At 41.7% G+C, this 144,179-nt stretch overlaps 5 protein-coding genes across 12 annotated transcripts in view; 3 read left to right on the top strand and 2 right to left on the bottom strand.

Moving 5' to 3' along the window:
• nfkbid (nuclear factor of kappa light polypeptide gene enhancer in B-cells inhibitor, delta) overlaps nucleotides 1-11,214 on the top strand; it is a 17,792-nt gene extending 6,578 nt beyond the window's left edge. Inside the window, exons 2-12 of the mRNA XM_072679024.1 lie at nucleotides 436-575; nucleotides 1,924-1,948; nucleotides 3,000-3,262; nucleotides 3,511-3,737; nucleotides 4,698-4,803; nucleotides 5,234-5,380; nucleotides 5,493-5,544; nucleotides 6,273-6,442; nucleotides 9,390-9,506; nucleotides 10,280-10,444; nucleotides 10,826-11,214. Coding sequence (XP_072535125.1) covers nucleotides 436-575; nucleotides 1,924-1,948; nucleotides 3,000-3,262; nucleotides 3,511-3,737; nucleotides 4,698-4,803; nucleotides 5,234-5,380; nucleotides 5,493-5,544; nucleotides 6,273-6,442; nucleotides 9,390-9,506; nucleotides 10,280-10,444; nucleotides 10,826-10,897 — 1,484 coding nt within the window. The 3' untranslated portion in view covers nucleotides 10,898-11,214. The remainder of the gene's footprint in view (nucleotides 1-435; nucleotides 576-1,923; nucleotides 1,949-2,999; nucleotides 3,263-3,510; nucleotides 3,738-4,697; nucleotides 4,804-5,233; nucleotides 5,381-5,492; nucleotides 5,545-6,272; nucleotides 6,443-9,389; nucleotides 9,507-10,279; nucleotides 10,445-10,825) is intronic.
• An 18,798-nt stretch (nucleotides 11,215-30,012) lies between these two features.
• Nucleotides 30,013-53,772, bottom strand: fxyd6l (FXYD domain containing ion transport regulator 6 like). Of its 4 annotated transcripts, none has more exons than XM_072680416.1 (10): nucleotides 53,683-53,772; nucleotides 53,554-53,592; nucleotides 50,554-50,613; nucleotides 41,364-41,387; nucleotides 39,189-39,212; nucleotides 36,091-36,165; nucleotides 31,897-31,933; nucleotides 31,696-31,727; nucleotides 31,373-31,412; nucleotides 30,013-30,528 (listed from the first exon to the last, which is right to left on the bottom strand). In XM_072680416.1, the coding sequence occupies exons 3-9, from the start codon at nucleotides 50,606-50,608 to the stop codon at nucleotides 31,402-31,404; spliced, it is 258 nt and encodes an 85-aa protein (XP_072536517.1). In that variant the 5' UTR covers nucleotides 50,609-50,613; nucleotides 53,554-53,592; nucleotides 53,683-53,772; the 3' UTR covers nucleotides 30,013-30,528; nucleotides 31,373-31,401. The 4 variants fall into 4 exon arrangements, with proteins under 4 accessions (XP_072536517.1, XP_072536519.1, XP_072536520.1 ...); XM_072680418.1 differs by having other exon boundaries at nucleotides 53,706-53,754; XM_072680419.1 differs by having other exon boundaries at nucleotides 53,554-53,595; nucleotides 53,683-53,723.
• LOC140556458 (engulfment and cell motility protein 1) lies at nucleotides 50,839-78,263 on the top strand. Of its 4 annotated transcripts, none has more exons than XM_072680414.1 (9): nucleotides 50,839-50,858; nucleotides 60,605-60,690; nucleotides 67,626-67,761; nucleotides 70,676-70,824; nucleotides 71,408-71,520; nucleotides 72,368-72,475; nucleotides 73,240-73,322; nucleotides 74,659-74,736; nucleotides 76,661-78,263. In XM_072680414.1, the coding sequence occupies exons 4-9, from the start codon at nucleotides 70,787-70,789 to the stop codon at nucleotides 76,880-76,882; spliced, it is 642 nt and encodes a 213-aa protein (XP_072536515.1). In that variant the 5' UTR covers nucleotides 50,839-50,858; nucleotides 60,605-60,690; nucleotides 67,626-67,761; nucleotides 70,676-70,786; the 3' UTR covers nucleotides 76,883-78,263. The 4 variants fall into 4 exon arrangements, with proteins under 4 accessions (XP_072536515.1, XP_072536514.1, XP_072536516.1 ...); XM_072680413.1 differs by having other exon boundaries at nucleotides 60,605-60,695; XM_072680415.1 differs by lacking the exons at nucleotides 50,839-50,858; nucleotides 60,605-60,690 and having other exon boundaries at nucleotides 67,501-67,761; nucleotides 73,243-73,322.
• A 1,939-nt stretch (nucleotides 78,264-80,202) lies between these two features.
• On the bottom strand, nucleotides 80,203-88,267 carry LOC140556457 (serum paraoxonase/arylesterase 2-like). The gene is made up of 9 exons (XM_072680411.1): nucleotides 88,039-88,267; nucleotides 86,834-86,904; nucleotides 85,979-86,034; nucleotides 85,538-85,700; nucleotides 85,309-85,435; nucleotides 83,867-84,067; nucleotides 83,675-83,756; nucleotides 81,733-81,861; nucleotides 80,203-80,469 (listed from the first exon to the last, which is right to left on the bottom strand). Exons 1-9 carry the CDS (start codon nucleotides 88,113-88,115, stop codon nucleotides 80,308-80,310), a joined length of 1,068 nt encoding a protein of 355 aa, XP_072536512.1. The 5' UTR covers nucleotides 88,116-88,267; the 3' UTR covers nucleotides 80,203-80,307.
• Nucleotides 88,268-94,871: 6,604 nt separating this feature from the next.
• ywhabl (tyrosine 3-monooxygenase/tryptophan 5-monooxygenase activation protein, beta polypeptide like) lies at nucleotides 94,872-109,300 on the top strand. 2 transcript variants are annotated; one of them, XM_072680410.1, is made up of 7 exons: nucleotides 94,885-94,978; nucleotides 97,845-97,882; nucleotides 98,085-98,390; nucleotides 102,182-102,305; nucleotides 106,235-106,398; nucleotides 106,526-106,621; nucleotides 108,092-109,300. In XM_072680410.1, the coding sequence occupies exons 3-7, from the start codon at nucleotides 98,097-98,099 to the stop codon at nucleotides 108,149-108,151; spliced, it is 738 nt and encodes a 245-aa protein (XP_072536511.1). In that variant the 5' UTR covers nucleotides 94,885-94,978; nucleotides 97,845-97,882; nucleotides 98,085-98,096; the 3' UTR covers nucleotides 108,152-109,300. The 2 variants fall into 2 exon arrangements, with proteins under 2 accessions (XP_072536510.1, XP_072536511.1); XM_072680409.1 differs by lacking the exon at nucleotides 97,845-97,882 and having other exon boundaries at nucleotides 94,872-94,978.
• The last annotated feature ends 34,879 nt before the right edge of the window (nucleotides 109,301-144,179 follow it).

The raw sequence follows: 144,179 nt of genomic DNA, 5'->3' as shown, positions 1-144,179 counted from the left end.
TCTATTATAAACCATGGATTCAAATTTTGGAATATTTGCATTACATCGCTAATTTTCTTTTTTAACTGTAAAACCTGTTTAACTTTACAGTAGTTTAAACTAGCTAATGTTATCCCTTCCGGTCATGATTTCACTTCCTGAATCTATTGTTTAAAATGTAAAGTAGTTTATGTGTAGTAATATACAGGTAGCAGAAACACTGATAGTAAGTAAGTTAGGATGATTTAATATACCAGCTTTAAAATGGAGCATAAAATGTTGCTACCTCTACCATGCTTAACAGTTCGGACAGTGTTCTTGCGGTTCAGTGCTTCACCTTTACTCCTCCAAACATCTTTGTCTCATCTGACCATAAAACGTTTCTCGGGAAGGCTGCGTCTTGTCCGTGTGGTCAGCTGCAAACTTTATTCTTTGGACATTTTTGCTTGTTTACAGCGCCAAAGGAGAAGTCGTGTTACACTCTGCCCACAGTAAAGAAACTCCTGGAGCAGAAGAGAAAAAGAGAGACTTCTACAGTGCCTCCGGCTTGTGCTGCTGCTGCATCCAGTACCACTGGAGCTGTCGCGCCCCTCCCAGTGAGTCCACTTTTTCCTTTGTTGTATAATCTAGAGCGTCATGTATGTCGTTTTTTTTCTTTATCGTTATTGTAATACACAGGGTTTGGAGGGTCACTCCAAACTGTTAAAGCCCCTGGGAATCTAAATCTGAGCTTTCTTCCTAATTAAGTTAAATGGGCTCCTATGGGCTCCCAGTATAAAAGTACACAGTATGTCTTATGAATATCTTCACAAAGCCATATATATGTCTGCTGTACAAGAGGCATACCCCTGACCAATTACCCTCTCTTCGAGTTGAAGCAAACTGGAGAGCTAAAGCTAAACCTTGAGCCGAATTTGAGGAAGCGGTGCCCTGTGCTCTGCCGTTCCTTATATACAGTGCCCATTGCCTCTCATATATCAGTTATCCTTGTGACTCATATCCTTGTAATCCTTGTAACCAGGCATTTTCTTTTGTTTTGTTTTGTTTTGTTCTTCTTGGAAAAGCAAAAGCAAAATTAAACTACAGCAAAGATTTCTTAAAAATTCTAGTTGCTGGGACTGTCTGGTTGGTTGTTGCTATGCCAAACCAGAGAACATAGCCTTTTTTTGGTAACTGTACCAGAATACAGTTATATGCATCAGAATATTCTGATTTCATTACACCATTACATGTGTAATAAGATCACCATCCACGGGTGAGATGTAATTCTGATATCGTCTGCAATATGCAATTGCAGCAATACGCTTTCTCTAAAGGAATCACAAATATTCCTTTCTTTGAGGTTTTTGTGGGGAATTTGAAAAATCAGGACACTCCTGTAATTCTATACATATATAACCTTGATATATTTGCTTTTAAGAAGGCTAGGTGGTCTGCGTCACCTCAAAGGTTCACAATTGTTTTAGAATATTATGCAAATCTTAATCTCAATGCAATACTTTGTACCTATGATGACCCAGCTATTGTCATGGACTACTGAGCAGGGGACCCCCCAGGTGCTCAACATGTTTCAGTGTGAGCCTACAACTGTGTAAATGTAGACCCATCCCACTCATATTCTTGGTAATATATGTATTATCATTTATTCTTATGGATGAGAGGAGCCACTCTTAATGTCAGTTATAGGTCATGTTATAGTTATGGGACTACCTGTTGCCATCTATTTTTGGAGAATCGGTATTGAAAGCAACACAAGCTGCACTGAGAGATCAATATAGCAACCTATGAGTCGGTCCATGAGTCGGTCCATGAGTCAGTAGTACTTTCTACAGGGTGGAGCTTCTGCCTGCTAGGAAGGCATGTTTTACTTCACTGAACATGTGTAATTAATGATATGACACATTTCCCTAAAGTGATGACAAATATGAACCCTTTCTCCAACAGGTGTCAACATCAGCTCCTTCTGCCAGTAAGTGATACATATACACCGACCTCTTCATCGGACAATAATAAGACTAAAAGCACAATAAAATAACATTGGAAGCAATTTAATAGTTTGATATAGATTGTTTAATAGTACAATATTACAATTGTTTCTCTGTACTTAGAAAAGAACTTACTTGGAACTTATTTATTATTATTATTATTTATTATTTAACGTATTATTTTGATTCTATTTTTTAAATATATATTTTTTAAGATTGCAGTAACTCTTATAACTAAACCATGAAGGCCTTTTGTGAGTTCAGGATTCAGTTAATTGCCTTCAAATGACAACTCCTATTAGTTTCATAGCAGTAACTGAATAACTGAGTACTTATTGTATATACTAAATAATTGCCATTAGTTTGTGAATAAGTTATAGTCGTTACTAAATAATATATAGCAGTTGCTGAAGAGCTTATAGTAGTTCATGAATATAACAGTTACTAATTCATTTAAAGTACATACTTAATTTGTAGCGTTTACTAAATACTATATAATGAATAGCAGTTACTGAATAATATATGGCAATAATTAATATTTGTTACTGGATAGTTTTTAGTATGTACAGAATAATTCATAGCAGTTACTAAATATTATGCAGTCGTGAATCTTTGCTAAATATTTTATAGCATTTACTGAACAGTTAATATTAGTAGTTACTGAATAGTTTACTAAATAATGTATTTATTACCCAATTACTTGTTGCATTTAGCTAATAATTCATAGTAGTTACTGAATCATTTATGATATTTACTGATTAATTTCTAGTATTTCTTCAATATTTAGTGCAGTTACTGAATATTTATTAGTTACTGAAAGGTAGGTCTAAAATAAATAACCAAAATAATTATTTTCAATTATAATGCCTTCTTTTTTCATCAATTCATATAAGTTAATAAAATAAATGTAAAGATAATTTACGGATACTTCTATCATGAGTTTGTTTTAGTTTTCGGTTTTCTAAGTACAGAGGAACACCGTAATTACTGTAAAATATGATAGAAATGTAATAAAAGTCTTTTCTTTCTCTATAGGTTCTAGCAGTAGCTACTTAGACATGGCAGCAATGAGACATGACCGGTGGGATGTGCCCCTGCACCAGCAACCTTCGGCCCTGCAGCCGTTTGTCTCATTCTCTGCTTTGGGGCTCAGTTACATACCCAACTCCCCGGCCCCTCTCAGCTTTGCACCTGCCCCAGTCTATAGCCACGGCCTGGCCTCCACTGAGACACCAGCTACCAGCTATAGCCCACATCAGCTCCAGGACTGTCAGGATGGCCAGATCACACAGCACTTTGTAAGAGTCTCCAACACCCAGTCTAGCAATTCAGACCCATATTCCAAGAGTTATAGGAGAGTTTTACTTTCGATCTAAAAGCAGTGATTTACCTGCACCCATATAAGAGTTGCTAATTACTGGAATTACAATTACTAGAAGTGTTAAATATAAAATATCAAAAATAAAAAATATAAAAAACTGGCTTTTATATAGGTCATTGGTAACATCCCATTCCAGTTTGTTAATTCCCTTTATTTTCCATACAGCCTGTTGCTGATTGTCCAGTGACAGCAGCCCTGGCTGAAGCCAGTGCCGCCACGAGTCAGAGCGCCTGTTACTCTTGGTCTACGGAGCACAGGGCTCAGGACCCTGCAGCCACCTGTAGCCTTCAGTACAAGCTCCAGCTGGACATGGCCAAGCTAGAGGAGGCTCGGCGGTTCCTGCAGGGCATGGACTACAGCAGAACCACCTGGCAGGATGATGATGGAGACACGTAAGTGAAAGAGTTCTTGTTTAGTTAAGCTCTACAATTCCACGACAGAATACACCACAATAATTAGTAGTATATTAAGCTTCTACTGTTACAGATGTTTGATCTGGTACTTCACTATTATAGAGGCAGATGTTACTCAAGCTTTAATAAATATAATAAGCTGATGAAGTGTAGCAATTTGTTCTGCGCTGTTCTGCTGTCTCTCGTCACCTGCACAAATATGACATGCATGGAAGGGTCACCAGATGAAAATCTTTTCTGCATCTTCAACACAGAATGTAGCATCAGAAATTGTCAGTGAAACATCTAAACAAGTCTGATCAATCTCGGAAACAAGCCATGTGGCCAGTTCACTCTTTTGAATCTTTTGGAAGCAATGAGCAATGGTATGTCTGGAGAAAAAACAAAGAGTGCAGAATTTCATGAAAAGTACACCACTCCAACTGTTAAGCATGGGGGTGGATTTAGCACGTTTTGGGCTTGTGTTGCAGCCAGTGGCATAGGGAACATTTACTGTATAAAAGCAAAAAAACAAACAAAAAAAAGATGGCTAGTATCTACTGCAGTATAATAATCCTAAACACACAAGAGGCACAAACTGAAGGTTTTGCCATGGCTGTCAGAGTCCACCAACCTAAACATCATAGAAAAGTTGGGACCAGACCTCAAAAGAGCAGTGTAGCAAGACGTCTGGCCCAAGTATCTCTGGAACTAGAAGTCTTTGCGAGGAAGAATGAGCAGAAATCCACCAAACAAGAACTGGAAGACTTTTAGCTTTTAAAAAAGTGTTTACAAGCTGTGATACCCGCCACAGCGGGTGGAAAAAACTGTGACGAGAGCACTGCTGAACTCCTTGCTGAGTAACAATAGCCTCAAATAGTGAGTGAAGGGATCGAACATGATGGTAGAGCTCTACTTTTGGGAGAATAAATATTTATAATATGTTTGTGCCCTTTTTAGGATTTTGCACATCTACACTGCTAAGGGCCAGAGGGAGTATGCTTTTGCTGCAGCGGAGAAGCTGCAAGAGCTTGGACGTTTGGACTCCAAGGAGCACAAAGGCAAGGTATGTATGTAGCCTTTCAATTCTGGTTTTCAGTCCTGAAATGCTGGGTTTTAAACAATGAGAGCAAGTTAAAGTGACTGAGATGATGTCATTATTATTATTATCATGATAAAATTGCATCATATTATGGTTTGGTGTTATTATGGGTGTCGTCAGTACTTCCTGAATATTAAACATCTGCATGTATGAGTTGAAAAGATTAAGAACAATTACAAAGAGCCTGTAAACAACAGCCAGAGTACACTAGGCCATGACAGGGCCTCCATTTCTAGTTGTTGTTTGCAGGCTCTCCATTCCATGGCTTATTGTTGTAGGTCCACAGTCCATGTTTTATATTTTTAACCTCACAAACATCAGAAAATTATATATCCTAAATAGCTGACATCCACAATGCTTTTGTTGACTGACTCTTACCTTCACTGTATCACAGACTGCTTTGCTGGTGGCGGTGACAGCCAATCAACCAGAGATAGTCCAGGACCTGCTCAGCCTGGGAGCAGATATGAGTGTCTGTGACAACAAAGGTCAGACTGCGCTGCACCTGGCTGCTACTTATGGCTACCCTCAAGTCATGCAGGTAAGAAAGAAAGAGAGAGAGAGTACAAAATAGAGAGAGAGTACATCCACAAATCTGTCAATATTTTAGCAAAATCAGAAAACCTTCAACGTTGAATTTCCTCCATTTACAGGCATTGCTGTCAATGGACCCCAGAGTGGACATGGAGGCCCGCAATTTTGAAGGTGAAATATTTTACATAGGGAAAACTATATTAAAGGGACCATAGGTTATTAGAGGGAACAGTTTTGGAAAAAAATTAATGCAGTAATTAAATACTTTCCATTCCACATTCCAGTCTTTATCTGAAAACTAAGCAGCAGAATCAGCCCGTTTTTATGGTCACTTTATTTGTAAACAATTGCATATATTCGCCTTTTCAGGCTTCATTTATATTTATGGCATTTAGCTGGCACTCTTCTACAGAGCCACTTACAAGGTTACTCTTTATACAGAGGTGGGCCAATATACTTTTCAGCGTCTTGCCCAAGGTCTCTTATAGGCGTGGCGCAGCATAGCCACTCAGACCGGGAATCAAACCCCAGTCTCCCACATGGTGTGGTAGATCACAGGCAGGAAGTGATGTTACCACACCAACCACTTGAAAGTTTTGAAAGCCCTGCCCATGCATGTTATGTGATATGGATCATGTTATATGTGATGTGGAGCGTTTCTTTCCATATTGGCACAATACGGGGGCAGACAATCACAGCAGAGATCAGATTTTAAAGAAACAGTAATAAAACTGATAGTTACAAAATAATTAGAACAGTTTTTGTTGCATAAAACCTACCAAAACATGTGGACCTCTACATTCTCTTACATTCTAAGTCATCTTGGTGGCTAAGTGGCTACAAAGACTACAATTTATTAAGCTGCTTTCTCTTTTTCTGTTTCTCTCTCACTCTCACAGGACTCACCCCACTGCACTGTGCAGTGATTTCCCACAGTGCCACAATGAAGGCCCTGACTGCCTCCTCCTCCTCCACTTGGCAATCAGATGTCAATCTGCAGTCCCAGGCCAATGATAAGATATTCTGTGTGCAGCTGCTGCTCGACGCTGGGGCTTCCCCAGTCAGCCAGGTGTTTATTTCAACTATTGCATGAGCTACAGTGCTTTGGGCATTGATCCCTATTATACTATGCTACTATGCTATGTACAGAACAATAACATCAGACCTTTACAAACACTCATCATGGACATAATTGTAATAGTAGTATCGGGTCTTCAGTGATTTTCTTTAAACTGTTTTTTCTCTGGGGTAGAGTGAGTTTTCTCAGGGCCAAAATTATACATACTGCACACCTAAAATTTGGTTAAATGACCAGATGAATTTGGTAGCCATTAACTCTTCCGGCCAAAGTTTGGGTGGATATTTGACAAATTGAACTTACTTTATCAATTCCATGACCTCGTTTAATGTGTTTAGGGTCATTGTCCTGTCAAAGCACCTAAATTATCCCCAAATTTCAGCAGTCTGGTGGTTTAATGTTATGCTAAAGATTTCTGGGATAGTCCTTCTGAAAGCAAAACAGCCCTAAAGAGTGATTCTAACCACGCTTAACAGTTGGTACAGTGTTCTTGGGATTGAATGCCTCCTGTAAAAACATACCTCTGGTCATCCATGTGGTTCAGCTGCAAACTTTAGTTGAGCCCGAAGGTGTTTTGTAGCAGGGGCTTCTTTCTTGGATGGAAGCCTCCCAGTCCATGAAGATGTAAAGTTGTTGAAAGCTCCATACTGCAATGACATTCATATCCATAATGAGAGTATGTAAACTTCCAACCACAACTGTATATAATAAAGTAGGTGAAAGTAAATATACAGTGGGGGAAAAAGTATTTAGTCAGTCACCAAATGTGCAAGTTCTCCCACCTAAAAAGATGAGAGAGGCCTGTAATTGACATCATAGGTAGACCTCAACTATGAGAGACACAATGAGAAAAAAAAATTCAGAAAATTACATTGTCTGATTTTTTAATAATTTATTTATTCAAATAATGGTGGAAAATAAGTATTTGGTCACCTACAAACAAGCAAGATTTCTGGCTGTCACAGACCTGTAACTTCTTCTTTAAGAGGCTTCTCTGTCCTCCACTCATTACCTGTATTATTGGCACCTGTTTGAACTCGTTAACAGTATAAAAGACACCTGCCCACATCCTCAAACAGTCACACTCCAAACTCCACTATGGTGAAGACCAAAGAGCTGTCGAAGGACACCAGAAACAAAATTGTAGACCTGCACCAGGCTGGGAAGACTGAATCTGCAATAGGCAAGCAGCTTGGTGTGAAGAAATCTACTGTGGGAGCAATAATCAGAAAATGGAAGACCTACAAGACCACTGCTAATCTACCTCGATCAGGGGCTCCATGCAAGATCTAAGCCCGTAGGGCTTAATGATGATCACAAGAACAGTGAGCAAAAATCCCAGAACCACACGGGGGGACCTAGTGAATGACCTGCAGAAAGCTGGGACCAACGTTACAAAGACTACCGTCAGTAACACACTACGCCGCCAGGGACTCAGATCTTGCAGTGCCAGACGTGTTCCCCTGCTTAAGCCAGTACATATCCGGGCGCATCTGAAGTTTGCTAGAGAGCATTTGGATGTTCCGGAAGAGTATTGGGAGAATGTCTTATGGTCATATGAAACCAAAGTACAACTCGTTGTGTTTGGAGGAGAGTGAATGCTGAGTTGCATCCAAAGAACACCATACCAACTGTGAAGCATGGGGGTGGCAACATCATGCTTTGGGGCTGTTTCTCTGCAAAGGGACTAGGACATCACTGCTCTAGAGGAGATCTGCATGGAGGAATGGGCCAACATACCAGCAACGGTGTTTGCCAACCTTGTGAAGACTTACAGAAAACATTTGACCTCTGTCATTGCCAACAAAGGATAACAAAGTATTGAGATGAACTTTTGTTATTGACCAAATACTTATTTTCCACCATTATTTGCAGATAAATTTAAAAATCAGACAATGTAATTTTCTGAAATTGTTTCTCATTTTGTGTCTCATAGTTGAGGTCTACCTATGATGTCAATTACAGGCCTCTCTCATCTTTTTAAGTGGGAGAACTTGCACAATTGGTGACTGACTAAATACTTTTTTTCCCCACTGTATACGCTAATGTGCAAAGGTTTGAAAACAGCTGGTGTATCGAGTGTCATTTTATATGTAAAAAAGTGTTTTTTAATGAAACATTAACAGTGTTTAGATTCTGACAGTATACAGTATTTTTTCATATCCCCAACCCCAAGTATTTTGGAAATTACAATAAAGACATTACATTATATACTGTAACTCCTCAGACAAAATAACAGTTGCTTGTTTAGGGTGGTAGTAACATTAGGCTCCTGCAGATGGCAGGCTTTTAATACCTGCGGGTGTGTGACAGGAAATTGAGAAGAGGCGGTACAGTGCAATTAATGTATCGTGGGGTGTGTAGAAAATGGGTCGCAAAGCAGATGTTAATAATTGGCAAAAATGAGTATGTGCATTTGGGCGTGCTAAAGGCCATAGTGTGAAGGAAGTAGCTGAATTTGCAGGTATATCAAAGCTATACGAGTCAAACAGGTCTACCAGTAGTGCCAGAAATCCCAATTCTCAAACTACGAGTCCCGTCCCGTTCTCATGCAACAGTATTTGCAGGAGCCTGAAATTACTATCACCTTAAAAACACAAGGTGACTCATTTTTTGTTTGGGGAGTTAGTCTATGTGTGGTCATTTTTGTAAATTTTACTGCATCCAGATATTTCCAAAGAATCAGTCATTAGTCATTTAGTAATATGCCAGCCTGGTTTTATAGAACCATATTAAAAAAAGGGAACTTTTAAATGGTAACTCCAAACTTTAGTTATGTAATGTTTTCACATTACTCTGCTTCCTTGTGACATACAGAAAGTGAAAGATCTTTTTATACCACTGCAGTTTCGCGCTGAATGTGGTATACGGAAGGGCAGCTTGTACGTTCTCACACTCGCTTCAGTTTCACTTTGTGACATCACTTTGTCTTTCTTAGGAAATTAAAAGCAACAAGACCGTTCTTCATTTGGCTGTAAAAGAGGGGAATATCCAGCTGGTGCATTTTTTCCTGAAACTCCGGCTGCCTGACATGCAGGCCTTTATCAACATGAAGGTAAGAAATGTCCATTACATTATGTTATATACAATATACTTGCCTAAAGGAGGCCATTTTGCTTACTGACTGGTGAGACTGACTGACGAACTCAATCAAATAATCAAGTAATTAAAAAAGTGATACTCCAGTCTTTACGCAAATAAAAAAAGTGAAAGTTTCATTAAAAGAATTAAAGTAAAATAAAATGACCTAAAATATTAGATAAATAAAATGATCTAAAAATACTATTTTCTGCTATTTTTGCAAATATGGGGAAATACTCTTAACAGGTTTTTAATCTTGAATTATGGCTGATTAAAATGAAACTTGGGCTCCGAGTGGCTGAGCGGTCTAATGTGCTGCCTCTATGACCTGGGGGTCCTGAGTTTGAATCCCGATCATCAGCTTTGCCATCAGCGATGCTGGCCGGCTGCTATGGCGGAGGTGGGGACCCGGAGCTTTCAGCATGCTGGCTGCTGAGAGATACCGCAATGCAGTTAGAAAAGAACCGGGGGCTGCCTTCCCATGTATCGGAGGAGACGTGTTAGTCCTTACCCTCCTACTGTGGAGAGCATTGCTTGTGGTAGGGAGAGCTACACACGAGTTTTGTCTGGCAGAACCAAATTGGGGGTAAATTAAACTATCCCAGAAACTGCCTGTTTTACCAGCAGGAGCACCGTGCACCTTTCAGTGGATATGAACCAGCTGAACAGCATTGAACCGACTCCTTTCCCCCACCTTTTTGATTCAATGATAGTAGTAGAAACTTATACATGTTTGTGTTTCTTCAGGCCCACGGCCACACAGCCTTACACATGGCAGCAGGGCTGCATGGAAGCCCCCATCAGGAGGAGCTGATCCAGCTGCTGCTGAACAGAGGCGCAGATCCCAGCATCCGCAACCTGGAGAACGACCAGCCGGCCCACCTGCTGCAGAGCGGGCAGCAAGGAGAGAAGGTGAGGAGACCCGCTCACTGTTCCTCTACCACTCTGTTCCCACAGCCCCCTACTAATTATTTTATAACAGTGAACTTACAGGATGCATCCATTATTCATATCAATAGAATCAATATTAGATAAATTTATCTACAACCTTAGCAAATAGCCAACAGGTTGCAGGTTAGATAAGCATGACAAAAGCTAACCGTAGGCAGGTCTACACAAGGTCCATTTTGGGCAGGCATGAAGTGAATGGGGTGGGTAAAACTCATTAAGTTGGTTGAACTGGTAACAATCTGTCCACAGATACGTTTCAAAAGAACATATCTGTGGGCGGAGCATAAAGAGGTCAGTTCATTTAAGTGTCCTACTGACCGAGTTTCTCCTTTCTCTTTTCAGCTCAAGCTCATCTTGAAGAAGAGAAATGCCTCCTCTAGGCGGCGTATTGCATCCTTACAGGACCAAGAATGACCAGGACTGCTTACAGTCCCATCGTATCTCCCTTTACTTCTTATAGGGACATCAAAGGCCTACATTTAGTCAAGGGGACAACTAAGAAGCACAATGCTTAATCACTAGGGATGGACAATATGATGATACGACATAGTGATCACCATACTTAACATACTTACCACACTTATCTCAACATACTTAAAGTTTTTACCCAGCTAGTGCTCCTAGTGTCGGGAGTGGCGGATGGGTGGTTATTGGCAGTATCTAATTTGGAAGTAGTAGTAGTAGTAAACAATTATCATTGTTAAAGATGATTCACACCAGATGTCCAAAGAATTTAATGAGATCATTATATATATATATATATATATATATATATATATATATATATATATATATATTAGTGTCTAATGTTAACAGCTTTCTTTAAGCACGGCACAACTGTCCCCAACTAGCCTCAAAAATGAGCATGAAATTCCAAGACACATTAAGTATCATAATTTTTTTCTGCAGTAGAATAATAACATTGCTGTAAAGGTTCTGACCTGCCTAATTTTGATCCCCTTGACTAAATTCAGATCATTACATTGGATGAGTTTTATCTTCAGTATCCTCTTATGAGGGTTTTTTTTTTTTGTTTATTCATCACAATTAACCGCTCTCGTATTGCTCATTCGTCTTGAGTAGAAGAGAGAAAAGGAGGCCTCCGGGACTCCCTTTCTGAAGAAAGAAGCGATTTCTGTGAAATCATCTCGAAGCTCGTTGAGGTTCGAATTTACCACCATTCTTAAAAACCATATTGGTTTTGGAGGGGGGCTGCCCTAGCTCACTCCCTCGTACACTGCATCAGTGTGATATTCATCTTTATTTATTTCAGTTTTTAAAGCGTTACATTTTTTAATGCAAGGTATTATTTTTCTTCCTCTTTTTGTATCGTCACTGTTGTGATTAAACCTCTCTGAAAAGGTGAAGGGGGGGGGGAAAGCCTTCTACAGACTCATTCCATTTTGGACTGTTTCTGTTTAGACAGTGTGAACGCAGGAGTCAAGAGGTTTGATATGCTCGTAAAAATAGAGGTTCTATAAGGGGTTCCTTGAGTGAGGCCAAAGAGGAACCATTTTTGGTTACATAAAAAGGTTTTGAGGAACCAAAAAATAGCTCTTCTATAGCATCAGTGGCAGCACTATAAATGTTTAAGAATGTACGACGGTGACGATTGTAGTAGTCAACCGTGTTTCACTCAGGAAATCAAACCCTTATTTATGTCCAGTACGCCTTATACGACTGCCATGCTCAACATAACCTTTCTTGACCTATGTGTGAAAGCACATATGGGGGAATCTGTAGCAGATGTGTCACCGCTGAAGTCTGAGCACTTCTGATGAGTCATTTGTGGGGGAGTGAAAATGTCAAGCCTTTGAAGGTGACCTCAATACCAATGTTATGTCATTTACCTCGGCTGTCTCTCTCTATAGGTCAGCACGAACACACCACTTTGAATGTAGTAAAAAGGCTGACATATGTGTCAGTATGGGATTTTACTTGATCGTGACTTTTATCTCAGAGTCAAACAAGGCAAATCTGAAGGAATGACCAAGGGATTTATCACCTGTGAATCACCACGGTGCCTCAAGTGCTCTGGTAATTTAAATGAGGGGGGGAAAAACATTATACTGTCACTTCCCTTTAAGGCCAACTGAAATGATTGTGGATTTATAAGAATCGGTCAAGGTCTTCATGTACTCAGGAAGCCAAGTGTACCTTCGGTGGCAGTTTAAGAATGAGAAGGATGATAAGAAGTAATGATGCTTCAACACTGCAAACTACACAAACTTGCTGTTCTGTAATGAATGTAATAACACAAATCAACTGAATTGTCTGAATTGTCTCAAGCTTCAGCCATGGCATTAAACTGTGCTGTTAAAGTAACGTTTTCTGAGTGCCGTGAATTTGTTGTGCATGTTGTCAAATTTTCTTTACTTACCATAGTTTTCCAACCTTGTTTAAATTTATAAGGTGTGCGCTACACTCTTAAGAACAAAAGGGTACTGAAACGAGTTCTTTACCTCAGAACAATGCTGAAATCACAGGAGGGTTTTTCTTGTATTCAAAAAACCAACTGACCATTTATGTCATATTTTTGTATAAAAAGAAAAAGAAGAAAAAAAGGCCAGATTCCCTTTTGTTTAAAAAACATTTAACTAGGCGGAGTCGTTTTGATTGAGATGTTTTTTTTGGAGTTGGTATGGTTCCATAGTCATTACAAAACCATTATAAGGAGTTGTTCCTTATATTTCATCTACCTATTTCATTCAACATCTAACCAGGCAATTTTCTGCATTCAGATTTTCCCAGGGGAGGTTCTTAAAGGGTCATTAAAGAAGCATTTATACATTCAAATGGCTTTTCAATTGCCATGGTTCTATATAAATCTTTTAAAGGTTCTTTAAAAACGGGGTATCATGTATTTGAAAAATCATCTAACCAGACGCTGAACCAGTGATGCCTTTAATAGGTTCAATTTAGAACAGTTTAAAAAGATTCTTTAAAGAAATATTTATATATTAAATATAGCTTCTCTGTGGAACGATTTATTAATAACCCCTTATGCTCTGTGATTTTACTTACACCCTAAGGATTACTAGCCGGGATCTAACTGGCTGAGTTGTTACTAAGTTAAGAATAGTTTAGGGGGAAAAGCCTGGAACCTCCAGTGGCATTAAGGTGGTTGAGGTTAAAAGGTTCTTTACCTAACAATTTACATTTACAGTGGGGTAAAAAGTATTTAGTCAGCCACTGATTGTGCAAGTTCTCCAATTTAGAAAGATGAGAGAGGTCTGTAATTTTCATCATTTCATCAATTCATTATTTCGTCCCAGAATGCACTGCTCTGAACCGATCAAGAAATTTAGAAAATATGGACAGCGTGGTTCTGTGACCTTCCATTCTACAGAAATGAAGCCAAGACTGCTTGCCATTTTGTCAAATTTGCAACTAGAGATACCAGAGGTAGAACCAGACTTCCCTACTCATATGATTATCCCACCCCCTAGTCCCAGACCGTCTTCATTGAGCTTGCAGTGCAGAAGCATAACAGACCCCCCCCCCCCCCCCCCCCCCCAGGATTCCCAGTCTGTCCAGTAAACAGAATGTTTTAACAGTAAAAGTGCAGGTCATGCAAGTTCCTCTACAACCGAGCTACGTCATAATGGACAGAAAGAGGGCCATATAGGTCCTACCAAGTCTGTCAATCACTTTATTCCAAAGTTTAACCCCGCCTTATATATAATAGATATAATAGAATAAGGGGTTAAAAAACGATTTCTGGGGGAAAATCAAAAGGAGATGGAGCTGTTGGGAGATGGGCTGTTTGATCATTTGAAATATATGGGGATGGACAGAGCTACACATCATATTGCAACCAACCAGCAGAGGCGCTAGACTTGTGGTTGCTTCACTTTCAAGATATGCGGCACTGCCCATATTTCAGGGGCACGGCGCCCAAAACTCATCAATGCAATCCACAGAGGCCCCACCTCTCAACTTACAGGACAGGATCAGCTGCTGACGTCTTTTGTGGAGTCCATGCCTTGACGAGTCAGAGCTGTTTTGGTGGTATGAGAGGGTCCTACACAATATTAGGCAGGTGGTTTTAATTACTGGAGGTTATGTGTGTTAACTGGCTTCCAAGAATCTCTCTGACCTTTCAAAGAAATTTCAATATGTGAATATCAGACATTCCAAATCTTTTATTGACATCTGTTTGAGACAGATACTGTACCACTTATTATCACTGTTAGAAACACAGAGATTAAAAACTATAAAGGTACCAAACGTGGTCTAGGTACATTTTGAGCATTTCAACATTTCCATTTGCATCAGTTTCACATGCTAATCATAAGTACAGTATTAGAAGCCCACACAACAGAAGCAGTGCAGTCTAAGAGGTTGTGTGTGGATTGTTTTGCGTAGTCGTTAATCACTGTCGTAAGTGACGCTGTTGGTGTGACCAAAGGATGGACTTTTAAAACACTGCTACTATAAGTAATGACATCATGTGGATGATGGATCACGAGGTTCTGAGGCAAATAAGATAAGATAGATGTGTTTTAACCCATTTAATCCCAGGTGAGTACATGAGTTTTAATCCTCAAAGAGTCTGCCTTCTTATAAATAGTTTTGGGGAAAATTTGCGTAAGGTTGAATTTTTGGTGGCATCAGTTAAATAATTTATTATTTAATTAAATGCTCATTAAAAACTAATGGTCTACATTTTAAATGATCAGGTCATTTATAATCTTCCTATCAGGTTCGCGGTTATTCCACTGGCCATCACTGTGACTGCTTGCATGTTTACACCTCCTGTCAGCATTTTAGAACTGTCTCAGTACAGTCTACAAATATAATCTTTGAGTTAAAATATCGATAACAGACTATTTTAAGATATGTATCAAGTATATGACATAGGATCACAGACGTCAGCAAACCAGCACGTTGCCAACTCTTGGAAATTCAAGTTTTATTTGCCCCCAATCAATTCGACCCAATCTTGATATCATTGGAGGTAATACCTTTACAAAACATATACATGCCAGTCAGACCAAATTAGTGCTCCCTAAATCTATAGTTGTGAATACAGTATGATTTCACATTTGAGGAAATTTCAAACTGTTGAAACCAGGTCAAGAAAAAGCCCCTTACTGAATTGTGAATAATAAATATAGAGCATAAGAAGTGGATGGGTTTGGGTCATCACTAGATTAAATGGGTTAATGGGTTACACACACCCACACACACTTACATGTAAGAACAGATGAGCAGTCCACTGCCTATCATGTATAGTATGTGGTATGTAGTAAACAACTACCCTGTGTTCACTTGAACTTTACTCGTGTCCAGTAAAAGACTGCAGTCCATCTGCTGATGCACAGTTTGTCTCGGCCATCATCTAGCTGGTCAAATTCTGTCCATAGAGCTGCTCTTGGCTGGTGGACCATGCTCAACCTAACAGCAACACTGACCACCATCAAAATGCCACCCAAATATGTGACCATGTGGTTAGACAATGGCTAATGATAAAGGCCTGGTGGGTGTCTAACTCGACACTGTACACAGGACTACAGTGGTACGCCTATATAGCGAAGCTACTAGGTAGAACCCATAAAGTAGCCAGTGAGCAAGTCACAAGTACAAGTCAGCGGTTCCTAACGAAGTGAATCATGAGTCGCAGTTAAGATGACTTAAAGTAAGGCTGATAACGCACAACAAACCTGCACGAAAATGCTGAAAAAAACATAAAGACCCCAAACAAACTGGACTTACAAGGCGAGACCTACAAAGCAAACAGAAGGAGGGTGTCTCAGAGTCCAGTGTAGAAAATAGTGGACAATCACGTGCAGCTTTCCTCCACTTTCTTATGAGAAGTCTTGAGTATTTCAGCTTGTCTGGCTGCCTCCATGGTGGACGGACGCCTCTATACGGTCTGTGGAGGTACTGGAATGAGAAGAAGATGGGACGAGTTTTAACCTTTAGAATGGTAAGCCATGATTGGGTGCATTTTGCTATCTTCATACTGTATATAATAATTTGTTTGACAATGTTTTTACCTTTTCTCCCAATTTGGTTCTGGCAATTAACCCACCTATTTGTAGCTCCCCCTACCTAGTGCACCTAGCATTAGCAATGCTACCAACATTAGGAGGATAAGTTAAGATAAGATTAACAACTGTCTCCTCTGATACATGTGAAGCTAGCCAGTGCCTCTTTTTGAACTGCCGACAATGGCAAAAACAACATGGCTAGGGCTTAAACATGTGACTACTTCGTATTTAAGCTTACAGTGAATTAAGAGTTTCATAGTTAACTGTGTTACAGAATCTTTTGGATCCAGTGTAACACACCTTTTAGAACATATAGATATATCATATAGATATATCATCATCATCTCCATATATATATATATATATATATATATATATATATATATATATATATATATATATATATATATGAAACACAAAGTGCCAAAATGTCTTATGAAGGTCTGGGGGAAGAAAATAATGTCTAGGCATGTACTCATTGTATCTGCTGTTTTCTGTTACAAGCTTCAGCAAAATTGTAAGGAATTTAATGTTAGCATTAAAGTATAACTGCATTATAGTATAGTAGGTGTTTTTATGTTTATGGCCTGATGTGAAGACCTAGCTCTATTACAGTAGCCACTGTTTCATGACTGTTTAATGCTACATACGTTGGCTTCCATGACCGTTACCTTCTGTCTTTGGTGCCGGAGGGCGTTCCACTGGACTTGAGCTGCAGAGAAGTGATCGAAGAAGAAAAAAAAAAGTTATTGTACCTCAACAGACTAGCATAAGCCATCAGCAAATGCATTCACTAAAACCTCAGTCAGCAAGCATGCAAAACCATCATCCAATCATCTTCAACCAATCTGCAGGTCAGGAACTTCTGAGTAGTGCAAAAAAAATAAATAAATAAATAAAAAAATGTAGAGGTTTACCAGTTTTACCAGCACTGCTACCATATTGATATAAAACAACACTTAGAGATTAGTGATGGTTAGGCCAAAAATCTAATTCACACAATCTAACAGACCGTTACCCAGGATATGTTATTTGTACTGTTCTAAAGTTTGCTTTTTTAGTTTTTTTGCTGGATATTTACTGCATACCTATTGCATTCCTAAATCATCACACTTGCCTTAGAACATGCGAAGAGTTGCTTAAGAGGTGTCCGACAACAATGTGTTCAACACATGGTTGGTTGACCCCAACAACCTCACAAGTGTGTGTGATGACTTACGATGCTAAGACGATCCTGTTGGCTAAAAGCTTCCTCTACTTGTTAGCTGGAAGTATGGAGTTGTGTAAATTAGATTTCTGATCAAACCTTTTCAGAGAAAACTGCTAGTTGTCATTTTGCCAGCTAGGGGAAGAACATGCTATGCATTGGAGCATTTGCAGATTCACACTGCCAATCCATATAAAGAGATCTTTAGCTGTAATATCGGAACTTCTTTGGTAGGCCAACTGTATATACAAAAACACTCCACTTCGAATGCTGTTTACATGCAAGCCAGACTTCATAATTAGCTACCTCCCTTCCATTTCATGATGAATGGACCACTAGAAATGAATAACGCTGTGCACCATTTGACCTGGCATGTTGGATTGTTCCAAGTTCCAAGTAGAAAATTTCAACTGGAATGCCCCCACAAGTCAGCTTTCCTACTCAAAAAAAAAAAAGTCAGGAGAGCCTCGCCACCATAGACAGATAGCAGTGCTAATAAACTGTATAATACCACTGCTTTTACTACTGTTGAGGTACAGTGCGGCTATCTTGGATTTGGATTTTGAACGTTTAAACCACCTCACCAGTAGTAATAGCAGTAGTATTATTCAGTTTATTAGCACTGCTATCTATCTATGGTGGTGAGGCTCTCCTGATGCTCAACTGAGTGTAAATTTCAAAGCAAGTTACGACGCTAAAGACACTTAAAACAGCCAGGTCTATGATTAAAATAAAGAGTAGGGGATTCAATGAAATGCTTAAATGCTTTCCATTCATGAACATGTTGGGCTTTACTGATGTGACGACGATGCATTTATACCCAGATTTCTTCTCCGAACATTACAGACATCCTGTGGTAAGCATACATTACTCCACCTCCCCATGTAAAACTAATCCCGTCCAAATGGTGCTAATGTGGAACCACTGGTGTGCATGTAAACGTAGATTCTGATGCCCCTTAAGATAGTGTTTCATGCAATTTCTTCTATTTAGATGGATAGACAGTGTTTTCCAGTCGCAGGAAGCCATTAGTCAGTCTGGCAAGCCTTTAACCCTTGGGCTGCATTTGAACAGGTGGACAGTGACGAGTCTTCTGAGAGAAGGTCCATTTTCTTTCCGTATGCCTCCCGATCTTTCCATTTCCAACTCATTCCACATGCATAGAGCAGGCTTCACACTCGTGCATGTGGTCTTACTTGGACGACTTTGAGCATTTGAATTTGTTACCTGTTTGAGGCAAGAAATTGTTAAGAAAGACAACAGATTAAAGAGAGAAGTAGGATGGGCATGAAGGTCACATTGTTTTGGTTACTGGGTGTGAAAGCGAAAAACTGTTAGCCTTTAGCTATGAGATTACTCGTTCACTGATGGGTTAAATCATCTGTAATATCCTGCATGTCAAAATCAGCATCCAGACACCCATTTTAACTGGTAAATTCAGCTACTTTTAGAAATATTTATCTGGAAATCCAACAGATGATTTATCACTTACCTCAGATGCAGTTAGTCAGCCATGTTTGGCATCTTTGTGGTTGGGGGTGGGGTTGCTAAACACTGGATTTACAAGGTCACCAATCACATCTTGGTGAATACACATTCTAATCTTAAATTGTTTGGAAACTTAATGCTACATAAACTAGTAATAAACATTCAAGTAAATCAGCATTGACAGACCTTATGATGGATAGATTGGTACTTTGGTTTTGAGCAAATTTAAACATGAATAATTTCCATGTACTGGATTCCAGTAACAACATATGTACAAACCCAATCAGAGCCCATGCCCACCTCGAATCCACTTACTACTTCACATTTCAACCATGAGAGACCCCCGCCATGGGGTCTATTTTTGTGTTTATAGACTATAGTAGGTTGTGTATTTACAGAGCTGAGATTGGTGACAGTCCAAGTCCAGTGTTTGTTAGGAAATTAGCTCAGCATCTTCTGCTATAAACTAAAGAAGCAAATTTTAGATAACAAACATGTCTTGACTGATTGACTGCGTCTAGGGTCAGTGATTAATCATGTATTCCTTTAAAGTGCACTGACTGCTGATACCTTCAATTGCACTCACATAGCTTGCATAAGCTCCATAGAAAAGCACTAGAGCACTGGAAATGGAGTTATATGTAGCTCCATTTAATCTCTGGGATGTGCAGAAGGCTTTTGAGATCCAGAACAACTCATCCAACATTAGTACCAGTTATCACTGATGATTCTTCTGGATGAATGCAATCAAATCCTTACAGCAGTGTGCTAACACCTCGTGTAATGCCTGCCTTTCCAGTAGAGTAAAGGCTGTTACTGCAGCAAAGATGACAAATGGCCTATTAATACTCTGGATTTTCAGATGAAATGGTCTGAAACGGGTGTCTATCAACGTCTGGATATTTAGTGCATCAGCAAATCAGTGCTGCACCGCTGTGGTCCTCTGTGATTGCGGTCTTGCACCCTTAGTCTAAAGCAATGGTTCAGCTTTAAAATCAGTTTGCTTGTTTGCGACATTAGCGTCCAGGTAAGCCATTGCTTTTAAGGAATCAGTATGCCCAAAACAATGAGACTTTACAAATTGATCACAAATGGATGGCTGGAACCCTGAAATATAACACCAGCCTAATCATGATATAAACAGCACTCATGAGCTTTTCCCTAATCAGGGTCCAGAGCCTACATGGAATCTGACGTTTGTGGGGTAGCTAGCTACCATATCCAAAGTAGATGAGCTGCATCTGTGGTTGAAGGCGCTACATTATAACATCCACCCAAACGCTCAAATGTCTACTCTTACTGTTTTGTGGAGTGGAAACCCAGAGAAACGGGCGGTTATGAAGCTTCAGTTACATGGTTGCATCGTGTGTTTGTGAAGCTTTGTCAGGTAAGACGTTAACCTAAGCTGGTCCTCTTCTATGGAAGGAGGTGAATACAAGTTATATGGTGCCTAGTGAGGTTGAAGACCAACACATGTCCCCTCCGACACATGCAAGGCAAAGCTCTCTTGGGACCCCAACTGCAGCATGACTGGGATTCGAACCAGCGATCCTCAGATCATAGTGACAGCGACTTAGTCCGCTGGACCACTTGGAGGCTCCCACTGTATGTTTATTATCACTGTGATTATGATCTATTATAAGCACTAGAGGTTCTAAATGTTATGCATCAGGGTTCAAGCCAGTGGTTTCGTTGGTCGTGAGCTTCACACACAAGCCTACGCAGTTTCAAATGACTTAGCAATTTAATTGGATGACTGAAATATACAATTATGATTTAGGACCTTGGGTCATTTTTGCCAATATTTCCAATATTTCTTTATAAATAGGACATTTTTTAAATAAAAAGATAAATTAATAGTCACAATGGAAAGGGTAACAAAGATCCCGTCCACAAACGCATTCTTTTCCGGTTGGATACATTTTCCAGAATGCTGGCAAAAATCCCATTCAGCCTTGTGAGAAGTCATTACATCGAGTCCTCAGGCACAACTTCGTGTTGTCAAAAACACCTAAATTATTCATATCCGACTGCTTCACCATTAGTTGGACTCCCCACAGAACATTTCTATTTCAGAACAGCTAAGCTGTTGTAGCTAATCGAAAGCAGACAAGTCAAAAGACTTCTATTTATATGGCCTTATGGGTAACACCGAGGTTAGACATCTGCATTCTGGACCAACTACAGGCCCAACTGAATGACCTTTTCCAGGTCCTGAAGATACAACATACACTATGTCCAAATGTTAACGGACACCTTCTAAATTCAGCTACCCATGAAACAGATGTGTACATAACACACACACAGCTTGTCTGGCCTGTAGAGACGTACTGCTAATAGAACAGGACTTTCTGGATCAGATAAACATGAATCTATTGGCACCTTGTCCAACACCAAGTGTGGGCTAGAGGGGTACAACCCACCCCTCACCCCAGCACTAAGCTACGGAGCAGTGGAACTGTGTTCTCTAGAATGATGGTGCGCCATCCAATGCTTTTGGGATGTTGGGAAGCTGAGGAAAAGGGATGATAAGGTGGGGTGGTGATCATCCAACATCCTGACCTCACTAATGCTTTTGTCGCTAAATGCAATCAAATCCTCACAAGCAATGCTACAACATCTAATGGAACCAGTCTTCTGGACAGTAAAGACAGTTACTCCAGCAAAAGCAAGATACTATTTCTAATAAGACTAATTTGGGGAAAAAGCAATGAATGTGCAGGTGTCCCAATACTTTTGTCTATCCAGTGTACATTTCCCCTCAGCTGAACGAAGCACATCTCTCACGTTAGTGTTTGCTTTTCAAACTTAAGAGCAGAATTTAAAAAATATGGGATTTTATACTTCTAAAATATATACCCAATGAAAGCATGTATAAGGAAAACTACAAGGGCCCAAGATTAGGTCTTGAGGTTCTCCGCAAGTAACTCGCATTGAAGAGGAGGTTACACATCTTTTCAAAATATGCTCTGTTGTTCAGACCAGAGATGAATCGCTGCAGCGCTGTGGCCTGGAAGCAAACACCACACCACTTCAAACAGTCCAACAAAACAAGAGTAGGCAGGCTGGAAACGATGATGGCAGATATTCCGCTATCATAAGGTCAGCTCGATTACAAGAAACTACACCTGATCTGTACTAATCTGTGTGATATTGTTGTGACAGTGTTTGGGATTTTTGCCATCAATTCTATAAAGCTTGACCTCCTTACAACCACAGCTATGAAAGAATGCGCTTGTGGGAGGAGCATGGACCATTTAATTAATTGTAATTTACTTATAAAGAAGGTAGAGGAGAGCGGCCATCAGGACACGGACTGTCTGTACAGTGCAAGATGTCAGCAGGTCAAACTACTTACTCAGGGCTATGAGGATCCCGGACACGAACATTACCACTGCAAGGATGACCCCTGTGGTTCGCAACGTCTCGTAGTCTAGAGAAAAATAGTGGTTGGTCATTCAACAGACGCCAGTTCTTCGGCTCATAACTAGTCATCACAGTTCAGGTACACATTACTACACCCTAACAGTTTCACTGGATACTCACAGCAGCTACTCGGTAAACCTAATTAGCCCTCTAATTCTATATATGCACTGAAATAGGTATGCAGGCGCCCCTTGTGCCACCAAAATGCTTGACTTGTCATTGAATTGGGGCTGGGCGATATGATAAAAATACTGTATCACTTGTATTACAGACTAAACACATTAGTAGCGACAGATTCTTACTACTGTTCTACTACTGTTCAGATCCCCTCCCACTGTCCCGTACTGAATACAGTGATTTTTACATTTACGGCATTTGGCAGACCTGCAGATGATCAGTGTTCTTTAAGTATATATAATAGATAATATCCTCGATTTGCTTAGAAATATGCTTATTGTCGATCACGAAAATATCCTCATATCGCCCAGCTCTACATTGGGAGCACTCCAAAAGACAGTAGCTCTTCTGTGGGATCAGACCAGACAGGCAAGCATTTGTTCCCCAAAGGCATCAAGGGAGAACATGGCTATGAATGCAGAGAACATAATCAAAAGAGCCCATTCTCAGTAACTTAAGCTAAACCTTTCTGAGTAATCTGCTGCTCCTCTGCTACATTCTTGAACAGCTCAGGCATGTCTGGTAAGCCTTAGTTGCCCATAAGTATCGATCAGTCTTGGATGTCCAACACCCAGTCACTGGTTTGGTGGTTTCATTGATGCATTTGAGGAACAACTGCTCGCCTGTCTGGTCTGATCCCAGCCTCGAGCACCCATTAAACCTGGTCGGTTTGTAGGTACTGGGAACACCCCGCAAGACCTAGTCTCGGCCTAGTCGTCTAGCCACTACAATTTGTCTATTGCCTAAGACCCCGTTTACACCTGGTCACTTCATGCAGCTTGAGGATCAGGGTTATAACTGGATAAGGCCGAGCCACATAAAAAGGGAAGTGTAAACGCATCCCAGAGGTCACTTAAACCACTTCAGGAGGTGGTCTGAGACGCATTTGAGCCACATGCTATAGCAGTGTAAACGCCTGTATCTCTCCAAGACGTATTCCACCACCAAAACCCCTCCCAGTACAACTGAAACCCGGGTAATTGCTGTGCAGTAAGGGGTTTTGCATATTCCATCCCAAACAGCAATCAGATTTCAGTCTGACTTACCAAACTAGTCTCATCTGACTAGAGTGTAAATGGATTTGATCCAGATACTAGTCACATGAAGTTACCAGGTGTAAACGGGGTCAAAGTGTCTTAGGCTTGCCTAATTTTTCTGCCTTCAACTCAACAAACTGAACAACTGACTGTCCACTTACTGTCTAAATATCCCATCCCATGACGAGTGCCACTGTGACTAGATAATAGGTGTATATAATAATTACATAATATAAAGTGAATGTATAGGAAAATTACTAATAGAAAGGTCATTATCTTAGTGTTAAATCTTCTTGTGCTTTGATACTCACCATATTCAAAGGCACTCTGGTCCTCCCACACGGACTCTGTGAAGACAAAATATTTATCAGCTCTGGAAAGAGGGGGGAAAAAAAACTGCACTGCAGAGTGGAGGTGAAACTTTCCATGATTATTTATGTACTACTGTAACTTGTAAATCTATATCCTAACTGGACTGGGACGTCCTTTCAGGATCTTCTGGTTCTTCTCAGAAGTCTTATTACTATTATGGGTGTTTTCCCTTTTAAGTATTGGATCCCCTGTTGCTGTTATTGAGCTTTGCCCGACACTGTTGCTCATTAGGCACCTGTAACGCCGCTTTGGAACAACGCGTGCCTGTTCATTTGGGTTCTTCCTCAGTGTTTTGTGAGAGTTTTTCCCCTTTTGGAATTTTGATTCATCTCAATGTTGTTGTAGTTATGGAGATTTTACATACGTTGTTCATTAGGCATTTGTACCGCTGCTTTGGAACAATGCCTCTTATAAAAGAGACCATCAGCACTATGGACAGATACTACAGACTGTAACACATTCCAGAGGACTTTTATTATTGAAATGCAATGGAAGAGTGTAAAACAATGCAACAGTCAAACATCCACACAATTCAATTGACTTACTGAAGTTCTGTAGCTCTGAACGAGACTTCCGCACCTGGCAAACACTTTTCCTGACCAAAGGGGGCCTTCTTCAGACAGCATGCTTCATCTTGATTAGATTCAGAGTAGGGCTCAAAGAAGGCCGCTTAAGAATGAGCCTTTTAGCTGTTCTCGGGTGCCTTTAGTTGTGCGTTTTGGTCATTATTCTGCCAAAGGACCATGATCTGAGACCGAGCTGTCTGACACAGGACACTGGTTTCACTCTGGACTCCTGGATAGTCTTCAGATTCTGCTGTGCTCTGTATAGATTCAAGGTCCTCCGTGCCAGATGCAGCAAAGCAGCCCCAAAACACAACCAAGCCTTGTTACATCTGTGAACATACAGCTGATCTGTCTAAAGGACTTTCTTCCAGGAAGCACTGTGGCATATGTGGCATTGTTGTTTCCTCCTGGGTCTTCTTACATGAAGCTCACAGTCACTCAAAAAGCAATGGATGGTGCAATCAGACACTGAGGTACCTTGACCTTGGGGCATCTTTCTTGGCTCCTTGTCGATTTGCCTCCTGTGGTCGCATCCCGGGAGGTTGGCTACAGTCCCATGGACCTTAAACCTTTTAATGATATTTGCACCTGTAGTCACAAGAACATCAAGCTGCTTGTAGATGATTTTACAGCCTCTGCCTGAAATGTGTTCGCCTATAATTACCTTTCTGACCTCCTCAGACAACTCTCACCTTTGCTTTCTCTGTCACCAGTGTAATGCAGATGATGATACCAAACAGCACTGACTGCTTTTCTCCATTTAAAAAGGCTGACTTCTAAGATGATTAGACAAATAATAATAATAATAATAATAATAATAAAAAGTTAGTCTGAAATATTACTATAATCCAAATATCATTTATTTATCTATCCTCAAGTTATCAGCAAATGTGCCCAGGCCATTTAAAAAAAATTAAATAAATAAAAAAATAAAAAAATAAAATAGTAGCCACCGGCTCTTTTTTGAACTGCCGCTAGGCAAGCAGCACAACCCGGGAGGCCCATCAAGACCACTGTAGTTTCTGGAACAACTTTCTGTAAAATTGACCATTTCACACCAAAAAAAAAAGATGTCCAACCAATTAATTTATGCAAATTAGAATTAGTGGACATCTTTAGGAGGGGACAATATCACAATATTTTAACAAAATAGGATCAATGTTGTTATCATGACACATAATATGCTATATCATCAATATGGTTTGCACCCATGGAACACCGCCCAACTACAAGTTTCATTGGGGGGGTTTAACCGAGACCCTGGAATTTTGCTTGGTGTGCATTTTTCATTTCTCCTAGCTATTTGCGATGAGTAGGACCTAACAAGTAATAAAAAAAAATTGTTGGTACAGGAAGTCAGTTTTGCAAAAAAGAAGTCCTCAAATGAGGCCAAAGGGTCAAAGTTAAAAAGAAAAAAAAATTAAGTATCATGGTGCAGAGAAGCCCCCCCCCCCCATCACCCACCCCTAGATGCCCCCTTTCAACCCTTTGGACATCTGGCTCCTGTCACCACCACTGTAAAGAAACTGAAGACAGTAGGTTTCTCGTACGTGAACCATTTCACCTGTGGATATCCATTTAACCCCTTCACCACCACTGTGAACAATTCTAACCCAGTGGGCTTCTCACAAATTATGCGTGGCACGTTTCTCTACCATACCACCATCAGAAATTTGAGCTTCTCTACAATGAGCCATTTCATTCACCCACAGAAACACTAAAGCGGGGAGTTAAAAACGTTGAGGGAATAATTAAATTAATTTATAAAAATATATATAATATATATTAAAAAAATAATAATTAATTATAACATTTACTGAATAACTATGGGAATAAATACACACAGCTTTCAGTGGCTGTGTGAGAGGAATTTACATGTATGTGTGGGTTCATCTATACACCATCTATACACACACACACACACACAAACACACACACCCACACACAAACCCCCCCCCCCCCCCTTCTTTTATTCAGCAGTTTGGCAGATCGATGGGCTGCAGAGTCCTGTGGGAGGTGCGAGCTCAGCGAAACGCAGGCTTTGCAGTGCGCTCTGCTCTGCAGTGCCTTCACACAAAGAGAAGGAGGGACGTCCCTGCCTGTAACCCTCCATCGATTAGCTAGAAGTGTGCTTTGCTCACAGACCCCCACTGAGCCCGAGTGAAGAGATGCGATTTATGGCTTAAGAGTGTGAGGAGCTGTTAAAACGGAGAGACCAGCTGGGGCTCACTGATTGGCTGGATGGATGGATGGATGGTTGGTTCCCTCGACGAGCGTTTCTTGCTGAACTGCGCGTTTGGTGCGCGCAGGTTGTTGCAGCAGCCCAGCCCAACCGTTTCTTCTGCTGGTCTTGGACTGGTCATGGTTGTGGAAAAGCTGCTCATCCACGTGAAATCATGCTTATCGTACCCATCATACCCTATGCTGGTAACCAGCTGGTCTAGCAAACTTCGCCATACTGGTGGACCCAGCCTAGTTTGCTCAGGCTAGCCACTAGGCTTGGTCATACAGGTTGCTACCATGCTGGTAGACCAGCTAAACCCATCAAATCCAAACCCAGTGCTGGTCAATAGCTAGGCTAATCAACCAGTTTGACCAAGGATGGACTAAATTAAAGTTGGCTTCATCCTTGAATTTTTTACTCCACCTTAAATGGTGCAGCTCCACAGTATAAACGCTGCAGCGCTTAAGGTGGAATGGAGATGAGGTGGACTGCAGGTTTTCAGAAATGCACTGCGGACCATAGCTGAGTACCATTGAGTAATTAAGTAATTCTGGGGACCTGCAGCACTTTTACACATGCACTGCAAGATGTTCCAACTGAATGGGGAAAAGGGGGGCTGCAGTAAAGACCACCACAAACACTTTTACGCACGCATTTGTAAGGAAATTGCCCTTTTGGTAGGCTAAACTTGCAGAGCGTAAAAGCACAAGGTACGTGACTGTTTAATAAACAGACAGATTTAAGAGTCTACGAACCTGCTGGAGTCGTCATGACTGCAGTGCTGGATCTGGGATGGGCTGCTCCTCAGCTTCTCCTGCTTGTCTGCGAGTCGAGGCTTTCAGTTGAAGTGGGGCAGAGAGGCGCAGAAGCGCATCTACTCATCAGATGCCAACGCGAAAATCCGGTGAAATTGCGCCCTCTGGCGGCGGAGTGCGATAGCTGAATGATACGGACGATCCCACCCCCCCTGCCTCTGCCTCTGCCTCTGCCTTGTGGAGAGCAGTAAACGAGGGGGTCCAGCGTTTTCCGCCAGAAAATATAGAGCTTTGTAGAGCAAGGGAATCTTTCAAAAGCACTAATGAGGTGGTCTGCCCCATCCCACTGCTGTTCCTCTTCTAGGAACACAAGGGTTACGCTTTAAAAAATCCCACCAGAAAAAAATGATCCAATCAGGACAAGCTGTGGAGCTGTGTATCTGGGCAGATTCAGCCAAGGGAGCTCTTCTATTGGTTAGGACTTCAGGAGCTGAAAAGAAGGCCTAACACCACAGTACACATTATCTAGCAACATAATTAGGAGGTGGCAGGGGAATCAGCCAATCACATTCTGATTTCCAGTGGATGGGAGGGGGGGGGGATCAATGTCATGAGGACTGAACATCAATCTGGGGTTTTTTCCCCCATTGTGGAGGTCTTTCAATACTCAAAACCTCAACACAGAGTCTAAATATACATGTCGCACATCCAATAATTGGTTAATGGTCCCTTAACTAGTTGCACCATGACCAGTTGACCAGTTTTTTTATGGCAGAGTTTGATGAAATTAGCGGATGGTTATTAGCAGATCGTCAAGCAGTTCAGACTGGTGGACCAGCCTAATGAGGCTGTGGCTATGCTGCTCAAGCAGCTTGGTCATGCTAGTTATTATTAATAAGGCTGGTCATACAGGTTGACTAGCACGGTCAGGTTGGCCATGCTGGTAGACCAGCTGAACCCATCAAACCAAAGCTCAGAAATTCTCTATGCTCGTCAACGAGCTAAGCTAGTCAGCCAGTTTGACCTCCACCATCTTAAATAATGCAGGGTCCGCAATGTAAACACTGCACCGTTTAAGGAGGGGATGGAAAATGTGCAGCCTTTCAGAAACATACCTCTATTTAAGTGGCTAAACAACTCAACCTTTATTTTCTCACCACAAAAAAAAAAAAACAATTTCCCCAAAGTTTAATTGATTACACTAGGACACTTCAGTCATTTTTATTTTAATATTAATTACTATTATTTTTTATATGAATATCCAGCCAGATAAGCACTGTGCAGAATAGTAACCAAAACAGCACTTATTATGTAGTCAGTGATCTGTCTATGAGGACCTCAGGCGGCGACGCCTGACTGTGCCACTAGAGGCCGCGGTTTAACTGTGGAATGGAAGAGCCAGATGTGTTCATCTAGCTGTCAACCTAGCCCATCCTAGCGCAGAGGGGGGCACCAACCACAGCTCAGGGGGTGGCCTTTGTCCAAATACAGGTGGCAGTAAGCAGAGATGCAACTTTTTAACGTAACATTAAAAACATAGCGGACATTGTGTCTTCGACAACAGAGCACTTGAACGTGACGTGTTCATAATTCTGACTGCACAAGTGGAAGGTAGGATTAGGACCAGATCTATATATTAAAGAACTCCAAATACTGAATGAACACCACCTTGGAGACACCTTTAAAACCATCCTTTTACTAACCCTGATTTTGGAGAAGTGTTCACTTGATGTTTTACCTGGTAGAGAGAGAGGCTTGTTAATGTGTTCACACTGGCCGCACGCTCGCTCATCCTGCTCAGCGATAAACACAGTGTGAACATATATAGTTTTTACTACCATTTTGATAATGAAATTGGGTCGACTTGATAAATGTAACATGAATTCTGATCTGACCGTCTCACTGCCACGTGTCAGATTTCAGCACCACATTTGAAAGTCGGGCAAATTGGATACTGAAACGGTCACAATATCTCAACGTGCTTTTTGGTTGGTCACATATAAAGAAAAAGATTGGATTTAGGGCACTTTTACTTGCTGTGTGAACAAAGCCTGTATTTTATTTATTTATTTTTAAAACATTTATTTCTCATGTCTTTCACTTTTTAACGTAACTCTGATCTATGAGTTGCTCTTTACATTGTGTCCCAATGTCGTGATGAATGGACCATTAGAAATGCTCCTAAATGACTTTAATAAAAATCTCAGTTATCTTGAAAATGCCTTTTTTTTTTGCATGACCGTGACAATCTGACCATAACACCAGAATAAAGCACTGTGTGTTCCATCTAAATTAAGTTTATTTGTTTAAAAAAAAAAAGAAAAAAGAAAAAAAAAGACAAATAAAAAAAAAATCTAACCGCCAATCAGTCATGTGTGATCTAAACTTAATGATTAAGCTCAACAGTGAATCGTTGCTTTACCAACAATGACAGACCTTACGAAGAAAACACGACTTTACAAAATGTATAAAATGCTACCATTTAAAAGTGAATGCTGCCTGAACATTCTTCACGCTACAGAAGTCTAAAGAAGAAGTCGCAGGTTTCTTTTACAAAAGGCATTTAGCCTCCACACAATAATCTAAACTACAGCTTGATAAAGCTAAAGCTAATCCCCTGCACAGAGTGACATCTCTTGCAGGTGCTCCAGAGGAGAAACGGTAGTGTCCGATAGTGATAAAGAAAGACGTGAAAGTGGGAGATTCAAGAAGAAGCTGATTCTTTCTAGCCTCCCGTCATCCTGCGGCTGATCACCAGGGTGCCGGTGTTGTAGTCTCCCTCTGGTGGCTAAGCACGCTATTACAAGAGACCATACACAAAAGGTCATATGACGTTAAACACAACATGAAGCATTTCACATTAAAATCAAGCAACAATGACTCAACACAGCAAATCCCCCAGTTTAACAGTGTCCGAGTCTCTAGGGTATATGTCAGGGTCTTGGGTCTCCTGGGTGTGAGTCAAGAGTAGAGTTTTAAGTCACTAGGGGGCCAGTCCAAGTTGAATCTCGAGTCCCTAGCGCCAGAGTCACGTATCTCAAAGGAGCAAATCTGAGCAGAGTCCCAATTCTCTGGAGAGTCTGGAGACTCTTGGGGGTGGGTGGCATGTGTCTCTAATCTCTAGGGTGCAAGTTCAAGTCAAATCTCGATTTTCTAGGACGCAACTCAGAGTTTAGTCGTACATCTCTTGGGTGCAAGTCCATTTTTTGACTCTCAGTGTGATCTTTAGTCTATAGGGTCTGAATCTAGGGTCAGTTAGAGTTGAGTTGAGTCCTTAGGTGTGCATTCGAGTTGGTTCTCGAACCTCCAGCAGACAGTCAGAACTGATTGTTGAAAAAGTCTCCAGGGTGAGAGTCTATCCAGAATCCAGTTTTGAGTCGGAGTCAAGTGTGGAGTCTCTGGGGCAAGAGTCCAATTACATCCACTAGCTAAGTCACCCCAGTGTTTTTACACAGTTGGAGTTCTGTGATATGTTTGGATAATCATATCGTTAAGATAACACCCACTACTACAGTCCTGACTTGATGCTCTACTGCCAACTGTGTGAACAGCTCCCTCAGCACTGGGGATTTAGCTACTGAACATATGTGGAGTGAACTTCCCATAAAACTGAATGGTAATCTTTACAATGTGGTCCTCACCTGCTCATCTGCTTCCTGGTTGCTGCAGCTTAATTTTTTCCTGCAATGAAGAATTCCCATTAATATGAGTGAGCTGAGCAAGTCAAGTGTGTAAAATTGCATAGGAGTGAAATGAGCCGACTGGTGTGAGGAAAAGGAAGTCGGTGCTGCCCATCTACTCTTTATATCATGAGAGGTAAATATTTTAACATAGAAGTAATAATGTAATGGTACAGTTTCTTGTGTGTCAAGCCCAAGGTCCGTGAAGGAACAACATGACCAACAATTTGCCAAGTGGAACGAGTGTGAGGTATAAAATCAGTGGCAACACCAAGATTTCTTACCTCTGGCTGCTTCTGGGTCAGATCCCACTGGCCTTAGGAGGGGGGGAGGGGGGGGATGAAATCTAATTAGTGAATTATATTTTAGGTAACGACAAGTAATGCACAGATACAATTTACAAAAGTCTTACAAGCCATGCACACAAAGGGGGGGGGAAGAACAGTAACAGTTAGAAAATGAACTGCTTTTCCTCCTCAACTCACTTTGACGCCTGGCTTCCTCTGCAGCGGCACTTTCGGCCTACGGGAAACACGAGAGAGGGAGAGTGAGCAGGAAGACAAGACAATGAAACCTGACCGAGCTATTACAAGAAGAGTGAAAACACAGCCATTTAACATTGAATCTCTCTGTCTTTTCAGACACAGTAGTGCTCCACCATAAGCAATTCAACACTGGTATCGATACCAGTAACATCAGCATTGTGGGAGTACTGCACGTCTGAGACGAGCAGTAGACTCTGTAACACTAGTATTTTGAGGGGGACAGACCTGAAAGTACTGTTCAATAAAAATAGGAAAAAACCTGCTTAGATCTGGACAAACTTAGACCGCACCATGCATTTTGCATGGCAGAAGAGACTTGCACTTAAATATAAGCAATTTTAATATTTTATTTTATTGATGCTGTTGATTTAAGCTTAGAATCATTATGTTTTACAGGGTGGCAACTGTTATTCTATTTTGTCTTTGAAACCCTTAACATGTGAAGTTTGTGTGAAATCAATCATTCTTTAAAGTAGGCATCAGGTTTTTTTTTTTTAAATCATATATAGCCCTAGAAATAATTGGGATTAATAAGAATCGACTATTTAATGCCATTGATCTAAAGACAATATAAGAGAATAATACTGCAATCACACTCTTTCAAAGAGCAATGAGCTTTTGATCATTAGGAATATTCAGAGATTGGAATTGGAATAGAAATGACATTAATGGGCTGTGCTCACTCATTCAGCTTAAAGCCTTTTTGCGACACTTGTTTAACGGCGAACGCAACACATGCCGTGAGGCCATTTCTCTTGTGCTTTAAAATACAAGCTACAAATGTCTGTGTGTGGTTGTAATAAACAGTGTGAAAGACTACACGATGGCCAATACTGAGGTCAGCAGAAATGACCAGAAAGGTCACGGCGATATATTGTACATTAAGTCGATAATGTAATTTTTGTGACAGGCCTGCTTTGAAGCTTTCATTTTTTTACTTTACCAAAAGAAAATCTAATAAAGATGGAACTGTATAAATATCAGGATTAACAGATTGAGTATTTACTACTAGCATCAGTATTGGTACTTGATATGGCAGATATCTGAAGACCACAAAGTGTTCTAAACACCTAGAACCACCAGGCTGTAGTGTGATCAGCTGTACCTAGCAGATGCAGTTGCAGCAATGGTCTCAAACCTCAAAAAAATCTGACGTTCCCTGAAGAACCTAATCGTTAATAAATGGCTCCATTGAGACACCATCTCAGAACATGCTGGATAAGCTGTTCCACAAGGAACGTTGTAAATTCTCTGACGTTCTTCAGAAAAAGAAGCTTTTCAAAAGAGTTCTTCCCATTGGACACTCTCGCCAATTCTGCCTTTTGGTCCTGGATAACACCGGTTCTTACTGAAACTGAATGACTTTCAGATGCTTGGTCACACTGCGGCTTAAGTCAGTGCAGGGTTAAAGGTTCTGCAAGTGTGACAAGCTGAGGTACCCCAATGGGTGCGGCGACTGTCCTTTCATTTTTATGGTGCTTAGCTTAGGTGACTACCTTTGGTTGAGACCCAAGATCACATCATGTGTGCCAATATCAGACTGGAGGAACCACCAGTACTCAGATGAGTTTGGATGACCGATATTTCGCTAACACACCCATCAATGCACACATTTATACACAATCTCTGCATTGGTAACGTCGGGCCACTGGGTCATCGGGTCTCTTTATTGGCACTGCTTGCGGAGCCTGTTCTCCTGGAGCATGACTAATTTATAGGCTGGTGTGGGTTTCAGGGTTGGGCCGTCTGCCTGGCCCCACTGGTTAAGGAGCATAAGTGGGAGTCTGGAGGGGTTGTGGTGTTTGGTGTCATAAGGGGGTGAAGTTTGAGGGCTGTAAAAGACATGCGGTCATGCAGTCCAGCTATTTCAAAGCTTGGATCTGATCTTGTTTTTCTCAGCAGGGTGCGTAGACAGCCTAGCCCTGCACATGGATAATGGTCAGTAATAATGCCTATAGTGTTGGGCAGGCAGTACTGATAAATTTGAATATCATGATTTCCCCAATATAATCATGGTATATGATGACGACTCATCTAATAAAAGTCCATGAACTTAAAATTTAACCAAAGGAAATTTACAAATGTTGCTAAACAGCTAAAAAAATGCATTTCCAGAATGGAAGCCTACCGCTTAGTAAGGTTTAGTGCAGAACAATCCAAAAACACAATACATTGCTAAAACGGTCAATAAAACTAAAAATATTTTATTGCTACACCAGTGTAGGTGATATTTCCCCACTCGTACTACCTGTGGAATCAAAATAGTATTGCAAATGTACTGATAGGCTCTACAAATTACACACTATTCCAACCATTATTGCAGGGTCTAAACCTGGAGCTATAATTATCTCAGCTTATGGAGCACACACCCTGCCAAACTCAAGTGGTGCATTCATTCAGCTGGAATTATGTTGTTCCAAAGAGCATCAACAACATTTAGCGCCTGAAATGGGATTATTTTTGAAAATAGGCAATTGAAAACTAAAGTTCCCTATATAAACTTGCATATAGGCTTCACAGTAGTGTTTATAGTCTAATCCAGTGTCAAATTCTAGACATTAATCTCTACATTTGCATGAAGCTGGTAGAAACAGAGATAGATCAGTGCATTTGGTTTTAAGACCACACACACATTTGTATTGAACATATAAAATTAGCCCACCCAAAACGTCTACGTCTATTATTAAGTTTATCCTCATTTCTGTTCAAGGTATGTACCAGGCACATGATTATGTATGTTGTGGGAATGTAAGGTTATTGTAGGCTTTTGGAGGCTTGCAAACGCTACTCTGACGAAAATGTTACATTTCAATTATGAGCCGACCCCTGCCCTTTGTTTATTAAATGATAGTTGCCAATTAGCCATTTGTTATAAGTATTTTAAAATGCCCCCTTTAGCACACAGCCCTAAAATGTCAGAAGGGTGTACTTTCTTCATAAAAGACACAAAGCTAACGTTTTACTGAGCAGCTGCCATTAGGTAGCTATTCAGTGTATAGCAACTGCTTTACACTGAATTACACAGCACATTTGGTCATCAATCTCTTTCACTATATAAACATGCAGATAGGGTTCACAGAAGCATTATTTATAGAATTTGACACCAGATAACACTAATCTCTACATTTACATCAAGTTAAGAAAGGTAGAAAGAGTCAAATTTACGCAGCGAGTTTGAGAGTTACATCCCCAGACATGTTCTGCCATGCTTAAAATGTTACACTTCTGCAAAGTAAATGCACATTTTAAAAGGCATAAAATATTGATTTTGTAATAAATGTTAAAATGTTTATCAAAGAAATAATGTTGACAAACTAACAATTATTTAATTTAAAGACAACAACGATATTAACTGTTTATTTTACGGCTTGTCTTTTGTCATCATTGAAATGAGGTGGACTAACGGACATTGATCAAGGCCTCAATCACATTTTAAATGCAACATATTTAGTTTTAACTTTGATTAAACCGTTTTCCAAATAGCAAAGTTTTGAAAATCTGAAATAAATGAAAGTGAAAAACAAACCTGTGTATAATTCATATATACCACTATGATCAAATTTCCAACCTATCTTCACCGTTTAGAAATAAACAGGCTGTTTTTGCTACTGTGCCTTTAAAAGTAACATGACTTTTGTTTCCTTTGGCTTTTGTCTTTCTTATAAAGCACTTCTTATGACTTCAATGTGAATTCTATATAAAACTCTATATGGAATACAAATTCCTGTCTGAACAGTACATTTTTACATAGCACACCATCCCCCTATTTTTTTTATTTCTATAATTATCAACCCTGTAAATATTTCCCTCTAGTTCCCACTAATAGTTAAGTAATATTTCTTAAAATTAATAATTGAATAAATCAAGGTTAAGACTGGATGTGTTGCCTTTGGAAAGGGAAGAGTTAGCATCAAGGCAACAGGACAAACAAGGTCTAACCAGAATGCTGCCGTTGTCCATGTCCAACTAAACGACCTAGACCTTCTGTGACTGGACAGCTTCCACCATTCGAGTGTACTGGAGCAGAATGTTTTGGTTACACTATAATTACACATTAATTATCTATTCATTTCCCCCCACAAAAGAAAGTCCCCCGCCACCGCCCCCTCGCCAGTGCTGTAAACAAACACTCACTGATGACAATAAAGATCCCCATGAAGAAGAGCACGGCAGCGAAGATCAACCCCCCAATCCTCACCGATTCATAGTCTGAAAGGAACAGAGAGAGCAGAACATCACGGCTAGAGGAAAAAGCAAAAGTTATGAAATTTTAAGCTGTGCAATGATGTCAGTATCTGGCCTAGGTGTTCTTGCCATGAACCTTACAGCGCTATTAAAATGCATTTCCCCCTCCTGATTTCTTTTGCTTTTGTATATTTGTCACATTTGTTTCAGATCTAACACAGTTTATTAAGAGATAAAAGACAAGAAAAAAAAAAAAAACACTTTTTAAAAACAATAACTTAATTAACTGAAGGAAATAAAAACCTAACCTATTGGACCTGTGTGAAAACTCAATTTCCAACTCTACTAAAAATCAACCTGTACCAAATATTAGTTGCTTATAAGGACCAGTTACTACACACCCCCTTGAAGGGATGAGAAAGTAACAGAATAATATAATAGTTTCCAACACCATTTCTAACAGGCAAACACTAAAACCTACCAAAATTCCTCCAAGAGTGCAGTGACGACTCATTCAGGAAGTCTTTAAAAAACAAAAAGGCCACAAGACAAACATCTAAGGAGTTGCGGGCCTCGCACCCATTAGATTAGATCAGTGTTCAAAACCCATTAGAAAAACAATAGGCAAAAAATCTGTGGTATGTGTGGGAGAGATGACCATCCCCTTTTAGAATAAGTGGACTAAAGAGTCAAAACTGGATTGTTTAGGAAGAGATTCCACAAAACGAACATTACACCAACCGTTAAACATGGTGGTGGTAGTGTAATGGTGTGGGGATGCTTGGCTGCTTTAGGGCTATCTAGGGACTACTGAACCATAGGCTCAGTTCAATAAATTCCCACCAGAAAATTCTGCAGGAGAATGTCCAGTCCTGGGTTATGCAGCAATACAGCAATAGAAATCACAAGACTGAGTCCACCTTTGAATGGCTCAAAAGAAACAAAATGAAGGTTTTTTTGAGTGGCCTAGTCAAAGTCATGACCTGAAAACCCATTGAGACGCTGTGGCAGAACCTTAAATAGGCAGTTCATGCACAAAAGCCTTTCAATATGGCTAAAGACTAGCTCAGCAAACAAATCATAACCAACACACCAATTTCACACACGTTTAAATTCTATGATTTTAGTGTGACAGATATGCAGAAACAGAGGAAATCAGGAAATCATGTTTTTTGTAAAGCTGTCCCTCGAAGGTAACCCGAAAGGAAGTTAAGCAGTGACTCAATGAACTATGAGGGTAGACATGATGATTAAACACCCTGCTATTGTCCAGCTCAACATACCAACCTTTTCACCAAGGATCATTTCAAGAGAGCTCAACCAGAGGTATGGAAGGACATTTTCACAGCAGTGAATTGGCAGCAACTCAACGTGACCCTTCTAGTTTTCAAGTGTAACAGTTACAGATAGAATTTGGTCTTGCTGGTCTAATCTCTATATTCCCAATATGTCAGGGTTTCATGTGCATCAGAAGTTTGTACAGTTCAAATATTTGTATATAATACTTAAAAAAAAAATCTTTCCACAGATCCTCAATTAGTGCTGGTGATGCCAAAGTAAATGTAACTTACTATAATTTCTACCTCATAGTTCACTGCAACAAGGCGTCTAGCAAAAAACCCCAAACATTCTCACCATTTTTGTGCATTTTTATCACAGCAAAAACTGTAAACCTCAGAAATATTATATAGGGTATATAAACAATGGAAATTGTAATCCAAAAAGACAACAACTGTAGGGTTAGTGAAATGACAGGGACACGTTTGTATGGAAAACGTGATTGAGCATCTCTAGGCAAATATATTTGGCTAATTACAACAGAGAAGATCTAGAAATAAACTCAATAATAACAAAAAAATAATTTAATTTAAAATAAATACATTTCTGCAAATGTTAATGCACAGTTACCCTTCTATTTTATTAAATAAATAAATAAATAAAAAAGTCTGGACCCAAAATCTCAGAACCTAACTAACCCTAGCCCTAATCAGTCGTTAGGCTCTTAGGAAATGTATCACCATTAGAAGCTTAAGGAATTATCTGGCTGCAAAACAGGGGAAGGCTTTTCAAACATAAATCAAAGCGCTTCCAGCTTCTCAGTTTCCACTGCCCAAAATGGAAGTTAAGGGGAACTGTGGAAGCCAAAGCAAGATCTGGAAGACTAGGAAAACGTTTAGATGGACCTGCTGGTAGGCTGGCTAGAAAAGGCAAAAGCAGATCCGCCCATACAAGGTAAAGAACCTGCAGGACGTTTTAGAGGACACTAGAATAGTGGTGCACTACTCTACTGTGCAGCACTATACAGTATGGAAATCAGGTCGTTAGAATGAGAAAATGAGAAAGTCAACATCTTTTCAAATTTGTGAGAGGATCTTAGACATGCTCTGTGGGTAGACAGCCCATAGAACATCAGAAAATTGAATAACTAGAAGCGTTCGGCAAAGAAGAGTGACTGAAAATGCCTAAAAATCCTGGCTGGCTACAAAGCAAGTACTGACTTGTCAGTACAGTGTCTGAGCTTGACAAGGTAATCAAATCTAACATAACTGTGCACTTACATTTAAAGAAATTGGTGTTATGGTTTGAAAATACTAATAAAAAATAAAAATAATTAAACATACTTTTGCATACGACTAGACATTTTTTAATAAATCCTACATACATTTAACCTATAATTAAATATACTAAGCTGCTAAACTTGAAGCAGGAGATTGGACTTCTTGGCTGCACAGAAGCATGGCCCTGGGGTGAGGGTTTTCCATCCACGTCAGGCAAACAGAGGGAACACGCAAACCCTCACTGACCTCCCCAGATGTTTCCTGAGAGCGGTCCTTCACCACAGCCTCCGCATGAGCACAACATTTCCCAGTACACACTGGGAATCAAAAATGCCGGTGGACTGAGAATGCTGCGCTGAAACTGCATGCGGGGTACCTCTCCTTCACATTCTGCACTCTGTCCAGCTCCCCTCTCTATCAAAAACATGGTATTCCTCTTCCCTCTACACCGGAACGATCTCTAAATAGATGAAATTTATCCTCACTTACCATAATGAAACGGGCTGTCGTACTCTGGTGGGGAAGAGAAATGGATAAAGAGACTTGAGTCTAAGCTGTGGGAGCCTGCACCACAATTCACATGACTACTAAAAGCAAGCTGACATTCCACAAACACACATCAAGTATTGCAAAGATATAGACTTCATGACATCCAGACGTAAACAAATGTACACAGACTGCTGAAGTAGCCCAGTCCATTCTTAAAGGTCTGATTTTCCAAAAGCATTGGGTTATAAGACATTTATAGATGCGGCCGCACAAAAAAAAAAAAAAAAAAAAAAAAAAAAAAAAAAAGTGGTCTCCAAAATGGCAACTTTACAGGAGAAGAAAAAACCCTTCTTAACTTTCTATGGAAGTCAATGTAAACAGATTTTTCCTCACAGTCTTTTTGGAGCATTTCTGTCTGTTCATTCATCATTAAATTTAAACACACTGTAAAGAACTGCCGCCAGATTCCTAAAATGTCAAAAAAATGAAAACCATTGCATCCCACACCTTTTGAAATGTCATCACAGTTTCTACCAGTTTCTCCTTTTCCATTTTGGATAGCTTTTCTTTATATTAATTAGTTTTTTCCATTTTTCTCCCAATTTGGTTCTGCCAGCTAACCCACCTGTTCGTAAATACCCCTACCGCTAGCAACGCTCCCTACAGTAGTAGGGTAGGGACTCTGCCTCTTTTCCAACTGCTGCCAACGCGGCATCGCTAGACAGCCGACATGCTCAGGAAAGAAAAGCGCAGAGTCCCCAGCTTCACCACATCAGCTGACAGACGTCTGTGTGGACCAACACTGCTTCAGAGTTCCATCTACCCACCCAGAGAGACCACGGCCAGTTGTGCTCGCTCCGACTCCGGACGCTGATGGCAAAGTGGCATGGCTCGGAATTTCAACTTGCGACTCTCGGGCCACAGTGGTAGCGCATTAGGTCGCAGAGGCACTGCAGAGGATTATCTGCAGCATGCCAAACATCAGCACTGCTGGGTCAAAAATAGAAACGGGACCCCTGCGCCGGCCATAGGCAACATTTTGATTTTGAAGTTTTTAAATCGCTTAGGGGGCCAGCTTATAATGCAAGGTTATGAAAGTGTTAGCTAAAGTTCTCCAATGTAAGCTTGTCACCTAATTTCCTTTCCTTTCTTTTCTAATTTCCAATATTAACTAATATAAAATTATAACATTAGCTTAATGTAGTTACAGCTCCTGATTCTCAGACATAACTCTACAACATAACACCTAGTCTTGGACTAAATTGTAGCTCCAAGGGTGAGTCTGGGATTAGCTAAAATCTGGAAATGGCTATATTATTAGTATAAGTTAAATGTAACATATGTTAACAGTGTACTACTACTACTACCACCACTACCACTACTAATAATAATAATAATAATAACAACTTATAATGATAATGAAATATCCGCTGCGTTTATAGCGCATACAAACGTAACATCTGCTGAAGTAAGCTTACAATGCTAGCTAAAATAGCTCATATACACTTGCATTTAACATGGTTTAAGTTGTAACTGCAGATACACTTGCTTACATGGTTTCTGGCAGTGTAGGCAACACTGCCATTTACAAACTGGACATAAACATGCATTTTCATAAACAGCAGGATGCCAGACATTGCCAGAAAGCAAGCCTATGAGGTTACCTACCAATAACACTGTTTACAGCAGGTCTGTGATGACTTAACCCTGCCAATTCCCAACGTACAGTCTTGCATTAACTACATTAGCCTTGTAGCACCAACAGAAAACTAAATAAGAAAACTTAGGTCGAAGGTTTTTATTTACTGTCTACATTTAAAGTAATTTTTTTTACAGAACCATTTTCAGGAGGGTTTTACTACGGTGCTTTTGGAAAAGCAGACCACAAGTATCTACACTTACCAAATCAGGAGGTTTCAAACAGCAGTGCCCCTGACGGTGTTGGGCCTAAATGGAATGCACTGTAAGAGGATAACACCTCGCTACAAAGTGACCAACATTTTCCTTCACCTGCTGTGGCTCAAGCCCTGCCGTCTCAAACACTCCGACACATTCTGGTTCACATCAAGCAGAGCTACCACAGGCCTGACCTGGCAGGAAAAGACTTTCGAGTGCTTCCGAGCCCGGCGCTGAATTAAGGAGATGTAAATGTAAGTGATGTGAAAAGACTCTTACCTTGGACGTCATCCATTGTAGAAGCTGGAGAGAGAGAGAGAGACACACAGAGAGAGAGAAAACAGATTATTATGGAAATGCTGAGAACCATGTATTTTACCTATTAGTAACAGCATTATATGACTATTTTACTATGAATATAGTAAACTATATTTTACTATGAATGAAACAAACAGAATGCTACATATCAAGCTAACTAATATATATATAGACTAAGAATAGACAGATAAATGTGCTTAGGCATTACATCATGACACACCCATGCATGCGCGCTCACACACACACACACATACACATACATATACACACACACACACACACACACACACACAGCAGAGGCGGCCAATATGGACTTACACAGTACTTTTTTTGTTTTTGAACAATACCAATATTGAATCATATAGTAATTTTATTACTAGTAACAGTAAATATCACAACAGCAATAATAATAATAATAAAAACCCTATTATTAGGGATGTCCCAAGCCGATCCAATAACACTGGCATTTTTAATAGTTCAGGTATCAGCCTTTAATATTTCAATCCACATCCAATCCTTAGGTTTGCATTAGCAGAGGATGCTGTACATCCTCTAGGCGCGAGTTCATCTGTGACATTATTACCATTGATAATTGATAAGTGTGGCGACGTTACCAGTTAGATGCCAAAGCAAAAAGCTAAAGCAAAAAGCTTAAACCCTTCATTGTGTACATTTCAACAGCAGAACGGAACTTCTGCGTTATTTAAGGTGGAACGGGAAATTCAGGGAAGAGGAAAACTTTAGAAATTGTTGGTCTGTTTTTGGCCATTCCCTCCCTTTGGGAAGATAAAACATTAACCTCATCCCCTCTTTACTCTGTAATTCTGCCTGTTTAGAAACCAAACTATGGTGGAAAAGCTCTGTTCTCCATCCTATTAATATTTATCAAAACACAAAGATCGCGATTAGCTGATAGTCAACATTGTGAGACTCGGATTGGATCAGTGGGGTAAAAAACTATGATTGGAACATCCCTAATTATTAATACTACTATATTAATAAAAAATGTTTTATCATTACATGTGTACCCAACAAAGGCAGCTCCCTGTTCCAGGTTTGCCAAACGAATAGTTGGACATTAAAAACGTAAATAAACAGGATTCGTCACTTTTCCCCTCATGAAGTCTCTCGACCAAGACAGGTTTGATATCTTTACTGATCGCTAGCAGTAAGGGGAGATGCATAGGCTAACATGCCTAACAAACCCTGGACCTGTACAGTCACCAAACTCCTCTCTGTAAATACACCAAAGCCACTTGCAGAGATCTAAGGGGAACCTGAACTTCTCTGGACTTTATCCAGAATAGCTGTATGTGTGAATGCAAATGTCTGCATCATTTGTACTGGGCATTACCCGGACCATTATCCTGCTACTAGACCCCACCTAATACAAAACCTGGGTAATGTCTGAGTGAGCCAATGTGGGAATAGAGCAGGTAGCTAATTTTCCATAGAATTCACAGTGGATCATGCTGCACCTCAAGCATACACTAAGCTAAGGCTGGCTGTGTGAAAGGGCAACAGCAGAAAATGTCTGGGCCTGATTTCCTGGACATTTTCCAGAGTTCATATGTGGAAACAGCTTTACTCTATAAAACTGAACAAAAACAATGGAAGGTGTGTGTGGGGTGGGGGTTAAGGTGGAGCGGTACTACAAAGTAGCACATTATAATTTTAGCTTTTACCTGCTCAAATAGCTTTTTTCAAAAGATTTTTGAAGCAAATCAATCAGGATTTGAGCACATATTAACAGAGATCAAATTGGTGACAGTCCAAACACAGGGCTTGTTAGCAACTTTAGCGCAGCATCTTTCTTGTACTAAAGCAGTACACCAAAACAGAACACATCATTAGATATCTATATATTCAAGGTCTTACCAAACATGTCTTGACTGATCAACTGCATCAAAGACCAGCGATAAATCAACTACTCCTTTAAGTAAAGCACCAGTTTAAATTCACCCACGACTGCAATTCAACACGTGCAACAGTTATGTGAAGTTTTGATCATAGTGAATATAAATAAATAAATAAATAAATAAACAAACAAACAGAAAATTGGTGCAAACACAGTACAGCAAAGCAGGACGTCTTCGCATTGCTTCATTCATGCAAATGACAAGCTCAAGTGTACTACCATGCTGCCACACAGCTGGTTGCACATGTTCATATAAAAGCCTTCATATAAGAGCAGCATAGTGGAGCAGTTATCATATTTTGGTCTAAGGCCCATTTCACACATATTACAGCTACATGCCGTGAATGAAGGAGAACGCCTTGCTTTTCCTTTGGTGCCCATGTTAACTGGTTAGAGCATTCGCACCAGCTGCATGGCCACCACACTAAGTCTTGGAGGTGGTGTAGAATCTAGCATATAGGCAGGGCCTATATTTTCAGAGTGGGCACACAACTCAATGAGATTTGAGAGTGCAAATACATTTTGTAATAAAAGGTTCTGTGCCAGACTTTCACCTAGAATCAAGGCCCAATCTGAAGAACCCGGGAGGAACCTTCAGTTTACAGAGTACACAAAGTCCTAAAGCAGGAAACATCATTTTTGGGTCTTCACAAATAAGAGTGTGTTTTAGTCCAAAAGCTCATGAATGGTGCGATTGTACGCCTCGCAGGACAGGTTACCTCCCTCCACGTCCCTCAGCACACCAACGAACAATAAGTGCTATATCAGATTCTTCAACTTCGTCTTTCATGAATAGTGGTGTTCATTCGCAAGCACAGCTACTATATTACCACATATTAGGTCACTTTACAAATGAGTCTCAAACCCAGCCCAGAATTACTTGACTGATCATCCACATAAACAATATTCATGCAGGGTTGGCCAAAGCACCCTGACCACATTTCCTCACCTAATGAGGCAAATAATGACCTCATGGTAAAAACAGAAGTTTAAAACAGAAATAAAATTAATCACTTAAACTTTTATGTCATATTTAAGCAATGTTATTTCATTTATTGTAAGATTTTCTCCCAATTTTAAAATTAGTCTATGCAAAAACATGGTTCTTTCGCTTATAGAGTGGAACCAATTTTGGTGCTATACAAAACCTATACAAAAAATGTTCTGAAAGGCTCTTTAAAAGAACAGTCTACAGTAGGTTGTAAAATACCAATAAGGGGGGAAAATTTTGTGTGTATAACTGTTGATTTATTTATTTATTTTTTTTAACTAAACCTACAAACATGTTTTTTTTGTGGCATTGCCAAAAAATAAAAAAATAATTAAAAGAGATAATCACAAAATACTGTATTACATAAGATATATCCTTCTATTAGCCTTAAAAACAGAATAAACAATTGCACATAAAGTTTAAATCTTAAAATAATAATCTTGTTCTAATGAGAATTGTCATTTTCAAGAACTGTATTTAAAATCAACTAAAATCATGTATATCATTTAGGTTTAAAGAAAATATGAAAAAATTAAAAGTGATTTTATTTATTTATTTTTATTAAAAGTTGTGTCCCAGTTTATATTATGTTTTTTAATTCATTATTATTATTTTTTTATAATTTTTTTTAATTACAGATATACAACAGAAAACTAATAATGGCACATTGTTTACGCTTAGTCTGCATTACAGAAAGCTAAATGTGCTTTTAGTAGAATATTTAAATACCTTAATTCATTAACAGAAACTGACTGGTCAGGATGCTCACAGCATGCACTACTAATAAAAAACTAATTGTTATTGGGCTCATTTGCACATTCTAAACTCCTGCAATATCAGCGTAGCACAAGTCAGTATCACAAAAGATATATATGTGTGTATATATTTGAACACAGCTGTATGCTGTATTTGTATTTCTGTTTGCTCATATATGCGTTCAAACTGTGTTCCTGTAAGAGTGCTAAAATAAGCATGTTGCAAAGGTCAAGTCATTCTCAGTAATCCTCCCAGACAGCAACATGGGAATACACACACACACAGTCACACGGTCACAAGGCTTCAGTGGGAGGCACGAATGATTCTTTTGTCCATTGTTCGGAAAGGTTTCTTAAAATTCCTACCATCTGTACTTCGACCAAGGGGTCTGCAATTAGAAAACGACACCTGAAAAGCCATATCCCCTGTAAACCCTCTCTAGAGTCACAGTGCTTAACCAATCCGACATTACACACAACATGAGCTGAGGCTGAGAGCAGGAGAATGTGCCCAGTGTTCTAAGGTATCCTAAGGTAAAAAAGCTTATAAGAATTAGAGAAATAAGAGAAATATAAACAGTTACATGAAAATATAAAGTATTTGACAGGGCCAGATTTAGGTTTAAAGTTAATTTGACAGCTGTTTAGTTGAATACAAGTTAAGGGTAAGTTAAGTATCTTCGAAGCCTCTTAACTGTACTGGCCCCATAAAGTGTTACACACAAAAAAAATAAAAAAATAAAATAAATCAGACAGATTTTCAGTCTTGCAAAAGAATTCTGGGGTACATGTAAATGATGCAAAAGCCTCTCTGGTAGAGAGTAAATAAGCAAATAAGAGCATGTGTGTCTAGAAGGTGGCCACATTTTGGTTTCTGACCAAACTAACATGAAGTAGCACTGGTAGCTAACACTCTTTCCATGGATTGGATTTCTTGTTTCAGCACATTCCATGGATGCTCCACTAGATTGAGATCTGGGGAATTTGAAGGCCAGGGCAACATCCTGAACTCTCCATCATGTTCCTCAAACTATTCCTGACCACTAATAAAAAAGGGTCTACGATTACTAACAATGATCTACTACGATGTTTAGGTAGGTGGCATGCATCACTTTGGTGTCCATATTAACGGCTGGATTCAGGGTCTCCCTCCACCAGTTTGTCTTCTTCCCGGCAGTCCATGTGACGTAAAAGGAAACCGGACTCATCAGACCAGGCGATCATCTTCCATTGCTCCAAGGTCCACCTCCGCCCCAGTTCCAACCGGGGGCTTTCGACAGGTGGACAAGAGTTAGCATGGGCACTCAAAACAGGGGTGTGATGCTCTCTGCTGCGACACATTCCTCCCATTCCTCTTGTTCTACAGTAGACCAAATAGGATAGCCTTAATTGCACAACAACAAGCTTTAGGCCCTCCCCGACACCCTGTCGCAAGAATGTGGTTTGTCCTTTCATTGACCGCTGTTGGAAGGTGCTCTCCGCTGCTGTCTGGGAGCACCCCATCGCATTCCCGCTGACCAAGTCGATTAGCCATTGCACCCTTATTGGAGAAAAAATAAATCCTCTGGTTTAATAAACATGACAATGAGTTCAGTGTTCAGTGGCTTTTCCAACCAGCATATCTAGAGCATGGAAGTGCTCCTGAGAAAAAAGAAAAAAAAAAACTTGGAGAGACAATGCCATGAAGAATTTAGGCCAAACTGAGAGCAAAGGAAGGCTCTACCCAGTATTGGTTTCTAATAAGGTGCTTGGTGAGTGCCTAACACTGATTTCTGTAGGATTACAAATGCAGTAATATAATAAAAATGTTGCTTCATGCCATTATATCTGTATATTCACAGTTTTTCACTGTACCTCCAGTTCTGTAACTGTAGAAGGACCTGCAGTACAGGAACGAACTGTGCAGCCAGCCTTTCAGCGTACCCTGAGGGACAGTATGGAAACTACAGAGCGGATTCCCACAGTGACAGAAGCGAAACAACAATGCCATACAAAGCCTCATCACAAACAGCAAAGGAATGAAATCACATGTGCACACAAACAAATCACACCTGTCACATCTCAGCACAGTCTCAGCACACTTACCTGGCATTTCCCTGCCAAAAGCTGACCCTGTACACACACATATATATACACACACACACACACACACAGGCAAAGGCCAGAAAAATAGGGTTGTTAAGGTCAGTCTGAGTCAGTGGGCTTGAATCCTGCTCCTGGAAAGCTACCTTTCGACAGACCTTGGATTCAACCCCAATTCACCCAGCTAATTACGCCTGATCCAGATAAAATCCTTGACTGGCTGAATGGGGTGTTAGGCCAGATTCACAAAGCAAGTAAAAGCTGTGAATCTGACATTTCCAATTCCGATTTGGGCCACTTTCATATGTGGCGTTGAAATCAGAGTCTGGAAAGCCCGATCGGAATTCACTTCTGACTTCTCTGTCAATCCAGCATGACATTCGCTGACAAGGGAAAACGGACGACAGCAGTGATGGAGGTTTTCAGTGGCGGTATAGAGAGGTTAGATGCCACATTTCACAACCGCTCCATATGTAAACAGACGTTAAAGCCGTCAGCCTCTGGAACTCCTTGATGGTTCCTGTAATGCTGGTGAAGATGAAACCTAGGCTTCACAGTTTATGAGGGTATACTGTTCAGATGAATGTCGGATAGGTCACAATGAAAAGATAGAGAGAATAGGCCTATAAAAAAGGTTGAAGCTCTCCAGGAGGAGAGCTGAAAAACACAGCTATGAAAGAATAGTTTGGTAAAGAGAAAAAAAACAAAAACAAAAAAAAACTACACAATACTGCCCAAGGAGCCATTTCCTGAAATGTGGTCAGTGAGTCAAGGCCTGCTTGGCATCCAAGATTTGCTCCTTAGGTCTTTACAATGGCGCTATACCCCACCATTTAGTGTTGTGCAAACCCCTTACGCCTTAAACAGCGTGGAGCTGGTATGTAATCTCAAACAGACTTGTTTATGTGGTTTCCAACACTGAATGACCCACTATTGTCTATAAACATGAATAGGAGTATAGAAACATTCAGCTTTTAGATTACTTTGCCTTGATTGCTGATTACTGCTTTCCCTTCCCCAAATGTTCACTCATTTCCAATTCCCGTCACTAGCTAGGACTCCCCTCATCACACAATGCTACCAGCTCTAAGAGGTTAAAGGTCTCGCATGTGCTCCCCCAGTCTTCCATCTTTTCTAAGCCCAACTGTTGCCATGTAATTGGAGGTCAACACGCTTGGAGGAGAACACTAATCGCCAGTTCGATTACAACAGCGTTATCTTGCCGAGCGAGAAGATGGAGATGGATATTAATACCAACAGTAAAGTAAGACACACATGTCTATTTGAGATTACTTCACTAGATGCGGAATGTGGAAAGCACGTGGTGATGTAGATATGCAGGCGGCACAAAGCTACTTTGGCGAAGTATAAAACATCCATTACATCCGAGGCATAGTATAGTATCCTAAAAATATAAATAAATAAATAATGAATTCAAAGTTTTAGGCAAAGTTAGGGAACCCATGGCAAAATTATACATTTGGTAAAGTTACTCTCTTTATCATAACATAAACTAAAGCTTGTAAACGCTTTTTACAGCCAGATCAAAGTCTTAGAACTCTTCTTTGCAGTTTGTGTCTCTCCAGTCAGCCCATGGTGGACGGTATGTTTTGGATCATTATCAGGTTGTAGAAGCCATCGTCTTTATGGCTTTAGCCTTTTCACAGATACATTTTCATCCAGAATTTGCAGATATTTTCTGGAACCCATTCTTCTTCTTTTGATCTATGCACTACGGCTAATGTCACTGAATGCAGCACAGCCCCAAAAACATGATAAATCCATCATGCTTCACAGTTGGCAAGGTGTTCTTTTCATGAAATGCAGTTTCTTTTCTTTTTTTTCTTTTTTTTTTTGCTCACTGTGGCCAACGAGTTCCACTTTAACTTCATGAGTCCATAGCACTGGTGTCCAAAACTCACCTGGCTTCTCTAGATGTTCTACATCACACTTCAGACATTTCGTTTTTGTAATAAGGCTGTAGAAGAGTGTCAGCCTGAGTGTTTTGTCTGTCTTTTTTCTTTTTAATGTTCACAAAGATAAGGTTTAACTACAGAGGCTTTTGTTTACTATTTATAAATAATTAGCATTTAATAATAACAAATTCTACCTCACTATTTTTATTATAATATTATAAAAATGAAGCATAATCATAATTTGTATTCATTTTCTCACATTCATGGCAAGTGTCTTATTGATTTCAGTAAATAGTTTTATTGTTGTTGTTGTTGTTGTTTTCAATTCTAAAGCTGCTAAATGTTATTTTGTTGTTTGTAAACAATAATAACAAACGTGTCACTTGGCCAAGCGTGCCCAAAACCTGCGTAAAACTGTTTACACTGAGCGGGACAAAAAGGCTTATTCACAGTGCCACATTTTCTCCCTGGACGTAGTACCCTCCCTCCCCCAACCATTGCAGCCGAACTAGCACACGCCCCCTCCGACGCGTGCACAGTAACGGCACTCATTTTTCGAACTGCTGCTGAAGCAACATCACTGGGTAACCAACGTGCCTGAAGGGAAGCGTTGCATACCTGGCTTCTACGCACCAGCCTGCACACGCCACTGACAGCCAGCACACGCCACTGACAGCCAGCACTGCAATATGGGGGGGGGGGGGGGGGGGGGACGACGACGACAATTGTGCTCTTTCTGGGCCTCGGCTGCCGATGGCTAGCTGCACAACCGGGATTCGAACCAGTGGCTCTCTGGTCATGGTGACAGCGCCTTAGTCCAAGGGACCACCCGGGGCCCACTGTTAGCATTGAAATAGCATGAAATATTTACCGGACTGCAACCATTTAAACGGCTTTTCTTAAAAGAAAAACTGTAATTTAATATTTGCCTTTTAAATACACTGGTAAATAGACAGAGTGTGTATATGTTGTTTGAGAACATTACAGGAAAGAGAGGAAATTCATATCCGCCATTAAGTAACAAGTTGACCTTTTTGGCTTAGCAAAGTTCTGTTATGAATACTAATGGACTATGCAAATAAGGGAAAAGAGCAGTAGCTCCACAAATCAAGCAAACTATGAAGTGCACCGACAATCCTTGTTGATGCATGTGCGGGGGGGGGAGGTGTAACATCTGTAAATCTGGCCATGTGTTCTATAAACCTGGTTCTTTTCCCTTTTTTCACCAAGCTGTTCCTTTAATGCTTTTGGGGCTGTACCCTCTGTGGACGGAGTACATGATAAAGACAGCGAGACTGAAAGCACTGTTTACATATTTAAAAACAGGTTACCCTGGGTAGAAAACAAGCTTCTGTAAGAAGTGCAAGCCAGGAGTAACTTCAGAGCAGTACTACCATAGAAAATCTTTTACACATCACATATCTTTTCCTTAGACAAGTGAAATGCGTTTGGTAGCTTATAGGAGGGCAGGAGAACACTCAACACTCACCCAAAGCTGGAACTAAGAAGGAAGAACAGAGCACTGCTGCTAAAGACAGCTCCATTTCGCCTGGAAAACAGGATAAAGATGAGACAGTCCGTGAGAAAAAAAAACAAAAAACAAACACACACACTTCTGGGAGATCTGCCGGGGCGGTCTCTCCACTCTGCTGAATTTCGCACCCTCACTAAAGGTTCTTCTGAATGTTGGAACCTGGTTCAAATAACGCCACTCTGAGTACAGTGAGGGGAAACGCCCACTTAAAGGAAAAGTTCTCGGCAATCACCCCAGATGTTCTCGATCGGCTGAGACAGGTCTGCTGCTGTAGCTTTTGAAGCTAATGTAGCGAACGGGTAACGCAAGCTTGTATCCCACTTGTTCACACGGAGCGAACTGCATTCCTAAATCGTCACACACTCGCCTCGAGCTGCGTCAAGCTGTTAAGTAATCGTTAACAGATTTGCTTGTGTGGTTTCTGCCTCCGACACACCGTTATCTTGAAACATGGACGAAAGTGTGCAGTGCAGCTGAACGCAGTAGCAAATGCGTGGAAGGCCTGGGAAATGTGTGTATTGTAGAGTGCATGTTAGAATGTAACTGTAACTGTCCAGACAAACCAGAAAGAACAGAAGATTTTTGCATGGACAGTTTTCAAGTAGGGACGCAACAATAAGGGCAATGCTAGGGACAGACACTATGTCCCTGCTAGGTAAAAGGTAGATTCACAGAAGTGCTGGCATATCAGTATTGATGGTATTGGGTAGGGATGAACTGATCCATTGTTTCTGTTTCGATAGAAATACCGATATATGAACTTTACGTATCGGCTGATACCCAATTTCGATACGATACCACTGTTGAATCCCACCATGTTGGAGAGACTTAAGGCATCAGGATTGACTTAAATGTTACTTTAGTCAGCAAATTTTTTTAATTAATTTGTCATTACAATATATATAATAATTGTGCTGGACATTGGCAGGTTGGTAATTGTCTGGGCTCAGAACTTTTATTCTGAAATGTAAAGTCTGTGAGACTAAAGAGGAGCTAGCAGCTCCTCCTTTATCGGTTCAGTTGTTTGCTATGCTGTGTATAAAGCCTACAGGCGGTGCGAGAATCGGGTTCCATGAATGGATCGGTCCCTTGGATCAGATCAATTATCCGATACCCGAGCCAGCTAGTTTTGTTAGTATGGGGGCCGATATTCTATCCTAGTATTGGTATTGGGTGGAATATTTGTATTGAGTTTGTGTTACTGTTTCTTTAAGACTGATCTATTCATCCTTGTTGTTGTGCAAAAACCTTGCATCTCCATTTTTGACATGTTCACATTTGGATGTGGTGTGTATCTGGCAGCTTTTCTTTATATTGGGTCAGAATTTGGACCCCCCCCCCCCCACCACCACCATTTTCTATACTATGTTACTGTTCCTTTAAGACTGATCCACACATTGTTAGTGTTGATCAAAAAACTTGTATCTCCATTTGTCACATTTGGACATGATGTGGATCTGGCAGTTGTTCTTTACATGGCATCAGAATTTTGACCAATGATGATGGACCAATAGAAATGCTCCATAATTACTTCAATTGAACGTTTAGCAATTTTAGAAATTGGAAACAAGATTCTATTGTATGTTGTTTACATAGGCCTTCTGCATCAAGTGGAACTTTAATAAAATAAAAACAACAAAAACATACTACATAAAACCAGCTACAAAAGACTTTCCACCAATCTTAAGAACCAGCAAAGGTTCCCTGAGACCAACAAAGTGTTTTTTGAGCTGTCCAAATTCGATATAGAACCATTGCCTTTACTGTGAAAAACTAATTAGGCCTAAAGTTGAAGATGTTATCAAAGGAAAAACTATTTAAAATAAAAAAAAAAAAGTCTCTAGCTGGAGCTTCAGGTGGATACCACTCAAGCCAATTGATTGACCCAACTGTGGAGACTCAGGGTGCAAGGCCATACCTCTGCAGCTGTGAGGCCTTACGTTTGCAGGCCTACCAGCTTGAGCAGGGCCGCTTTAGGGAGCGCACTTTTATAACCCCCAGCATGTTCCTGGCCTTTGCAGCTAAGAAAGGCAAGAGCCTGTCTATTTCAAGCCCCGGCCCCCCAAGAATGGAGGGGCACAGTTCAGACGGCCCACAGCATGGAGGGAGGCAGGGGTGAAGTGTCGGGAGCGTCCCTCAGATGATGTTTAGATATTTAGTCAGTGGGTTACAGAGTGTTGTAACTGAAGGCCACAAGGCCATGAGGGAACAGCCAGCACATACCAGACTAGTTACATTTCCCACATTCCCAGCTCACAGATATCAACAACAGTGGCTCAGTCATTGCACAGTGTTTCACCTAAAGATGTGGAATGCCTTTTTGCTCAGTGGTAAACACCCCCATAAGCAGTTTAACACTAAGCCAGCAGCAAAGACGAGCCTTTTTTTATAGTTTTTTTTTTTTTATTATAAAATTAATTTTAATGCAAAATTAAATTATTAATATAAACATCATGAAACAAGCTAGCACTGTTAATGTAATAAGATCAGATTAAAGCAAAGGTAATCAATGGGATATAGGTTTGCAAAACAAGTCTTAGGAAAGGTAATATGATATAGCTGGTCACGTGTCTCAGAGAAACGTTCATAAATGTTTGGGTTTTTTGCAGCAAAACTGATTTTTAACCTTTTAAAAAAAAAAGTCATTGCTATTGCTAAATCACAAAGTATAATAACAATAACTTGTGAAGCGTACTGAAAGTTTTACGTTGGCGTCTTCTTCCAATTGGCCGTTCCACCTTAAATGGAGCAGCAGTTGCATTCTAGCGTCTGGGGCGCCAGAGCGCAACTGCTGCACCATTTAAGGTGGAACGGCCAATTCGAACAGAGGCTGTCGAATAAATCAGCCGAAGTTACCTTTAATTAAATAATTACATTTAGCTACAAACAACTCGCCGAAATAGACGGATAAGTTAAACAATAGGCTTTGAAAAATCAAATAACAAGAAAACTCACCACTTGGTGCAGCACTTTACCCTCAGTGTGGGGAGAAATCTGCTGAAGGAGGCAAAGCACGGAGTTAAGCCTGAGTTACCTCAAATTACTCACGTCTGCTATTAACTCTTTAAACGACTTATTACTGACGGGTTCTCGTTATCTCTGCGAACCTCAACGTCTAACGACCCTGCAGCTCCTTCGGCTCTAGTCCAGCAGAACACGCAGGACCCCAAACCGTGGAAAGGGTGGGGGTGGGGGGGATCACCGCTATAGCAAGTAATGCGGAAGTCTGCTGAGCCCATTATACATTACCTTATGTGTGCCTAATTACAGAAAGATAAAAAATGCATATTTAAAAGAATAAATAAATAAAAGAATAAATAATTAAAAGAACTTTTCTGGTTCTGGCAGCCAATAATACACAATTACTGACACAATTGCTGCTGTTTCTTGATATTTTTTTTACTGACATACGTGCCTAAATAAACGCATTTTCTTTAAAATGACGATATTTCGAAATAATGACTCATATTATTCAGGCCAAAATGAATACTTATTTCTTGACATTTTTTATTTGAATAAATAAACGTGTTTTTTTAAATGTCCTCAAATGTAATCATATAACTTATGCCATAATAAGGACCTATTTAAAAAAAAAAAATAAAAACATTTACTTCTCTTTTTCCCACCAGATTTTTGCTTACTGCGCCACAATAAAGACTTCTTCCTCAAACGTCTTGACAAAGCAACGGCTGCTTTTATCACAATTCGAATGGGATCAAATGACACGTATTTTCCTCAACAAATGAATAATAATGAATTATTTTATGAACATTTTTACAGTGATAAAATAAAGAATTTTGATTTTTTACGATTGTGATGATATTTACGATGCCAAAATAAATTTTCTTTAATTTTCTTAAAAGTCTGACTTGCTATTAAAAACAATAATAACTTACTGTCTCAATATTTTCACTTACTCTTAATATTTGTCTCGGATGTTTGACTTACTACGTATGCCAAGACTTATTTTCTCATGTGTTTGACTTATTATCACTTATTATCAAAGTAATGACATTTCTCAATAAAGTGAGTTACTAAACCAAAATGTGACTTTTTTTTGACTTCCTGTGCCAAAATAAAGACTTATTTTATTAAAACATTTTCTTTCTGTCTTATTTTCTTGAAATAAGTGATTTGATTTGTCTTAAACGTTTGAATTACTTTGCCAGAATACTTATTTTCTTACAAATTTGAATTGCTATTTTAAAATAATTTAAAGAATAATTGAAAAAAATCATTGAAGTACAGTGCCAAAGTATTTCTTAATATTTTTGCTGTCTTGCTATTTCGCAAAAGTTAAACATTTGACTTACTACTAATGACAGTGTCTCAAAACTTTGACTTCGTAGGTCAAAACATATTTTCTTAATAGATTTGACTTGCTATTCTTAAAAATAAATGAGAATTAGCATACAAAAGTAAAAAAAAAATAATAAAGACATTAGTAATAATAATAATAATAATAATAATAATATGTAATGATAATGGATACCGTTTATCTGCATGATAATTATGACCATTAAAAACTTAAGGTCATGAACTGCGGCTGTGAGCAATGCTGAGTTCAAACCCCACCCTACACAACACCCCAGATGTGATAACTAGCTGTTTTGGGCCAGAACGCATTGCATAAGTGCATTTCTATGTTGGTCCACATGGGGGTACTCTGGGATTGTATATGGTTTTTATACAACTCTTTCTACAGTGTTCATTTAAAGATGTGGTGACATGGCAGTGGACACACCACTGACACTGTGTTCCAACTGGTCAATGGAAGGAGAGCTGACGTCACTTTATTGCTATGTTTTGCTATCTCACATGTGCTTCTTTAGAGCAGAAGGCGGACATTGCTAACAATCATGGGACTTGGTCTGTCTCCAATCTCATCTCTGTACTTATGCACCCAAAAACATCTCAACCTGCTCAAAACACATGCAGACCTTCATGCGTCACTAATCTAGCAATAGCAAAAGTAGAGGTTGACTTCCAACATTTTGTGCAGACGTTCAGTGCGGCCTATATTCGCTATATGTGCTTGAGTTGAATGTCTGACCCAGTGGTCAGCAGTTAAGGTGGACTACAGACTGGCACCAGAGAAAGCAGTTACACAGCAAGGGAAGAGCTGGTGTATGCCTGAGATTTAGGCTTTGTTCCCAGGTTGGATGAGAAGATCAGTGTGGACAGCGAGGTTCTCCGGAAATAGGCTGCAACCACAGGGTGAGGTGGGCAGGTGTGCTTGTGAGATCCTGGGGGGAGGTACAGGCAGGATGGTGTGAAAACGAGATAGTGAGAGAGATAGCGGGAAAGAGAGAGTTGAGCCAGGGCAATAGATATATCTCATATGTTGACGAAATACGTTGTAAAATGTTCAGTTGTTTTGGTTCTATATGTAAGCTTTGCCTTTATGGAAGAAACCATGAAAAACACTTGATTTTAAGGGTAAGAGAGTAAAGGCGAGTTTCACCCGTAAAATTTCACCATTGTCTGCACTATTTAAGGTTGACGAGGGTAAGCATGCAGTTCCACAGCCCTGTACAAACTGGGTTTGATGCACAGTAGGTTATAAAGCCTATTTCTAAAACTATTATCATTTTTGCATTTTGTGGAGTCCCACAAGGTTCTATTATGGGGCCTATGAAACTGATGTTAATTATGACAGTAATGCTGTGATGGGCTTGCACACAGGGTCTTAGGGGTTAAACAGTTCTGGGACTTGTGCCACAGCAGCTCATCTCTCAGTTTGGACCAGATGTTGCCCTCACGCACCAATGAGTCTCGGGTGCCTGACATCAGTTGCTGGTTTGTGGGTGGCCCCTATTCGTCCACTGCTGAGAGGTACTCATTACTGCTGACCAGGAGCACCTCACAAGCCTTACCGCTGGTTTTCACGCCTGACCATTTCTCCCACATCCAACACACTATTCAGTTACCATCAGGAAGAAACCTTGGGAGGAACCAAGACTCACAAGGGGGACCCATCCTCCTCTGATCAGAACGATTTCTAAATTATTGATAAAAGTTACCAAACCATCTATACTGTTGAACTGCTCTGATCATAATCATAATATATTAATCATGGCGTAGTAGAACTTAACTTAAAGTCATGGCAGTGATGGTCAGAGTAATGATGGTTAATAGTGGTAATTTTATTAGTGGCAGATAGTTAAGAGTCCATTTAGGTTTTAACATGGTCATTAGACAGGTAGCAGTGGTAGGAGGGTATGCCACTGGTCTGGAATGGGTGGTGGGGGCCAGGCCTGCTGGTTGTACTGGTAGGTGGCAACTGGTCTGACTCAGGTAGAGGGGACCTCAGCGGGCAGTCTTCCAGCAGGTGGGCAGGTGTGCTTGTGAGATCCTGGGGGGAGGTACAGGCAGGATGGTGTGAAAACGAGATAGTGAGAGAGATAGCGGGAAAGAGAGAGTTGAGCCAGGGCAATAGATATATCTCATATGTTGACGAAATACGTTGTAAAATGTTCAGTTGTTTTGGTTCTATATGTAAGCTTTGCCTTTATGGAAGAAACCATGAAAAACACTTGATTTTAAGGGTAAGAGAGTAAAGGCGAGTTTCACCCGTAAAATTTCACCATTGTCTGCACTATTTAAGGTTGACGAGGGTAAGCATGCAGTTCCACAGCCCTGTACAAACTGGGTTTGATGCACAGTAGGTTATAAAGCCTATTTCTAAAACTATTATCATTTTTGCATTTTGTGGAGTCCCACAAGGTTCTATTATGGGGCCTATGAAACTGATGTTAATTATGACAGTAATGCTGTGATGGGCTTGCACACAGGGTCTTAGGGGTTAAACAGTTCTGGGACTTGTGCCACAGCAGCTCATCTCTCAGTTTGGACCAGATGTTGCCCTCACGCACCAATGAGTCTCGGGTGCCTGACATCAGTTGCTGGTTTGTGGGTGGCCCCTATTCGTCCACTGCTGAGAGGTACTCATTACTGCTGACCAGGAGCACCTCACAAGCCTTACCGCTGGTTTTCACGCCTGACCATTTCTCCCACATCCAACACACTATTCAGTTACCATCAGGAAGAAACCTTGGGAGGAACCAAGACTCACAAGGGGGACCCATCCTCCTCTGATCAGAACGATTTCTAAATTATTGATAAAAGTTACCAAACCATCTATACTGTTGAACTGCTCTGATCATAATCATAATATATTAATCATGGCGTAGTAGAACTTAACTTAAAGTCATGGCAGTGATGGTCAGAGTAATGATGGTTAATAGTGGTAATTTTATTAGTGGCAGATAGTTAAGAGTCCATTTAGGTTTTAACATGGTCATTAGACAGGTAGCAGTGGTAGGAGGGTATGCCACTGGTCTGGAATGGGTGGTGGGGGCCAGGCCTGCTGGTTGTACTGGTAGGTGGCAACTGGTCTGACTCAGGTAGAGGGGACCTCAGCGGGCAGTCTTCCAGCAGGTGGGCAGGTGTGCTTGTGAGATCCTGGGGGGAGGTACAGGCAGGATGGTGTGAAAACGAGATAGTGAGAGAGATAGCGGGAAAGAGAGAGTTGAGCCAGGGCAATAGATATATCTCATATGTTGACGAAATACGTTGTAAAATGTTCAGTTGTTTTGGTTCTATATGTAAGCTTTGCCTTTATGGAAGAAACCATGAAAAACACTTGATTTTAAGGGTAAGAGAGTAAAGGCGAGTTTCACCCGTAAAATTTCACCATTGTCTGCACTATTTAAGGTTGACGAGGGTAAGCATGCAGTTCCACAGCCCTGTACAAACTGGGTTTGATGCACAGTAGGTTATAAAGCCTATTTCTAAAACTATTATCATTTTTGCATTTTGTGGAGTCCCACAAGGTTCTATTATGGGGCCTATGAAACTGATGTTAATTATGACAGTAATGCTGTGATGGGCTTGCACACAGGGTCTTAGGGGTTAAACAGTTCTGGGACTTGTGCCACAGCAGCTCATCTCTCAGTTTGGACCAGATGTTGCCCTCACGCACCAATGAGTCTTGGGTGCCTGACATCAGTTGCTGGTTTGTGGGTGGCCCCTATTCGTCCACTGCTGAGAGGTACTCATTACTGCTGACCAGGAGCACCTCACAAGCCTTACCGCTGGTTTTCACGCCTGACCATTTCTCCCACATCCAACACACTATTCAGTTACCATCAGGAAGAAACCTTGGGAGGAACCAAGACTCACAAGGGGGACCCATCCTCCTCTGATCAGAACGATTTCTAAATTATTGATAAAAGTTACCAAACCATCTATACTGTTGAACTGCTCTGATCATAATCATAATATATTAATCATGGCGTAGTAGAACTTAACTTAAAGTCATGGCAGTGATGGTCAGAGTAATGATGGTTAATAGTGGTAATTTTATTAGTGGCAGATAGTTAAGAGTCCATTTAGGTTTTAACATGGTCATTAGACAGGTAGCAGTGGTAGGAGGGTATGCCACTGGTCTGGAATGGGTGGTGGGGGCCAGGCCTGCTGGTTGTACTGGTAGGTGGCAACTGGTCTGACTCAGGTAGAGGGGACCTCAGCGGGCAGTCTTCCAGCAGGTCGGGCTGAGTGACCATTTACTCTGAGAAGGTAAAGAGACGGAGTTAGTTCTGAATGAATTTAATGGAGGGCAGAGAATGTTGAGCAGTATCAGAATGTGTCTGATGACTCCGGCATGTGTGACTATAACAGCCTAGTTAAAAGGAGGGAGTCAGAAGGTAACACAGACATGGGAGCACCCTGAAACGCTAGCGTCCATCTGCGTCCATCTACATCAGTGATCACGTGTAAGCAGCGAAACGACAGCTCCAGCATCTCAGTATACTACAATTCCCTGTGTCCGTGAACCCCTGAACCCCAACCTTTATGTAAGTGGAAACATTACTTACCAAAAGCTAAACTAAACAGATGAGAGTAAAGGTGAGAGTTTTAAGGGCACCTAGTGATGAGGTATCATTTGGTGTAAGGTGGTCAGGATAGCTATCTTAACTCTCTGTCTTAACCTTTTCTCTTAGCTCTTGCCAATTGTGGTGTGGACATGATGAGTAGCCAATGGGTGAGCTTTCTCCAGCACCAAACAGGAAGCACACAGGGTTGTCTCCATATTCTGCACTACATATTCTACATACTGCACACACACGAGCATCTGTGGCCAAAAGCTGCTAATGTTTCTGCTCCACTGTTCAACAGTTTCTCTTCTTGTAAATTTTCACCAGGAGCATGATGGGACGAGTCTCGTCAAAGTCTTCTGGTGCTTGGATAGTGTTAGAATCAATCGAACTGATTCAAACATCTGCTCAAATCGAATCTTTCACTAGCATCTTTGCGATTCTTACTGCTGCTATAAGTTTAACCTTATAAAATATTATTAGAAACGGCGTCCTAGTCTATATTTTTATCTTTTCTATCTGGGCGGATGTGACCACTAGAGGCTCCTTAGAGCAGTGGTCACCACACCCTGGTACTGAAGGCCCACGGTTCAGCTCATTTCAGTGCTCTACCTGCTCCCAACAAATGCATGTTAAGTGACAAGTCCACACTGAGCTAGCATGGGTGTGTCAAAGCAGGAGAACCACAAAAATGTGCTAGGCAGCGAGCTTGCTCACTTCCAAAACCTCAAGGAGTCTCAACCATGTTTCGATTCAGAGCAATTATTCAGGTAAACCACTCGAATGAGCTGATTTATTCCCACGTTCGATTGGAAATTGGCCAAAAGAGCAACCGCAGCAGGCACATGATAACCCCTTTGCAGTTACCTAGGATTTTATACCATGCTTAGGAACACCATAGCAACCACCTAGCAACATTCAATCACCAACAACTCAATTAAGGCCCACTGCATTTTCCTCAGGACCTAACATTGTATTCCATATGTTTACAGTCATTCAGTGAATTGGGGCATGTCATTTATTATTTAATCAAAAATCGCTCCAAAGATAAATGTAGGCCATACAAGTCAGTAATTTTACAAATGGTTTTGTCATGTCTAAAATTTTCCTTTCCACATTCTCCACAGCAGGTCAGAAAACGGAGGAGATCTCGAGGGAATTCTTTGGCAGCTGAGCGACCGCAGCATGCGTTTCTTCCACATCCCATCTTTGAGTTACGTAAGTTCCATTACTTCTGGTCACTGCATCCACATGTGTCTCCAGCTAGTCTCTCGGCTCCTCTGAATGCCAGGCAGAGGAATCTGATTAAAGCATCTCTCTTTATGCGGGCCGAATTTCAAAATGTCCTTTTAGTGCTGGTGCTCTGAACTTGAAGGAATGTCAGCAGGGAATGTCATGAAGACCCTCCGCCTGTCTATCATTCTGACACCGACTTTAAAGTAGAGTTTCATTCTCCGCTGTTGTAAGTAGGACAGTGCTGATTTCTTCACCTCCAAAAGAATAGGCTAGATTTGCTAGATTAATGCACTGTTGACATACTTTTTACTCCCAATGCTGACGTTTGTTCCTGGGTCCGCTTCAGAGTAAGGGTTTATCTAAAGAATTATTGGATTATTCTTCTTATTATTATTATTATCATTATTATTATTACCACCTCTGTAAGTCCAGTAAGTAAATCTGCTGATGCCTTTAGAAACCTCCCAGATTATGTGTCCAGAAGCTATCCCACATGGTTGCAAGGGGGTTGCTACTTTACTAACACTAGCATAAAGGCATAAGCAGGGAGCACAAACCTTTGCCCATAAAATTCCACCATTGTAGGTGATATGTAAGGCTGACAAGGGTAAGCATGGGCGCTCGGACCAGTCTCCAGTACAAACTGGGGTTTGATGCACTGTATGTTGCTCTGATTGACCAACCACCATGAATCCTGGGTTTTATATTGTTATTAACCATAATGCTGAAACTATTATGGGCACTTTTGCATATCTTAGCATATCTTGTCTTGTGGAGTCCCACAAGGTTCTATTATAGGGCCTATGTAACTGATATTAATTATGACAGCAATGCCATTATGGGAGCTTACTTACATAGTCTAAGGGGTTGAACAGTTCTGGGACTTGTGCCACAGCAGCTCCTAGGTCCAATGAGTCTTGGGTCCCTAACATCAGTTGCTGTTTTGTGGGTTGTCCCTACTCGCCCACTGTTGGTAGGTACTCACTACTGCTGACTAGGAGCACCTCACCAGCCTTGCCGCTTTGGTTATTTGGCACAATGGTCTTCACACCTGACCATTTCTCAACACACTATTCAGTCACCATCTAACATGTATCCCAGACCTTTACATCCACCAACGTACCTGTGAGGGCCCTTAATGTGTTGCCTTTATAGCTACATTCATTAATTAATTGCAATTAAAATGTACAAGTAGGACAATAACCGTGCAAAGGGTATCGATTGCTAGTTTTTGAAGTAGTGCAAGGACACACTGCTAGATTTGGCGTTGCGCTCCAGTCCTTGAAGTATTCCCGCTGGCAGCTCCTTGTAAAATTACTGAATAATTGAACAAAAATCCACAAAATCTTAACGAGACATGAGACATTCGGGCCCCGGGGGAGCTGAAGAGTCAAAGCATGAAATGAATATTTCACTGAGCTCTGAGATCAGTATGCATTAACACCATCACCGAAGAGAGATTGGCGAGAGAGGAAACTCGGGATCAGAGATGAAATTTGAGAAAAGGATCAATGAACTTTGAAGTGTTTCCAGTTGTCTCTTTTGCCATGACAGAGGGATGTTTTGCTGTGGCTGAGAAATTGGGAACAGCTACTGTGCAGATAATGAAGACATGAGACCTTTAAAGTGTTAATGGCTTTTACAAGCAAAGTGTACACAATCTACTTAAACTTTATTGAATTATGGAAAGAATTTGCATACAGTTTAATGGCTTTCTTTCAGAATGAGCCCATTCTGTTGATCCAAGATAATAACTGTAACTGGTTCACCTTGATAATTAACCTGGTTAATCTGCCATCACGTTTCCAACTCAATGCAATAAAATTAGTCAAACTTGGAATTTGGTTTTACGTCAGGAGCGCAGGAGTGATTTGGAAACTAAGGCGGTCTAGGGTTTTAGAGTAAAAAGAGAGCTTGATTTCCACAGATTAAAAATAACACTTTTCTTTGATATTTTAAATAAGATTAATTTCTTACATTTCAAAATGTAAAATAAAATTAAAACACTTTCTAAAATTCATTGCTTGCATGCTGAAAGCTATGATTTCCATTTACATTTAAGGCATTTAGCAGACGCTCTTATCCAGAGCGACTTACAGTCTTTACTATTTACCCAAGAAAAACCTCAGCCAGTTAGAATAGACTAATAGTTCATTAGATATCTCTAAGCTTAGACACTAGTAAACACTAGTAAACAAGTCAATAAGGTGACCATAGTACTCTGCTATTCGCCCAAGTATTCTCTGAAGAGGTGGGTCTTCAGTCTGGGTTTGAAGACAGCAAGTGTTGGACTCTGCTGTTCGGACACCCAGGGGAAGCTCGTTCTACCACTTTGGTTCCAGGACAGAATGAAGCCTGGACAGAATAAAGCCTGGACAGAATAAAGCCTCCAGGACAGAATAAAGCCTGGACAGAATAAAGCCTCCAGGACAGAATAAAGCCTGGGCGCTTGTCTTCCGTGGATTTTGAGGGATGGCGGGTCGAGCCGAGCCGTACTTGAAGCTGGAAGGGCTCTTGGTGCGGATCGGCTTTAGACCATTGTCATCAAGTACGGAGGGGCTGGTCTGTTCTTGGCTTTGTAGAGCAGAGTCAGGGTTTTGAATCTGATGCGGGCAGCAGCTACAGGAAGACAGTGAAGAGAACGCAGCAGTGGGGTGACATGGCTAATGCTAGCATGTTGCAGATTGAACACTCACAGGCCCTGTCACAGAAGACCTAATGTAGCCATGTGACAGAGCCTTACAAATGAAAACCCATGTAACATTAATGTTATGCATGCATTAAAGTATGCATATGCTTATAGATAGATAAAAAATAGTCTCATTACCATGAACCTCATAATGAGAAATTAAAATAGGAATGTTTAATTAAATCACTGTCAGTCCCGTCACAAAGGACATTGGAATAGAAAAACTGACTATTTGAGAGAAATAGAAACAGAAGTAGAAACAACCTGATATTTTAGAATCGAAATTAAATTAAAAATGTATTTTATTCCAATTATGACTGAGGATTGCTGGTTCGAATCCCAGGTCATGCTGCCTGCCATCAGCAGCCAGAGCCTGAGAGAGCACAATTGGCCTTGCTCTTTCTGTGAGCAGGTGGGTACTTGGCGCTCTTTCTCCCCATCATTAGTCTTGATGCTGCTAGTCGATGCATCATAGCTGGGTACCCGGCGCTTTCCTGGTGACGGTGCTTATAGCAGCAGTTTGAAAAGAGGCGGTGGCTGCTCGTGCATGTGTCGGAGGCATGTGTCAGTCCTTTCCAGACCTTTCCCAGTGTTGGGAGTTTTACATGGGTTGGGGGGAGTGTACTAACGAGTGGGTTTTGTTAATTTAAAATTGGGGAGGAAAACATTTTGAATTTGAATATTTAATCATTTAAGCTAATTATGACAGTAATTTATTTAAGCTTTAAAGATGATATTGCATTTCTTATAGTTTAACACATCCTCCAGAAGACTTAATGTTCAGATTAAAGAAGATTCCCTACGGTTTTTAGAAGGATAATGTAGATTTCTGGTAAAATGTCTCACATAATGCTACATAATGTTGCTTTTTGAAACCCTGTCCAACCAAAGGACCCGGACAACTGTTGTCCTGTGAACTAGACGCTGATAATATACATAATGAGACATGATCTACTGGGCAAATGCTTATTGTAGACCAAAGAAGAAAAGTCTTAAAAACCTTTTATTTCAAAAAGCATCCGATCAGTCGAGTCGACTGAAGTCGAGGATGTCAAGATGAGGCCTCACGTCCCCTTTGATGTCCACTCTTTTCTCAACACTATACTAAATCCTTGGCCTTCATACTCCTTCTATTCTGCTGATGTCACCGCTTGTGCATAATTCATGCTCAGGGTTGCATCTTCAGTCATGCACACACGAGCATGGAGACGGCAGCACAGCCCGTTTTTGATTTGGTGCTTTAAGCACGCCACTTTTGCATTTCTGCTTTGCCTGAGGCCTTGTGGCAGTTGCGGCTTCAAGGCTGTACGCCAGATGTACAGATTAGATGAACGTTGCTCTGAGGGTTTGATTGCATTGCAACGGCACTCCAGTTCATGCCAAAGGTACTGGATTGGATGGAGCTTCTTCACGCCAGAGAACTCTGTTCTACTGCTCTACAACTCAATGCTGAGTGGGGCTTTATACCCTTCAAGCCCACTCTTGGCATTGGGCACAGTGACCTATGGCTCATGTGTGGCTAGTCCAGAGCATCCCATTCTATTGCCAGTGGTTTAGAACATCTAAGAGTGCACCTAATACAGCGTGTCCACAAACTTTCGGACCTATAGTGTGTGCTTATGTCTGTCTGGGCAGGAATATTAATCGACCTTTAGCAGTCTGAACAACTGCAATGTAACTTTGAAGTGAGTAGGTGTGATATGGTGTGAAAATGCCAGAGTTAAGATGTTGTGACGGCTCTGCCTCTGCCTCGTTGAGGGGAGTCAACTTGAGGTACTACTAGAAGACAGCTACTTAGTACGTACCCTATGTGCCAACATAGAAACTGCTGTTATTTCCTTTTGTGGTCCAAAGTAAAATGAAACACGAGCTTGAACACGAGAGACACTGGTAGTTGTTTACATTATAAAGCGTATCTGTTCATGGAGGTCATTTGTGTTTTTAAAGGGGTCTCTTGTGCCATTGTCAGGCCAAGATGCCCCCATACAGTGGCTACACGCAAGCAGCACCGATCACATCCCCGTTGTGTACCCTTTGTCTGTCTGGAGGATTAAAAGAGATGTCCACTATAGGCAAAACATGGCTTAGAGAAGAAGATTTCACCCCTTGTTAAAATGTATGTTCTGAACAGTTAAAGATAACCCATTTCTTTAATAGTTTTCACAGTTTTCCTCCCTAATTTCCAATTTTACCCAATTACCACTCCCACTCGTTGCATGTATTGCCCCTGACACTGGGAAAATGAGGCCTGACACATGTGCAACCAGTCACTGCCTCTTTTGAAACTGCCGCCGATGCAACGTCACTAGGTAACCAACACCCCCAGAGAAAAGCATTGCGGACTCAGCTCTGATGCATCAGCTACCAGATGACCCATGTAAGGAGAGATAGAGAGACATCTACCCATCCGGAGAGAGTAAGGCCAATTTTGCTCTCTCGGGCCCTGGCTGCTGATGGCAAGTTAATGTTTAGGGACTGTTGAGGGCCATGGCAGAACCTTCAGCTTGCACCTTTTAAGGTAGTCCATTGTGGTATGTTTAGGATCATTTTCCTGCTGTGGAAGGCATCCTCTTTTCATCTTTAGTTTTTTTAACAGACATTGTGATTTTTTTGCTTCCATTAATTGCTGGTACTAAGTGGAATCCATTCTTCCCTTTATTTTGCCACTGGCTCTGCAAACTTTCTCCAGTCCACAGGACATGATTCCAAAATGCTTCATGCCTGTTTAGATGGTCCTCTCCTATTTTGTGGGCATTATTTTAATGTTCAGAGTAGGCATCTGCTTAGAGGAGTCCATGACTGCTGCTCAACCTGGAACCAAAAAGTTGATGGGATCTAGGTGGGACTAGATTAAGGTGGGCTGTAATGATGGGCCCGACTGGGAACCAGAAGGTTTTGTCCATGGGTTCCATGTTGGCCCCATATATGGACGCCCACCAGGATCCCACCAGGGTCAGTGATGAGACCAGGAGGGGTTGTACACTGTATATGGGGCCCAGATGGGACCTATGTGAGATTAAGGTGGGCTGTATCAATGAGGCCCAGTTGGGAAGTCCTGTAACAACACATGCACCAACCCACTCAGAGACAAAGTGAGACCCACTTGAGCATGTTGGGTGGGTGATTGTTGGGACATGTTTTAAGGAGTCTGAGTATTTATAAAGCTTTGGAATTTGCATCACTTGCCCTTTTCTAACGAGGATTTTGAACAAGCCGTGGCCCCAACAAGCTAATTAAGGTCTGAGAAGTTATCTGAGAGCTCAAATCTCAAATCGCTTGGGATGCCTGAAATTTTGCATGGTGCTCATGGCGCATGGTGAAATTTTGACCTAGGCTGCCCAAGCATTTGCATGCCACTGCACACCACATAGGCCCATATCCCCTGCCCTACTGAATCCAATGGCATCGTTCTGAAACATAAAGCTAATCTTAAACCTGAAACTCAACAGATAAGGTGGTCTACCAGGCAAACCCTCTTCGTTGTCTGCAACCCCCCCCCCCAGGTCCCACCTCCCGTTGGGTTCTGTCATGTTGCATAAAGGAGCGCAGGGAGGAAGACGGAAGGAATGGAGGGTCACGGCGAGTGGGGTGACAGGGTGGGCAGCTCGAGCTCTGTCAGACTGGGGTGGAGAGTCTCAATCCCGCCACCAACCCCGGCAGGCCGCCGTGAACCGGTTGCCACGGCAACGGAATTCTAATGACGGCACCCCTGGCCTTCGCCTCGACGAATACAGAGCGATGCTGATGCTGTCTCCGGCTGCTCCCTGTGCTGCCTGAGTGCAGGCGTCTTTGTGCAGGCAATTTGGGCAGGGTCTGAGGCTGACCTCTCCTCTGATGGAGGAGAAGAAACAGCAACATTGTTCCCCAACCCTGTGAAGGTAGCTTACACCACTTGAAGTCAGACCTCGCTTCCCTCTCTTTCTGGCTCCTTCCCTTCCCCCATCCCTCCATCCTCCATCCATGCCTGCGCTCCCCTCCCTTCTTGAACTAGCCATGTAACCACAGCGAGCCGTTCATTGGCTGGCGCCACAAAGGCGACTGTCCTATCAGCGCAGTCCTACTGTTCATATAAACATCAGGAAGGCTGCATGCTTATGAATCAGAACTGTGTCTGGATGCCAATGAGAAGTCACTCTCTCTCTCTCTCTCTCTCTCTCTCTCTCTCTCTCTCGCGCTTTCTCACTGACTGCACTTCTGTTCTGAATCACCTCTCCTGGGTCCAGACCATCTGCCGCTTCTTCTGCTCTAGGCGGCCAGCACCCAAGGTCCATTGGCAGCACTATCCACCTCATTCTCTTAACACATGTGACTGCAGCCGCTGAAGGGGGCGGGGGGAGGACATGGCTCTGACACTGGCACGTAAGTACAAGCTCCATCAGCATACCACACAACCACACGACAAGAGCTGGAGTCCACTTGTGCTCTGAGTGACTGGCCATTATATGACTGATGTGCACTCTATAAAAGATTGAGCGTTCATAGTAATTGGTGGTCTTCATCATCATTGGGCCTCATTCAACCTGACTTGCCAACACAGGGTATTCCATCATGTCAAAAGCTTATATCTCCAAATGAGAATGGCAATAGTTCACCAAAGCGCTGCATTCGTAAGGCTGTAAGACACCAAGTGACATGCACCACCATTAGCATTCAGCATTCAAGGCTCATTTGGTTGAGGCTGCTCTGGTCAAAAGCTGTTCTGGTCAATTTTGATATAGATACATCTAACAACTATCCAAGCGTTGGAATATACCTTTTTTTTTTTTTACCTTTTTTACCTGTCAGTTGCCTTGAAAGGCTAATGTAGGTGTTGTGTAGCCTTATGAACACTGCCAGTAAAGGTTTACTTTACACTCTTAAACATAAAGGTGCTTCAAATGGTTATTTGAGTGATTTCGTAGTTTAATATTATTGTATTAAGTTTTGACTGTTTTTGGGGGTGCATCAGGTCACATTCTATATCGTTTAGATTAGAGAACAGGGAAAGGTACATGGAGGTGAAAGCAAAATAATCAATACACTTAAATTTAAACAAATAAATAAATAAACAAATTAAAATGAAATTCAAGAGAAATTTATTTTTTTCCCATTTTCTTAAAATGTAGTACTGCCAATTAACCCACCCGTTCAACACTTGGAGTGTGTCTCCTCCAATATATGCAAAGTCAGCCCCCGCCTCTTTTTAAACTGCCGCAGATGCAGACGCGCTCAGGGGAAAGCGACAGGTCCCCAGCTCCACAGCACCAGCTAACAAAGTGATAAGGGACGAGAGCGCCATCTACCCATCTGGAGAGGGCACGGGCAGTTGTGCTTTCTTGGACTCTGGCCACCGATGGCAAAGCAGCATGGCACTGGATTTGAACTTAGACCGCTGGGCCACTCAGGGCCCCTTAAATCAAATGTTTAAGTACAAAAAAAATTGATAGACAGATTTACATGACCTAACATGACCTAGCAGTGACCAGGTCTTCCAGAATATACAGATATCATATGTAAATTGTTCTGAAGGCAATGATTTCGATAGTTATGTAAGCCACATCACCACACTGGTGATGGCATGTTAGCTGTGGGAGAAATGTTCAGGTGTAAAGACTCGAGTGACTCTTACAGGGGCCAAATCGTTATAACCAGATGTCTGGTTTGGAGCATCTCCAAAACTGAAGGCTTCTGGGGTCCGCAGTGGTTGGGTGCCCAGGGCTCATCAATGCACAAGAGCAATGCAAACTCTCACACCTGGTCTGAACCACACAAGTCATCTTGTCCACTGGCTAAAGTGCCTTTAGCGGGCTCACAAGTAACATACCTGGACCTTGGAGCAACTGACGAAGGTGGCATGGCCTGACGAGCCCTGTTTTCACATTTATCACTTTGGTGGCTGGGTTTTTTGCCTTCATTTTCTCCAAAAATGTGTAATTTCTATCACTGGAGCCTGTTAGATCTTCTGAAAGTCAACAGGACTTCAAAGACAAGTTTAATGTTTGTGATATGTGGAGTAGATGTTCTATACTGACCTGTCCTTCAGAGATGTGATGATAAAATGGGCAGCGACTGGCTGTAAATTTGAGTGACTCTTACATTGGCCTAACCGTTAAAACCAGACCACTGGGTTTGAGGTGTTGGGTGCTCAAGGCTCATCAATGCACAAGAGCAATGCAGGCTCTCACACCTGGTTTCAACCACACAAGTCATCTTGTGCCATCTTTGTCCACTGGCTAAAGTGCCTATAGCCGGCTCACAAGTAATATAACTGGACCTTGGAGCAATTAAAGAATGTCGCCTGGTCTGATGAGCCATGTCTTTCCCATCACATTGACGGCACTAGGATGAACTCTATTAAAGAGCCAATCAGGTGGGCAGATGTTCTGCACAATGTTCAACCCCAATACAGAACCCCATGGTCCAGCCATTCCTGTGGACATCTGTTAGAAATTTAGGTAGTGTGTCACCCACCTAGAAACTGACATTCCCCGATGTCAGAGGCCTCCTCCAGCAGGATGTTTGTTTACTAGGTTAAACAAGTAAGAGATTTTCTGCCACAGTACTATCCTTCAGCCCATTAGTCAGAACTTTCAGCTCTCGAGAAATGTAGAACTTCATTTGGCTCTCGCTGGCAGCACATTTATCTCTAGGCTGTCAGGCCCATGTCTGAGATCAATGCCTTAATCCTGAAGAGACGACCAGTTCTCCTGAGCCAGTCCCCAAAGTACCCCCTGCTCTGTGGCTTGTAATATCTGCATCATGTTTAATGCTCCACTGAGCCAATTTATGAAACACGGCAGGACAGTATTCACAGAAAGTGAGCTGAATCGAAATATGCTCAGATCAGTGTACGATCACAGAGTTTAATAACCCTATTAATAATCCAGATCCTAATCTGATCAGAGTCCCAGATGCTCAGATTGTGTTATCTTCACCACAAAACAGCGTAGGATACCCCTTCTACCCATTTAGGTTGTTGATAATCAGCCAGTTTTGAGATTCATATTTACAGGCTCTTAGGCATAGGATCCACTGGGAACAAGGAGGCCCTTTAAATAAGAGCGTTTGCTGGCAAAATCCCTAAACCGGACAGGCTCAATCCAGCGGTCAGGATCCAGAAAATACAAATTAACCTCATGTATGATTAAGTTGCTGATGCTTGGACCAAACAGATACGGTTTACGCTGGAAGTGACCAATACCAATACTAATGATAAGCTAGTTAGCGTTTTTTTTGGGTGTGGTTTTGGAGGTAGGTGGAAGGTGTCCAAATTGACTTTATTTTCTTTGTGTAGATGCTGATGCTGTAGAGACAGCGGCTCATCTGGACGTCAGCGGCAAGGATTAAAACTGCAGACGGAGTCCAAGATCCCCCTATCACACTAACCAACATACTGAAAGTGGAGATGATGACCCAGGACGAGTCGAAATCACGGCCAATGCAGTAAGCTCTCTCTCTCTACTCTACTAACTTGTACTTACTTAATTAACAGTCTGTCGACAGACTGGTCTGCTTGGAGCATTTGGAGGGTTCTGTAGTGAAATTAGAGGTGGATCTTTGAAGGTTGTGGTCACCAACCCTTGCCCTGGAGATCTACCTCCCTGCAGGTTTCACAACTCAAGATTCAATACACTTCCCTCAGTGAACGAGGAATGTCTGAAGGCAGTAATTAATAGATGGATCAGTTCAGAGGAAGGCAGATCTTCTGGAGCATGGGCTGGTGACCACTGTTTTAAGGCACTGCTCCGAATAATTGTTTATTTTTTATGGTGTTATGGTCATAAGACTTCAGAAATATCCTATGGTGCTATTGAAATCCATTTTTCTTGCCACTGCTGTAGTTTTTGTTATGTATTTGAGGAGCCCTTTATCCAAGGAAAGAGTCTATGTCAGCATTTATGTTAGCTTGTGGCTTTATTTCAAATATTCCAGTGCTCAAAACTCTTTATTTTTGTTGTATGGAAACTTTGTGGTACTTTGTGAATCATCATACCCTTGATATTTATGGCTGTATTACGGCTGTAAGGGAGCTGCGGGAGAAGCTGCAGCCAGAGGTGGCCGAGCTGATCAAACAGCAGAGACTGAACCGGCTGTGTGAAGGCACCTGCTTCAGAAAGATCAGCACCCGCCGCAGACAAGGTGAGCCACCTGCCCGTCTCATCCATCCGTTTGACCCTTTTTGAACTTTGATTTTTCATGTTTTCCATGTAAATTTACTTTAGAATCTCCAAAATACAACTTTACAACTTAAATAAAGGTCATGCAATTTTAACTTAATGTAAAGAACGACTGCCAAATGATGTCAAAAACAATGGATATACAAGGCTTTTGAATGATCGCAACAATACAGTGCCTAGAGTTGGAATCAAAGTCAATATATGGTTTTTTATTCAAGAATTTATGAAAATAAACTAAACTCAATTATAACAATATAGAATGTTCAAGTCAGATTTAAGTAAATGCACCTTTGGCCTCAATCACAGCACTGAGGTTGTGTGGATAGGTCTCAATCAGGCTTGTATATCTGGACACTGTAATTTTACTCTACTCCACTTTGCAAAACTGCTCAAGCTCTGATCAGTTGTACTGTGATCAGGCTTGAACAGCTTGAAAAGTCCATCAGATTGGGGTCTGGGCTTTGACTCGGCCCCTCCAGAACAAACACTGTGTTGTCTTTAAACCATTTCTGTGTAGCTTTCGCCGTCTGCTTCGACGCATTGTCTTGCTGGGGAAAAAAAACAAGAGAATCGTAGTTTTCTTGCAAACTGAATCAGACAGTCCTTCAGGATTTCCCTATATTTTAATGTATCTACTTCTTCTACCCTGCTGCCGAGAAGCATCCCCACTGCCGGATGCTGCCATGGTGTGTTTGTGGTGATATGCAGTGTTTGGCGTCCACCAAATATAGCGTCTGTAGTCCAATGGCCAAAAAGCTCTACATTACATACATCAGCATGCTGTATCGTTCTTTTTTATTTTACTTCAGATAAATTCTGGTATTGTCGCCTGTCCCCGAACCACAAAGTACTGCACTATGGGGATGTGGAAGAGTTCTCACAAGGGCAAATACCCCACGACTCTCTCCAGGAGAAATGTGAGTCCTTATGGTTTCATCTGTGTAATTATATAAAAATCATTGTAGCTATGTAGTCCAAAGGTTTGACGTCCAAAGTTTTTCCTCTCTGCTATGAAGCTAATGTGGTTTGTCAGTTTGTACAAATGACCAACCTGGCAACCTGTGGTGCAAACACCACACTTACCTCAAACCACATTAAGTGGTTAAGTAATCTTTATCATGCCCAATATGCCATGAATAGCTTTCTACCGCTTATGACACACAGAAATAGCTACCACTGCATAGCTAAAAACATCAGACTTTTGCTGGTAGCTGGCTTCAGATGGCCTAAGCTAGTCTTTAATGGTCAAGGAAGTTTAAAAGCTGGTCATCCAGGCAAAAACATACCCATACTGGTAAGCAAGCTGGTCAATAAGCAAGCTGATTTCGGTCATGCTGGTCGACCAGCCTGGTTATTCTGGTAATGTTAGCCAACCAGCTTGGCTGCGTTGGTCGAACCATACTGGTTGTCTAGCTTTATCAGGTTGATCATGCTGGTAGACCAGCTAAACCATCAAACTCAAACAAAAACATAGCCTTTGCTGGTCAAGAGCTAAGCTGGTCAACCAGCTAGGCCAGGCTGTTTTTCCCCCAGCTAGGATTGTTTGAGAATTTACACTTACACTCTTCATTAGCCTTTCATATGCTGTCTCTGCAATGTAGGATTAAATGAGCAAATATATGTAGACTGTAAATGACCCTGTGTAGACTAACAGTATCTACCTCCTCATGTGTCTCTTCAGTAGCAGTAGCAGATATCAAGGCAGTGATAACTGGGAAAGACTGCCCTCACATGAAGGAGAAGGGAGCACTAAAGCAGAATAAGGTAAAGCTGCACAACACTGGAACTTCAAACTGAAAGAAAAAGTTTCAGTAGGGGAGAAAAATTATATACAGTACAATATCCAGGAAACTGGGATATTGTAGTACCCAAGCTGTGTTTATAGATATCTACCCAAATGTAGATATCTAAAAATCTACCCAAATATCTACCCAAATGTCCGTACGTCTGCTCTTACCATTTTGTGAAGGTGAAACCAACACCACAACATCCTTACCCAGAGAAATGGCTCCCATCATGGAGCTTTTAGGCTAATGTCTAACCCGATAGTCTCTACAAAACGGTAAGAGCAGACATATGGCTATTTGGGTGGATGTTTTAAATGTAGCACCTTCAACCTTCAATAGACACAGTTGCTCTTCTTTTTTGGATGTGGTTAGCTACCCAACAACACTGATCTTTTTGTGTTGTGTGGGAAAGCATGTAAGCTATGCTCTGGTCCTGGAGGCACCTTAGGAAGCTGGTCCTTTAGGGTTCTTTATCATAAGTGTCCACAGCAGTAGCCTACGTCAGACTGCATTCACTTTGAATACGATAAGACCGTAAAGCATCAGAAAGGAAATGACTGGAAATGCTAACCCACAGGTGGTCGATTCTCAATTTGCGTGTCTTGTCTAGCCAAGTATAGGCCGAATGCCCGGATGTGTTCTTGTTCCGCCCGTGTTATCGAGGATGCATCAGGATGGGACTTGTGTGGACTATATCTCAGAATGCCTTATGCCCCGTGTTGCGTACCAATTGCCAAATTACTGTACAGCATCCTCCCGTCCTGTACTACCAAGTGTGGCAGGAAAATTGGCTCGGAATGCATGCAGGTTAGTTCATGCACTCAAAAAAGATCCTCATCACTTAAGCACATATGATAGTCCCCAGGGCCGGGCAACTAAAAATTGTTAGCTGGCATTGTTGTTGGCCAGGAGAACTGCAGCCGCCTTAATGAAGGACTGATTAAATGAACTAGGTGTTGGATGGGGACTGTTAATACTGGCCATTTATTGTAAGTTTGAGCTTGTTTGAAGAAATGAACACTTGCTAAAGCCTCAGCCTTCTGCACAGCACTGTACAGCAGAGATAAACAGTGAAGAGGGCAATAGTTTGTTTTGGCCTTTGTCTTCCAACACCACAGTAAAACTTGACTGACCTTCCCAACTTATTCTCCTCTCCTGGGGAGTGACTTTGGCAGGCATGCACAATGGTGACAGGGCTGCCATCTGGTGTGGCACTGCACCTGTAGGAAAAGTGCTAATGGGGACAGTGGGAGGAGGCCGAGGTCAGACAGGGAGGCCTAACGTGAATTCATTACTGCTCTTCTTCTGTCCAGGAGGTGCCAGAACTGGCTTTCTCGGTCCTGTACGAGTCGGACGAGTATTTGAATTTCATTGCTCCTGACAAACATGAGGTAATGACTTTTTTTACATGGTACATTTCACTCATTGGTCATTGCTATACACTGGATACTGTGTCGATGTGGATTGTTTACCCATATTTCGAACTATATATGTTTCTTCAGTTATTTATTGCATTTATATCAAAGAGAGTTTTGATTTTCTTTCACATTGCATTGCCAAGTTAGCAACTCCACAGGTACTGAGTGCTGGACATTAACAAATATTGTTTGGACAAATGTATTGGGACACCTGCTTGTTCTTTGTTTCTTCCAAAAATCAAGGTTGTTTAAAAGAGTAACTGTATCTGCTACCCACAGGAAGCTTTCTAGTATTATTTTTCTAGGAGCATTGCTATAAGGATTTGATTGCATTCAGCAAGCATTTGTGAGGACAGGATGTTGGATGATCGCCACCCCACCTCACTCTCAACCCTCCAACCCATCCCAAAAGTATTGGATGGAGCACCATTCCACTGCTCAATGCTGGGGGGCTTTATACCCTTCTAGCCCAATATCCTGTTACTTTATTATTGCAAAAACTTGGACAAGGTGTACTTTAGCTCATTAGATTTTGAAAATACTGCAGCGTTAAATAAACAGGGCATGCCTTGATCACCACCACAATGATTTTATAATGATGACTCTTATTGAGTTTTATGAGTCTGGTCCAAATTCTAAAGTGTTTTTCACTGAAATATATAGAATTTTGTAAATATCCTTGGAAGAACTTTAATGAAAGTTTAGCAATGGTTGAAGTTTGTAAACAAGTGGTCTTCAACCCTTCTCCTGTAGAGCTACCTTCTTACAGATTTCAAGTCCAACCCAAATCTGGTTTGTTTTCACTCTTGATGCGATTCGTTTGAGCAGGTGTGAACCAGTAATCGCACTCGGATGCGGACCAAAACAACCGCACTGAGAAGAGACAAGAGGTGGTCTTTGTAAAGTCCTAAAGTTTCCTATAGGCAGATGTTAATGAACAAATACAAAGAACAAAAAAAAAAAAGCAAACAGAGAGCTATGAACAAATGGCATCTTTGCCGTTGCGCCACGCAAAATATATGGGAATATGTGATAGTCCAGAACACAGGACCTTCTTCCTGTATGTAACTCTTAAACTGATTCGAACCAGAGCGTTTTCACACCTCTAGTTAAGCTATGCTCTGGTCCTGAAGGCACCTTAAGAAGTTGTCCACAGCAGTAGCCTACGTCAGACTGCATTCACTTTGAATACGATAAGACTGTAAAGCATTAGAGTCAAAATGACTGGGAATGCTAACCCACAGGTGGAAGAAACTGGTTGATTTGGGACACATTAATGGTAAAGGCTAGCGTTTTTTTTTTAAAGTTCATTATGATATGAAGCCATGTGGACGGTTGCTGCAGTGATGCGGTTGATGTGGGTGGTGCTTTCCTGACATTGACGCATGGAGATGCTTTGCCGTTCAGACTACAATGTGGCCTCTGACCGCCTCCCAGTGTGGTTTGAGTGAAGTTTGTAAACTTACAAGATGCATTTTACCACACTCACACCTGTACCTTGTGCTGGCCACTGGATCACCCAGGATGCATGCTAATGCCAGGTGTGAACGGGGCCCAAAACTCTGAGCAAGGTGGCAGACCACTGGTCTAATCTAGTTTTTCTCAATCCTGGTCGTGGAGGCACCCTGTCCTTCACATTTTAGTGGATTCTCAGAACCCCCTGCAACCCTAAAAGGGATCGTTAATGAGCCTTTTAGATGAATCAGGTGTGTTGGAAACAGGAAACAGGGTGGGGCAGGGCTTTTTTTGGGGCCACTGCTAGGTGTTGGGTTGGGCGTTGGGTCCACTGTTCCTTCAGACTTCTCCATGTCTAATTTTCAGATCTAATTCTTAAATCTAATCATATTCTACTTTGTTTCACATGTCGTTTCTGGTGTGCCGAAATCCCTTCGCCAAGTACTGCATCTGGATTGACGGCTTGAACGCGCTTTTGGGGAAGGAGATGACGAGCGATCTCACCAAATCAGACATGGACACTCTGGTTTCGATGGAGATTAAACTGCGCCTTTTGGACCTTGAGAACATTCAGGTTCCCGAAGCCCCTCCTCCAGTCCCCAAAGAGCCAAGTAATTATGACTTTGTTTACGACTACACCCAGCACACCCAACAGCAGACTTGAAAGTGGGCTGTTGTAGGAGACCCTTGCATTCCTTTTCATCCTCTGATCTGGAGAAAGCACCAGGACAAGCTAGAGTGTCTCCGTTTCTGCCATATCTAAAAGACTTGGAGGAGATTTTGGCTGGAACGTCATGACTGAATCCTGACCCTTCTCAAACGTGTCGTTTTATTTTTCTTTTGTTTTTGTTTGTTTGTTTGTTTTTTAAAAGAATGTACCATAATATATGTTCTGTAGATGTGAAAGTCTCAGCTACACTCTTTTAGAAAAAGGGTTATTCAAAAAAGACAGTTGCTCTAGAGAACTATGATGATTCAAAGAACAATTTGGATGCTTTGCCTCATTTAAAGGGTTATTCTGATTAGTGGATTAGTCTCTTACAGAGACTTCTATATAGATCCTTTTTAAATGGTTATATCTAGCACCAAAAGGGTTCTTCAACTGTTTTGAGTCAGAACCTTTTTCCCACTCCAATGTCTCCACTCGTAATGCTCTCTGCACTGGGAGGGTGAGGACTAACACATGCACCGTTAGCCACCACCTCTTTTCAAACTGCCACCAGGCAACCAACATGCTCGGAGGAAAAAATTGGGTACCCAGCTAACCAGCCTCCCCGAGAAGTGATGTAGGGACAGAGAGAGACATCTATCCACCCAGAGAGAGCAAGGCCAAATGTGCTCTCTCAGGCTCCGGTTGCTGATGAAAGGCAGCGTGACCCAGGACTTTCTTTGGGTTCTTTCCATCATAAAAAATAAACTTAATGCCCATATCACCATTTTTGATTGAGCCTAAACCAACCCTTGTACACCACACTGATACCGCCTACCTATAGGCAGGAACAGGGAGACGGTCAAACTCAGAGCCATTTAGACTCTCCATTTTAGCTATGGGTGGGACCTTCCTCAAACCAGTGAAACCAGAGTTCAGATTCAGCAATAGAACTGCTGCGACTCCTAATCCAGTACATTAAGATGCATTAGCTAGCACAGTCAGAGCACTGCAGGGTCAAAACAAACACTGAGCAGAATTATTGGTTTACTTCAGAGGTCTTCAAATCTGGACTCCAGTTTCCATTCCTTGACTTCATAACCCTTGGTAGGTGTGACACTACGTAGCCAATCAATTACATTAACTGCTCCCTTAACTTTCAGTGAGAACAAAATCCAGGACTGGAAATTCAATGTCCAGATTTAAAGATTGGGCTTTACTTGTGCTAATGTTATCATTGTATAGCTCTGGCAGAAGCTGTATGTAGAGCTGAATGTTAGTGTTAGTCGGTCAGTAGCCCAGTAACTGACTGACATCAGTCAGAGAAAGCGGCCACTGTCATTTGTACACCAAAATTCTGCATTGGTAAATAAAGGACTTCATGCCTGTTTTCAAACCTAGTGGACATTGTTTCAGGTTTTCCAATTAAAACTGGTCCCGGCCCCCCTTGACATTGGACTGTGTGTAAAGTAGCCTGTTACCTCTCTCAAACTGGCCACACTTGTATACACAGCTACCAGTATCAGTTTTGTTGAACACTCATGTGGTGCAACTTTTTAATGTTCATGCAATTAAAATTGTTCAAATATAATCCTAAACCTTGTCTGTTGATTAACATACTAGACAATACAGTCTAAAATAGTGTTAGTGAACTAACTAACTGCTGCTAGCCAAAGGTCAGTAGCTCAGTGGACCCGGGTATCAAACCCACAACCCTGTGATCAATAACCCACAGCTCTAAACACGGATCCACCACTCGTGAAATTAAAAATGAGCTCTGTGGTAAAAATGAGCCCCCCCAAGCAAGGAATTATCCCTAAGCATCACATGTCAGCTAATGGTGTAAAACTGATGACATCAGGGCTGGTACAGCCACAATGGAAGTTCGCCGTATCCAGATGGTCCATCGTGGTGGTATTTCACTTGTAAAAGGACCCTTAAGATCCCATCGTATTGGTTGTTTGGAGCTGTATGTCATACCTTAAACAGAAGGTCATTTCAGAGTATGAAATAATTGTGGACACAAGCTGTCCACCGATGTCACCTGGGGCAATATAGTCTAAAAAAGTGTTAGCGAACTAGCCAACACTGCTATCCAAAGGTAAGTAGCTTTGTGGACCTGGGTATCAAACCCACAACCATGTGACCAATAACCCGCAGCTTGTTCTAGTGTCTACAGCAAAGAACTTAATTCAGAGAAAACCACAGAAACTAATTATTTCACCATAGCATTTCTAATAAAAAAGGTTACATACATGCATATATATATATATATATATATATATATATATATATATATATATATATATATATATATACACACATATATAACAGTTTTACTGTTTACTTGTTGAGTCAAAGAACCACTGGCTCTATATAAAACCCTGTATTCAGTATACACTATTACTATTATTGGAGATTGGGCTCCATCTAGTGGTCCAGTTTGTTTATTACATTTTAAACTTCACTTCATGACTGAAAAAATCATGTCTTAAATATAGATGAGATAACAGGTTGTTATAAAAAGAAATGATTAAAAACGTAAAAAATCTCTAGTTTTTTTTCACTTTTTGACATGTGAATCTGGCAACTACCCTTTACACTGTGACAAACCGTCCTGACTAATGAACTAATAGAAATGCTCCAAAAATCTTAACACTATGAGTTTCTCTATGCAACAGCAACTACATGCACCTCACAATACATTTTATGATTAATATTCTTTATTTTTGCCATTTCATAATTTTGAAGCTATATTAAAAGAAAAAGTTAAATAGTTAAAGTTATGTAGTTGCTGCATGCTAATGCATTTCAAGCATAAACTTAAATAACAACTTTACAGGGGAAGGAATTTCAAAAATGGGTTATTCCCAGCCATTTTGGTGCAATTCTATTGGCCCATTTGTGAGAAAACTTTGACAGAACTTAATTCTACCTGAATTTACATGAAAACATTAAAATGCTAGATGCAAAATTTTGTTCCTACATTGACAATTTACTTTATTAATAAACTCTTTAGTTTTATTTATTAAGCATTTGGTAAAATAATTTGAATTTATATATTTTTAAATGATCTAAACCTATAGGTTATGCTGAATTATTTAGTTATTTGACAGTCATAACTCAACAAAAGTGCAAAACATTCTTATATATTCCAAAAAAATTATCATTTTTGGCATGTCCTTCAATAAAGCAGCATGTTTATTTTAATAAAAAAAAATTATTATAAATTGTATTACATTTATTTATTTTTATAAATTTAAAAATGTATTTATTATTATTATTATTTATTTTATTTTATTTTTTTACTTTTTTTGATGTCATTAGGCTTATGATTGTAAACATATCCACATTTATTGAAATGAGCACACAGTAGTTGTGCCAACAGGCTTTAAGCAGAACAACAGCAGTGACCACTCTGAGGTGTTTGAGTGCAAGTTCTACTTAAGGTCACAGTAGAGAGCCTTTTGGTAGACTGTTCCAATGAGAAGCTTCCCTTTGTAGGGTGCAGCCACAGAAGATGCTATGAGCACACTACCATCATCTTCATACACCACCGTGACCACTGGTTCATCAGAATGGATATTCTGAATGCGGATGACCTGCAGGACATAGATAAATGTTATATTTAATACAGCAGATGCGTCTGAACACACAGCCTGAACGGTTGTAGCTTTGATTGTTAAAGACCTCTGAGGTTATGCATCCTTTTGCTTGTAGTGATGTGACATTTGCTTAACTTTGCCAAATTGGCATCATTTTTAGATAATTCTGATACACACTGAGACTAAAATATAGGGGTAACTGCTGTGAATTATTCAATGTTTTGCGAGCAACAACGCAAATGTGAGAGCTCACTTCTACTATGAATAAGGCCAATCAAAAAACATTTCCCATTATTACCCAATTGCTCACTGGTTCTGGCTCATAATGGTGCATAGTGCGTGGACCCTGGTGATTGCCATTTGCTATTTGAAGTCATTTTGCGATTTTGATGCTCAACTTGAAGTTATGACAGCTCATTTCATTGAATGCTGGACTGAACATCTATGCTTGGATCTAGCCTATCATATGATCTTATAGTTAATGAAATGGATTAATAAAATGACTGTCAATTAATGTATGTTCAAGGGCCTTCTTAGGCTTGTGATGCTCTGTGGATCTGCTTTTTTTTTTTTTTTTTTTTTAATTTTCAGTCAAATGTGGCAGAAATCACTTTTTTTATCTGGTTCCACTAAGACATGAAGTGGCCGCTGGATCAGCTCATTGACCAGATTTGGCTTAGTGAGTCTCATGATTGGTTCATTGCACATCATTTCCAAGATCACTTGATTTTCTGAATTTACGAGGCTGGTGAGAAGCCCAAATATAAATAATGCTACCTCCATGCTACAAACACTGAAATGAAGTTGCTAGAAAATAGGTCCACTTCTATACTAGTAGTACAACACCTCCAGCTACTCAAACTGTACTCCACTACTGCCAAAGCAACTTCACCTACCACACTGCATGAAGCTAGCTGGTTGTGTTTGAGTTGCAGATAGTAGAATTATGTCAAATTAGGACATACCAACGAGCCCCTATTGGCCCTATTGACGTTTTTAAGTGCGATCATGGTATTTAAAAAAAAATACAGCAAGTTTTACTACCTCATTCTGAAAATTAAACTTTCATTAGCTCAGTATGATCTGTTTTTGAAGCACCACAAGCACCACAAGGACAAACTATTCTAGTCCTGTGCACTGGGACACAGCTGATCCATCAGCTTGGTTGCAGTTATGCCAACAGTAGAGACAACTGCAAATGTTTGTAAAATTGTAACAGAGGGCAGATAAAACAACATTTATTTTGCCATATTTACATACCTCAGCGCCAGGTGGGTCGTTCGGATCACTGCGCGCAAATTTGAATCCATTTGGGTGGCAGCCTGTCCACAAATCGCCAGTTTCACTATCCACTTCTATGTTGTCACAGAGAGAGCCTAATGCAACATCCTGGGTGAAAAAGGAAACGCAAATATAATTTGCTATCTAGATGAACATTTTTTTTGCCTCCATGACCTCAGGCAGGTGCGCATGTAGGGGGTAAGAGGCTTTGAGGGTGCTAGGCTTACAAAGTAAGCATTTCAGACAGACGCAAGCAATGTACAGGCTTTGCATGTGTCAGGTGATGTTATTATTAATGCTGTCAAAAATAAAAAATCTAATTAATTACACGCTCTGAGATCAATTGAATTAATCTAAATTAATCACATTCTTAACTTTTTGCTATGAAAGTATTTAAAAATGTACAATTCAAATCAATTTCGGCAGATGAGAAAAATCAATGAATGAATACCTGGCATAGACCTAAAGTTCCACATCTCTTTATTTATTTAGATGTGTAAAACCTTGGCTAGCCCTCAGTGACCATCAAAACTGGTCTACAGTCCATATCTATCCATTTTGCAATTGACTTCACAAGTCAGTCACTGGAAGACTTCATCCAGTGCGGCTTGTCAAGGTTGGCTGTTTGCTCTAGCATCAGGAGCTATGCTGGCTTGGACTTTCACATTCAAGGATAAATGCTTAGAGCTGAGGTATTATCTCAGCTATCTGATGGTATGCAAATTCCTTATTGCAGAACCTGCAGAGCACAGTGCTTCAATTCACAGTTCTATCTGGGGATTATTTTTAAAGGTAAATACGGCATTAAGGGGGCCAAGTAGGAACTGTTAACGAAGTCCTGGGTCAAACGTGTTCATTTGATAGTCCTAGTTATTATAGTTAAGTTACTATTACAAACTTCTCTAGCGATACCTGCATAGTGAGTTTGTTGCGCTAAACAACTATGCAAATGTGAGACCCCACAACTATTATAAATAAGCCTTATTAGTGCTCTACTGGCTACACCCCTGGCGCTTGCCGCTTGTGACACTCAACTCTCATAGAAATATAAAAAGAAAACAAAATAATCAGAAATTGGTCAAATTGCTGCTAACAATAATCCTTAAGAAATGAACACTGTTAGAAAGCTGTTAAAGAAAAAAATCCAAATATGAGAATATGAAACTACCTTCAGCTCTTAAAAAATGATGTCATTAGGCTTATGATTGTAAACTTATCCAAATTTATAGAAATGAGCACACAGTAGTTGTGCCAACAGGCTCTAAGCAGAACAACAGCGGTGACCACTCTAAGGTGTTGGAGTGCAAGTTCTACTTAAGGTCACAGTAGAGAGCCTTTTGGTAGACTGTTCCAATGAGAAGCTTCCCTTTGTAGGGTGCAGCCACAGAAGATGCTATGAGCACACCGTGACCACTGGTGGTGAAAGAAATCCAAATATGAGAATATGAAACTACCTTCAGCTCTTAAAAAATGCAGCTATTTTTTCATGTTTAACGTTATCTTACTTCTATATAAAATTCATTCAATCAACAAGCTTAACATAAATGGCATATTTATCATTCAAATGGTAAAGTTCTATCGCTCTGGACCCATGTTTTAGTTCTATGAAAATAATTTACAAAAAAAGAGATTTTATACCTTCATTACTTAATGCTCAGTTAATGCTTAAGTCTCTATATAGGCAACCTTCAAATAAAGAGCACAAACATTGTACTTGGATCTTAGCTAACAGGCTCATTTCTACACACTTTATGTACAAAAATTGACCGTCACTCCATTCGTCTTTTAAGCAATACAAACACTAGAGGGCAGTGTCAAAAGATGCTGACATAAATTAATCCGGAGTACGGACAGAAGGTCATATGTGATCATTAGGGAAACATAAGGGAAACAATGCTAATTCAGATGACTGCATGCATACCTTTACAGGAGATAGTAAATGGTTTTCATGGATCTCCAGCACCTCAATCTTGTGTTTCAAAATATTCGACACATACAAGTACCTGTTCCGAAGAGAGTGTTAAGTCACTTGCTGATGTTTTATGCAATTATTAGGTTAGTGGTTTTTATCCACTACACAACACCAACCACACGACTTTTCTCACAGACTTGCCTTTTGTCAGGGGAGATGTTGATGCCGTTAGTGGACGGATACCCCCCAGCCACAGACTTAACTTCCTCAGGGCTGTAGTAGACAACATCGCACCATGATATGGACAACAGCGGCTCCAAAGTCTTCAGAATGTCATTGGTGAAGTAGTAATCATTGGTGGCATAGAAACTCTCAACTCCCACAGCTACAATGTCGTTCACACTGTGAAAATGAAAAGAAAGAAACATGAGAAAGCTCCAAGGATTCACTCACACACTTCTATCAAGAATAAGTATAGTGTCTGGGGTCTGCAGGAATGCACACATTGATGTTTTGGTCAATATCAGAAATTGTTCATTAAATAAATGAACAGATGGGATTAATCCAGTCCAATCACTGGTCATCCCGTTTTTCTATTAATGCGTTGGTGTTTGAGCTGCATCATGTTAGAGGCTCAAAACCACTGAGGTATTATAAAAGTTCCACAAGCCACTGTATCAGGCATTTATTTGTTCTTCCACACACAAATTCAAGGACGTGCTGGCTAGCATTAATTAATCTTAATTAATCACAGAATATTGTTGTAATTAACACGCTTAAACTTTTTAAATATATTGACACAACTCAACTTCATTCATTTTTAAAGCATCCCTTTGCAACCTCTAAATGGGTTTCCTGCAAGCATCTTAGCCCAAGCGTAATTCTTAAATACACTCTCTCTACAAGTTAAGATGATCCTGAATTACAAAATGGGACATTTTGGGGCTCCCAAATGGCACAGCCATCGAAACCTTGGCTCTGCCATCACAGCTCAATTCCCAGTGATGCTACAGCCATCCCTGGCCAGGGGTCTCAGAGTGCACAATTGGCCTTGCTCCTCTGGGTGCACTGTGGGATAGGGGGAATCCTATTTAGTGAGTGGAGATGAGAGGAAATGACTAAATTGGGAAGAAAATGGAAGTACTTTTTTGCCTTGAGCTGACGGGACAGTTTTACTTTGCACCATGACTATTTTCTTCTGTTATGTTAAAAATGTTAAAGAAGTAGCCTTATAAACAATTAGTAACATGGCCTTATAAAACTGCTGTGTATTAAGGCTAAGAATACCTGGCAAATACTTCAGACAGGCTTCTACCATCACTCACAATGCAGTGTTAGACAGAACCCAGAAAGTCCTAAACAGTCCCCCGGTATTGCCAGGGTGTTTCTAGATTAGGTGATTATGTGATGATTGTTAGGTGGTTGCTATAGTATCCTAAGTGGATGCTGGGTTGTTCCAAGGTGCTATGGTATATCTGGTGGTTGCTAAGGTATCCAAGGCAGCTCAATCAACAGATTATAGGCTATTAAAGACATATCTAATCAAATGCTGCTTGTTAAATAAATAAATAAATAAATAAATAAATAAAGGCTGACCACTGGTGCTGCGTATGTTACTCAAGAATCTCTTAGCAGAGACATACTTTTTCAGCAATTCATGCTTTATCGTCTTGATGTGCAGGAGAGCCTTTTCCTCTTCAGCGAACTTGAATATCTCAATTTGGCAATTGTGGTGGGGGTGATTCACGACAAACAAATATCTGGAGCCATCTGTAAAAAGAATAGTAGAGCATTTCTTTCAAAGCTTTATTTACAGTGTGGGGTGGGTGGTGATTTTTATATAATTTTTTTATTATGAAAAGTTAACAATGCCTTTCTCATCTGTAAACATGCTGATTCCATGAGGGTTGAAAGAGTCGGTGTCAAAATCTCCCTTGATGTGCAGCTCTATTGGATCCAGTCCAGCTTCAAGATTCAGAAGCAGAATCCTTCCAGGAACATCTGGTTGGAATGGCAAGCCTGGATACTTCAAACCCTATGGATGTTGAATAAAAGGAAATGCCAGCTGAACTAGAACGCTTATAAAAGAGGGAAGAGACGGACACAACAAGAACATACAACTATACATTTACAGCTACACCATGGTTGGCATATTTTTCCAAGTCGATCTAGGTATGATTGTCTGCTAAATTACTGCATACCAACCTAAATGTAATCCTGATAGTTAAAGACAAATAAAATGACCAGGAATTGAAAGGGTTAAAAAAAAAAAAAAAACAACAACAACAACAAAAAAAACCGTTGGTAACATACAGTGCTTATGAAAGCAAGTCCGTCTTCGAGTATGGTGATATCCTCAGATCCGAACTCTGTTTAGGCACATAAGAAAGACATGAATGTACAGTTTTCTTCACAAACTGCTGAGTAACCGACTCTTTCAATGTATAAACTGGAACACGGTCAACTCCGACATCTGACTTCCAAGATAAATGGAGAGCAGCATCTACGCGGCTGCATCTAAGCATTTTCCTCCCCAACCAAAGTCATGGAGTTAAATTGCACAGCGTAGTTTAGCCAAAGGCTGCATCTATGCTAAATGGTTGAGTAACCGGAAGCACTGCACACTGCAGTTCAGTTTGAAAGCAGAATAGCAGAAGTTCCCTCACATTTTAGCCTAAAGGCTTAAATAAGGTATATTCCTGCACCTTTAACTTCTTGCTAATTCTATTGGCCCTAAAAAGCATGTCAGGCATCAAACGTCTTGCACGACTGACTTGTTTTCTTGTGCTTTTCTAACACAGCCTACAAGCCATTTTATTAATCATGAAATGAGCTTGCCATGCCAAATCTTCTCTCATGACCTTTGCCTCACTGAAACAATGCAATGTCATGCTCTGACATTGTGTCCCACTTCTTGTTTTCACCTTTTCTCTTACCTATAACACAATCCACCCCATGCTTTGATAAGCAGCTGGCTCACCTGAGGGAGATCACCACCAATTTCTTTCACCTCTGTCCCATGTTACATGTGCAATGTTATTTCACACTGCTAATACAAAACTCCCATGGCTTGCTGTTATTATGCTGGTAGCTGCCAGCAAATAAACCGATGACGTTAAGGTGATATACAGTGTGTTCGGTAACTGCCAGGTTTGGCATCTTACTCACCGATTCCCTTAATCAGCTGACAGTTGGGAAGGTGATTTTGGGTGAGTTCTCTGAAGGCCAGTGATAGATGACTACAACAACAACAACAAAAACAACAAGATAAACAAACAATAGTTTAAATATTTAAAAGGTAACAAGGTTTAAAAGGTATAATGCGCTGTTTGATCACAATTTGACCACAAAATTCTGGACATCCCATATGACTTGGTGACTCTTCCATAATGGTCATACTTGTGCGGGAGGGGTGGTCGCTGCACAGTAGAACAGTGCACCACCACTTCAGAGTCTGCTAATCCTTACTTGATTTGCATTACTAGCAATCAAGGTTTTCCAGATTACAACTTGACCACTGTCCCTGGTTCAGAAGTGACCGAACTCCTTGATTACAGAACCACAGAACCGAGGACACAGTTCCTGGGAAAAAAACATCTGCTAGAAAACATCATAACTTCTTCTGCTTTTGCTGGCATTATTTATTTTCATTTTTAATTAATTTATTATCAATTAAAATTCCATATTTTTTCAAAATTGGGATAGGTTTTGAGGAGTCTGTGAACAAGCCTTTGCATTAATAAGCTAATTATCTCTAGCTAAAACCATGACCTTGACAAACGGTACCCGAGAGCTCAGATCCTTTCGGGTGCCTAAACTTTTGCAGGGTGCTTCTTTCTTTTTCTTTTTTTTTTTTTTCACTTTAAATTTTTTTTTAAAACAAAAATAATACATTAATTAGTGTGCTACATGTATATTTTTTTAATAGTTGATATTTTTTTCTTGCATACTTGCATACTATGCCTTTTTGGAGTTTTTAGAGAGCAGCTCATGCACTACTTACTCTAGCACTAAGCTAGCTAACGTCTCACAGACGTTTTGACCAGGGTTGCCCAAACGTTTGCATGTGGCTGTAGCTAGCTTTATCAATATTATGAATATTAATTAGCTATAATAAAGAATACAGTGTGTACAGAGTACGGAAGGTCTTAGCTAGCTAGCAGTACCAGTGCCACACAATCTAGCTACAGCTGATATAGCTAGTTAGCCAACTAGCACTGGTTACTGGATACTGTCTGCTGACTCCTGGCTACTTAGACCCCCTTAAAAATGACTAACGCGCCCCATGAAGCCGCATGACCTGACGCACGACCTTTGACACAATTCCCCTAGTGCCACATTCGTCTACTGACAGCCTACTGAAAGTGACCAACCTTAATGCAATATATCGTTCCCCGACCAGTGCAGCTAAAGCCACGGCGAGCACAGACAGCAGCAGTACCTTGCCCATGTCGTTCGACTGGTTATTTCCTCAGAGCCGAGCACGGCACGAGCTTTCAAAACATCTACTCATGACGCCACCCAGCCAGGCAGCCGCCCATTGGTGGAAAGGTGAACGTGCACCACGTTATCTGGAATCGAGGGCAATGGTCACTGCTATCATCATAAGGTTTAATAGAGTTTTATACAGATAATGTGTACAAATATTAAATATTATTTTGCATAAAAAATATAGTTTCTATAAAATATTTTTAGTTGTATTTTTGGGCTGAGAAAATAAACAAATGTATATTCATCTATATTCATGTATTCAATTAAACAGGAGGTCTTCAGGAGGTGGCTGTGCATTTGTCAGAGACTGCTGTCTGCACAAGACTTCCCTGCAAGATGCAAACAACTAAACAGGTGGATCTCAAGTTCATCTCCGGACTTGACTGCTGCAGCTCACTCCGTGCCATCAGGCCCCTGCCGCTGATCCACAAAGCTGCAGCCGGACTCTTCCAGATGTTTACCCATCTCACTCCTTTGCTGCGTACCCTTCGCTTGGTCAAAACCCAACCCGTACTAGGAGTCCTCAGAGCTTGAAGTACGGCTCAGCTTGACCCACCCTCTCAGGATGGAATCTTGTTCTGCACAGGTTCGAGGAGTTGTGTATGGATTGGAGATTGTTGCATTAGGGTTACGGGGTGCTCATTTCTGGCAGGGTCGTGGCTCAAAGGTATCTTGAATTTGGGGTCTATTGACACCAAGCACTTTTGTAGGTTGCTTTGCAGAAGAATGGCCAGATTAGAGTTTGCGAGATCTGAGTCGAAGTCTCCAGATCTGAACCCATAAGAAAATCTTGCCCAGCGACAGCCCTGAAACCTAAAAGATCTGAAGATCTTTATAAAGTGGGCAAAAAACCCTGCAGCAGTGTGTGCAAATTTGGTCAAGAACTACAGGAAACGTCTGACCTTTGTAATTGCAAACGCAAATGCTTATTTCATGCAAGAAAATGGAAATTAATTATTTTATAATTCAATTTTATGGATTGTTTTTTTGTTCGGTCTCTCACCATTGAAGTGCACTTATGATAAAAAAAAAAAAAACATTACAGACCTCTCCCTTCTTTGTAGGTGGGAAAATATGCTTATTTTCCCCACTGTGAATGTATGTATACACACACTAAAACATGCATCTCCAAAATGGTGACTTAACAGAGAAGGCAAAAATGTTCTGAAGTTAATGTTAAATAAGAAAATACATTTATTCCAAGTCATTTTCGAGCATTTTTATTTAAATGTACAGGGCAGCAACAGTGTTTAAGAGATGGAGAAAACTAAAAATGGAACAAAATGGAAATAGAGATACATGTTTAGTTATAATATCTATATCTAAACTGTATGGTACAGTAACATGATTTGCATTTAAGGCATTTAGCAGATGCTCTTATCCAGAGCGACTTACAAAAGTGCTTTGCTATTTACCCAAGAAAAACCTCAGCTAGTTAGAATAGAATAGACTAATAGACACTACTAAACACAAGTCAGTAAGGTGACCACTCTGCTATTCGCCCAAGTACTCTCTGAAGAGGTGGGTCTTCAGTCTGCGTTTAAAGACCGCGAGCGACTCGGCCGTTCGGACACCCAGGGGAAGCTCGTTCCACCACTTTGGTGCCAGGACAGAAAAAAAAGCCTGGGCGCTTGTCTTCCGCGGATTTTGAGGGATGACGGGTCGAGCAGAGCCGTACTTGAAGCTGGAAGGGCTCTTGGTGCGGATCGGCTTTTGACCATTACCATCAAGTACAGAGGGGCTGGTCCGTTCTTGGCTTTGTAGGCCAGCATCAGGGTTTTGAATCTGATGTGGGCAGCAGTTACAGGAAGCCAGTGAAGAGAACGCAGCAGTGGAGAGACATGGCTGAATTTAGGAACGTTGAAGACGACCCGTGCCGCTGCATTCTGGATAAGTTGCAGGGGCCTAGTGGTGCGCAGAGGGAGACCAGCCAGAAAAGAGCTGCAGTAGTCAAGTCTGGAAGTGACGAGAGACTGAACGAGCACCTGGGCGACTCTCTAGAGAGGAAGAGTCGAATTCTCTAGATGTTGTACAGGAGAAATCTGCAGGACCGAGTTACGTTTGCAACTGGACTTGAGAACGATAACTGATCATCCATGACTACACCAAGGCTTCGAGCTTCTGTAGAAGGAGTGACCAGTAAGTTCTCAAAGGTGATGGCAAGATCGTTTTTAAGTCCAGCAGTTCCCGGGATGTTCAGCAGCTTCGTCTTGCTGGGGTTGAGTTTGAGGTGGTGGGCCGCCATCCAAGAAGAGACGTCAGCGAGGCATGCTGAGATACGGACAGAAACCTGTGTCAGATGGTGGGAAAGAGAGCATGGAGTTGAGTGTCATCGGCGTAACAGTGGTAAGAGAATCCATGAGAGGATATCACTTTACCAAGAGAGCTAGTGTAGAGTGAGAAAAGAAGAGGACCAAGAACCGAGCCTTGTGGAACGCCTGTGGAGAGACTACAAGGAGCGGACGTGTCGCCCTGCCATGTTACCTGGAATGAGCGTCCCTGCAGGTATGATGCAAACCATCGCCATGCAGAGCCGGTAATTCCAAGGTTGGCAAGGATGGACAGGAGGATCTTGTGGTCCACTGTGTCAAAAGCTGCGGAGAGGTTAAGGAGGATCAGAACCGATGACAGTCTGGCAGCTTTAGCTGCATGGAGCTTCTCTGTAACTGCAATGAGAGCAGTTTTAGTAGAGTGTGCAGCTTTAAAGCCAAACTGGTTAGAGTCCTGTAGATTGTTCAGAGTGAGAAAGAGAGATCATCATTGTAATAACAATATAATTAAAGTTAAATGTGTAATCACTTCAACCACAGTAATGCATTAGGTGGCAGTGAGGCAAGTTTCTAGTCGCTTGTGCGGCGAAAATCACTGAAGCTTTGAAATCACTAATTGCTTTGACATAAATTCACACTGCTCTATGCTTTTTCTCCAACTGTGTTCTCTCACTACAATTTCCAGCATGAACGCTTTAAGCAAACAGGCATGTAACCAGTGGGAATCCCAATGAAAATGGGCAGTTCCCAATAGTAGTTTGCCCACTGGGACATTTAAACAGCCTGGCCTTGCAGCAGTAGTGTAACAGTATAACTAACACACACACACACACACACACACACACACACACACACACACACACACACACACACACACTTAAATGATTAAGATGCAAGAGAGGTGGAGAGATATTCAGCCATAACATTAGCACCACTGACATGTGAAGTCAAATCAAACAGCACACATTCAGAACCAATTAGAGGCTAACGCTAATGCTAATACACACACGCTATAGAAACCCTAATCACACACAGCACATTCACCCACTATAAACCAGTTATTTCACACCAGTAGACCAACAACCACAGATATCAGTCCAGAGTGTGCACGACTACACACACAGACATTGATTAGACTACAGTGTTTGTAAAGGAGCTGGGAGCTGATTGGTCAGGGAGGAGAGTCAGATATTAAACACACTATAAAACATGGAGTTTAGGAAAAGTCTCTACCAAACTAAATCATATCAGTCCAGAATGTCTCATTATAGAAACTGATACTACAAATAAAGGGATTTTACTGAATGTATTAATCAGCAGCTCATCTTATCTAAACTGTGGGGCTGTATTATTTATACAAACACAAAGATCAGCTCGGATCAGATCAGTATTGGCAGATACTCAGCGATATAAAAACCTGGATTAGATCTGGGGCAAAACAACCTGATTGAACCATCCCATCTGCTGTACATTAAATTATGCAGAAATGTTGGGAAATCAGCACATTTAATAACCTTTCTCCTACTTTCAATGTATCAAAATTTATTAACGTATTTTTCAAGTACAGAAGACTTGCGGACTCAAAACCCAATTATACAAGAAGCGACTTCAGCATCTGCCTATTGGCTTCTTCTGTTACAAGTGTCGGAGTCAATGGTTTTATCTTTATGCTTCAGAACTATGAGAACAATCTCAAGTATGTATTAAGAAAACACTGAGACAATAACTACCACGGCTGCAGCTACTTCCCAACTCATTTTCATATTAAACAAGGCCAACACTCCCATGAACTCCTAACCTTGACATAATGCCAGTTCAGTGTGGTCTGTTTAGAAAAAGCAGGGGTCTAGCGTTCCTTTTCCTGCAGCAACATACAGTTTAATAGCAAGGCCTGTACTTCTACTCATCCGTGCAATTCCGTCTAATCAGCCAATGTGTGGCAGCAGTGCAGTGATCAGAATGGAGAAATAATGTGATCTCAGGTCTTTTGAGTGCGACATGATTGTTGGTGTCAGCCCAACAGTCTCACGAGTTTACTTTGCAATAAAGAAAACGCATCCGGAGAGCGGCAGTTCTGCAGAGGTCAACTGAGAATGGCCAGACTGGTTAGAGCTGACAGAAAGGCCACAGTGACTCAGATAACCGCTGTGTACATCATGCACAACATGCCTAACCTTGAGGTGAATGGTCGAACAGCAAAAGGCTGCGCCAGGTCCTGCTTATGGCAGTCAAGAACAGAAAGCTGAGGCTGCAGTGGGCACAGGCTCACCAAATCTGGACAGATACTGGAGAAACGTAGCCTGATCTGCTGAGGCGCACAGATGGCAGGGTCAGAATCTTGCACCAACAGCATGACTCCATGGACCCAACCTGCCTTGAGTAAACAGTCCAAGCTGGTGGAGGTGGTGTAATAGCGTGGGGGTGTTTTCTTGGTACACTTCGGGCTTCTTAAAGCCAACAAAACGTCTCTTGAATGCATAAGCCTATTTGAGTAATGTGGTTGACCATGCGCATCCCTTTAAGACCACAATTTACCCAACTTCTGACGGCAACGTCCAACATGATAATTCACCAGGTCACAAAGCAAAGTAGTCTCAAACTGGTTTCATAAACCTGACAGTGAGTTAACTGCTCTCCAGTGGCCTTTCCAGACACCAGATCTGAATCCAGAAGAATAACTTTGGGATGTGGTAGAACTGGGGATTTGCAGCATGAAAGAGCTGCTGAAAAAATTTGGCAATTGTGTCATTAAGAAGAGTCAATATGGACCGCAAAGTCCATGTTTACAGATTTTCAGTGTGGAAATACGTGAACAAGAGATGTCTGCTTTGCTGTTGAGATCTTAGCCTTGGTGTTACCTGGGTTTTTAATCAATAAAAACTCATAGTATTACTCACAACCCTGATAACAGCGACTGACTCAAGCTATCCCCCACCTCATGTTGAGTGGACACTTTCAGAGTAGGGGTGGGGTGTCTTAACAACCCTCCTTCCAGATCAAAGGCATGGACTACCTCACCATCCATACTTCTGAACACCGCAGGTAGGTGTGGTGCCTTAGTCAAGGCTTAAAGAAACCTGCCACACCGGTCATGCAAAGTGCACACGCAGCTTCTTGTAACATACCTCTAGTTTCTGTGTGAAAGTAGCCTGGAGTTGAATTTGCTGAGACCTACGTTTCTTCTTTTTTCGCACGAAAGGCCGCAGTCACACGCCAATATTAAAAAGATCCGCCCTGAAATAGGTTACTGACTGCATATCTGAGGAGAGGACATGTGACAATGTGAAAAATAGACTCCTTTTCCCCATGGAAACGAACTGGAGGAATGCAGAAATAGCTCCTCTCTTCTATCAGGCAAGCACTGTGTCCTGTGCTCCAGTTTTGCCAATGCTTTTTTTTTTTTTTTTACACCAATAAAAGTGTAGCGCTGGGCAATTTAACAGTGGCAAAAAGTACTCTGCTGTATCTAGAAGCCTATGCAAAAGGTTTTCCACCGATCTGAAGAAGGCTTGTATTCCATCATTATCATGATAGATGATAATGCCAGTCACAGTATCCTATAACGAAGTATACAGTTAAATTGGTTGTGGGAGTCTTTTGCTTTACCTCTCATTGGGATGCAGTGACAGCCATCACTTATTATTATTGGTGTAAGTAACTGGTCGACTAGCTTGACCACACTAGTCGGCCATGCTGGTCAACCAGCTGAACCATCAACCATGTTTTAAAAATAAATAAATAAATAAATAAATAAATAAATAAAATAAATAAATAAATAAACAAACAAACAAACAAACATTATGCCAGCTGGCTGACCAGCATAGGGCACATTTCTGAAACCAATAACCAGCAAAAGCTGGTCTTAAGCTGGCTCTTTCCATTTTGATTGATGTTCTTTGGTCTAAGACAGCCGACTTTCAGTTCGGCACTGACCGACAATGCAAATTTCACCAGGATTAGAGGTTTTATGGTTCTGAATTCTTACTAATACTGATTTGCCTTTCAGCGTGACATTACAACTGAGCAATCAGCTAACTAAAAACGCTTTGCCATCATCTTACATCCTTCTCCTGTTTAGGGACCATGGACTATTCTTCACACACTGCTAGGCAGCTGCTTAGAGGAACCCATGGATCTACAGCCTGCCTGAGATCTTCTGAGTGTGTCCTTCTGACAGCGCATAGCTACTGTACATGTGATCATATATACAGTGTAGGCACCTTAATGGCTGTACATCACCACAGGTGCAGACAATGAAGCTGTAGAGAGCATCTTTAAAACCTATGGGTCGTTACTCTGCTCTTTCTGTCCTGTTTTAATGGGAGAAAAGAGCAAAAGAAGAAGAAGAGGTTGACATCAAACCCTGGCTTTCGTACAGCGGTCGCTATGGTTACCTTTGACGTCACGGCGCCCAGCTCCTGGGGCCGGGCCGTGATTGGAGGGAAACCCCGTGGACGAGCCCGACACTGCCCGAGAGAATCAGCTGGGAGTCCGCGGTTAGCCTAGCTAGCTCCGAACGACAACCTCCGCTACCCCCTGTCTACTCACTCAGGTAAGAGGACAAATAAATAAATGAATAAATAAATAAATATAAGAAAGTCATCACTGCCGTGCCCCCTGAATTATACGCATATAGCGCACTGGTGGTCGTCTACCGTGTGAGATATATCGCAGTCGTCTGCAGTGGATGTGCAAGTTAGCTGGCTCGCTCGCTCGCTCGCTCTCGCTGACAAGGGCTGGTCCGCCAATGCTAGCTAACGTTAACCTAACCCGCTGGAAACGAACAATGAAGGAGGCGTATGTAGGTTAGGCTGTCGGCCTTAGTTGTACCGCGGTCTTGACTTGTCCCACCGTAAAACGAGTAGCTAGTGGTCCGGGGTGAGCGCCTATCGCCGCTGCATAGCAGGAATTTGGTTAGCTAGCTAGCTAGCTGCTTGCTAACGAGGCTAACGTTCGCAAGCAAGCCCAGCGTTTAGCACTAGTGTGATCCGGTGATCCTCCAAATGCCCTCTTCTTCAAACTGAACAGCTGAATATATAGACAAGCGGGTATGAATTCAGATAATTGATTATTGGACATTGGTCGAGGTCAATTAGCTAGCTAGCTAGCTAGCTAGCTAACAAGCCACGTTAGTTAGTCCTCCGTTTAACTCGCCGTAACGTTGCCGCCAAAGCCGTTCAGCTGGCGGGTCGAAAGCGCCATGGCTGTGAAGTTTACAGCACACACACATTCCCCTCATTCCCCTCAATCTCACCAATGTTTGCTGCAGATGTTTAGAAACGTAGCTAGCTGCAGTTAGCAGCAGGCTTGTAGCTATGTCAGTTACCCGTAGCTAACTAGCTAGTTAGCTTGTTAGCTGGGAACTAACCTTAGCGTTAGTTAGTTTAGGTCTGACCCTCAGGTCGAGGATGTGCTCCACACTTAGCTGTGTTTTGGACCCTTTTCCACAGCTGTGTTGGCTAACTCGACTAGCCAGCAGTTCACATGTGCAAAGCTTAAGCTAGCCGACCGTGCCAACAGGTAGCTAGCTTACCAAACTGGGAATAACTGGGTGTGGTGGGGGAGTGAGGGCACATCCGCATTGTTTTCGCGGGTGGCAGTCCCGAAGTTTCGTGCGGATCGCATGCATTCAGAACTTGGGCTTTTCTATGCTTAATTATAATAAAAAAATGGACTAATTACAGCAGATTACGAGTTAGTTAGGGTGACGATGTTTTGCATTAAAGCAAAAAACCCGCCCCTTCACCTGGGCCTAAGTTGGAGGACCGTGGGAAGGTGGGAGCGAGGAACTCATTGAAAACCATGCAGTTATTAAATAAACATTAATACACACACATGCATTCGTTTTAAAATAAAAAGCCTTAATAGCCTGTATGATCAGTTACTTAATTTATTATTATTATTTTAAATAGACACGTGGGATGTAAATACGTGTCTTTTTTTAAATATATAAAAATAGTACATAGTTACATAGCGTTTATTAATTTCCATGTCAATAATAACAAAAATAGTAAAATAAATACAATTAAGGAAAATTGTTCCCAAACATAAACATGAAGACAAAAATCTTATTAGGAGATATCACGTTTACATTAGCTATGTAAAATAGTTAATTATTATGAGGAAAATTTGAGTATCTGACATGTCATAACTGACATCCTATCATTACAAGAAAAAACTTATAATAATAGTAATATTAAATAACGTAATAGTAAAAACTGAGGAAGTGGAAAGTGTCTTGTTATTAAGGGAGATTGTCGGTGAAACAACATAAATATCTTGTAGTTATGAAATCTGTCATAACTGTTGTCCAGATCATCTTTTTAGCTTGATTCAGTGACTCAGTTTTAGAGGAATCGAATTTTACTTTGTACTTGGCCTAAATCCCAGTAAAATCTTTATCACACAGCAGCGTAGGTATTTGTTTTTTAGTAAGTATTCGAATGTTGTGAAGGATTCTGAAACATCAGCCTTTATACAGATATGAAAATGGAAATACAAAGATTCTGAATAAATAATAGGCTGTGTTGTTTTTGGACATGTCTCATAATAACAGTATTTTTTACTTTATTGTAAGTACGTGGTGTTCGGTCATCTCATAATGAGGCTCTCTCGTAATGATAAAGTTATGGGATATTATCTTTTAATACGATCCTTTCTTACAAAAAGGATCGATGTTGTAATTAGGACCTAGATAATACTGTAATTACCAGAAAGTATTTAATTTGTGTGAGATACTTATCTGACATTTTCTGAAAATTTTGCAGTTTGTTTTTGGACCCTGCTACAAAACGATAAAACCCCAAAGTAGTGCCTTACTTTGCTGTAAATAAGCACTCAACAACACCACTTCATCCTTCCCATACCAGTGCTACAAGTACATACAAGATACGTGTATCTTATGCAGAGTATTGATACTAACTCTATGACCCTATTTACACCTGGTCACTTAATGTGACCTAGTATCTGGATTCAATCCTGATAAGATTTATCCTCATGCAGTTATACGCTACGGTAGTCAAACGAGTCTCTGCTCAGACTGAAATGTGATTGTTGTGTGGGACAGAATATGCAAATTCACTTAGCAGTTATTATTGTTTTTTCGGTTGTACTGGGAGGGGTTTGTGGTTGTTGAATGTGCCTTGGAGTGATGGAGGTGTTTACACTGCGCCTCCTGAAGTGGTTTGAGTGATTATATTTCTATCTGGTTTAAACACGTCTTGGGTTTTTACATTTTTATATTATTGGTCTTATGCAGATATGATCTTAATACTCAAGACGGATTAAGTGGCCACGTGTAAAGGAGGTCTGTCTAACCTAACTACTTGATAGGTGCTTAATAATTCTATATTGTTAATGCCAGTTTTTGTTTAAGCTTATAGCCATGTAAAATGTACTGTTCCATCTGGTTTGTGCAGATTCTTGTCACGGTTGTCACTTAAGAGACGATTTTCAGGTCAGTCACCCAGGCCAGAAATACAGATTTACTACTACGTGCCTCAAGCTTGAAAATCCTTCTGCTTTACGGTATCGCTGTTCTCTGTTGCTGATACTAATACAGTATGAGTGCAAGACTAGTAATTTAATTCCTCCATAATATAATTGTTACACTGTGGAAGGACTAATCAAACAAGCAACTCTCGCTTATCCATTTGCAGCTCTGAGCAGCCATGGACAAGAGCGAACTGGTGCAGAAAGCCAAGCTGGCCGAACAGGCAGAGCGCTACGACGACATGGCTGCCGCCATGAAGATAGTCACAGAGGGTGATGTGGAGTTGTCCAACGAAGAGCGCAACCTGCTCTCTGTGGCCTACAAGAACGTGGTCGGAGCCCGCCGGTCCTCTTGGAGGGTGGTCTCCAGCATTGAGCAGAAGACTGAAAGCACCGACAAGAAGCAGCAGTTGGCCAAGGAGTACCGGCAAAGGATTGAGAAAGAGTTGAAGGACATCTGCAACGATGTGCTGGTAAGGGGATTATGTTTCCTCTGCAAACTGTCTTCAGCTACACTTTTTAATATGAAGATGGGGCAGAACAAACTGTGGTCCAACCCAGGTGATTTTTTTATTATTTTTTTTTTTTTTATATATATAAAAGCTTGGTGGCTTTTGGCTGCTCTGGAACAGCCAAGTCCTAATTGGTACACAAATAGGAAATCTGTGCACTGAGATATAATGGTATCCAAGCAGACAAAAATCTCATGGCAGGTAGCCTGGAAGATGACCACACGTGTTCTATCAACCTACCTGTTCCCTCAGCCTAAATGTTGGTGCGTAATGTAGGCTGTTAATCCCCAGCTTACTCTAACTAGCCATCATGAGCAGGGACCTCCTTTAGCCAAGCCTATTAGTCCAGCCCTGATCTCATTTGTCCCAGCGCAAGCACAGGTGTCCTCGATGCGGGACGAGTGTCACAAGTGAGAGCGTTCTGTGGGTGAGGATACAGATATATTGTACAGTTCTGTCATGGTTGTCACTTAAAAGATGTTTTTTTTTAAAGGTCAGTCACCCAGGCCAAAATTCCCACTGCTTTATAGTATCATGTTCTCTATTGTTCATGCTCATACTGTATTTATACAATATGGGTGCTACACCAGCAATTACATTGCTCCATAATATAACCTTTACACTGGGAAAGGATCAATCAAATAAGCAACTCTCGCTTATCTGTTTGCAGCTCTAAGTGGCCAATGGACAAGAGCAAACTGGTGTAGAAAACCATGTAGGATTTGAAACCAGTCTGAAGCTGTCTGAAACATGCTACTCTTCACCAGTTGGAAGGGATGGTGTGGCTGCAAAGTTGAGGCTGCTTCTGTATAATCCAGGTATATTCAGTTCCTATTCAGGAGGGCTGAAGTCCCACACAGTCTGTTGATTTCCCTGTTAAAACATGCCCACTAAATGTGATAAATAACAGTGAAGGTAAGTGTTTGAGCAGGGAAATTAGCAAACTGTACTGGACATTAGCCATCCTGGACTGAAGTTGAACGATCCTGGCCTAAGCTTTAGGTTAGCAATGCCAAAGGAGTGAAAACTCCTGAATGAACTATAAAGACAATACAGTTTTGTTGTTAAACGATTCTGCTTTCAGTGGGAGAAAATGTGAGAAATGTGAGCTGACAATAAATAATTACTTTAATAAGCAAGTAAATAAAAGATCATTACAGGACATAAGCTCCAGGGTGGACCCAGGAAGTCTAGCATCCACTACAGCTTAGAACAGTTTCTTATTCAAGGCTCCAAATTCAATTTGTTTTTAGCTATACATGCAAAGCCGTCCACCGCAGCCGATGCACTCTGAGGAAAGTTATCAACAACAACAAACGAACTTGCGACACCCGGGCCATAGTGAAAGCGCATTCAGAAGCACCTGATGTAGTGTTTAAGTGTAATTAAGCCTGTGGTAACTGCTGTCAGCACTAAGACATTAGCTTTGTTTAAATATAAAATTTGTGTTTTTTCAATTATTCATATATATTCAAATCACAAACATCATGAATTACTGGGCTAAGCAGCAGTTTTCTAAGACAGTCTTGTGTCCTAAATCCATGAGTGGTTGCTCATGATTATCAAGCACTTAAAGAAAAGCTATACAAACCAGCTGTTCTCTGTCTGGAGGCTCAAGATGGTTGTCTTAAAAACCACTGACTTATTATTTATACGTTTAGAGACATATTTATACATATAGAACCTGATGCGCTGAACAACCTGTCCTCGACACTGCGAAGATGTGAAGCTAATCATCAGCTGTAAAAGGTCACATAATAATGAGTACGCTCCAGACTTAATGAACGACGACAATCGTGGACAGGGTCTCGGGTTCTTTGTGGACCTCACATGGTCCACCATCTCCACTGCACTGGGAAAGCAGGTGTTCCAACAGCTATACAGCATCTGATGGGTAAGCTGGGCAGTGGGTCATCGCCAGCACATAGAACATCTCCCAGATCTAGAGGACCATCTACAACTCATGCTGCTTTTCTGCTGTAGTCTGTTTGACCTCCTTATATCCGGCAGATGAGAAATACCATCCACTCCCTCCCCTTTAGACTGAGAAATAAAGTCTGAATCTGAATCTTTTGTCAAACTGATTGAGACTTCTTATTCACAGCAAAAAGAACACTATAATATCAAGCGCAAGAAGCTATGAGAACGAGTAACAAGTAGCATTGGCCCAAACAAGATTTTAGAGGCTTCGAAAAATGGTGACACATTGCTGATGCATCGGTAACTGGCTACACTAAATGAATTAGTGCTCTATATTTAGGTACTTACATGTAATGCACAATTAACTGTTAGTTATCATCAATAATGTTGATTATTATGCACCAATTTGCATCACTGATGGGAGTTTAAGGATCTTTTACAGCGTCTTGGGCTTAGGTACCACAATGCACCGTCATTTATGTCTTGTAGAGTGAAAGTTTTGGTGACCATGAGCATATTACTGAGGTAGCCGAAATGTCTTGGAGCTGGACAGTCAATGTTTATTACTGGTGTTATTACAACATGGCCTGGTGGGGGTAGGGAGTTCATTAGGAGAACCAATAACAGTAACGTCTCTTGGGGGAACCAGAGATGATTTTGTGAATTGATCAGCTCACGTATCGTATTGTACTCTGTGTGTCTTCCACACAAAGTTGGTCATTGATACCTTCCGGTCATGTGACATTACATGGTTTGGCCAATGTATCGGGACTTGCTCTCACAATTATTTGACTTGTATGCAGAAGCTACCCGTCCTTGGTGTTGCCTTTATGGTGGAAGTACTGCTCCAAGCTATACGGACCCAGAAAAGGCAAAGTCATCTCTATAGACTCCAAAATGCTTTCCTTGCAATGCTTGGACTGCATGGCAAAAAATACAAAGTATTCTCTATATAATGTTTTGTGGTTTTAATCTTGTCGCATCACTTCTGGCTATAATGTGCTCAAATCAGTAGAAAGAGGAAGTGAGTTTTCTCGATGGAGCATTTCCACAGCCTCCTGTAGAGATTTGTCCCACCCACAAAACTGATAAATGGTTAAATCCATCCATGAAATACTGCTTGATTCAGTGAACGTTCTTCGCTAAAATAGCTTGTGTTGCTCAGCAGCCCTTAGTGAAGAGATGAATCCTTGGTAACGAAGCCACAGTCCTGGCAGCAATCAGGCCAGCAGAGCTGTGAACAAGCTCACTGACCTACTTCCACTAGCAGGAGTGCTCACAGACTGGTCCATTTTCCCACCCAGCCCAAACCAACCCCCCTGCACTGGCTGCAACAGAAAGGAGGTCTCAGAAGCATCTGTGAAACTACAGCTTGCTCTCTGGCCTCCAAAGCCTTGAAGGCGAGCCAGAGTTGCATTGGTTTCGTTGGGTGCTACAGGTAGACACTTAGGAAGGGTTGAATATTGAAAGGTCATTGGAACAGTTGGTAGCGTACTGGAGTATGACACGGATAATGTGGTTTTTGTTTTCTGTTTATGTTTCTGTATGGTCGTATCTACACGGCGATGAGCCTAATTTTTATTAAGTGAATAATTATCCTGGGGGCGCATGAAAAGGTCTGGGATGTTAGATGGTAACTAAACAGTAGGGTTGTCCTAGTCAGTGTATTGAATGTGGGGGAAATGGGCAGGCGTGAAGACCTTCAGAAGGCATAAACTACCAACCAGTGACAGAGTGTTGGACATCCAACACTGATGGATGCTCATGGGCAACGAAGGCTAACCAGATGTGGCGGAGCTGTTAAAGAATGTGTTTGCCTTTGTTTCTCACAGGTTCTTCTGGACAAGTACCTGATCCCCAAGGCAACTCCCGCCGAAAGTAAAGTCTTCTACCTGAAAATGAAAGGAGATTACTTCCGATACTTAGCCGAAGTAGCCGTGGAAGAAGAGAAAAAAGGTAAGCCCCTGTGCTCAGTCCCTCCATGAGCTCATTCAGTAAAGCGGGGGGGGTTAGGTTGGATTGCGTGGGAAGCGCTGGGGGACAAACCGGTGTGTCATAATCTAGATTGACACCTTCTGGAGCTGCCGTCAGAGTTAAATCTGGTTAACAGAAGAAAACCTCATACTGAGGTACCTACTCTTGAGGTGTGTGTTTGGACCGTCTGTAATGGTGTTTTTGGTGTATTCAGTGATCTTGAGATCTAGACTCACTCCATTGGTCTGAGACCAGCAGCAGCTTCAGTATTTTTGATTTGTCTGATTACCTTCTCAGTAAGAGTTTCCTTATCAGTTCCACATCGTTTCAGGGCTGCAGGGTTGTGAGGTCTTGCCACAAGGGGGATTTTCATTAACATGTTTTGTAGTGGGTTTTTGTTTGTTTGTTTTTAAGTTTAAGCTTTTTTACTGATTTTAAACTTAAAAAAAGCTTAAAAGCAGTAAAAGGAAACCACTGTTTATGTACAATTCTTTTTAATTTGAGGCAAAAATGAGGCATTTTTGAAGGAGAAGCCCAACAAACTTAAATGCGAGCTCCGTCTGCAAGAATTAGCTCATCATTTAACAACATCTGGCACAGCAAACCAGATTGACGAGACAACAATAAATTAGTCAGGCCTACCATTTTTCTTTTTATCTAAAAATAGTTAAAATCCTGGCAATTTTATTTTGTTCAATTAGTTTTATTGTAGTTTTATGTTTGAAGAGAAGAATTTAAGAAGTATGTTAATCCTGCTGAAGAAGCTATTTTAGTGTTTAAATGTAAATATTCCACAAACCCATAAAGCAGCCCGACATTATATGTTGGTACTTAAAACTGTCTGCAGTCTTTCATCATAAGCATACACGTCTCTTTTACTGATTTTGAAATGCTCAAAAATATGAACGAAAAATGAAACGGCAACATCCAATTCAACCGACAACACTGAGTCAGGTACAGCTCTACTAAATAGTACGAAGAAGAAAATGAATCCTGTTTTGAGGGTCTACCAGGTCTCACACGGTTGTTTCTTAAATCCTTTTATGAACTTCAGTTTTGGCTTCTGTCTCTCTCCCCCCCCCCCCCCCCCCCCCCCCCTTTCCTTTTCCTTCCTTAAGTAAGAGGACTCTCTTATCTGATCTCTTTTGAAGAATGAGGAACTTGGTGACTGACTAACTAGAAATAAAATAAATGAGGAGTGGTCTCTGTCTTTACAGTCCTGTATATGGATGGAAATGACCTTGTTATATTACTGATTTAATGCACCCTTAAAAATTGAGGTGCTACAAAGTGTTTTTGGAGTAGAGCTGTGTGAAGAACCTTTACATCAAGAGAAACGTCTTTTCGTCTTTGAGACATTCTCCACAATTACATATCTCCCATTACAAAAATGGTTCTTCTGTGGCGTTGTTCAGAGAACGTTTTGTAACAATCTTTATTATTTAGTGTACGACTGTCCTGAAAATAAACTGAAACTTCAAGCTGTGTCATTGGTAAGACTGGATAGCTGTAACTTTGTGGTGGACAACCCTGTGACATTTCTTCTGCAAATCCTTTACACCTGTGTGTAGTATCCTTTCTCCAAAGCAAGTTCTGTGCAGTTAAAAGCAATAAAAAGCTTTTGCTTATTTATTTAATCTTGGCAGTGAAAACACACGCTCAGCAGTAGTATGATTGTCGGCACATGCTTTTGTTTCATTCATGATTGCTTCTGTGAAACATTGTTAAATTCTTGCTTCGGGTCTCTTCTACTGAATGTGTAACAGTTTCCTTCTGGTTGAACTGTTGACTTGAAGCCAAACGCAAGAGGAAGTGATGAGGTAGGAAGGGTTTTTTTTGTTTTGTTGTTTTTTGTTCCCCTCTTTTGTTAAGGCCGAGGCCCATTCAGAAAAATGGACTTCTCAGTAAGTCACTTAATCAGATTAGTGTGATTTCCCCAAGTTAAAATTAGCCACAAACCAAGACAACTGCCAAAACAAAGAAGAAAAGAGTAATAAACGTGTCTGCACATTTATGACGTTCACATATGTAGAAATGTATAAGCAGCTAAGCAGCTTTTCTCGTACTTTGTGTGAAAGATTTGATAATTAGAATATATAATTAGATAATTAGAAATTAACTATTTAGGCACTAATTATTAAATTGACAAAAATCTAACGTAATGGCTTGGGCATAAATATGGCGCATTAATCTTTTTAAAAATTATTTTTGTTGTTTTTGATTTTTACAAAGACTTGGACCCCAATGTTGTCATTCACAGGTATATTTGTGATCTGAATCTGCATGAACTGTAATGCGCCTGTGTGAACATTGAAATCATGGCTGATTAACACCCACAACGTGCATAACAGGAAGAGGCCTGTGACCGCCTTCCTGTGCTAGGAGGTTGATGGGATCACAGGGCATTGCTCTAGGGACTAGTCAAGATTTGTGGGGGGAGGCTAGGTGGGAGGGCAATAAGTTATAAATAATGAGCATTTCAGTCATTTCGTCACTTCATCCACTGAGGAATGGATGGTATGGATACCAACAAGAATGAAGGAAAACACTTGTTTGTTATTGCCCATTTCATACCTGGTTGTTTTAGCTGTGTTTCAAATGTACATGTGTAGGATAATAGTTTTTTTTTTTTTTTTTTTTGCCTTGGAAGAGTTGTCTTTTTGCCAGTGTTAAGCTAGTAGTGGTAGGGATGTACAATGACTTTAGAATCATGAACGGTGCAAACAGTAATAACCAAATAATTCCATAGTAGTTACTAGTGATCGAGCAAGTGGGTTTTTTAAAGGCCGATGGCCAATATATAAAGCCGATATTGCCAGCTTTATATATATATATATATATATATATATATATATATATATATATATATATATAAAATAATACACAAGATACAAAAATAATTAACGTAAATATACATTTATTTATCACTGTATACTATCACATATACTGTATACTGTATATGTTTTTTTTGCAGTTCACTTACTTGAAATAAAAAAGACAGAGCAATATTAAAAAAAAAAAACTTACAAATTACAAATTTATTAAGATCTTGCACTTGGCCTTTCCAGGTCCTAGTTGCTTATGATAACAGACTGTTAAGCTGCAAAACACTTTTGGAGGCTTCACAGATTATCTAAAAACAGCCAAAAATCGTCCAAATTAATCAGTAATTCACTAGATCACTAATAGTTTCTGCATTAGAAGTAATATCTTTGTGATAAAGGGTTATGTAAAAATACAAAAATGTTATTTAACATCTGTGGATAAGGATAGCCATCCCTTCTAATACGGTATCTTTCTCTAAACCACCTTCTGTTGTAAAATGTCCTGAACTGAAACTTGGTGCCGTTTCTGTTGTTGGAGGGGGTGACATCTAATGACTATGCTGGTTTTTTTTTAAGACCAGAGCTGCTGTACTGCCAGTCTGTGTGGCTTTTATGTACGCAGGGTTTCTTCTCACCATCTGAATGAAATTAAAAAAATAATAAACTGGAAATGGGTCTAATATTTTTCAGTGCTTTTTTTTGCTGTTGTTTAGCTTTGTTTCTTATGTGTAAAGTAATTTGTTTACAGTGCAAAGGGGAGGAAAGCATCAGAGCTGGCCAGTCCACTGGCTCGTCTGGCAGTACAGGACGTTGTGTGAGGCAGAGTCTCCTTTGTATAAAACAGGCAGTCTATTGTATTAACTGGCGTGAGGAGAAATGAGCCCACACGATATGTGATGCTAAAACCTGCTAATGTACTCTGCTTAGCAATGTGCTGTTATTGCGTGTCATCTGATGTCCTACATCAATGTTACCTGTTAACCTCAAGGAGAACCTCCACCTGGTCAAACTAATTGAAAGTAATCCAATAGTGTTTAAGCATCTGCGAAGTCTTGCTGTGATTTAACGCAGCGTTTTATCCCACAGATATTATCTACAACTCGCAAGACGCCTACAAAGATGCCTTTGAGATCAGCAAGGCCGAGATGCAGCCTACACACCCCATCCGCTTGGGCCTGGCCCTCAACTTCTCCGTCTTCTACTATGAGATCCTGAATTCGCCCGAGCAGGCCTGCAGGCTAGCCAAAACGGTAAATTAGGGTAAACACAAACAGGTTGACAGTTCAGAATGTGAACTGGATATCGATATCCACCTGTCAGCAGTTTTTTGCGTTTTCTATTTATTTATGTATTTATTTTTGTCTGTCCCTCTCCCAGGCTTTTGATGAGGCCATCGCTGAACTCGATACACTGAATGAAGAATCATACAAAGACAGCACATTGATCATGCAGCTCTTACGGGACAACTTGACAGTGAGTTTCATGGTTTTGGTTGCAGTTAAACAAGGGTTAATTGCTAATTTGTCATCTTAGCACATTAGCTGTCGACGTTATTTGCAGTCATGGCTGAAATTGTTTTAATTGACATGGTCATGCCATTCACAAATGCATTCTTTCAAAGCTATGACACACTCTTAAAGCCCCTGGGAACACATTTTGTTTTGTATAATTCTAATTCTGCGTGTTAAGTGAAGCATTTAGCAAAGTTAATATAGAAAACGCAAAGCAAAAATATGATCAAACACTCTTTCTGAGAACAGTCTGGGTGTGGTCTTAATATTCAAGCATGATGGACAGCCCTTTATCCCTGATCAATACATGTTTGTTTTGGCTCTCCCTTGCAGCGCTAACAAGACTTACGCTCAGCTTGTCATGGTGTTTTAAATAAAGTTACTGAAGCTGTCCTGTGAAATGCTGTCCTGTAGATGACGGCACAGTGTCCAACATATGCAGGGTTGGACCATTAACCGAATCCTGGGAGATTGAAAATCTATGGAAGTAAAGTCAGTCATCCTACAGCAGCTAGTAGCCTGGAATACAATGTAAACTTGGCTAGCTTTGTTTACTAGAATGTCCCCAAGCCGGTCATGCATTCTGAATACTTTTTATGATGAATGTAAATGTCTGGGTCATTCATATATTGTATGTTCAGTATATACACATCATAAATATAGTATTTAATAATCTACTATATTGCTGAAAGTACCTGATGATTTTGGCCTCTTGTTACTTCAATATCCTGCAGCATTTGGGAACATCCAATATACGATCAGACGTAACATTAGTACTATTGACAAGTGAAGTGAAACATTGATTATCTTCATCTCCAGTGGCATCTATCAAAGACTGGATTTATTAAGTAGCAATTAAACAGTCCATTTGTGAAGGGGATGAGTTAAAAGTGGGGAAAATGGGCAAGGATCTGAACCACAAGAGCCAAGTTGTGATTGACAACTGGGTCAGAACATCTCCAAAACACCAGGAAGGTCTTGTAGGGCTTCTCCCCCCCCCCCTGTGAGCACTACCTAGCAAAACTGACAAGGTCATGGGCACCTGGCGCTCACTTATGTGATCCATAGAGGCCCCACCTCACAACTTGCAGGACTAAAAAGGAACTGCTGCTAACGTCTTGGTGCTAGATACCACAGGACACCGTCAGAAGTCTCGAGGAACCTATGGTTCAAATGCTCAGATCTCTTGTGGTGGCACAAGTGGAACCTACTCCATGTAAAATGTTATGGCTGATTGGTGTACTGTATTATCCATCAATATGTCTGGGTCTGCTCTGATCCCAACCCTTTAGAATGTATTAGAACCACTGTAGCCTAAACGTTCAGTTTGGCCAATCAACCAGATTATGTCTGTAGAAACCTCAGGCTTGACCAGTTTAGCAACAGTAGTTATGTTTGGTGAACATGCCTAAAATCTGTTATCTCTCCTCAGCTGTGGACTTCAGACAACCAGGGAGAAGGTGAGGAAACCGGGGAGGGCCGGGAAAACTGAGCTCCTCTCCCCCCCCACATCTCCATCCGTCCTTCCCCTGACGTCCGCCTTGCATCGTTCCAGTTCACCATCAACACAGAGACCACCTCATTGTCCAGCTTCTGTCTCCTTTAGTTCTTATTCTTCCTCCCTTTCTTTCTTTCCTTCCTTCTTCCTTTCTTTGTCGTTGTGGGTGTTTTTGTTTTGTTTGTTTTTTTTCTTCTTTCCCAGGGACCTGTATATTGGGAGATGGGGGTTAGGGAGGAGGGTTGAAGAGTGAGTTGTGGTAAAGGGGGTGCATAGAGAGAGAGAGAGAGTGGTCAGGGTGGGAAGGGATTGAGGCTTGTCTGCTGTTGACCTTGTTTTATCTACAGAAGTGCTCTAGGTTGTCTCATTAGTGTGGAAAAGTAAGCAGGTGAAGGCAAGTATGCGACTCCAAGCCACAAGTTTTGTCAAGTTCGAGTTTTTAAGAACATTGCTTGTATAATCTATATGTATATTCTGTACTGTCCGTTGGTCGAGGAGTTTGAGCATTTGCCGTAGTCGTTTTAAGCACATCTGTCATTTTGTAATCGACGTTCTTAAACGACCCTTGTCTTCAAGAAGAGGAGGGTTTAGCGGTGGTCTGTAGCTAGTAAAGAGACAACAGCTGCTTCACACATCAGTTCAGTGGCCTGCTAGCAAGCACATACTGTAACACAGTAGCGCTGGGCGAAGAAAAGGACACATTCCATTTACTGTCACTATTTTATTTTTTTGTTTGGTTGTTTTTTTTCCCTCCTTATTGCGGGTGACTTACAAAATGTCATTATTTACGAGGTATAGAGGACCCTTAAGATCAAAGGGCACATAAGCTTCATACTGTTACCACGAATGCTCAAGCAGGTCGTCAACAACTCCATATGTGTGCATTCGGTTACTTTATTTGTCTGATTTGTCTGATTTTATTTTAGTTTTTGAGTTTATATAATTATTTTTTTTTTATACTTACCTAAATTGCATGTGGCTATAAAGTAGTTAAGGGGGAGGGGGGTGTTACTGTTGGGCTGGCTAGCTTTGTTTCATGTCTTTGGAATTTTCATACAAAACACCAAGCATAAATGTTATTTGGAGGGAAAATATGTAATTTCATCTAAGTGGAATAAAAAAAGTAATAATTTAACATTTTAATATGTGCTTTTTTCTTTATTTGTGCGTTTAAAAAGAAAAGTTGTGTTTGTGCATGGAATGGCTGATAGTCTTGTTAGATGTTACTCAAGGTTTTTGAGATGTAAAGAAAGAATTTGAGAGTGCAGTTCCTGCAGAAGCTCATCCGATACGTTTTGGGTCCAGAATCTTATGGCAAAATGTGCGTTGTTAGAACTTTGCCCAAAAGCACACCTAGTACATTTGCATAATAGGGCTATGGCCAAAATAGAAGAGATGACACAGCTAATCATGCTGTGTCCACACACTTTTGGCCAAAGTGTGGGGTGCCATGTCCACCAACCTGTCTGAATCGGATCATAAATAAGTAATGAATAAATTATTACTATGATTTTGCTTAATTTGGTGTTGCTTGAAAGAAGAGAAGTTTATATTTTTCTTTAAAAAAAAAAATAATAAAGTTTACGGACAAATTTCAATACATCCCAATGGGAGTGTTTTTGGCCACAATGGTGGTGTTATTTGTCCAAATACTACTGGACCTACTCAAAAGCTATGTACAAGTCCACATGTCCTCAAGATGAAATAATGATAAATAATGAAATAATAAAAAGAAGACGATGATGATTTGAGAAGAACAGTAGTGGGCCTACTTGTTATAAAATGTTTGTGAACCCTTGCTTTCAGTACCTGGATGAACTCTAACGGAGGCATATTATATCTGCCCAATCTTATTTATTTTAACACTATATTGGATACATGCATTATTAATGTCATGACAGGTTTGCCCACTGACTTCTGGAGGAATCTTTTTTTTTTGGTTCTCTTTATTTTGTTAAATAAAAAGTCATTAAATTTTAATAATAATATTGCAATATATGATCGCAGGACAACAAAGTATTGCAATTTTATTTCTCGCTCTGTCCTCCAGTCATGTCACTGGGCAGAGATCACAATAAAATGACGTCTGTATTTGAGAGTAAGCTTTAAAGCATCACTTTCCATTAGAATAGTACCACTCACTGAATGAGCTTGTAGCACTCCAGAACATCTACAGGTTGGGGTTGGTACTGCAACGTATGGGTTTTTATTGTTTGTTTTTTAATACTTAAAAATAGATAATGATAAAAATAGAAAACCCCCTTGATGTTTTGCTGAATTTACTGCTGTCAGATATTATGTCATCATTTTGAGATGCTATCTTGTTATGGCTAGATAGTAAGTCATTAGTTTAAGAAACCTTTAATATTTTGAGACATTATTCCAAAAATTGGAAGAATTTAAGGAATTTTGCACATTCACTTGTATACACATGATGTAAACATATTAAATATTCTGATTTTGTTTATTATTTGAAGTGACTAGAACAGGTCTTCCATGCATACACTGTATGGACAAAAGTATCGGGACACATTCTTCGGAATTGAAGGGTTTTTAAAATTCCTGCATTTGTTGGCCTAACTGCCTCTACTGTCCGTGTAAAAGGCTTTCTACTAGACTTTGGAACATTGCTGCGAGGATTTGATTGCATTCCGCGACAAGAGCTTCAGTAAGGTTAGTATGCTGGATGATCTCCACTCCACCTTCTCATCCCCAACTCCCCAACTCATCCCAAACGTACTGGAGGGAGCACCACCACCTCTCCAGAGAGCACAGTTCCGCTGCTCCACAGCTCAATAATGCTTAAGCCTAGTGAATGATATTCACAAACCCAGGTCAGATTGAAATATGAAATCACTAGTTTAACATGATATGAAAAACGCTGTAAATACAGGATCATTACTCTGGTATGAGTAGCTCAGAACAGTTCCTTTAGGTAGGTAGCTGCTGTACAGACGCAAACACCCTCCTACTGAAACTGCTGTTAGTGTAGGCCTCGCCAGTGATGTTCAGATGTGGACTTTTTATGGACGTTCCCAGATGTTCAGATGTGGGACCATCTTTATTCATTCATTCATTCATTCATTCATTTATGTATTTAATATTTGCACAAGAATGTACAGTAGGATAAGTAGAGAGTGGTGGAGGTTGTTAGATTAAGAGTAGACGAGTGTTAACTAGTGTTAGTACAGGTTTTTTTTTTTTTTGGTAAGGTAGACAGTTCCTCTATGGTCCTCGATGAGAAATAATAAACTGTCCAATTGTGTCCTAAAGACAGCATGGAGGTGATTTTGAAATAACGTATATTTGAAAGTGGTTCATGCTAGCCCAATGAATGAAATATGGTCTTTACAGCACAATTTGCCATCATTGATCAAACCAAGCAATGTAAAGGTAGGTTTAAAAGAGACCCTAGTCTAGAGGGTCTATTATCAATTGACATCATACAGACCCAATCTGTAGTTCTCTTGGGTGGGGTGTGCTCATTCATTTCGATATGAAATTAATTTTAGATAAAGCCTACCTAAAACTTTATGTAAACCTTTATGTTACACTGTTTTGTTGTTGTTGTTGTTGTTGTTGTTGTTGTTTTCTCCATTGGAATCCATTATAAAGACAAAGGATGAACACAGGTTCATCCATTGGGCAGTGGAGAGTCCTCAGGATCTGTAAAAGGGTGAGAGAAGCTTCATCCAAACCCTCGCACTCACTAAATACAGTTAGACTAATAGATCCAGTCAAAATAGGAGGAGTCTAAAATTCGAACCAGGTGCCGCACATCAGCTGGCCAGCGAGGCGTCAAGTCAGCTACCTCCAGTTTCATTCGCAGCCTTAGTTTGGCTTGCTGTTTATAGTTGAAGTGAGTGGGATCACCATGGCAAGATCCAGAGAGCTTACTCTGAGGCCTTCAGAAAGAAGGGGAAGGGATATTAAAGATCTCAGAACAGTTCGAAATCAGCCGTTCCACCGTCCACTAAATCCTTTACAAGCGGAGAACATTTAAAACAACTACCAGCGTTGTCAGGTCAGGCCGTCCTAGCAAGATCAGCCCAAGAGCAGAGCAGAAGATGTCTGAAGAGGACCACTTGTGCAGTGGCTTTTCTGATGGAAGATGCTGTACTTAGACATGTGGCAAGAGCTAGCTGTAGATCCAGTGATGATCTATGAGGATTGTTGGAGATGTCTTTACACAGATGTCTGCTCTTGGTCTGAACTTGCTAGGGCAGCCTGATCTGACCACGCTGGCAGTTGTTTTATAGGTCCAATAGGTGAAATCACAAAAGGGGCCTCAACGTCACCTAACATCCACAAAGGGGGCCTTAGCCCGAAAAAGTTTAAGGATCACAGCTCTAAACAACCAGAAAATGCAAGAAACTGATCTGTGCAGTATTCAATAATATGGCTTTTCTCAGGCTTTGCACCAGGATTGGTTAGACACTGCCCCCTCCAGCTTTAGTGTTAGGGGACAGTAACCCAGTGCCCCCCTGTAGTGGCACCTATGTGTGTATAACCCAGGGTTTGGAGTGAGAAAGGAAGCCCTCCAGTGTGTATTTCAGTGTAGGTGATGCTCCTCCAGCTGCAGGTTCACTCTGCTGCAGGGGGCCCTATTATGAAGTCAGAACCTGATGATGCTATAATGGCATTCCAGAAAGAGCTCAGATCAGGTTCAGCTTTCAGAGAGAGTTCACCTGAAAATGGGTTGTTTCAGCTGGTGTAAGAAGGTATTTGTGCTTATTCCTCTTTTCGGGGGGTGGGGGATATATATGGGGGGCTGTAGAGAGGTGGGGGTCTCAGTTGTGTGGTAATATTTAAGATATTTCTTCAGCTTCAACAATATGAGCAGTCAGTTTAAAGAGCTTAATCACAGCATGAACTTTTCCACAGAAAAATAAGCGCAAAGAAGTTGGGAGTGATCTGGATGAGGAGAGAAAAGAGAGCAAGGAGAAGAAAAAGGAGAGGAGATGGTGGCAGCGTGGCTTCTTGAGGAGGTTCTCTTTTTTATCGTCCTCCTCTTCATCCTCCTCTTCATCCTCCTCCTCTTCTACTACCTCCTCCTCGTCCTCCTCTTCCATCCCCAGCATCCCCACCCTCCGTCTGGGTCCTGGGAGGTTTGCCCTGCCTCGGAGATGCTACTCATCCCCCTTGATCAGCTTCTCCTGCCCTCCTCCACTATTCCGCTCCTCAAGTGCTCCTTTAATTGTCTCTCACCTTGCTCTCACATCCTCAACCTCTTCCTCCTCCTTTTCTACGCCCTCATCCTCTTCCTCGTCCTACATCACAGTCTCCCGCGTGTGTGAGAGACCCAGGTAATTTAGGAGATGACTTTAAGCCACATTAAAAGTTTAATCACACCTGCAGTGATATGCTTACTATAATATTTATTTATTAGTTCCTCTGGATCAGAGAAGGACACGCCACCATCTCAGAGCAACACCAGGCCGAAGACAGTTCCAGGTCTGATTCAGCAGAGTTTATGGGTGGTGTTACTGTTCATTCCCTCAGTGTGTGTAGACTCCAGACTATTGACTCCATTGTATTGTGTTCTATACAGGAGCTGCTGGTGACTTGCCTCTGTCCTCTGTCCCTCTGGAGAGGTGAGTACAGTGATACAGGCTCCATCTAGTGGCTGAGAAAAGTACAGTCTAATATCTGCCCATTTAAACACAGTCATTATAGCTTCTGCCTGCTGTAAACCAGAGGTGTGCTTCAGCTTCCCAATCCCATCACTGCACTCTTCCTCCTCCTTAGTTTTCCCAACAACAGAGTGGAGACCCTTTATTAAATGTTCTGGGTACTAGATTTATAAAGCTGGTGTAACTTAGTGCAGTCTGAAGTAGTGGGTTTAATATGACTAGCAGACCCAATCACTGTTAGCAAGCCTAGTCCAGCCCAGATAACCAGTAAACATGAGTTTACAACAGAACCTGCCTAGATGTTCTCCATTTAACATCCACATTCATCCCTCCCTTCATCTCTCAGACCACTGACCGTTCAGGTCCAGTCCGACCCTCACGTTCAGAGGCAGGGTGCGTTTGGTCGGCTGCTGTCCGTCTTCAGGAGAAGCTCGGTTCAACAGCTCGGGTAAAGACTTTTTTGAACTTGTGGGTGAAGAACTGGAGAGAATGAAGGACTGTCCTCTGTGAAGGTTTATAGAGGTTCATAATGAAAGTGAGGAACATCAGTTATTATGTGAACCTAATCCTCTTCTTCTCTGGTGTCCTCAAGGTTTCCCAACATTGGAAACACCTGCTTTATGAACGCCACCCTGCAGTGCCTGCTGAGTCTTCCCTGCTTCTCCACCCCCATCATAGATCAGCAGGCCAGCTGGACGGACACCTCCAGCTCTCAGATGCTCAGGTACCTCCCAGAGACTTCACCTGTGTCTGGATGAGCTGTTCAATCTGCTGAACTCCATGATAGTCTTTTACCTCTTAGAAATGATTTGATTTCCATTAGGATTAGATGTGTTTACTGAGTGTCAGTCCAGTGCTGTAATTCTCAGAGATCTGATCAACGTCCTCAATCGCTCCATGTAGGTGTTTAGCAGAGCTGCAGCAGGCCAGGCTCAGCAGCAGCGGCACCAGCATGCAGAAGAGGCTCCTTCTGAGATCTGTGAAGCGATGCCTCTCTACTCGCTGCCCTGATTTCGGGTATTACGCTCAACAGGTACAGCAACAAGTGAAGCTGGATCCTTCTGAGAACAGTTGTCGACTTTACCCACAGTTCAGTGTTTTATACAGAGTTAGGAGGAACTGAAATAGATATCATGAGCAAAGCTCAGTCTAACACTTCCTCTTGTGCTGTCCTCCACAGGATGCCCACGAGTTCCTGATGCTCTGTCTGCTCCAGCTGAAGGAGGAGGGAGAGGCTCTCAGGGCATCCAGCCTTCTCTACATTTGCCCTGTGGCAAATTTTGAGTTCCAGCTGAGATCTGTGCGCACCTGCACCAGGTAACAGTGCTCCTCCTTCTCCAACACATGGTATTTGTGAATCAGCAGGTTTTGTTCTGTTGTAACGCTGCTGTTCTCTGTTTTGTGAAAGCTGTGGACTGCAGAGATCCAGAGTGGAGGAGTTCAACCACCTCTCCATTAACCTGAGCTCTACTCTGACGCACAGCCTGCACAGCTACTTCCAGGTCTGTTTGTGCACAAATATAATCTGTCCCAATACTTTTGTCCATATATTGTATTATGAAAGTTAGTTCGCTTTGACACATAGATTCTTTATTTTCTATATTCATATATAGCTGTCTGTTTTTAAATATCCCATCAGAATAAGCCTTTTAACCCTTTCAATTTTTACTGTTTGTCTCAATTCCAGCAAACAGAGTTGGAGCTCTCCTGCCAGTGTGGAAAAGGCTGTCAGGCATGTGAAGTGCAGGAGTTCTCCACCCTCCCACGGTGAGTTTATCTGTTACACACTACCAGAAACAATGAGTTCCAAACCAGTGTGTTAACCGTGCTCCCTCCAAAACACCTCCACCCCTAAAATCACTCTCCTCCTCTGAGCAGGGTCCTGATTCTACATGTGAAGAGGTTCAGCATGCTGGGAGATGGCAGAAAGCTGAAGGATGTGATGGACATCCCTGCCCAGCTGGACCTCTCTCACTTTCCAGGAGTGGCTTCTCTTGGACAGTCTGGGTGAGCTTGCACCATCATTCCAAACAGATCAACCTTTGTCTCTGTCCTTCATCCCTCAGTTTAAACCATAACTAGGTATTTCTGTCTTCAGTGGATCAGCGTGCTCCCAGTCTTTTGGGCACCTTGGGACTGAGAAGCTGGAGGCTAATCCTCTGGACCTCTCCAGCTTCAGGCCAGGTAGAGTTTTATTGACTCTTCTTCTTGTGAGTGATTTTACACTGTAATCATATCATGAACGTGTTCAAGTACCTGCCATAATGACTCGCTTCCTTCAATCTGTTAGCTGTAGAGAGTGGAGAAGGACAGGGCGAGAGAGGACAGCTCAGGAGTTCTTTGGTGAGGAGAGAGAGAGAGAGATAGAGAGAGTATGAATCAGGAAGACAGTCAGTCAGGCCTAGAGAGACTGAGATCAGAAATACAGAGATGGAGGGGGAACGTTCTCTAGTGCAGTTTCATTTAATCTCAGTAAAAAACAAATGTGTTTGATTGCAGGAGCGTCCACCAACAGGCCTCTACAGACTCCATGGTGTCGTCTCCCATTTGGGCAGCAGCGTGAACAGTGGTGAGGAACTGGACTGAACTGTGACACACACACACACACACACACACACACACACACACACACGCTGTAGAATCCACTGAATGACTAATAACACACTGCTGTCCTGACAGGCCACTACATCAGTGATGTTACTGAGGGGGCAGGAGATAGCTGGCTCTCATTCAATGATTTGAAAGTGTCCTGTCAGACAGAGGCAGCTGTACTGAGTTCCAGGGCAACAACAGCGTACCTGCTCTTCTATGTGCACAGGTAGAACTTCACCTTCCCGCTCAAACACGTTCACTGAAGCTTGGTAAAAGTACTGGACTAAATGAACTCCAGTTATACCTCTATTCTTGTTATTCTCAGTGGCACTGGAGAGCAGAGCTGCAATTAATGCTGAAAAGGCTGGAACATCCCCCCCCAAGCACAACAACCTTGGGGTGTGGAACCAACAAAAGCAGGTTCCATGAAATTTCATCTTAAACACAGTCAGGACTGGGGACAAAAAACATTCCTGGGGGCAACAAGACACGGCTGGGGGGCACAACTACTGGGCAATGGCAACAGGGCCAAAGAGCAGGCACCAATGGCATGGGGGCTGTAGTGGCAAAAGATGGGCTGCTAGAGCAGCTAAAGAAGCTGTCACGAGGAGTGCTGGTACAGGAGCTGGACAGTTTGGACCATCAGCACGATATCCTGATCAGCTGGGACCACTGGAGAGGGGGGTTGACCGCGTTGATCTTCGGAGCATTACTTGCAGGGACTGTTGGCACAGGACCTTAAACAGCAAGGACAGGGTATGGAATCTGCTGGGAAGGGGACTGGGCTGGCACTGGGACTGGAGTGGCTGTCAAGAGGATAGGATTGGCTGACACAGCTTTAGCTGATAATTCACTAGAGGTACTTACAGGTACTGGGTGGCACTCAATCAGGGGGCACTGGATCTGTGGCATCTCTGTGAGCAAGTGATGCTGGGACAACTGGTACGGGACCATGAGCAGCTAGAACTGTTTTTTCTTAAGTAGTGCAGGGAACGTTGGCACAGGGGCTTAAGCGACTAGGACAGCGCCTGCGACTATGGGGACTGGAGGTACTGGAACAGCTGGCACAGGGACTGGGCTGGCACTGCTGGCACAAGGAATGGAGGCTTACAGGGTGAACTGTAAGCTGAGTGGCACTCAATCGGGGGCTCTGGAATAAACTAATTTCTCCGTGAGCAAGTGATGCTGGGGCCACTGGTACGGGACCTTAAGCAGCTAGAACTGTGTTTTCTAAAGTGGTACAGGAGTCGTTGGCACAGGAGCTTAAACGGCTAGGACAGGGTCTGGAACCTGCTGCCATGGGGACTGGGACAGAAGTGGCTGGCACTGCTAGCACAAGGACTGGAGTGGCTGAAACGGCTTTAGGAGAGCACTAGACAGCACTAAATGTGAGTGCATCAGCTTACAAGTACTGGGTGTCAATCGAGGGCACTGGATCGGTGGTGTCTTTGTGAGCAATTGATGCTGGTACCACTGGTCCAGGACTTGGGTGGCTGGTAAAGCTGGCAAAGGGCTGTGGCAGGAGATACCTGAAGCACTGGACAGTGTGTAATCAGGGTTTCTCAGTTTACTGGTGCCCTCCTGAGCACTGGTCATTGATGAATCAGAGGGAGTTGGATAACTGGTGTCTTGGTATCAAGTTGGCTAATGGCCAACTCAGCTGTCACAGTGGTAGGATCCTCAATTTGGGTCAAAGCTGAGATTTTTTGGCCAAGACGGCATCACTCTCCATCTCTTTCACATTTTCTCACACTAAGTCTATCTCTGTATAAGCAGGACGTCTGTCAGCCACCACGAGCACTCTCATTCATTCTGCACTTGCAGCAGCATTTTCTCCTTTTAGGCTGACTAGAGGAGATAGAGCTTTGATAGAGCCTCGTTCTCCTTGATGTGGCATTTTTCTTGCGTAGGACATTTAATGACTGGTCCTACACAGGAGCATGAGCAAACATGCAGATCTAGTATGAAATGATCTTCCTGTTTTTTACATTAAGGTTTGTGATGCAGTTTTTCTGACCACATGCCTGTTTTATCTGAGATTTCTCTTCCATATATTACTAAACCCTGTGCTCTGGGTCGTTTTCATAGCATTTGAACCTTTCCACTGCTGTACGGTTTTCTACTGCTTTTAAAATAGGAGACCAGCTTAGGGTCCCTCCCTTGTTTTAATATGTGGAGGTATGACATGAATTGTGGGAGAAGGACGATGCTCTGAACTCCTCCTCCTGGTCTTAAAGCCCTTATATAACCTCGCTTCTCAGTCCAACACTTGTGAGACGTGAGCTTCTGTTTTTATAAAGGCTCCCTACCTCTGCCTGTTCTCCGTGCGAGCTCTGCTGCTCGCTCCTGGATGCTTCTCTGTGGAATCGTTAAGACTGACTTCCAACCCTACACGCCTTCTCTTCTTCTACTGCTGCCCTCCTTGGATCAACCTCTTCATCTGTTGTCCATCGCTCTCTCTCCTGTGGACTCCTGCTCGCTCTGCGTTGTCTGTTTTTGAAGCAGGGTATGTTTCTCCAGTCTGGTCGATGGCTGCCCTGCTGCTGCCTGCCTCGGTCTACCAGACCACTCTTCTGCCGATCTCTGCATCTCTGGATTTTCTCCTTCAAAGCATCAGGATTTTCTCTGTGTTCTGGCTTCTACCCCGTCGGATGGTGCTTCTTGAAAGTCGTTGGATGTAAATAATCTCTCTGCCTGATGTTTTCTGCACCTCCCTATGTCCCGAGCAGCATCTCCTGCTTTTTTGCTCCCTGCGCTCCTCTGCCTCACTTCCTCCCCTCATTTCTAAGGAACTCTGCTCTCCTCAGTTTAGCTCCTCTGCTGGCACAGCTACTGTAGCAGCTGACACAGGTGTAGCAGGAGATACCTGGAGCACTAGACAGTGCTGAATCAGGGCGTCCCCATTCACTGGTGCTCTGATGTGCACTGGTCAGTGCAGAATCAGGGGGAGTTGTATCACTAGTGTTTCTGGAACCAAGTGGTGTCGGATGGCAGGATTCTCAGCATTAAAGGTACCGCTCTGGAGTGGTTTAGATCTTATTTGTCTGACTGATGTTTTTCTGTCAGTCTTGGTGATTCTGTATCCTCCTCAGCACCTCTCTCGTGTTCCCCAAGGTTCCACTTTTGGGCCAATTTTGTTGTATTTTATTGTATACACTCCTCTTAGGGTCCATTATTAGTCCATAATATTGCTCTGCAGATGATACCCAAATCTACTTGCCCTTAAATTGGAGAGATACAAACTCCATTCATACAAAATCATTGCTAGACTGTCTTGAGGTCTTCAAAGCCTGGATGGCACTACATTCTTTAAACTTCAGTAAAAATGAAACTGAAGTTCAGATTTTTGGACACAGCAGTGTTTCTGATGCCCCTTATAGGGACTCATCTTCAGAAGCCCTTCTTTATATAAGACCAGAGAAGAACTGAGGCTGTTTCTCAAGGTCAAGCCCTTTTTATCTTTTGCTGAATTTGAGGGTTATACATGCTTTTCTTGTCTAGACTTGACTACTGTAATACCCTTTATTTTGGTGTTGGTCAGGCCTCCTTCTCTCAGTTGCTGTTCGTCCAGATCGTCTTTTAACAAGAAAAACAAGTGGGAACATATTGGCCCTTACTGGTTTCCCTTCACTGGCTTCCTTTAGGTTTTAGAACTGATGTGAAGATTTTGCTGTTTGTTCAGAAGTCTATGAATAGGCTGACTCCTCTCTGTCTCTCTGAACTGTTACAATCATATGCTCCTCTAAGGTCACTCAGATCCACTGACCAGCTCCTTCTGGTGGTCATTAAATCTAGGTTAAAGCACAGGGGAGATTGTGCTTTTGCTGCCACAGCCCCTAAATGATGGAAAGAGTAGCTGCTGAATGTTTGGCTGGCTCCCACACTGCCTGTTTTTAAATCCTGTCTAAAATCTCATCTTTATTCTTTGGCTTTTAATTCTGTTTAAGAGCTGCTATTATTGTTGATCTATCTATATTGTCATGTTATTTCTACTGGGCTTTTATATATCTTCTCTCTTGGCCTTTGCTATATTCACTGGACAGCACTGTGGTCAATATTTGTTGTTTTTAAATAAATCTGACATTGACATAAATAAAGAGACATCTTGACTATAAGGAGAGACTACTGTTTTTTTTTCTTCTTTCTTTAAAGGGGGCACATAACCTAAGTACAGCTGTTTGACTGAATTCCTTTCAGGGGAGGCACTGGATGTGGGCAGATTCATGCTTACTGACATTTAGTGTGTTTTTAAAACTGAGAGAACATTTACTGCTGGCAGGTCTGATTTACATTGGACAGAAGAATTTTTTATTAAAAAAAACCTGGTTGCTATCCAAGTTAAGGAGCCATGTACTGGAACACCCGTCCCACCTTGGACACCACCTGCTTAAATCTGCCGCTCTCTAGATGACCCCACAGATCCATCAGATCATGGACAAACAAACTGTATAACAGCTTCTACCCCAGAGTCATATGAGAACTGAACACTACCAAACACGAACACCAGCACTGACTGTACTATAACACTTACAGCTACACTTACAGAACACTGCACTAATGTTTACAGTCCAGCAGCACCTTCATATGCATGTATTCTTAACCTGCATTGCTTGATTATATGGCCATTGTAATCCAGTAAATATACAATATCATCAGTGCACCATCTCTTACCACATTTTTACCACCGCAGTGTTACAGGGAAGCAATCCTGTAGAGGAGAAAGCTGGAAGGTTTTCCCAGGATTGTCACCATGTGCATTTTAACCCAGATATGGCGACCACATGGATGGACTCAAAAGCAGGAAAGGAGGTATTGGAGAGTGGGATTTGAACCAGGGTCCAAAAACAGTCTAAACTAAGACTGAAAATTGAACAGCAAGATTGAAAAGCAAACAAGGGAGCAAGACCTATAGAGCTAAATAACTTCAACTCTGGGGTTTGAACCCTTGCTTGAATAAAGAATTGCTTTGGGAGTCACTAGTGTATTGTCTGATTACAGACCCTTAACATTTATATCCAAGACATTAGAAAAGCTGTGGCCCAACAACTCTGCTTATACTAAAAGTGAGAGAAGTATGAGAAATGCCAATCTGGATTTACACCCCATCACAGCACAGAGACAGCCCTAGTGAAGATTACAAACGATCTCCTTCTTGCCTCTGATCAAGGCTATGTATCTCTATTAGCCCTACTAGACCTCTTTGCAGCCTTTGATACAATAGATCACACTATTCTACTAGAAAGATTAGAGGAAATGGTTGGTATCACAGGAACAGCCCTATTGTGGTCACATGAACAGCCCATATCTCACTGAACGCTATCAGTAAAGATAAAAGATTTATCTTCAAATTACACAAAAGATATGGAGTTCCGCAAGGCTCTATTTTAGGACCACTATTATTTACATTGTACATGTTACCTCTGGGCTCAGTTATAAGCAGACATGTTCATTTCCATTGTTATGCAGATGATACACAGCTCTATATATCAGCCAAACCTGATGATACATTTAGATTAAAGAAAATTGAGGACAGTGGAAAAGATATAAAACCTTTCTGGATGTCACATAACTTCCTTTTTCTTAACAGTGGCAAAAATGAGGTTCTCCTTTTAGGCCCAAAAGACACTAGAAATAAATCAGACTTAGTGTTAGACTTTGCTGATGCTTTCATTATTCCTGGTCTAGCTACTTAGATATCATGGTGTGGTGTAGTGATTGTACTCAAGTGCAGTTAATTTATTTGTTTAAATGATACTACCCCTTTTTGGGGGGTATTTTATGGTGCGTGTAATAGATGGTGAAGGTCTTTAGTCAATACAAGATTGGTGCTTGGTGAGACTGTGGCTAGGTTCAAAATCCCAACAATAGAAATGGGAGCCCAGCGCCTTTCCACTGCACCACCACAGCTGTGAGAGGTGGCAGTATTAAAACTGTTTAAAAGCTATATGGAAAAAGGGCAGGAAAACAAACAAAGGAAACACCAGGAGTGGTGTGTACTCAAACAAAGGACAAGCTAAGCCTTTTCCAACTCATACTAAAACGTTTTTGGTTTTCCTTTTCACCACCGATTACAACAAACTCTCTTTTAAGCTGTTCTCAACTTAAACTCTTTCTTTTCAACTTCAGCTTTTCTTCACTGTTCACAACTTAGAACCACTGTTACCATTCACCCCTCTACAAAGGTGCGATGGGGAATTGTGTTTGGCTGGGTGTATTTATACCGTGTCACACAGGTGGGCCTGGTCAGCATTGATTACCGCTTGGGCTTCTGGGGCTTGGAGTTCTTTGCTCCAGCTCCACCAGCTTTCCTACTGTGCTAGCCAGGCCCCCTACTGGTGGCTGATGGTACACTCCGCCTGCTTACACTTAGTAGATCCCAAAATTCAGAAAACCTCAGCAGGGGGAAGAGCCTTTTCTTATAAAGCCACCCAACTTTGGACTAACCATGCAGATAATATTCGGGACTCAGACACTGCCCACAGCTCTGGGTGTGTGTGTACTCACTGCCCCTAGTTCACTAGTGTGTGTGAGTGTGTGTTCACTACCACAGATGGGTTAAATGCGGAGGACACATTTCGCTGTACAGTGTTCACTGTACAGTGACAAATACGTGCACCTTTACCTTTATAATCTTTAAATCTAGGCTGAAAACACATGTTTAGTTTAGCTTTTGGTAAGTAATGTTTCCCCTTAGATAAAGGCTGTAGGTCCAGGGGTTCACGGACACAGGGAATTGTAGTATACTGAGATGCTGGAGCTGTTGTTTCGCTGCTTCCACGCGATCACTCAGGTTTGTGTATGTTGGAGCAGATGGACGCTAGCGTTTCAGGGTGCTCCTGTGTCTGTGTTACCTTCAACCCAGCCCGATCTTCTGGAAGACTGTCGCTGAGGTCCCCTCTACCTGCGTCAGACCAGCTGCCACCCACCAGTTTGACCAACAGGCCCTACACCAGCAGCAAACCCTCCTACCACTGCTACCTGTTTAATTACCATGTTAAAACCTAAATGGACTCTTAATTATCTGCCACTATTAATATCACCACTATTAGCCATCATTACTCTGACCATCACTGCCATGACTATATTAAGTTATACTACACCATGATTAATATATTATGATTAGGAAAATGTATTCCACCAGAGCAGTACACCAGTGTACTTTGATCAATCCTTTATAAATGTGCCCAAAAACACAGCACCCAAAGGACCTAAACAGCTACAGACCGGTGGCACTGACTTCCCATCTGACGAAGTCACTAGAGAGGCTGGTCCTCAACCACATCCGCCCTCTGGTGAGCCCATCCATGAACCCTCTTCAGTTCGCCTATCAGCCTGGTGTCGGGGTGGATGATGCGGTCATCTATCTTCTACACAGAGCTCTTTCTCACCTGGAGAAGCCCGGCATCACTGTGAGGATCACCTTCTTCGATTTCTCCAGTGCTTTTAACACCATACAGCCAGGGCTTCTAAAGGACAAGTTGGGACATTGTGGAGTGGACAGTCAACTGTCAAACTGGATACTGGACTACCTCACCAACCGACCCCAGTATGTGAGGGCACGGGACTGTGTCTCTGACTTGGTGGTCAGCAGCACAGGAGCCCCTCAAGGAACGGTCTTGGCACCGTTCTTCTTCACCCTGTACACTGCTGACTTCATGTACAGCTCACCGACCTGTCACCTCCAGAAGTTCTCTGATGACTCAGCGATCGTCGGCCTCATATCCAATAAGGAGGACAGCGAGTACAGAGAACTTATTCAGGACTTTGTGGACTGGTGTCTGCAGAACCACCTTCAGATAAACGCTGGAAAGACCAAAGAACTGGTGGTGGATTTCCGCAGGTGCAGACACCCCCCTCCATCAGTGAACATCCAGGGTATGAACATCGAGAGTGTGGACTCTTATAAATACCTGGGTGTTCATCTGAACAACAAACTGGACTGGTCAGTCAACACTGCTGCACTCTACAAGAAAGGCCAGAGCAGACTCTACCTGCTGAGGAGATTGAGGTCCTTTGGAGTGCAGGGAGCGCTCCTGAGGACGTTCTTCGACACAGTGGTGGCATCTGCCATCTTTTATGGAGTGGTCTGCTGGGGCAGTAGCATCTCGACGGCAGATAAGAAGAGACTGAACAAACTCATAAAGAGGGCCGGCTCTGTCCTGGGGTGCTTCTTAGACCCAGTGCAGGTGGTGGGAGACAGGAGGATGACAGCCAAGCTGGCATCCATGCTGGAGAACAGCTCCCACCCCATGCATGAGACTCTGGCAGCACTGGGCAGCTCCTTTAGCGGCGACCCCCCCATGTGCAATTAAGAGTCTTTTGCTGTAAATAATATTGTTTATTGCTTTTTTAATTCTTATTTATATTGTGTATATAGTGTAAATTATTTATCTAAATTTTTGTAACTGAGTGTCTTGCTATCCCTTTCTGCTGTTACACTGGGAATTTCCCCGCTGCGGGACTAATAAAGGACTATCTTATCTTATCTTATCTTAAATAGTTCTGACCAGAGGAGGATGGCCATCCTCCTCTGGTCAGATGTCTTTTACTAATTACTGATTGTGTAAAGCTGCTTTGTGACAACAACTGTTGTAAAAAGCGCCATACACATAAATTTGACTTGATTTGACCTGACTTGCTAACTGCAGCACCACCGGCAGGGCAAAGAAATACTTTGAAAGGAAAAGCTTAAGAGGGTAAGGCAGGAAAACTTACTGGCCCTCAGGTAGTCTTGTCAGAACTCAAGAGGAAACCTCAGCACAGGTAGGAGGAACTAACAGAAGGTGAATATCCTTTCTTTCTTTTACTTTTTTAAGAAAGATTGAGGGAGTCAAATAACTCCTAATAGCAAAGGAGTTCCCTATAAGGTCGAGTCCAAAGACACTGGGGGGAAAGAAAAGTAATGAAAGAACTCCTTCAAGAAGAAATACTGGTTACCAGCACAGTCTTGTTTTCTAAGGGGCAAAGCACAAGACTCTATGATAAGTGAGCTGTGTGAAGCCCCTAAAAAGGGCAGTGCCCAATTGATTGTTGCTGAGACTTGAACGTGGTTTCCCTCTGGTGGCAGAAAGATGGCAGTGCGCGCGGCTCCTTACACATCAACATTACATATAAAACTCAGAAGACTCTTGAAGGTTCACTGGTGATTTTGGATAATGAATGAAATAACTATATTAAGTTTATAGACATCATTACCCCCGGATCCCATCACCATTACTGTAAATTTAAATGATAAATGATGTCATTTTAGTAATAACTGATCTACCTGATGATTGTGACTTGCTGTTACTTTAATATTCTGCAGTTCATATTTGGTACTTTGTACTCGCTGCTGGCGGCATGTTACTGGCAGTAAGTGTCAGAAAGCAGAGCTGAAGGATTATTCATGCTGGACGTTACAGACAATACCACACACCTCCACTACATCCTCATATAAAACTCTAATAAAAAATTGTGAATGAAGTTTATTTATTGAATATTTAATATACATGTATTTAGTGCTCTACTGGCACTCGAGTATTCTTTGTTGACGTCACTGAAAGGGAGGAAACTGGCATTAACTCAGCAGGGTCTGAAAAATGCACACGTGTTCAGTAATGTTGAGCTTGGTTTAGTTAGCGTAAGAAGTAAAGGACCTGAAAGACGCACTACATCAGTGCATGATGAGGAGTATATTCTGTGATGCTGTATGACAACAGCTGAGGGTGCACTTCAGAGTTTCTGGCCCCCGGTGAACAAGCCAAAGACGACAGTGGCAAGGAAATACTCCCTCAGAGCTTTGCGAGGAACCAAGACTCACAGGGGGGACCCATCCTCCTCTGATCAGAACTATTCATACATAATTGATTAAAGTCACCATACCACCAGGACTGCTCAGGTGGGCTAAAATAATCATAATATAATATTAATAAACTAATAAAATCATAGTATAGATGTAAAAGTAATGAGAGTAATGGTAATTACTGGTAGTGGAGATCATTAGAGTCCATGTAAATGTCAGCATAGACGAAACTGGAGGAGTGGGGTGGCCAGCTGGTCTAACACGGGTGGCGGTGAAGCCCAGCAGTATAGAACAAAGGACTGAATTTCAGAAACATCCTGACTGTGAAATCTTACTGGTTCAGTCGCCGTGGCAACTTCAGTTCATCCAGTATCCTACATTATCTCCAGATAAGAAATGAGGCTTTCGGAAGAATTTGTCCGAGCTTTTCTGTTAAGCTTACAAAGGGTTACATGGGTTCTCCTGTGGTGCTAGAGTCTAAAGCCAGGCTCACACCAGGCTTCTGCTGGTGACCTTTTACAGGAGAAATGATGACCATTGTACTTGGACTTGCGATGATCAGCGTTTTCGCTTTAGTGTCTTTAGGAGTGAATGAATATCAGTGTTACTGAATTTTGACACACAAATTTAGACAGAGCCAGACCCTCATTTCAAGCGTCTCTCACACCGCCATCACTGAGCTTGCAGCGCAGAAGCAGAGCAGATATTCTCCAGTCTCCAGATATACTCCAGAATTCTCTCCAGTCGTAAGTGTAATCCCGTCTTCTTATGATATAAGAGAGTAAGGATTTAAAGACAGATTTCTGGGGGGAAATAAAAATGAGCCAATGCTAGCACAGGGAAACAGAATTTAGAGGTTTAGAGGAGGAAATTGAGATGGAATATATGGGGACATCATACTGCAACTGCCAATAGAGGTGTTAGACCTATGGTTGCTTCACTTTTCAGAAACATAACCAAGTTTGCCAACATGCTATTAGCTTAAATATGCCCACCACGACCAGGCAATTTCTCTGAATGACTTGCTGTTTTAAAGTCAAATATAAATGTTGGTTGTCCAGCTTAGCTGTTCACCAGCATAATTTTTATTCAGTTTGATGGTTTAGCTGGTCTACCAACACGACCAACTTGATCAAGCTGGTTTAGCTTCTTGATTAAGCGGGTTTTGGTCATGTTGAACAAGCTGATTAACTAGTTTGGTCAGTCTGTTAATGCAGGTAGACCAGCCAAACCACCAAACTCAACACCAAACCAAATGAAATAATACCCTTTGCTGGTAGAGCTAAACTCGTCAACCAGCTTAAACAACTTGAAAATCTTGAGCTGTCCAGGCTGTTTTTTTTTATTTAATTGGCATTACTTTGTAGAAATCTGTTTTCAATTTGAAATGAACGAGTTTTGTTTAATTTCATGTGGAAAAAAAACAAAACAAATTATTTTGACTGTGATTTCATTCATGAAAGCAATAAAAGAGGAAAACATCCATAGGGGTGAATACTTTAACATGCACTGTGTATAATCCAGGGTCTGGAGTGAGAAAGAAAGCCCCCCAGTGTGTATTTCAGTGTAGGTGATGCTCCTCCAGCTGCAGGTTCACTCTGCTGCAGGGGGCTCTATTATGAAGTCAGAACCTGATGATGCTATAATGGCATTCCAGAAAGAGCTCAGATCAGGTTCAGCTTTCAGAGAGAGTTCACCTGAAAATGGGTTGTTTCAGCTGGTGTAAGAAGGTATTTGTGCTTATTCCTCTTTTCGGGGGGTGGGGGGTATATTTGGGGGGCTGTAGAGAGGTGGTGGTCTCAGTTGTGTGGTAATATTTAAGATATATATTTATATATATTATATATTATAACTTCAACAATATGAGCAGTCAGTTTAAAGAGCTTAATCACAGCATGAACTTTTCCACAGAAAAAGAAGCGCAAAGAAGTTGGGAGTGATCTGGATGAGGAGAGAAAAGAGAGCAAGGAGAAGAAAAAGGAGAGGAGATGGTGGCAGCGTGGCTTCTTGAGGAGGTTCTCCTTTTTATCGTCCTCTTCTTCATCCTCCTCCTCTTCTACTACCTCCTCCTCGTCCTCCTCTTCCACCCCCAGCATCCCCACCCTCCGTCTGGGTCCTGGGAGGTTCGCCCTGCCTCGGAGATGCTACTCATCCCCCTTGATCAGCTTCTCCTGCCCTCCTCCACTATTCCGTTCCTCAAGTGCTCCTTCAATTGTCTCTCATCTTGCTCCCACATCCTCACCCTCTTCCTCCTCCTTTTCCTCACCCTCATCCTCTTCCTCGTCCTACATCACAGTCTCCCGCGTGTGTGAGAGACCCAGGTAATTTAGGAGATGACATTAAGCCACATTAAATTTAATCATATCTGCAGTGATATGATTACTATAATATTTATTTATTTATTTATTTATTTATTAGTTCCTCTGGATCAGAGAAGGACACGCCACCATCTCAGAGCAACACCAGGCCAAGGACAGCTCCAGGTCTGATTCAGCAGAGTTTATGGGTGGTGTTACTGTTCATTCCCTCAGTGTGTGTAGACTCCAGACTATTGACTCCATTGTATTGTGTTCTATACAGGAGCTGCTGGTGACTTGCCTCTGTCCTCCGTCCCTCTGGAGAGGTGAGTACAGTGATACAGGCTCCATCTAGTGGCTGAGAAAAGTACAGTCTAATATCTGCCCATTTAAACACAGTCATTATAGCTTCTGCCTGCTGTAAACCAGAGGTGTGCTTCAGCTTCCCAATCCCATCACTGCACTCTTCCTCCTCCTTAGTTTTCCCAACAACAGAGTGGAGACCCTTTATTAAAAGCTCTGGGTACTAGATTTATAAAGCTGGTGTAACTTAGTGCAGTCTGAAGTAGTGGGTTTAATATGACTAGCAGACCCAATCACTGTTAGCAAGCCTAGTCCAGCCCAAATAACCAGTAAACATGAGTTTACAACAGAACCTGCCTAGATGTTCTCCATTTAACATCCACATTCATCCGTCCCTCATCTCTCAGACCACTGACCGTTCAGGTCCAGTCCGACCCTCACGTTCAGAGGCAGGGTGCGTTTGGTCGGCTGCTGTCCGTCTTCAGGAGAAGCTCGGTTCAACAGCTCGGGTAAAGACTCTCTCTTTTTTTCCCTTTTATTCTGCTGTCAGTATTTATTTCTCTCTCTTTGTCCTTTGAACTTGTGGGTGAAGAACTGGAGAGAATGAAGGACTGTCCTCTGTGAAGGTTTATAAAGGTTCATAATGAAAGTGAGGAACATCAGTTATTATGTGAACCTAATCCTCTTCTTCTCTGGTGTCCTCAAGGTTTCCCAACATTGGAAACACTTGCTTTATGAACGCCACCCTGCAGTGCCTGCTGAGTCTACCCTGCTTCTCCACCCCCATCATAGATCAGCAGGCCAGCTGGATGGACACCTCCAGCTCTCAGATGCTCAGGTACCTCCCAGAGACTTCACCTGTGTCTGGATGAGCTGTTCAATCTGCTGAACTCCATGATAGTCTTTTACCTCTTAGAAATGATTTGATTTCCATTAGAATTAGATGTGTTTACTGAGTGTCAGTCCAGTGCTGTAATTCTCAGAGATCTGATCAACGTCGTGTCGCTCCATGTAGGTGTTTAGCAGAGCTGCAGCAGGCCAGGCTCAGCAGAAGCGGCACCATCATGCAGAAGAGGCACCTTCTGAGAGCTGTGAAGCGATGCCTCTCTACTGCATGCCCTGATTTTGGGTATTACGCTCAACAGGTAAAGCAACAAGTGAAGCTGGATCCTTCTGAGAACAGTTGTTGACTTTACCCACAGTTCAGTGTTTTATACAGAGTGAGGAGGAACTGAAATAGATATCATGAGCAAAGCCCAGTCTAACACCTCCTCTTGTGCTGTCCTCCACAGGATGCCCACGAGTTCCTGATGCTCTGTCTGCTCCAGCTGAAGGAGGAGGGAGAGGCTCTCAGGGCATCCAGCCTTCCCTACATTTGCCCTGTGGCAAATTTTGAGTTCCAGCTGAGATCTGTGCGCACCTGCACCAGGTAACAGTGCTCCTCCTTCTCCAACACATGGTATTTCTGAATCAGCAGGTGTTGTTCTGTTGTAACGCTGCTGTTCTCTGTTTTGTGAAAGCTGTGGACTGCAGAGATCCAGAGTGGAGGAGTTCAACCACCTCTCCATTAACCTGAGCTCTACTCTGACGCACAGCCTGCACAGCTACTTCCAGGTCTGTTTGTGCACAAATATAATCTGTCCCAATACTTTTGTCCATATATTGTACTATGAAAGTTAGCGAGTTCGCTTTGACACATAGATTCTTTATTTTCTATATTCATATATAGCTGTCTGGCTCAATTTTTACTGTTTGTCTCAATTCCAGCAAACAGAGTTGGAGCTCTCCTGCCAGTGTGGAAAAGGCCGTCAGGCATGTGAAGTGCAGGAGTTTTCCACCCTCCCACGGTGAGTTTATCTGTTACACACTACCAGAAACAATGAGTTCCAAACCAGTGTGTTAACCGTGCTCCCTCCAAAACACCTCCACCCCTAAAATCACTCTCCTCCTCTGAGCAGGGTCCTGATTCTACACGTGAAGAGGTTCAGCATGCTGGGAGATGGCAGAAAGCTGAAGGATGTGATGGACATCCCTGCCCAGCTGGACCTCTCTCACTTTCCAGGAGTGGCTTCTCTTGGACAGTCTGGGTGAGCTTGCACCATCATTCCAAACAGATCAACCTTTGTCTCTGTCCTTCATCCCTCAGTTTAAACCATAACTAGGTATTTCTGTCTTCAGTGGATCAGCGTCCTCCCAGTCTTTTGGGCACCTTGGGACTGAGAAGCTGGAGGCTAATCCTCTGGACCTCTCCAGCTTCAGGCCAGGTAGAGTTTTATTGACTTCTTCTTCTTGTGAGTGATTTTACACTGTAATCACATCATGAACGTGTTCAAGTACCTGCCATAATGACTGGCTTCTTTCAATCTGTTAGCTGTAGAGAGTGGAGAAGGACAGGGCGAGAGAGGACAGCTCAGGAGTTCTTTGGTGAGGAGAGAGAGAGAGATAGAGAGAGTATGAATCAGGAAGACAGACAGTCAGGCCTAGAGAGACTGAGATCAGAAATACAGAGATGGAGGGGGAACGTTCTCTAGTGCAGTTTCATTTAATCTCAGTAAAAAACAAATGTGTTTGATTGCAGGAGCGTCCACCAACAGGCCTCTACAAACTCCATGGTGTCGTCTCCCATTTGGGCAGCAGTGTGAACAGTGGTGAGGAACTGTACTAAACTGTGACGCACACACACACACACACGTTTGTAGAATCCACTGAATGACTAATAACACACTGCTGTCCTGACAGGCCACTACATCAGTGATGTTACTGAGGGGGCAGGAGATAGCTGGCTCTCATTCAATGATTTGAAAGTGTCCTGTCAGACAGAGGCAGCTGTACTGAGTTCCAGGGCAACAACAGCGTACCTGCTCTTCTATGTGCACAGGTAGATCTTCACCTTCCCGCTCAAACACGTTCACTGAAGCTTGGTAAAAGTACTGGACTAAATGAACTCCAGTTATACCTCTATTCTTGTTATTCTCAGTGGCACTGGAGAGCAGAGCTGTCACTAATGCTGAAAAGGCTGGAACATCCTTGGGGTGTGGAACCAACAAAAGCAGGTTCCATGAAATTTCATCTTAAACACAGTCAGGACTGGGGACAAAAAACATTCCTGGGGACAACAAGACAGGGCTGGGGGGCACAACTACTGGACAATGGCAACAGGGCCTCAAAAGCAGGCACCAATGGCATGGGGGCTGTAGTGGTAAAAGATGGGCTGCTATAGCAGCTAAAGAAGATGTCACAAGGAGTGCTGGGACAGGAGCTGGACAGTTTGGACCATCAGCATGATTCTTGGTCTTGATCAGCTGGGACCACTGGAGAGGGGGGTTGACAGCGTCGATCTTCGGAGCATTATTTGCAGGGACCGTTGGCACAGGACCTTAAGCAGAAAGGAAAGGGTATGGAATCTTCTGGGAAGGAGACTGGGCTGGCACTGGGACTGGAGTGGCTGTCAAGAGGATAGGATTGGCTGACACAGCTTTAGCTGACAAATCACTAGAGGTACTTACAGGTGCTGGGTGGCACTCAATCAGGGGGCATTGGATCGGTGGAATCTCTGTGAGAAAGTGATGCTGGGACAACTGGTATGGGACCTTGAGCAGCTAAAACTGTTTATTCTTAAGTAGTGCAGGGACCGTTGGCACAGAAGCTTAAGCGGCTAGGGCAGGGCCTGGAACCTGCCGCCATGGGGACTGGAACAGCTGGCACAAGGACCGGGAACTGGATTGGCTGGCACTGCTGGCTACAGGATTGGATTGGTTGAAACGGCTTTAGCAGGAAATTGCTAGAGCACTAGATGGCACTAAATGAGAGTGCGTCAGTTTACAGGTACTGGGTGGCACTCAATCAGGGGGCACTGGATGGGTGGTGTCTGTCAGCAAATGATGCTGGGACCACTGATACAGAACCTTCAGCAGCTAGGACATGGCCTGGAACATGCTAACAGAGGGAATTGGTTGGCAGGTAGGGACTGGAGTGGCTGGTACTATTGGCACAGCTACTGTATCAGCTGACACAGCTGTAGCAGGAGATATCTGGAGCACTAGACAGTGTTGAATCAGGGTGTCTCCGTTCACTGATGCTCTCCTGTACACTGGTCATTGATGAATCAGAGGGAGTTGGATCACTGAAGTCATTGGTATCAAGTTATGCTGGTGCAAGTGGCCATGTCTGCTAATGTCCAACTCAGCTGTCACAGTGGCAGGATCCTCAGTTTGGATCAAAGCTGAGATTTTTTGGCCAAGACGGCATCACTCTCCATCTCTTTCACATTTTCTCACACTAAGTCTATCTCTGTATAAGCAGTGTGTCTGTCAGCCACCACGAGCACTCTCATTCATTTTGCACTTGCAGCAGCATTTTCTCCTTTTAGGCTGACTAGAGGAGCTTTGATAGAGCCTCGTTCTCCTTGATGTGGCATTTTTCTTGCGTAGGACATTTAGTGACTGGTCCTACACAGGAGCATGAGCACACACTAGATCTAGCATGAAATGATCTTCCTGTTTTTTACATTGAGGTTTGTGATGCAGTTTTTCTGACAACATGCCTGTTTTTTCTGAGATTTCTCTTCCATATATTACTAAACCCTGTGCTCTGGGTCGTCTCCATAGTATTTTAACCTTTCCACTGCTGTACGGTTTTCTACTGCTTTTAAAATAGGAGACCAACTTAGGGTTCCTCCCTTGTTTTAATATGTGGAGCTATGACATGAATTGTGGGAGAAGGACGAACTGAGGTCTGAACTGCTCCTCCTCCTGGTCTTAAAGCCCTTATATAACCTCGCTTCTCAGTCCAACACTTGTGAGACGTGAGCTTAGTGGTGCTTCTCGAAAGTCGTTGGATGTAAATAATCTCCTGCCATTTTCCCGCCTGGTTGGTGGGCAGTTTTCCTGTCAACGTAATGTCGTCTCCTCCCTATGTCTCGAGCAGCATGGGGCATTCCGTCAGGTGTCTCCTGCTTTTTTGCTCCCTGCGCTCCTCTGCCTCACTTCCTCCCCTCATTTCTAAGGAACTCTGCTCTCCCCAGTTTAGCTCCTCTGCTGGCACAGCTACTGTAGCAGCTGACACAGCCGTAGCAGGAGATACCTGGAGCACTAGACAGTGCTGAATCAGGGTGTCCACGTTCACTGGTGCTCTCCTGTGCACTGGTCAGTGCAGAATCAGAGGGAGTTGGATCACTGGTGTCTCCAGTACTAAGTGGTGCTGGATTGCACCGTGGCAATGTCTAATGTGTCTAATGGCTAATGGCCAACTCAGCTGCCACAGTGGCAGGATTCTCAGCATCCGACGCACCCACCTCCACCCCATCTCCTCCCGCACCTCTCTCATGTGAGGTTCCCCAAGGTTCTACTTTTGGGCCAATTTTATTTTCTTTGTATACACTCCTCTTAGGAAATGCTGTATTTCCTTTCATTGCTCTGCAGATGATACCCAAATCTACTTGCCCTAAAAATGGAGAGATACAAACTCCATTCATACAAAATCATTGCAAGACTGTTTGAGGTCTTCAAAGCCTGGATGGCACTACATTCTTTAAGCTTCAGTGAAAATGAAACTGAAGTTCAGATTTTTGGACACAGCAGTGTTTCTGATGCCCCTTATAGGGACTCATCTTCAGAAGCCCTTCTTTATATAAGACCTGAGAAGAACTGAGGCAGTTTCTCAAGGTCAAGCCCTTTTTATCCTTTGCTAAATTTGAAAGGGTTATAAATGCTACTGTAATACCCTTTATGTTGGTGTTGGTCAGTCCTCCTTCTCTCAGTTGCTGTTCGTCCAGCTTGTCTTTTAACAGGAAACACAAGTGGGAACATACTGGCCCATACTGGTTTCCCTTCACTGGCTTCCTTTAGGTTTTAGAACTGATGTGAAGATTTTGCTGTTTGTTCAGAAGTCTATGAATAGGCTGACTCCTCTCTGTCTCTCTGAACGTACAATCATATGCTCCTTCAAGGTCACTCAGATTCACTGACCAGCTCCTTCCGGTGGTCATTAAATCTAGGTTAAAGCACAGGGGAGATTGTGCTTTTGCTGCCACAGCCCCTAAATGATGGAAAGAGTAGCTGCTGAATGTTTGGCTGGCTCCCACACTGCCTGTTTTTAAATCCTGTCTTAAATCTCATCTTTATTCTTTGGCTTTTAATTCTGTTTAAGAGCTGCTATTATTGTTGATCTATCTATATTGTCATGTTATTTCTACTGGGCTTTTATATGTCTTCTCTATTGGCCTTTGCTATATTCACTGGACAGCACTGTGGTCAATATTTGTTGTTTTTAAATAAATCTGACATTGACATAAATAAAGAGACATCTTGACTATAAGGAGAGACTACTGTCTTTTGTTATTGTTTCTTTAAAGGGGGCACATAACCTAAGTACAGCTGTTTGACTGAATTCCTTTCAGGGGAGGCACTAGATGTGGGCAGATTCATGTTTACTGACATTTAGTGTGTTTTAAAACTGAGAGAACATTTACTGCTGGCAGGTCTGATTTACATTGGACAGAAAAATTATATTCCTTTAACTTAACACCAGTAAAGCCAGCTGGGGGCGCTCTTACCCTCAACTAGCTTTGTGTCATTAAAAAACCTGGTTGCTATCCAAGTGAAGGAGCCATGTACTGGAACACCCGTCCCACCCTGGACACCACCTGCTTAAATCTGACGCTCTTTAGATGACCCCACAGACCCATCACATCATGGACAAACAAACTGTATAACAGCTTCTACCCCAGAGTCATATGAGAACTGAACACTACCAAACACGAACACCAGCACTGACTGTACTACAACACTTACAGCTACACTTACAGAACACTGCACTGATGTTTACAGTCCAGCAGCACCTTCATATGCATGTATTATTAACCTGCATTGCTTGATTATATGGCCATTGTAATTCAGTAAATATACAATATCATCAGTGCACCGTCTCTTACCACATTTTTACCACCGCAGTGTTACAGGGAAGCAATCCTGTAGAGGAGAAAGCTGGAAGGTTTTCCCAGGATTGTCACCATGTGTATTTTAACCCAGATATGGCGACCACATGGGTGGACTCAAAAGCAGGAAAGGAGGTATTAGAGAGTGGGATTTGAACCAGGGTCATAAAAAAGACAGGGAAATCGAGGAAAACAAAAACAGTCTAAACTAAGACTGCAAATTGAAAAACAGCAAGATTGAAAAGCAAACAAGGGAGCAAGACCTATAGAGCTAAATAACTTCAACTCTGGGGATCGAACCCCTGCTTGAATAAAGAAGTGCTTGGGGAGTCACTAGTGTATTGTCTGATTGCAGACCCTTAACTTAACACTTAACACTTCTTGTCTCTGATCAAGGCTATGTATCTCTATTAGCCCTACTAGACCTCTTTGCAGCCTTTGATACAATAGATCACACTATTCTACTAGAAAGATTAGAGGAAATGGTTGGAATCACAGGAACAGCCCTATCGTGGTCACATGAACAGCCCATATCTCACTGAACGCTATCAGTAAAGATAAAAGATTTATCTTCAAATTACACAAAAGATATGGAGTTCCGCAAGGCTCTATTTTAGGACCACTATTATTTACATTGTACATGTTACCTCTGGGCTCAGTTATAAGCAGACATGTTCATTTCCATTGTTATGCAGATGATACACAGCTATATATATATCAGCCAAACCTGATGATACATTTAGATTAAAGAAAATTGAGGACAGTGTAAAGGATATAAAACCTTTCTGGATGTCACATAACGTCCTTCTTCTTAACACTGACGAAACCGAGGTTCTCCCTTTAGGCCCAAAAGAAATAAATCAGACTTAATGTTAGACTTTGCTGATGCTTCCTTTATTCCTGGTCTAGCTACTTAGAGTTCATGGTGTGGTGTGGTGATTGGACTCAAGTGCAGTCAATTTATTTGTTTAAATGATACTACCCCTTTTTGGGGGGTATTTTATGGTGCATGTAACAGATGGTGAAGGTCTTTAGTCAATACAAGATTGGTGAATGGTGAGACTGTGGCTGTGTTGGGGTTCAAAATCCCAACAATAGAAATGGGAGCCCAGTGCCTTTCCACTGCACCACCACAGCTGTGATAGGTGGCAGTATTAAAACTGTTTAAAAGCTATATGGAAAAAGGGCAGGAAAACAAACAAAGGAAACACCAGGAGTGGTGTGTACTCAAACAAAGGACAAGCTAAGCCTTTTCCAACTCAAACTAAAACTTTTTTAGTTTTCCTTTTCACCACCGATCACAACAAACTCTCTTTTCAGCTGTTCACATCTTAAACTCTTTCTTTTCAACTTCAGCTTTTCTTCACTGTTCACAACTTAGAACCACTGTTACCATTCGCCCCTCTACAAAGGTGCGATGGGGAATTGTGTTTGGCTGGGTGTATTTATACCGTGTCACACAGGTGGGCCTGGTCAGCATTGATTACCGCTTGGACTTCTGGGGCTTGGAGTTCTTTGCTGGCCAGGCCCCCTACTGGTGGCTGATGGTACACGCCGCCTGCTTACACTTAGTAGATCCCAAAATTCAGAAAACCTCAGCAGGGGGAAGAGCCTTTTCTTATAAAGCCACCCAACTCTGGACTAACCATGCAGATAATATTCGGGACTCAGACACTGCCCACCGCTCTGGGTATGTGTGTACTCACTGCCCGTAGTTCACAAGTGCGTGTGAGTGTGTGTTCACTACCACAGATGGGTTAAATGCGGAGGACACATTTCGCTGTACAGTGTTCACTGTACAGTGACAAATACGTGCACCTTTACCTTTTTAATCTTTAAATCCAGGCTGAAAACTCATCTGTTTAGTTTAGCTTTTGGTAAGTAATGTTTCCCCTTAGATAAAGGCTGTAGGTCCAGGGGTTCACGGACACAGGGAATTGTAGTATACTGAGATGCTGGAGCTGTCGTTTCGCTGCTTCCACGCGATCACTCAGGTTTGTGTATGGTGGAGCAGATGGACGCTAGCGTTTCAGGGTGCTCCCGTGTCTGTGTTACCTTCTACCCAGCCCCATCTTCTGGAAGACTGTCGCTGAGGTCCCCTCTACCTACGTCAGACCAGCTGCCACCCACCAGTTTGACCAACAGGCCACTGCTGTTTAATTACCATGTTAAAACCTAAATGGACTCTTAACTATTTGCCACTATTAATATCACCACTATTAGCCATCATTACTCTGACCATCACTGCCATGACTATATTAAGTTATACTACACCATGATTAATATATTATGATTAGGAAAATGTATTCCACCAGAGCAGTACACCAGTGTACTGATCAATCCTTTATAAATAGTTCTGACCAGAGGAGGATGGCTCCTCTGGTCAGATGTCTTTTACTAATTACTGATTGTGTAAAGCTGCTTTGTGACAACAACTGTTGTAAAAAGCACCATACACATAAATTTGACTTGATTTGACCTGACTTGCTAACTGCAGCACCACCGGCAGGGCAAAGAAATACTTTGAAAGGAAAAGCTTAAGAGGGTAAGGCAGGAAAACTTACTGGCCCTCAGGTAGTCTTGTCACAACTCAAGAGGAAACCTCAGCACAGGTAGGAGGAACTAACAGAAGGTGAATATCCTTTCTTTCTTTCACTTTTTTAAGAAAGATTGAGGGAGTCAAATAACTCCTATTAGCAAAGGAGTTCCCTATAAGGACGAGCCCAAAGACACTGGGGGGAAAGAAAAGTAATAAAAGGGCTCCTTCAAGGAGAAATACTGGTTACCAGCAAGGTCTTGTTTTCTAAGGGGCAAAGCACAAGACTCTATGATAAGTGAGCTGTGTGAAGCCCTGAAAAGGGCAGTGCCCAGTTGATTGTTGCTGGTACTTGAACGTGGTTTCCCTCTGGTGGCAGAAAGATGGCAGTGCGCGTGGCTCCTTACACATCAACATTACATATAAAACTCAGAAGACTCTTGAAGGTTCACTGGTGATTTTGGATAATGAATGAAATAACTATATTAAGTTTATAGACATCATTACCCCCGGATCCCATCACCATTACTGTAAATTTAAATGATAAATGATGTCATTTTAGTAATAACTGATCTATCTGATGATTCTGACTTGCTGTTACTTTAATATTCTGCAGTTCATATTTGGTACTTTGTACTCTCTGCTGGCGGCATGTTACTGGCAGTAAGTGTCAGAAAGCAGAGCTGAAGGATTATTCGTGCTGGATGGTACAGACAATACCACACACCTCCACTACATCCTCATATAAAACTCTAATAAAAACTTGTGAATGAAGTTTATTTATTGAATATTTAATATACATGTATTTAGTGCTCTACTGGCACTAGAGTATTCTTTGTTAACGTCACTGAAAGGGAGGAAACTGGCATTAACTCAGCAGGGTCTGAAAAATGCACACGTGTTCAGTAATGTTGAGCTTGGTTTAGTTAGCGTAAGAAGTAAAGGACCTGAAAGACGCACTACATCAGTGCATGATGAGGAGTATATTCTGTGATGCTGTATAGGGGTGCACTTCAGGGTTTCTGGCCCCCGGTGAACAAGCCAAAGACGACAGTGGCAAGGAAGTACTCCCTCAGAGACTCACAGGGGGGACCCATCCTCCTCTGATCAGAACTATTCATACATAATTGATTAAAGTCACCATACCACCAGGACTGCTCAGGTGGGCTGAAATAATCATAATATAATATTAATAAACTAATAAAATCATAGTAGAGATGTAAAAGTAATGAGAGTAATGGTAATTAGTGGTAGTGGAGATCATTAGAGTCCATGTAAATGTCAGCATAGACGAAACTGGAGGAGTAGGGTGGCCAGCTGGTCTAACACGGGTGGCGGTGAAGCCCAGCAGTATAGAACAAAGGACTGAATTTCAGAAACATCCTGACTGTAAAATCTTACTGGTTCAGTCGCCGTGGCAACTTCAGTTCATCCAGTATCCTACATTATCTCCAGATAAGAAATGAGGCTTTCAGAAGAATTTGTCCGAGCCTCTCTGTTAAGCTTACAAAGGGTTACAAGGGTTCTCCTGTGGTGCTAGAGTCTTAAGCCAGGCTCACACCAGGCCTCTGCTGGTGACCTTTTACAGGAGAAATGATGACCATTGTACTTGGACTTGCGATGATCAGCGTTTTCGCTTTAGTGTCTTTAGGATTGAATGAATATCAGTGTTACTGAACTTTGACACACAAATTCAGACAGAGCAAGACCCTCATTTCAAGCGTATCTCACACCGCCATCACTGAGCTTGCAGCGCAGAAGCAGAGCAGATATTCTCCAGTCTCCAGATATACTCCAGAATTCTCTCCAGTCGTAAGTGAAATCCTGTCTTCTTATGATATAAATTTATATAGATTTAAAGACAGATTTCTGGGGGGAAATAAAAATGAGCCAATGCTAGCACAGGGAAACAGGATTTAGAGGTTTAGAGGAGGAAATTGAGATGGAATATATGGCGATGGGCGGAGCTACACATAATACTGCAACTGCCAGCAGAGGTGTTAGACCTATGGTTGCTTCACTTTTCAGAGACATAACCAAGTTTGCTAACATGCTATTAGCTTAAATATGCCCATCACGACCAGGCAATTTCTCTGAATGACTTGCTGTTTTAAAGTCAAATATAAATGTTGGTTGTCCAGCTTAGCTGGTTACCAGCATAATTTTTGTTCAGTTTGATGGTTTAGCTAGTCTACCAACACGACCAACTTGATCAAGCTGATTTAGCTTCTTGAATAAGCGGGTTTTGGTCATGTTGGACAAGCTGATTAACTAGTTTGGTCAGTCTGTTAATGCAGGTAGACCAGCCAAACCACCAAACTCTAATGAAATAATATCCTTTGCTGGTAGAGCTAAACTCGTCAACCAGCTTAATCAACTTGACAAGCTTGAGCTGTCCAGGCTGTTTTTGTTCAGCAGGGTATTTGACCTGCAGATTCTGCTCCATTCAGCACACCTCACAGACGTACAGAAGAGGGTCTGGAACAGCTGACGTGATACAGACCTCATCTGTAGGTCTTTCAGGTGGTGCTCTGATATCAGACCTTATTTTAGATACAGTCAAATTTTGTTTTGTAAATGTAAAGATGAGGTAAAGATGTTGTGTCCTTTACGTGAGTCCATTAGAATATATATTTTTTGATTACAGGTTAATCAATTAGGTATTGGAGAGCTGAGATAACTTTTCAGTACTATGGCTTTATTCAGGCTTTGCACTGGGATTGGATTTGCACAGTGTCCCCTTCAGCTTTAGTTTTGGGGGACAATGACCCAATGACCCTCTGAAGTGGCACCTATGTGTACAGCTTCAATGTTAAATAAGTGATTGTAGAAATATTCACCCCCTTGAATGTGACTGACCTAATTCAATAGAGATCTAGGCAGTCTCACAGTCAGTGAAGTGGAGATGAGATGGCCTGAGTGAAGTGAAAGTGTCTCGAGTGATTGTAGTATAAAGACATCAGTCTGGAAGGTCCAATCACTGGTTTATCAGTGTTAATTCAGCAGAGGAGTTGGGAGAGATTCTGCATACGACAACTGTTGCCTGGGTTCTTCACCAGTCAGTGCTTTATGGGAGAGCGGCAAAGAGAATAAAATCTCTACTGTTCACCAAAATACAAGTAGGAGACTCCAACAACAACTGGAAGTTGGTTCTTTGGTCTGAGGAGACCAAAATGGAGCTTCTTGGCCATCAGACTAGATACTATGTTTGTTGGACAGCAAACACTGCCCGTCACCACAAATACCATCCCCATCGTGACACATGGAGGTGCAGAGATTTATGCTGTGGCGATGCTTCTCGGCAGCAGGCCCTGGATGCGTGTGCAGGTAGAGGGAAACGTTTGCCCTCATATTGTCAGGGATAGAGTGGAGTTTGTGTGTGGTGTCAAGATAAGACTGTACTGACAGGGTTTCCTTTGATCAAACCTGTCAATCACATTGTCAGGGCTTATACCATCCAGACAGCTTTGATTGGTGGACTATTCTCAGTCAAGTAGTGACACTGTGGTGTTTAAGAACTCCAGCAGTACTGCAGTGTCTGATCCACTTCTGCCAGCTCAACACACACTACTAACACACTACCACCACGTCAGTGTCACTGCAGTGCTGAAAATATCCCACCACCCAAATAATACCTGCTCTGTGGTGGTCCTGTGGGGTTTTAAGCATTGAAAAACAGGGTGAAAGGAAACTAACAAGGTAAGCAGAGAAACTATCTGTCTGTAATTATACAACTACAAAGTGCTTCTACAGTGGGGAAAAAAATAATTTATTCAGTCACCAATTGTGCAAGTTCTCCCACTTAAAAAGATGAGAGAGGCCTGTAATTGACATCATAGACCTCAACTATGAGAGACAAAATGAGAAATGAAATTCAGAAAATCACACCGTCTGAATGTTTTCTGTAAGTCTTCACAAGGTTGGCATACACCGTTGCTGGTATGTTGGCCCATTCCTCCATGCAGATCTCCTCTAGAGCTGTGATGTTTTGGGGCTGTCGGCGGGCAACACAGACTTTCAACTCCCTCCAAAGGTTTTCTATGGGGTTGAGATCTGGAGACTGGCTAGGCCACTCCAGGACCTAGAAATACTTCTTATGAAGCCACACCGTTGTTGTCCTGGCAGTGTGCTTGGGATCATTGTCATGTTGAAAGACCCAGCCACATTTCATCTTCAATGCCCTTGCTGATGTACATGTACATCATTCTTTCATGTACATGGACCAGTCGTCCTGGTCCCTTTGCAGAGAAACAGCCCCAAAGCATGATGTTGCCACCCCCATGCTTCACAGTTGGTATGGTGTTCTTTGGATGCAACTCAGCATTCACTCTCCTCCAAACACAACGAGTTGTACTTTGGTTTCATCTGACCATAAGACATTCTCCCAAGACTCTTCCAGAACATCCAAATACTCTCTAGCAAACTTCAGACGCGCCCGGATATGTACTGGCTTAAGCAGGGGAACACGTCTGGCACTGCGAGATCTGAGTCCCTGCGGCGTAGTGTGTTACTGACGGTAGCCTTTGTAACGTTGGTCCCAGCTTTCTGCAGGTCATTCACTAGGTCCCCCCATGTGGTTCTGGGATTTTTGCTCACCGTTCTTGTGATCATTTTGACCCCACGGGCTGAGATCTTGCGTGGAGCCCCTGATCGAGGGAGATTAGCAGTGGTCTTGTAGGTCTCCCATTTTCTGATTATTGCTCCCACAGTAGATTTCTTCACACCAAGCTGCTTGCCTATTGCAGATTCAGTCTTCCCAGCCTGGTGCAGGTCTACAATTTTGTTTCTGGTGTCCTTTGACAGCTCTTTGGTCTTCACCATAGTGGAGTTTGGAGTGTGACTGTTTGAGGATGTGGGCAGGTGTCTTTTATACTGTTAATGAGTTCAAACAGGTGCCATTAATACAGGTAATGAGTGGAGGACATAGAAGCCTCTTAAAGAAGAAGTTACAGGTCTGTGACAGCCAAAAATCTTGCTTGTTTGTAGGTGACCAAAAACTTATTTTCCACCATTATTTGCAAATAAAGTCTTTAAAAATCAGACAATGTGATTTTCAGAATTTCTTTTCTTATTTTGTTTCTTATAGTTGAGGTCTACATATGATGTCAATTACAGGCTTCTCTCATTTTTTTAAGTAGAAGAACTTGTACCATTGGTGACTGACTAAATACTTTTTTCCCTACTGTATGTGATAAGTGGGGCAGATATAATGGACAGGGAGTGTAGAAACATGGAACTGTACGTCATAGCTAGAGACACATATATAGCGAGAGACGTTAACCAGAGCTCTATCTAAAGGGTTCTGATGTTAGCCTAGAGGTTGACTCCTCCTGAACAACATTTTTATATCCATGCTTATGTAGCTACCTACAAGCTACCTACGTGTAAACTGACAGAGCTTGAGCAGTTTTACACAAAGGACTGGAGTAAAATTGCAGTGTCCAGATGTGCAAGCCTGATTGAGACCTACCCACACAGACGCAGTGCTGTGATTGAGGCCGAGGGCGCATTTAATTAACATGGACTTGAAGTTGGTAAATTTATTGATCTATTTTCCATTCTATATTTTTATTTAATTGGCATTACTTTGTAGAAATCTGTTTTCAATTTGAAATGAACGAGTTTTGTTTAATTTCATGTGGAAAAAAAACAAAACAAATTATTTTGACTGTGATTTCATTCAGGAAAGCAATAAAAGAGGAAAACATCCATAGGGGTGAATACTTTAATATGCACTGTGTATAATCCAGGGTTTGGAGTGAGAAAGGAAGCCCCCCAGTGTGTATTTCAGTGTAGGTGATGCTCCTCCAGCTGCAGGTTCACTCTGCTGCAGGGGGCCCTATTATGAAGTCAGAACCTGATGATGCTATAATGGCATTCCAGAAAGAGCTCAGATCAGGTTCAGCTTTCAGAGAGAGTTCACCTGAAAATGGGTTGTTTCAGCTG

This window comes from Salminus brasiliensis, chromosome 5, assembly GCF_030463535.1.
Source record: "Salminus brasiliensis chromosome 5, fSalBra1.hap2, whole genome shotgun sequence".
In the NCBI taxonomy this organism is placed as follows: Eukaryota; Metazoa; Chordata; class Actinopteri; order Characiformes; family Bryconidae; genus Salminus; species Salminus brasiliensis.
Note: the sequence above shows the minus strand (reverse complement) of the source record. Positions and strands in the feature narration are given on the sequence as shown.

Excerpts from the sequence above, each read along its gene's own strand:
- fxyd6l (XM_072680416.1), bottom strand. The coding sequence starts at position 50,608 with ATGGAGCTGTCTTTAGCAGCAGTGCTCTGTTCTTCCTTCTTAGTTCCA. Across the intron at positions 41,388-50,553 it reads CTTCTTAGTTCCAGCTTTGG|CTTCTACAATGGATGACGTC; the intron begins GTGAGTGTTGAG and ends CTCTCTCTCCAG. Across the intron at positions 31,728-31,896 it reads AGAGGAAGCCAGGCGTCAAA|GCCAGTGGGATCTGACCCAG; the intron begins GTGAGTTGAGGA and ends CCCCCTCCTAAG.
- LOC140556458 (XM_072680414.1), top strand. The coding sequence starts at position 70,787 with ATGATGACCCAGGACGAGTCGAAATCACGGCCAATGCA. Across the intron at positions 71,521-72,367 it reads CAGCACCCGCCGCAGACAAG|ATAAATTCTGGTATTGTCGC; the intron begins GTGAGCCACCTG and ends ATTTTACTTCAG. Across the intron at positions 74,737-76,660 it reads TTGCTCCTGACAAACATGAG|TACTGCATCTGGATTGACGG; the intron begins GTAATGACTTTT and ends CCCTTCGCCAAG.
- LOC140556457 (XM_072680411.1), bottom strand. The coding sequence starts at position 88,115 with ATGGGCAAGGTACTGCTGCTGTCTGTGCTCGCCGTGGCTTTAGCTGCA. Across the intron at positions 86,905-88,038 it reads GAACGATATATTGCATTAAG|TCATCTATCACTGGCCTTCA; the intron begins GTTGGTCACTTT and ends TTGTTGTTGTAG. Across the intron at positions 86,035-86,833 it reads TCAGCTGATTAAGGGAATCG|AGTTCGGATCTGAGGATATC; the intron begins GTGAGTAAGATG and ends GTGCCTAAACAG.
- ywhabl (XM_072680409.1), top strand. The coding sequence starts at position 98,097 with ATGGACAAGAGCGAACTGGTGCAGAAAGCCAAGCTGGCCGAACAGGCA. Across the intron at positions 106,399-106,525 it reads CCTGCAGGCTAGCCAAAACG|GCTTTTGATGAGGCCATCGC; the intron begins GTAAATTAGGGT and ends TCCCTCTCCCAG. Across the intron at positions 106,622-108,091 it reads TCTTACGGGACAACTTGACA|CTGTGGACTTCAGACAACCA; the intron begins GTGAGTTTCATG and ends ATCTCTCCTCAG.